Genomic DNA, 144,179 nt, shown 5'->3' with positions numbered 1-144,179 from the left:
GAAAGGCACTTGTCTCTCAAAATAATACATTTATTTATTATGATATTGAATGTGACAGTTTGTGTGGCTTTTACTGAGGTGACAAAGAGATTACCTTGAAAGTTGATACCGCTCGACTGTATCGCGGTAATAAGGATGAATGATTAGGTCACCCTAGTCGAGTTTTTAAATTATGACCTGCACATCGCACACGTTTGTCAGAAGAGAGCGCTTAAAACGTGTTGCTGACTCTCCATTTAATCCCTGCACATTTCTATATGGATCACTGAAAACGGGCATGTAATTGCGAGACTTGATAGACAGTTCGCTAACTTGCTTGCCTAAATGTCTCTAAAGGCTGATTCCAAAAGTACGTCAACAATGGGATCCTACCTCAATAAACACCCGCGGCGTGGCACTGATGCCTTTTTTTCCTGATGGACAGTAAAATACAAATAAAAGTGGGGTGCAGTGGGCCACTCAGACTTCTGGGTATCAGCGCACTAATATAAGTTATATTCGTAATAAAGATCCCTTGCCTCTTGCACAAGTAAGGACACTAGTGACGTGCGTCACAAGATGCTTTGCTGCATATCTCCTGCACCTGCTTTCTCCCTGGGAACAAAGCTATAGTCGTTGCGGCGGGGCTCTGCGCATGCGCATCGACCCAGCTCATACTCCTGTTGGCGCTGCTCTGGTATGAAACTTCAAGGACAAATACCCAGAGGCAAGCTAACAGAGACACGCTGTCTAGACCTTTTAATTAACACGGGAGCCCAGCGTCTTTCTACCTGCACACGCCCGAACCATCGCATGCCAGTGTGGAGACCGGTATCTCCAAACTCGAGGTCGGCTCCAGCCATAATTCTCCCCTTCAGAAGTGTCTGAAGAGTGGCTGTTGCGCAACTCTCCCACAGGTGTAAGTAGTTGCGCTACTTTGACCTGTACTTTGTGTTCAGTCGGGCAACCCATGACCTACAGTAAGGACTTGCATACAACCGAGAACAATAACTCCTCTCTGTTGGTATAAACAGTCGCCGTCGCCCTTTTAGCGGAAGCCAGTGAATAAAAATATAGAAACGTATTTTTAGGAACACATCAACTTCCAGCGAGTTTGAAATGTATATACCTAAGACCCGGTTCACACAGTGCATTTTGTCGTACTTGAAGTTCTGCTACAGTATCACTACTTACTGCAAAATGTAATTAACAAACCTGCAGTTGGACATCCCTGCCTCCATTTCTCTTGTATTTTGTATAGGGAGATCGCCACACATGTAATTTTACTACTTAGGTCCTCATTACAAGTTAGACTGAATAGGTAGGGTATTTACCAAATGTGGCAAGTACCATTTTTGACAAGCTCTTTCATCAACACATCCCTTTGAATTAAAAATAAAATTTAAAAAAAGAATCGCTCTTAAAAATGAAGATTATCAAAATCAATGGGTGGCGTCAACCTCCCAGATTACAGTAGATACCAAGCTCCTTTTTAGCCAAAGAGGGGATATACTGGAAAAACCTTCATCTAATTTCTTATCACCCTTGATACCAATTAAACAAAAACATGTTCTTCATTTTAAGTTTACTTCCATCATCACAACAAAAACTGGGGCAGAGAAAGGGCTTCTTAGTATTCAAAATCTGGGCATACCTTCGAACCGCCTCCCCCTTTTGTTAATCAAAATATATAATCTCAAGAACATAGACGTCTACAAATTCCTGAAAATCACAGACAATCTATCCAAACCCAAACTTCCCAAAAATCCTGACCTTCCCCCTAACTCTCCAGTTTGGCAAGAGGTTGGCATGTGGCATCCAAAATGTACTCCTTACTCTCTCCAAAAATGTCAAACCTGACAAAACCCCTTCAGGAGAAATGGAAGCTAATAATAAGCAATAATACCAACTCCTAACGGGTTACAAAGACTAGATATCTAACTAAATGAAATTAACGAAAAACAAGATTGCACCATCCCTTGCTCAAAGCAGACTGAGCGTACATATAACCCACTTGACCCCTGCTAAAAAAAATGAACTCGGTTTTAAGCATATGCTATCACAGTGTGGGGTCCTAAGAAAATCTGGAAAGACGTCAGTGCAGCCATCTCACAAATCTTAAAAACAAAATGGTCACCTGACCTTCCTTCAATTACCCTAGGGGCTTTCCCGTCTGAAATCCCCCACTGCTGGTAAAGAAGAGTTCCTTCTAGTAACATTTGGTCTTAATCTATACTTTCGGAACGGAAAGAGCTCGTTCACCTATCTGTTCACTCATGGTGGGTTTGACCACAACTTATTGGAAGTGCGAACAACTCCCAAACACCTTCCTGAAAACTGAATCTAGAACAAAAAAAACATAAAATTTGCCAGAGACTCTGGAATTATATATTCACCCTAAATTCAATACAGATCTGAATATTCCTACAGTTTTCTATGTCATACAACATCTTTTCATTCTTTTCCCTCTCTTTTCTACTTCCTCTTAGTACTACTTCGCTCACCTATTCAATAACTACCTTAAATTTAAAAGTCTTCTCTCCTTTCTCCCTTCTCTGCCTTTCCCTATATTCTATTTTCTTATCTCTCCTTTCTCCCCCCTCTCTCTCATAGCATTCCTTGCTCCTCTTCTTCTTTTCTTTTGTTTCTCCTGTACATTTGGCTGAAGGTTTCTTTTAAAGAGTATTATGCAACACACTGTTGTATATTTATGCTCTTATGATTTTTGTTTGTGTGCATGTTACTTTCCTTTTTTTCGACCCCTTGTCATTTTACAAACTTTTTTTTATATATGAAAATCTAATGAACAATGTTTGACATTAAAAAAAAGAAAATTATGGAGGCAGGGTAAAGTGTTTTTTGTTTTGTGAATAACTGGTGCAGTTTGACAAATTTTCACAAAATTTTCAAAACTAGTTTACTAGTCACTTGAGCTGCTGTCTGGAAAGTTTCAGGATGATTCATCGAGCACGGGCCGAGAAAAAGGGGGTTCCATAATGCACTCCCCCTACAATTTCCCATATGAATTTTAGACATGATTACAGCCGAACCACTGGACGGAATTACACCAGATTTAGCAGGAAGGTAGATCCTGGTCTAGAAAGAGACATTTTTGTAATTTGTTGTGAATTTGTTCAGTAGTTTTGGAGTGGTTAAAGTAAAAAGAAATATAGATATCTAGGGGCACAGAGGGTCTGCAGGTCCGTCAGATCTCATGGTGCGATCTGATGTGCTGCCAAACGTCAACCAAGAAGTGTTGGCAGCCATTATGGGATTCAGACTCAGTTGTGACTCAAGAAAAAATAAAAAAAAATATAGAAAGGGGTGGGCTAGGAACCCCTGACCATGTGGGCCTGGAGGGACCCTCCAGGGCCGAAATACATTTTTCATCTTGGCTGGGCCCTAGGGCATGGGGTCCTTGGGGCCAAAATCAACCTCAGGAGCGGGCCCATATGCTCACTTCTCCTAATTATTTTAATTCATACACCCTTCTGACCTGGCCCACCAAGGGGCAGATTAAAAAACAAACTTGGGAAACAACTCTTGGGTTTTTAAATAACATTTTTGCCATGGGTTTGCATCTCCATGCACTGATAATTATCCCACATATTACATCACTGATGAAATCTCCTATAAAATAACTATTTAATATCACCGCAATTTTTGAAGTAAAATTATTGATGAGAAAAAGGTGCCCAATGGGGTGAGAGTTATAGTTATCCTAGGGCACAAGTTATAGTTTCTTGCGATAAGTCTCACTATGATTGGTGAATTTCTGTGGATTTTGTGTGTGCAAAATCTGAACCTAACTATAATGTCCCTGTAACCTTTGTTTTTTTTAGTGAATTTCTAAGGGTTTTTTAATTGTATTTCCTAATGATAACATCCTTGTAACCTTTGTTTGCAATGGACAGATAGAGAGAGAGAGAGAGAGAGAGAGAGATAGATACATAGATAGATATTGTGGGCATCTGTGTGTATGTGCATTTACTGAAAAAACTAAAGTTAAAGAGTTCTTAAACTAGGTGAAAATGTCAGTTAAAAAAAACAACATTTTGAACAAACAAAACCACTGAAGTTCACCATATATGGTTATGTCAACGAACTGTAAGTGATGTCCTAAAGTAGCTATAAGTGGCACTGTCACCATGCACAGTTGTGTCATCAATTACGTCATTTCAGGTGTTGCAATCATGTTATAAATGATGTCATCAAACATGTCATGAGTGATGTAATATGAGAGGTAGTTAGCAGTTCATAGTGAGGACATGAGTCATAGTTACTTCGGCCGTGGTCAGTGGGGAAATGGATGCAGGGCCTTCATACCTACTCTGTGGAAAGTTGGGTGCAGGGAGTGGCCACAGGTTGCTGGCACACACGGCTAACTATCTATAGCAATATAAATGGTGTCATTTTAAGAAAGGCAGACATACTGATTTTGTCAAAATGGCACCAATATCTATAATTAAATGTATAATTCATAAATTCACACAGTGCAATGCTCAATAAAAGTGATTGTCATAAAATATTTTGAATAAAGTCTTTGAGTATGTCTTTTAACATTTTTCAAGGCACAATGTAAAATCATAGATCCAACCTGTAGAGAGCCCTGCACTCCGGCTGAAGAGTATGCAGCCTCAGCTTGGAGTACTTTAAAAAAAATATGGTAAGCTCTCCTTGGGCCATGGTTTTTATGATCCAGGAGACTTATTGCTATTTATTGTTGCTGGGGGCTGCTGCACTTCCTACAGTCCCCAGCAATATTAAAAAAATGTTTGGGGGAGCCCCCGCCTCATCTGGCGGCACCACCAGAAAGAAAATATATTGTTCAAACAATTCCTAGGACATTATGGAGCATTCCATGCTAGGAGCAGTAAATAATAAATGAGCGGCACTGGCTGCTCATTTGTTTTTCACTTTTCTCCTTATTAAACTTTCTGTGGGTGTCCCTGTCCCACCTGGGTCATCCACAGATGCCAGCTCCCATAAATATGCTGCATTCCATGAGACCACTCAGAAGCCAGCATACTATTTACTTCTGTCGTGCCTTGGTGCCCATTCAGGGTATGCCACATCATATTTAAGGTTGGGAGTATAGGGGTCACCCAAGGCCCCACCAGCCAGACCAGCTCCCCTGCTAAAACTCATCTCACATCTGACATTTCTCCCTCCCCGCAGGAGCAGCTTTTCTTTTGCTCACACTGGGCGGGGCAATTCTAAGTTTTGGTTAGGGACAAACTTTTGCGCCCCACCTGGCAAAAGCAGCTTTCTCCTACCCCACTAAGGGAGCACATTAGACTTTCTGGTCCAGGGCAGGGAATCTACTGTGTCTTGGGTGTTGAGGTTACCAAGACATGGCAATGGATCCAGACCCAGGGGATGGGGTATCAGGATCTAAAAAATGGCTCTGTGAGAGGGCTGCATACCCCTTCCCCTTAAGTCAAAACACAGCTTAGGCAACATAGTCCCCAGGGCCTTCCACAGACACAGGGAGGGGTGCTGCATGCAACCATCCATTTAATTGGAAATACGGTTCCAGAGGATAGGGTCCCCAGGGCCTCAAAGAAGCTTTGGGATAGGGGCCTGCATGCCCCCTCTCCTTATGAAATGAATCATCCCCAGGGGATGGGATGCTCTGGGCTTCAAGGAGACACAGGGATGGGGGCACACCTCCTTCCCTACTAAATACAGTTTGTTACCCCCCCCCCCCCAGTTCCTAGCCCACCTGGCATGGAGGCGGGGTTACAACAGCTGTGTCATCGTTTATTTTCCATAGATTCTTTGATAGTGATTGGAAACATTTATTTTAAAAAAACTATGTTTTTGTCTCCATGGGGTCCCTCTAGTCACCCCCTTCATCAGGCATATGGTGCAAAGGTATCCCTATCCTGCCACCATATCTTTGCATTTTCTCAGGACAGAGGACTGAGTCCCAAAGTCCTAAGATGGCTGCCACCTCATCATTTGGGATGTGGTGGAAGCCAATCAGATCTCTTCTCAAGATCTGTCAGCTTCGTGGATCCTCCAGGTTGTGAAATATCTATATTTTTTAACCTTGATTTCTCAAAAGCAATACAAGTGAATTCTACCAAATCACTAAAAGCATGCTTTCTGGGCTAAGATCATACTTTATGCCAAATTAGGTGTAATTCTGTTGAGAAATTTGGGCTGTATCTGTGTCTAACTTTCCTACCAAAAAATAAATGGGCCCTGTACCTGAGTCTAAAAAGGGCTGGTGTACCCCATCCTCCTAGACCAACATGTTTATAAAGGGGAAGGGACACATGCCCTCCCCAAGCCTCTAAGAGGCCTGAGGGACCTATCTCTCTTGGCCAATACTTAAATGAAGAGGAGGGGGCCATGTGGCACCCTCTTTGAGCCTTCAAAGACCCGGGGAGCCAAGCGCCTGGCTTTTGTTAGAAAGGAGAGGTGGCAGCGTGGCCCCACTTCCTGGGCCATTAAGACTCCATCCCAGGGACAGCTCATGGACAGTGCCCTGGTGAGCCCACCTAGTAGTTTCCCTACTTACCCCAGAGCGGGCAGGGAAATATATGTTTGCTCTCCCACCGGGATGGAGCAAAGATGCCTCCCGGTGCTGCAGCAGTGCAAATAAGGATGGTATGTCTACTCTATGCCGGAGGGAGATTTAGATGCTCCCACCAGGTGGGAGCAGTCTTCTGCTTCACTGCCAGCACCACTGCAGGCAGGAAAACAGATATTGCTCCCACCTGGAGGGGGCATGCAAAGAAAGCTAATCCCTCCAGGGCAGGAATGATGTTAGCTCTTGCACTGTGTGGTGAGCTGACTGGGGCCATGGGGGCTCTGGGCCCCCGCGGCTCACAACTAGTGGCTTTTGGTTGCCCCCGGTGGGCACTGGGGCACCCGGCCCTGGCCCTCAAGGATGGGATCCTCCAACCCAAGGAGGCATGGGGAGAGGGGCAGTGCTCCCCCTGCCCTTTATTTATGATAAGCCCAGCCCAACAATTGGAGCACCAGGGCGTAATTGAACCTTGTGTCTCAACAATGAACAATCCGTTGTTCCCTGTCGCTAAGCCCTACCATTCATATAAAATAGTCTTGGACTACAGACATTTAAACAGTCACACACGCACATTTGCTATACAAAACACAGCACAGCACAGCACTTCTGAACAATATAGTGTGCAACAAATACCCTGAATATCTGGATATTTCCAATGGGTACTTCTGCCAAAATATAGCACCTTGAAGTAGGAACTTGTTTCAGCGCTTTAGGCTCTCAGAAAATTCTGCCGACTCCCACAAGGGTACAAGAACAGCTCAGGACTGTTCTCAGGTCATGTTACATCTTTTTCACATGACATTGACCCAGAGGCATTATCATACGTGGATGATATCTACCTTACGGACGACGAGCTCATGCAACATATAAGACGAGTAGCCAGTATTGTTGTAGGATTTGCCAAATTTAGCTACAAATTTAACTAAAAAAAAACCAAAAATAACCTTTGTTAGTGTCCTGTTTTTGGGATACGAATTATCAGATGAAGGCAGGAGCCTTGGGTTCCTTTTTTTGGAAAAATGTACACAATTACAACTACCAAACACCACCAAAAAGCTGCAGTCTTTATTGGTCTTTTTAAGTTTTGGCAGAACATACATTCCAGACTACGCACAGCTCATTAAACCATTATGGCCCTCATTATGACATTGGCGGTAAGTACCGCTTACCGCCATGCTGACTGCCGCCAACATACCGCCGCTGCAGCGTATTACCGCCACCCATATTATGACCCACACATACCAATCTGTCATTATACAGCCACACAGACAAGTCCGCCAGCCCAAAGGTCAGTGATAAACTGGCGGTAGCAAAACCCACACCATTACGCCAACAGAACTACGCCCACAGCATTATGACCCACGAATCACCATGGCGGACATTCAATGGTGCTAAACCATTGGCGGTACATACTGCTGCGCTCAAAATACACACAACCTAACAAAACTACACCACATTGGACAATTCAAACTACACACACCTGACACACATACACACGTCACACCCACACACACACACCACTATAAACACCCACCCACATTACCCACAACCCTTTACCAATACAAACAAGTGCCACAAGAGAGATAAGAAGACCATAGACAAGACCACAGACACACACCACCATCACCTATACACCATCCATGCACCCTACATCACACACCCCAACACAACATCCCACACACCCTCACCCACACCCATGGCCTGCAACAACACCACAGGTTCTCTAAGGAGGAGCTAGGGGTCATGGTGGAGGAAATCTTCTGGGTAGAGCCACAGCTATTCGGATCACAGGTGTAGCAGACGTCCATTGCTAGCAAGATGGAGCTCTAGCAGAGAATCGTGGACAGGGCAAATGCCGTGGGACAGCACCCAAGAACAAGGGATGACATCAGGAAGAGGTGGAACGACCTACGGGGGAAGGAACGTTCCACAGCAGCAAGATACCAAATAGCTGTACAGAGGACTGGCGGTGGACCCCCACCTCCTCCCTCACAACTAACAACATGGGAGGAGCAAGTCTTGGCAATCATGCATCCTGAGGGCCTGGCAGGTGTAGGAGGAATACTGGACTCTGGTAAGTCAAATCTCTATTACTATCACCCCCCTACCTGCATGCCATCACAAACCCCCACACTTACCCTCACTCCCATCACTTCACCACCTCCCACATACCCCACCATCACAACCCACTCATCCCAATAGCAAGCTCTGCATGCAACACCAATGCATGAACACCCCTCACAGACCTTCATGGACACCCATCACTAAAGCATGCACAATAGAGAGAATCACCTAGCCCACAAACTCACTACTCACAGAAGGCAAATCTGCCAGGGCAATAACAACATACAGGGCAACACACCTATGCACAAGATGACACACACAGAAACAATACCACTGCATTTACATCCGCACAGGTCCCCCACCCAACGTCACCGGAGAGGAGATCCCAGCAACTTCCAGTCTACCCCCCAGAAGAGGCCCACAGTGATGACAGCAGCTCTGGACGCCTGGATCTGGATGACCAACGTGGCCCATCAGGGATCTCCGGACAGTCGGTAACCCAGGCACAGTCCCATACCACCACAGAGCCTCTCCCCTCAGGAAACACCAGCACAGTACCCACCCAACAGGCCCGTACCTCTTTCCCCAGGACACGCCAATCAGCAGTGTGTCCACCACTACAGGGACCCCATGCCACCCCACAAACACAGGACGATCAGGGACCTGGGGTCAGTGGCAGTGGGCACACAGTTCAGGGGACAGAGGCACATGACAACAGGGAAGCTGGGAGGACTGCTGTGCGACAGGGGGAGGACAGGCCCAGGGAACCGACTCTCCAGGAGGCACTCACCGTGATCCTGGGAGCATACCAACATTCCCAGGAGACGATGGGTCAGATACTGCACAAGTTGCAGGAGAACATGTGGCTGCTGGAGGGACAGTACCTGGGGATCAGGGAGGACTTGAGGGACATCAACACCACCCTGGTCTCCATTGCAGGGGTGCTGGCAGACATGGCCAACACCATGAGGGAAGCAGTGGCACACCACCGGGCCCCTGACATTAGCCAAACCGATGAACAGCCTTCCACCTCTGCTGCCGCTAGTGGACAGGAGGCCCCGCCACAGGAACCACAGGCCACCAGAACTCCACCCTACCACCCCGCAAACGGTCTCTGCGATCCAGGCAGAAGCCAGAGACTATTGCCAATACCCCGCCAGGAAATAAGACTCTCCTGAATGTCACCCTTGTGTCCCACTCTGTCACCCTGTCCACCTTGAACTGCCATTGCTCCCCTTCCTATGCCCCCTTGGACAATGTTCCTGTGATACAAATAGACTGGACTCTATCCTGGACATTCCTCCATCATCACCCCAACCCACTGCACATCCCCCTCTAATCATTAACACTTAAATAAAGACCATTTGAATAAATATAAGTATTGAGTCTGTCAAATCATTTAACCATGTATACGTGTAACAAGCTTTAAACACTGCAATATAACTGTACAGTAATGTATACATAGGAATGACCTGTAGTTGGCTGCAGTCAAGACACCAGAAGCAATAGTGGTGCACAAATATCTGAAAATAGAGATGCCAAAGGGTACAGTAAGAGGCCATAGACGTAGGAAACTCAGCCTGCCATTGACAATATCAAATACAAAACTGTCAATGTAAAGTGTAATTACAGCAACTTACCCGTGTGTCATTGGAAGTATTGTAGTGTTGTTGCACTCCTGTTGTCCTCATCCTCTGCCTCCTCATCTTCACTGTCAACAGGGTCCACTGCTGCCACACGGCCATCCCCAACCTCATCCTCCTGCAGAAAAGGCACCTGGTGACGTAAGGCAAAGTTGTGCAACATACAGCATGCCACGATAATCTGGCACACCTTCTTGGGTGAGTAGTACAGCGATCCACCTGTTAGATGGAGGCAACTAAACCTGGCCTTCAGGAGGCCGAATGTCCTTTCTATTATACTTCTTGTTCGCCCATGTGCCTCATTGTAACGTTCCTCTGCCCTTGTCCTGGGATTCCTCAGAATGGTCATTAGCCAGGAGTGTTTGGGATAACCAGAGTCAGCTGTAAATATCGAGGGACAACTGTTAGACACACACTAACCCTTAGGGCCCACACCATACCCATACACCAACAACCCCTGTGTGGGAACAAGGGCTCACCTATTAGCCACACCCAGTGCCTCTGGAGTTGAGCCATCACATATGGGATGCTGCTATTCCTCAGGATAAAGGCATCATGCACAGACCCAGGATACTTTGCATTGACATGGGAGATGTACTGGTCCACCAGGCACAATATCTGCACATTCATTGAGTGAAAGCTCTTTCGATTTCGAAACACCTGTTCATTTCTCCGGGGGACACACAAATGCAATATGTGTACCATCAATAGCCCCAATTATGTTGGGGATATATCCCATTGCATAGAAATCAGTTCTCACTGTGGCCAAATCCTCCACGTGGGAGAAAATGATGTATCTGCGCATGTGTTTAATCAGGGCAGACAATACTCTGATCAGCACTATTGAGAACATTGGCTGAGACATTCCTGCTGCCAATCCCACTGTCACTTGGAAGTAGCCACTTGCCAGGAAATGGAGGACAGATAGGACTTGCACAAGAGGGGGGATGCCGGTGGGCTGACGGATAGCAGATATCAGGTCAGGTTCCAATTGGGCACATAACTCTGTGATTGTGGCCCTGTCAAGTCTCTAGGTGAGGATAATGTGACTGTCATCCATTGTTGCCAAGTCCACCATGGGCCTGTAAACGGGGGATGTCTCCATCTCCTATTCATCCGCTGCGGTTGCAATTTAGGGGCAAACGGTGAGTAGCTGGTCAGGATTCCATATTTCCAAACACTACACTGCTTGCATATTGTGACTGTAACACAATATTGTTGTATAGGCATAAATGGTGCCTATGTGTATTGTGACGTAGTTAGGTGCCATGGCCTGCCCCCCCCTGAAATGGCCTCCGCCTGTCCTGTATGGAGGGACAGGTGAAAATGAGGTTATTAAGCTGACATTGTGCGCCGTTGTGGAAGGCGGTCGAAAACCGCTGTGCAAATCCTCATTGGATCCCATTGGGCCCTATTTGTTACAGTGGCCAATGGTGGTGTACGCCGGCAGTGACGGTACGCACCACCGCTGACGTGACTGCCATTTTCTATCTGTTCACCCACGTGCTATCTGACCTTCAACAGGAGAGGACCTACACTGCAAGTGCTGCTGCAACCTGTGTGTGGAACCGACCATGGCTCGTGTCACTGGGGAAAGGGCCCCTGCCTTCACCGCTGCGGAGTTGGAGAGACTGGTGGATGGGGTCCTACCCCAGTACCGAATGCTGTATGGGCCTCCAGACCAAAAGGTGAGTACACTGTGAGCGCGATGAATGGGGCATGAATGCATGGAGTGCTGTGTGTGAGGGCCTTGTGTTGTGGGGTTGGGGTAAGGGCCCTGGGCAGCGTGCTGCATGTATGGTGGGCAATGTCTGTGCGTAAGGGGATGTGAGGGCTATGGTGGCATATGAGTGTAACAGGCAGGACGGTCTGACAGATACCTTTTCCTATGTGTATTTCTCTGCAGGTCAGTGCCCATCAAAAAAAGGATATATGGCATGTCATCACCAAGGACGTGCGGACCCTGGGGGTCTACGGCAGACAGAGCACCCACTGTCACAAATGGTGGGAGGACCTGAGATACTGGGCACTGAAGACAGCAGAGGCCCTGCTGGGGATGGCCTCCTAACGAGGAAGGGGTGACTGTCGAAACCTGACCCCCCCCTGATGGCCTGCATACTGGTGGTGTCCTATCCGGAGCTGGATGGGCGCTTGGGGGCATCAGAGCAGCCACAAGGGGGTGAGTACATTGCCCCCATATACCACTTGCACGTGGTGGGGTGGCATCCTGGTGGGGATGTGGGATTGTGGGTGCCCCTAGGCCAGGCCGGCCAGTGCTGGGCAGGGCCCATGTTGGGCAGGGTCTGATGTCAACTTCCTCCAAACAAGCTAGTAGGCCTCCAATACTGGGCATGGGTCTGTGGGTCTCAGGTATGCTGCAATTAGCGTTAGGTATCCCTGTCCATGGGCAGGTGACTAGCATTGTGACTGGTAGTGCATTGCCTAGTGTGTAGGGCTAATCCCTGTGTGTCAGTGTGTTGTGTACACCAACAGTGGTGTTGTTGCCGCCATTGACCAATGGTATCCTTTGTCTCGTCCCCCCCTTTTTGTTTTGTAACCCTGTCCTTATGTGCATTAGCATCATCTGGCGGAGGAGCAGAGGCACCGGCGATAGGGAGAGCTGCATCCTACAAGGCCCAGGAGGCTGAATCCACCGACGGTGATGGCACCAGTGGGATGGAGGGTGAGGGGAGCACAAAGGCGGAGACTGGAGGGGACAGTTCTGACAGTGATACCTCATCCGATGGAAGCTCCCTGGTGGTGGCGGAAACCTCTGTGCCCACCCCAAGTACAGGTACAGCTGCCATCCTCCATACCAGCACCGCCCTCCCAGCAGCCCCTCAGCGTGTTTCACGTGCCCGCTCACACAGGAGGGTGGGCATCTCCTTCACCCCAGGCACCTCAGACCCTGCCCCCAGTTAGCCCTGCCGCCCTGAGTGAGGAGGCTATTGACCTCCAGCGATCCATCTCTGTTGGGCAGTCAACCATTGTGAATGCCATCCAGGGACTGGCAAACCCATTTGCAACAAACAAATGCATTCCTGGAGGGCATTCACTCTGGCATGGCGGCCCAACAAAGATCAATCCAGGCTCTGGTCTACTCCCTGATGGCAGCCGTTGTCCCTGTTTCTAGCCTCCCCCTTCCAACCTCCTCTGCCCAATCCCATTCCCATCAACCCCAACCTATCCCAAGCACACAGGCAGACCAGCATGCACCCATGACAACACACAGGAGTGGTTCAGGCAAATGCAAGCACCCCACATCATCCCACAGGCACTCACACAAACACTATCCAGATGCAGACATACCAACATCCACTGCCTCCACTGTGTCCCCTCCTCCTCGTCATCTACCTCCCTCCCAGTAGTGCCTACACTCACACCTGCATGCACTGCATCCTCATCCACTACCACCATCATGCCTATCACTACACGCCCCTCACTGGCACTCACCACCCCCACATCCAGGCACACATCCCCTCCTCCCAAGTTACCCAAACGCAAGCACTCAGACACCCACCAGCCATCCACTTCACAACAGCATCCAACCCATGCACCTGCACCCAAACACAGCAGAAAGACACCTCCTACAACCACTTCCTCTTCCTCCACTCACAAATCTTCACCCTCTTCTCACCCCAATGTCCCTAGGAAGCTTTTCCTCTCCACCATTGACCCCTTCCCTCCCCCTCCTCCTCCCGTCCTTCATATCAGGCCAGGGTGAAGAAAACCCAGGCAAGCACCTCAGCCACCGAGTCCAGGGGCACAGTAGTGTTGACAGCTACTGCAGGTGGGAGAGGATCCTGGGCAACAGGCAGCAACACTGACAGGGTGCCTGCACCAGGTGTATCAAAGAAGGGAAAGTAGGCACCACCAGCTGCAACTAGGAAGGGCAAGGAGGCACCACCAGCTGCAGGTGTGAAGGGCAAGAGGCAATCCCTGGCTGCTGACAGGAAGGGCAAGGGGCCTGCACCTGCAGGCAGGAAGGGCAGGAGGCTGCAGGGATGGGCTGAAACCTCCCCCCACTACTGCCAGCACCGCCACCAGCAGCAGCAGCCCCGGTGGGCAGCCTACCGAGGCTGCAGTGGATGGGCTGGAGCCTCCTTCCACCACTGTGAGCGAGCCCCAACACCAGCCCCGCCACTGCCACCACTGAGCAGCCATCCCCGCTGGCAGACAATGTGTAGTACTGCCTCCATGGGCTGCTGTGCATCCTGGCCCATGAAAATCCAGTGGGTCTGACACCCAGGTGAGAGACTGTGACCTTGCACTCCCCAAGATCTGCATCACAGGACACAATGCCCCCTCCAGAACCAGTGGAAGAAGCCATCCACTCACCCCATCCTTCCAAGGATGAAGCACACTGAGCACAATGCCCCCTCCAGAACCAGTGGAGAAGCCATCCACTCACCCCATCCTTCCAGGATGAAGCACACTGGGCACAATGCCCCCTCCAGTACCAGTGGAAGAAGCCATCCACTCACTCCATCCTTCCCAGGATGAAGCACATTGGGCACAATGCCCCCTCCAGAGACAGTGGAGAAGCCACAGTGGAGAAGCCATCCACTCACCCCATCCTTCCCAGGATGAAGCACACTGAGTACAAACCCCCTCCAGAGCCAGTGGAAGAAGCCATCCACTCAGCCCATCCTTCCCAGGATGAAGCACACTGGCCACAATGCCCCCTCCAGAACCAGTGGAGAAGCCATCCACTAGAGAGACAGTGGCCTTGCACTCCCCAGGACCAAACAGTGGTCCTACCACCCACTTGAGGGACGGTGGCTTTGCACTCCCCAGGACCAAGCAGTAGTCACACCACCCACTTGAGAGACGGTGGCTTTGCACTCCCCAGGACAAAGCAGTGGGCAACCCACCCACTTGAGAGACTGTGGCCTTGCACTCCCCAGGACATCGCACAGGGCATGTAGCCCCCCCCCCCCAGGACCAGTGTTGTTGTACCATTTTCTGGCTGAGGTGCCCCCCCATTCCCAGTCCCCCTGAGGTGCCTGTGTAAGGCCCCACCTCACTCTGGCAACAACAAGAAGAGAACACTGTAGGGGCATCAGATCTAAGTGTTGTGGCCCTGTGGCCCACGGACATTGAAGACTGGGCAGTGTCCCTCCATTTGTAAATATGTATATACGTTTGTAATTTAATGCACTTATTCATGTTCTTTAATCGTATTACACTCACTTTCTTCCGATCATTTTGTCCTTGCATTATTCCTGAGGGGTATGTGGTGGATATGTAATGTTACTGCATCTGGTTGTGTGTATGGTGTTGGGGGTGGGGGTGTTGCGTGTTGTGTGTGTCACTCTCTTTTTCATCCCCCCTCCCTTGTGTGCTAGGCGGCAGTACTCACCATGGTCGTCTTCACTGGCGCTGGGGTTCGTAATGCAGGAAAAGGTAGACAAGCATGGGAAATATGTGTAACTCGGGCTCCATGGCGCCATGGTTGTTCCCTGTATCTCCAGAGGTGAGTCCTTTGACTTCTGTGTTCTGTTTCCGCAGTGTTTTTGATGTTGTTGGTACCGCCTCGGAAGAGCTGGCGGATAGGCTGGTCATAATGCAGTGGGCAGCACATTGTCTTCCATCTTGCTGTTTGCAGTTACCGCCGTGGTGCTTGTTGCTACCGCCGTGGCGGTCGGTGTGTTAAAGTTGCTGTCTGTCCGATCGGTTTCAGCCATGGTCATAACTCCATTTTTGTTACCGCTGGCCTGTTGGCGGTATTACCGCTGCTTTATCACAGACCGTCAGGGTTGTAATGAGGGCCTATATGACTTAATACATCCTGACTTTACCAGCAAATCCTGGGCAGACGAACACACACGCATTCTCAGACATTCTTGAAGCAAACATCTACATACATGGGACAACAAAACACCTGGTCATCAGGGTAATTGCTGGTGCCATTGGTTTCACCTATGTAATGTTCAATGAGGGTGAACCCATCCCAATAGCATACAAATCACATTTGTACTCCACAGCTGAACAACGCTTTGCTCCCACTGAGAAAATTCTTACTGCCTTTCAAAAGAGAGACCACCGGCCCATAGAAAACGCATCATTGTCATATCCCCCATTCCAGCCTTTGAGGCTGTTAAGAAAGCTAACATTCCTAATGGTAAAGCATAACATCTACATTTGATCCAATGGGCAACGTCTCTGACGGCCACTGTTGTTGACTATATTCTTGACTCAAAATTACAAACCTAAGAGTTTTTTACGATACAAACTTGAATATCCAGTTCCAGCAAACACATTGCCTATTGAAAAATATCAAACAATTTTGTGCACTGATGGTTCAGTCCTACCAGCTATAGGCACCAAACATCAATATTCCCCTCCTTGTGCAGTCGTGAGTGGATACATGAAAGATGGAAAGTTCTATCCACAACATACTTACACACAGACCCTAGGGACTTCACTGCACAACTTGCAGAGCTCAAGGCTCTTGTGATGGCGCTGGAACATACGGATCCAGAGCAGATAACGCTGATTGTCTCTGATTCTTACTGTTGTGTCCAGTCCTTCAATTATATTACTGGCGCCAGAATGGGTTCAGAGATTCAAAAGGAAACACCATTAAACACAGACCTCTGTGGGGGAAAATAGCAGATATGAAGGAGACGCTACCCAATGTCCATGTAGTACATACACTAGGACATCAGTGTGTTGGAATGCACATTGTAGGCAACACTTTGGCTTTGGCTTTTGTTGCTTCAGTAACTCATTCTAGAACAAAATTGGATACTGAAACACTGGCAGCTGTAAAAGCTTCGGCTGATGGCACGCCTTTATCAAAAGCATATCCTGCTAAATATTCTTAGCAGTTATACGAGGGGTGGGTAATCGTCTGATTCCCAATAAAGACCAAAGACCAGAATTGATCAAAGCAGCGCACAAGGAAGTTGCTTCTGCCCATGCTGGTGTGGTGGCTACAATATCATTATTACACGCACATTACTGGTAGCCAAGTCTTTACAGACAAAGCAGTATGGGGGTCATTCTGACCCTGGCGGTAAATACCGCCAGGGCGGAGGTTGGCGGTAGCACCGCCAACAGGCTGGCGGTGCTCCGCTGGGCATTCTGACCGCGGCGGTACAGCCGCGGCCAGAAGCGGAAAGCCGGCGGTGTACCGCCGACTTTCCGCTGCCCATGGGAATCCGCCATGGCGGCGCAGCTTGCTGCGCCGCCATGGGGATTCTGACACCCCATACCGCCATCCTGTTCCTGGCGGTTCGCCCGCCAGGAACAGGATGGCGGTATGGGGTGTCGTGGGGCCCCCGTAAGAGGGCCCCACAAAGAATTTCAGTGTCTGCTTTGCAGACACTGAAATTCGCGATGGGTGCAACTGCACCCGTCGCACCTTCCCACTCCGCCGGCTCCATTCTGAGCCGGCTTCCTCGTGGGAAGGGTGTTTCCCGCTGGGCTGGCGGGCGGACTTTCGGCGGTCGCCCGCCAGCCCAGTGGGAAACCCAGAATGACCGCCGCGGTCTTTTGACCGCGGTACGGTCTTCTGGCGGTTCCCGCTTGGCGGGCGGCGGTTAGAATCAGGGCCTATGTCTTTTATTGTGACATCTGTCAGCAAATAAAAGGATCCACAGTCAAAGGCCCACCGCAGACACCCCCTAATATCTAACAAAGCATTACAATGTATGTACTTGGACCATTGTGGTCCCCTAACACGTAATAGTGCATACAAATGCGTCTTAGTCGCTGTTGACTCATGCTACAGATTTTTATGGGTTTGGCCACAACGCCCGGCTGGCACTTGAATTGTTATTAAAGATTTTCAAGTCTTTATTGGCACATATGCTGTTGTGACTTTCCACTTGGACCAGGGCCCTGCTTGCCTCAAGAGCTTTCAGGGACACCATGGGTTCATTAGTGGTCCAACTGTATTACTCATCTCAATTTCATCGTGAGGGAAATGGTGTTGTAGAGCGATGAAACCAAGATTTAAAGCAATCCTTAACAGCCAGAGTATTAGGCACGGACCGTAGTTGGCTTACACACCTGTATGGAGTCCAAAAAGCATTTAACAATTTGCCAGGAAGATCCCTGGGGGGGCATACTTCATATGAATGCCTGTTTGGAACACAAATGTATGTTTCAGACCTTGATGGTCCTGATGCGGAGGCGACAGATACAACCTTTGACAGAAATGAACGTGCCACTGTCTTGCAGGACTTACAACAGTTCTGTGATGACTTCCCATCTGCCAGTGTCACCTCCTTGGGAATAAGGGATGTACCAATAATATCTACCGTCTGGTTTCCAAAAGTTGGAGATCTAGTGCATGAAAAGATTGCTGTGAAAAAGGAGTTTGGCCCTTCTTATCGTACACCGGTTCCAGTCCTGGGAATACACAGTACCAGAACTGTAATTTTACCACTGCTGCCTGGTTCTAAAGAAAATTGCTTTGTGTCCATGGACAATGTCAAAGCCACACCATATGGCCGATCCTGCACAGCAGACCTAGGGGACTCTTGGGTAGTACCTGAATCCCTCTCACTACAGACCAGAATATTTTTCTACAGGTTTTAAGGAGCAATGCTGACACTTCTCCAAGTTTGGTGAGGGTGGAAAATGAGGTTTCATTGGTTCAACTAACTTCTACTACTACACATAACACCAATAATATTGATCGATTTTATTCAAACTCTACACAAACGGATGGCATAGTCTACTATAAACCAGCAAGGTGCACTTCAGCTAGTTCTCCTCTTCCAAAACACAGCTCCAGTTTTTGCACAGACTGCTTCTTGATACTTTGCAAACATCAATGACACTTTCACTGACTCATCTGCCTCTAGTTCAACCAAACTGTCAAAAGCAGGTAACCTAATACATTGGCTCAAAATTCATTATTTCATTCTTCCATGGAACTACCTAAGGTTTTTATTACCTGTACTTGCCTTCCTCCTTTGGATTGGGTTTGTCATTGTTTTATTTTTTGTTATTGATACATGGTCGTTACCTTCATGAATGATCTACAGTTGAACTGGGGGATGAGGTCTTAAGACCACATTTTTCTTCACACAAAGTCCGCAAAGATTTGTCCCTAGTGAACATTTCTGCTATACCAATTCCTGATGGGATTGTTTGGGATAAAGTATTATTTGATATATATGGCCAGACGGAGGTCATTGAAATTCAATGTGTATTCAAACTTTCTGAGTGGTTTCTGATGATTGGAATGGGAAAAAAGTTGACTCTATGATGTCTGATTCACAGCATTATACTGTATTTGAAAATGAAGATGTGTATCAATCCAAATAAATTTATGGAGATATGTTCTGTTTTTATTATGGACATCATTTCATTCACAGAGAAAGTACCCCAAAGACTATTTTTAATTACACACAATGGGAACACTGTCTGACTCCACCAGTGGGGAGTTCCAAAACGCATACTGAAAAGTTTGCATATTTCTCTGGGCACAATGTTAAAAATGCTGAGCCATATTATTTTAAATTGCCGGTGATGGAAAGTCAACACGTTTTATTGACTGATACAAACTTAATTTATTCTGACTACTTTGTTTCCCAGTTAGCTAGAGAGGGCTATGATTACTGGTTGAAGTCAATAGACTTGAAAAGTGTGTGGGGAACAAAAAAATGGCATACAAGGGAAAAAGAAGCCTTATTTAGAGCATGCCTGATACCTGTTCAGTTGGCAAAAGTATATAAATGCATCTGAAGATCACCTTGAGGAATGGGTCCAGAATGGAACATTTAACACATCAATGTCACGTCCTGGTGGGTGGTTGTTGTGGCCTATAGACACCAATGGGTACCATACACGTTTTGTAAACTCTACTGGGATTTTAGAACAAATAGCCCAGACCCTTGCTATGTGTCCTTAGAACACTAGGGTATAGTGACAACACATAGTGTAGGTAAATTATGCCAGCAAAGGTTGAAAGGCTCCTCATTAGATGCTGTTAAAGAACACCTCAGTCTCCTGTCTAACAAAACAGATATACAGGATTTCCTGTTAGGCCCCAGAAAATGCAGAAAGCGCTTCTTATGTGCAGTATGCAATGACATTTCAAAACTTTCTCAACAAGAAGGGCTGCCAAGCTAAGGCAAATTGATCAGGACAATTTACAGAAAGCATTAGCTGTTGTGGTAATGGTATTAACACCTTGTCTGACCGGATGTACACTTTAAATAACATTGCATCCTCTGCAATAGACATAGTATGGAGTGACATGTCATCATTACATCATTGACAGAATCAGCTAAGGTTGATTATGCACTTAGGTTGGACACTACAATCACTGAAAGCAGGTCGCATTCCCTGGCAAAATGTTGGCACAAGGGACATATTTACAACATTTAATTTAACTCGACAACAATAAATAATGGGGACATAGTTACATACACGAGGAGTGGGAGCTTTCCTTTTTGTACCAATGTTTCAATGGCATGGAAGAGGTCTTTCTTAGTGGTAGTGAATGCAAGACTTCTGTAAGCCATTCAATGGTTTGTAACCAACTGTCCTTGCATGGAGAATGTAATGCCTTGGCAGTGAACTTGGCTTGTTCTTTGAAGGGAGTTCCAGTCCCCTTGATTAGACCCGCATTCCAGTTGCTCTTAAATGGCAGCTATGTGCTCCCTAACAGTGAGAGCTTTTGTGGAATGTGAGCCAGAATAGATTATGTTGTTTCAGTCTCCCAAATTGTCACATGTTGCGGGAATGTCCTTTTTCTTCCTACACAACACCAAGGAGTATCAGACATTTGGCCTCATTGCTACTTCAAATGTGAATTTTGACAAGTTGAGCAGACTCAAGGCTTTATTGTTTCAAAAACATGTGGCACTTACATCTGCGCAAGAGACCTATGCGCCTCAAGTTGCAAGGTCATCTGCAGAAATTCAGTCCCGTTTAAGCACAAACTTTCCAAGACACTTTGGTGAACTTGTGGGACGAATATTTAATGTGTCCTGTACTTGTGGAATCGCACATTTCTTTAAGGCTGTTCGTTCTGGTTTCTTTCACACCTTCCCCTCTATATTTGGCTTAATACCTTGAGCCATCCACTCAATATTTTCAAGTATTTTCAGGGGATTTCCATTGACTTTGGATGCAGTAGGTGGCATCTTGCTGTTGCTACTTCTTCTGCACAATGGCTTAGCCTTCACAAAAAGGAGGACTGGCTTCCACCAGTGCAACTGTGACATGAACGCATGATGCAGTATTTCGGAGCACCACTCCTGTAACAACTGGAGTGCGACTGGTCTTTGTCATTCAGACTAGTTTTGGATTGTGTGATGCTTTTGGTGCCTTTTTGAATGTGCACTGAAAGTATGTCTTTCTACCCAGCACTTACTTTCATCCGATACTGATCTGTTGATGTTTAAAATGAGGACTCATTACCAGACATGGGCGTTGAGGGTGCGTATGCTACAGGAAGCTGTCTATGAGTTGCCATATGTGGACAATGCGACTCAACTCAACATTGGGCACAACACAGAATGCTGCTGCCTTAGCTGGAGCTCAGGCTTTGGAACACGGTTGCTCTATAGTTTTCCTTGGCAACGATTTGGATTTTTTACCACCTGGGGAATGGTCTTGCTTGGGGCCTATTAAGGCTTACGAATGGAGGATCTGTGGCCCCTCCCCTTTTTATGAAATGCATCCCCAGAGGATGGGGACCCTAGGGTCATTACTGGTTCAGCGAGAGGGACCACACTTTGCAATTCCTTTTTTAACTTTTCCAGTTCTTTCAAAATGTCCTCACATTCTTGCCACGCAATATTCTCATCATCTGGTTAGAACAATGCTCAGTATTAGTGGCTCATTCCTTCAACAGCTCTAGAACGGGCATTCATATGATTGACTAATCAATATTCTTATACCTCTGGAAACGCATCCACATTCCAAATAGTTCGCTAGCATTGTTGCTTCCCACCACTTTGTAACTTCTTGGTACATAAGTTTCTCCAGCTTAAAATACCTGTCACTCAATCAGATTCATGCCAGATCACCAATTTTAGGAGGCCTTCTTAATACATCATAAAAGTGACACTACACTTCTGAGATTCTTTGTCATTGATAGAGTTCCTAAAACCAAGAGAGGGGCAAGAGAACACACGTTCTTAGGCAGTTGGAATCATGATATATATTAGAAAGCAATACTAAAGCCCCAGTGGGACTGAATAGCAATAGGAAGTTACACAAACAAATCTGGGCTAAGAGTATATCCAATTATAATGCAGGTGGGGTACTATGTAACATAAAGATTTTTCTTTCTCAGACTTCGCCTGTTTTTTAAAAGAGATGTGTTTTCCTTTGTTTTTCTTTCCTTTTCATGCAGGGCTTTGCACTGAGTGAATTTTTGACCTTTGGGGCTAGATGAGCTAAGAATACCTTATTTTGGTATTTTGCCCACTTGTTTCATTATGTGCGCGCATGCAGATAATTGTGTGTTTCCTCCATTGTTTTGATAAAGTTAAGATGTAGAAAAAGTTATATCATGAATTATGAGGGAGTCATAACATGCCTTCAGGGTCAGTTGGATTTGTTGATTATATAAATGGCATAACTTTATTTCCATTGGGATTGTTCATTGATCGACAGTGTGCATATGAGTTTGGGCAGAACCACTGGGGTTTAATATATCCTACTTTGCCTATGATTGACCTGTTAATTACATGACATCGCTCATAAATTGTCTATGTACGAATGAACGGATTATACAGTAAAAAGTGGTTTCATATTTTTCAGTTTATAATGCATTTTTGAAATTCATCAAATTAGTGCACTATAACCTTTTGTTCATATTTTAAACACTGGGGGTTCTTCTGTTTTGCTGATGACAGTCACTGGTGTATGCTGAGTCCTTTCACATTAGCCAATATAGAATTTGATACATTCTAAGATGGCTGACGGATTGGGATGTGAATATCAGATCTTTAACTCTTCATCTATGCCAGTTACTCTGAAAGGTTTTATGTAGGTTATGGGGCAGACACTTTTCACCTTTGACTAAGGTTTCATGAAGGCTGAAGCGTGTTGGGTGGTTTTGTTTTTCTGCATGATGCCCTCCCTTGTTTTATAAAATGATGCTGAAAGAAAGACAATTCTTTTTCACTGCAACACTGGAGTACGCATCTATCTCGCGAACTGGTAGAGAGGAGTGGTATGTGAGTTGTGCAGAGTCATCAACGAGACACACGCCACTGCCCTTGGGGTTAGATATATATATATATACACTGAAAAAAACAAAGGTTAAAGTGATGGTGTAGTTAGGTATGCTAATATTGTCTTACTTTGCATTAAAAAAGAAAATCACTGAAGAAACCAAAGGTTAAAGTGACGTTATAGTTAGGTGAAAATGTCAGTATAAACATAGTTTTTTAAACTAAAAGACAACAGACATTCATCTGTAGTTGTTTAGACTAACTATAACACATGCTCCACCATGTACAGTTGTCACCAATGATGTTATTTCAGTTGTCATGTTGATGTTGTCAGTAATATGATGGAATATGCCATGAGTGATGTAAGATGGGAGGTCACAAGAAGTGCATGATGAGGGCACAAGTTATAGTTGTTGGGACTCCTTCCTTTTTGTGAATGACTTACCATCAATTTGGAATTGGTGATAAAAAATGTATACCGGATTTCAGCCAAAAAACATTAATACACACCACAAGGAATTTGTATTTGGAAGGGACGCCCTTAGCACTACCCTTCTTAATTAATTTCTTAATGCTTACATACCCCATGTAGCGATTTGGGAAACCTTTTCCAAATCGTTAGTTGGGCTTAGTAAATGTCAACAACTTAGCATACATCAGGAGAGCGAGATCTCATCTTGCGCACCTCCCACTTTTTCCGTACAGGAAGGGCACAATCTCTTGAAGGGGAGCTTCCCTTTTGGAGAGGAGGAGCGGCCCGAGGATTGGTTGCAGGTGCTGACCTCAGCATGGCAGGGAAAAAAGGAGCTGGCATTGGAGATGGCGTTGTTGTGACAACAGGAGGCAGAACCAAGAGCAAGTTGTGCAGGAGGACCCGATGAGAGAGAAACACTCCGGACACTTCCAGGAACTTCAGAAGGAGAGAAGAAACGTTGGAACTGCCTTCCTCGGTCTGAACCAGGACAGGAGACGGCAGGAGAGAAGTCACTCGATGTAGACCAGGAGAATATTCTGGAGGCCATTCCCCATGCAGACGCATCCTCTGCCGTGCTTTGGGAGGAGCAAGGCTGAGTCAGGTGTTGCTGGGGTTCGGGGGCTGGGTAAAATGCTTGTGGCTATCTGACAGCCCTAATAACAGAATAAAAGAAGGGGACAAAGCCTGAGGGAGGGGAGGTCGTGGGAATCTGACTTGCATGTTGGGAAGGAGCTAAGGATAAGCTTCTCCACACTATTGGGACGCTTAAAAGCACTTTTGTTTTATTTTTGTTTGCTGCCCCTACACTACCAAAGCCTCCCTTTTCCCCATCCACTCTTTAAGCTCCCCTGGTGCACCTTCGGTGATTTATAGTGTGGGCTCCACTTAATAATGAACACCCAGTACTTTCTAGAACTTACTCTGTTCTCTCAAAGGAATGGCTGACGGACCTCCACACTGGAACCTAGAAGAGAGAAGAAAAAACAAACATTGACTTTCATTTTATGTGTCCGTGCTGGAACTACTTAAACTAAATAAACCCAAAGAACCCAACCTTTATCTAACAAATAGAGAGTTCTTGATGAACACTACCATAGATCACATTACATTACAAAAAGTGTTTTAACAACTGCAAACCCTCATATTTACTGAGCATGAGAGTTTGCAACTGTTAATGGACTTCTTCCCTGCTGTGCATTTTCTCCCCTTTGAACAACTATCCAATAAATACACCCTCCTGCCAGTACAATTCCTCTTGCACAGACAACGCAGCCACACCTACCGCTCACATTACAGAAGGAAAACCCCACACTCATCCAGTCTGACAATCTATCCTAACTATGGGCACTGGTCGTCCTCTCATCATATGGCTTTATAAAGCTATTAATGGGTTCACACAAGTCTCGCTAACACCACTACGCCAAAAACGGGAAGACGACTCTGGGAGAGTTCTTCATGACAAGAAATGGGACAGAGCACTTCAATTTCCCAAAACATTATCCAGTAATGCCCTCTTTAAGAAAATACACTTCCATATTCTTTACAGGGCATATTTAACACCAACACAATTGAAATGTCTCTTTCCCAACAGACAATCTAACTCTCCAAACTGTTTTTGCTTATGAACCACTACTGGGGCAGGTCTCATTGCAATATGGCTGCCATTTACAGGACTCTTCAGTCTTCTTTCTAGCCTAATTATCATATCCGGGCCTGATTAGCTTCTGTTTCTCATTGTAAAGTTTCCTGGGCTTTAGTTTTCTGTGTGCACCCGATCAGTTTGATTCTCTCTCGCCCAGCTACCTCACAAGTCTGGGGAATGCAGCGCAGCTCACCCAGCTCCCTGTGACTCCTCCCATCAGGCTACATGTGATTGGGCCGCCTAGGCTCCAAGAAAGAAAAACAAGCTGAGGAGCGGGCATCCAATCAAAATCCACCTTTCCTTCAGTCTTGAATAGTAGCATTCCACTGTGGAGACAATTGGTGACCCTCCATCCTCCTGGTATGCCTGTAAAATGCTGCAGTGAAGGCCGGCTCAGATGGAGCTCTTCAGGGCCACAGCCATTTCCTTCGGCAGTAAATTCTGCCCCTCAACAATTGTTATTTTAACTTACAAGAGTCCTTTTTTAAAAAGCGTCAGTTGGAACATAGTGATAAAATGCACACAATTTAAGACAGTTTATAGGCTTTTTCGCTCTACAATTCTATGGAACATCGGGCCAGATTTAAAAACATTAGGAATACTGATATATTAATTGCAATTCTTTCCGAATTGATATTGGGAAATTGGTATTCCTAATGTATGAAACCTGTTGAGTTTCATTTAGCGATTCCTTGTTGGTCACAAATCAACCTACCTCATAAGTAATGAAGTAGGTTGAAGTTTGTGGCCCGCTAGTAATCACAGCCATCACAGAGATGGTGGTCTGCTGAGACCACCATGACAGTGATTGCTTTTTAAGAAAGTAAGACCACTATTTGCTCTTAAAATTTTTATCTTTCTCAAAGGGCAAAAGACCCTTTACCTTTTACGAATGGGTTGACACCAGTCTTAAACCAGTGGTGAGGTATTATTGTTTTGTGACCAGAATTCGGTCACAAAATAATACATGCATACCATACCGATTTAGTATTTTGAAGGGACACCACAAACATGCCTCTTCCAGATACCAAATTGTAAGTGCAAATTGTAATTTGGGAACAAGTTACCTAATTGCATTTGCTAGCGCAGGTGTTTTAATAAAAATTATTAATGACTGTTTATGTATTTTAAATAATAAGTTCATGTAGAAAATGAAATAACGTGGAAAATAATGCACACATTTGAAAATGTGATCACAAAGCATGGCCACCAATGTTAACGAAATGTACTAATCAATGATTAATACTAATGTAGTAATATGTCATATTGAGGGTTATGAAGTATTCTTTAGGTTTAGGTTTATTAATTGTAGGCCTTAACTTAGCGAGTGTCTTGGCCTATTTTGCCAGGCCTCATGTAAAAGCTGTATTTCTTAGAGTTTAATAAAAATGCTGACCAAGTAAATTAAACTGTGAAATGTCTATTGCATTGTTTAAATGTGCACATAATGGAAGCTTTTCATGAGAACTGACTACTAGGAGATGATGTTCTTTTTAATGCAACATTTTATGCATAATGTATATGAGACTGACTTACCCAGCACAAGAACAATGAAGATACTGACTAGAGGTGAAGCTGCAACAATATTGTTACTTGACAAGCCAACTGATAATGACATCGCAAGACGAACCAATCAACAAAATGAGAAAGGAGAAATATTAGAATTCATAGATTTGGTATAGTATTTTTATTGGACAGAGTGTGATCATATGATTGACTGACCAATAGGGAAATAGGGGATAGTTTAGGTGACTTTGATATAACAACGCTCATTCTGAGAGAAGACAGTCATTCCGACATCCTGAGATATTCTGCTCATTTTCTGACCGAAAGGTTATTACTTTCTTATGCGTCTTTACTAGAGACATGCTTGATTTTAATGCTTAATGACTTGGCCCCTATTTTTCTGACTGAGACCTGATGCCTTGCTGATCGACTGATGTCCTGAGGACAAAGGCTGATTCTGCTTTGCTGACCCATACCGAGGAGAGGTATACAATTGAAATGTGATTATTATGCATATTTGCCTTTTCTTTCTAGGTACCAACTGAGCTTTTTGATAGAGCTAATAGTTAGATGCTTTTCCAAATTTGTGTTACTAAATTATTTTGCATGAAGCCCAAAATGCTGATGCTAATCTGATCTTAGTTGAGGATTCTGACTTATGACAAACGAGACTAATGCTTCATGGATTCCTCTGCTTAACTACAGGTATTACTTCTCGTTGACGCAGCTGACTCTGTTATTGATCTGTACTGTAACTTTAGAATGTGTTGTAGTTCAAGATTTGATTAGATTTAGTTTCTTCCGCCACTTTGGACAACCAGTGTTGTTTCTGTATGTGTTTCATTTGATTTTGAGATTAATCTACATGACTTTAGCATTGTTAATATAGGGAAATAAACATACTCAAATTTGACTAAAGGTGTGGTTATTCATGACTGGAAGGTCATGGTGCGCGACAATTACTGACTTAATTGATTATTGATTTATTGATTACAAATGATTACTGATTATTGTGTATTGATTATTGCTTTATGTACTGGAGCTATGGTAAGAATTTCTTAATTGTCAAAAGTTTCATCGATCTATTCGCATCCCCTTGTAAGTTTACCTATTCAGGTCTGACGTGCCAACACATTTTGCTTGTTGTGCATTTGAAAAACATATTACTCGTTGCAAACAGCTGGATTCTGGTAATTGGATCATTTGCAATCCGAAGAAATGCTTTGTACATCTGGTCCCTAGTCATGTGCCAGAACACTAAATTCAGCAAAAACATATCTAATGAGCTGGTGGGAGGATCTTCTTCCTAAGGATGTGCAAGATTTGCTTAAAGAGGGGATATCATTCACGGATTAAATACTGAGCTCTTTATTCTCTCAAAATCCTGCTTCCATTATTCTCTCAAAATCCTTCTATTTCCAAAGTTAGGTTATAGTTTACAAAATGTGCAAATGAACAACCTTTAATAGCATAGCTTCTAGGCCTACTAGTCATGAAATTTAGTAAGCATATTAGAAGTAAATTCGTACCTGAAATCAACATGAAACACCATTTATATTTGTTTATGAAATATATCACTACACTGATTACAATGTGGGGGGTTGCAATGACTGCTTTCTTTTGTCAAACTATAAACATGTGGGAGTCAAAGAGCTCACAAAGGTTTATCCGATTTTAAAGCATCAACTACTGACTAGACTCTGGGTTTACTTGCAAAAGGAGAATAATTTGTGAATTTTCAGTAAAATTATAAAATGATAAGTCAGTATCAGAGAGAATCATATGGTGGCTAAATAAATACATTACACAGCAAAAGGGAGAGATTGAGTCCTGGAGAAACTAAGGCCCACTCAGCAGATTAACTACTTCTGGTCCATTTCAAGCTGGGCATATTGGTTTAAGATGGACAAACCATTTTCAAGTTGACTCAGATGGCCTTGCCACCTTGAGCATTCAGCAAGCTAGGATTTTGACGCTCAGGGGATTTAAAATTTGAAGATGGATGTAATATCAAAAGCCTTCCCTTGTCGATTTAACTAAAAACTATGTTATGTATGTTCATTTCAGTCTAAATGTTTTCTGTCACTTTCTTAGCCTGTGCTGTTGATCAAGGTAAGGCTGCAATTAGAATGTTGTGGCTTTCTCCAAGACTGTTAATTGAAAAGGGAGACTGGAGAGTGAGTTGTATTGTTTTGTAGTAGCATTACATAGTACCTCATAAACTGATTAGGTACCAAAACACACTAGCTAACAGGCAGCACATTTCACCGTGGGGAGATGCTTAGTAACATGGCAGCAAGACCTAAGTGCAAAGTGATTTAGTGGGGTGCGTGAGTGACCAGCGAGGACTGTTTATCTTGTCTTAGGGCGTTGAACGTAAGTTTTAATGGAAGAAGATGCATGAGCAATGTAACACATGTATAATGCATTAACCTGTTGCTGCCCCTTCCTGATTATGCTTAACTCTGTGGGTCTCTTTGGGTCCACTCAAAAGTGAGCTTCTAATGCTCTTATTCTTCATCCGAATAAATGCAGTCTTAGGTCCATATCAGGTGCTTCAGGGTAGGTACTAAGTCCATTTACCAGTACAACAGTCCCTGACCAACAGTGTGGACTAAGTTACAGGATAAATGACTCCAAAAGCCCTACTGGGAAGCTACCATGTTTGCTGCTTAGCTGTGGCTATTCCAGCTTGTTGCTTATAGGCACCAACAAGGAAGGAGGCCAGCAGTGTATGTTGGGGTTTCCTGAATTGTGCTGCAGCGCCACGGAATCATAGCTATTTTTTAAACTGAATAGTGGATTCTGCGCTTGTGGTCAATGGATCGAAGTGTCATAGGTTTGAGGGGATGTCATCTATGTGAAATGTAATCATCAACAATAATCGGCATAGTCAAAGATATTAAACCTCAAACAATAATGACACCAGTTTATTAAGAAGGATTATATCATTTATTTCCCTAGATTAACAATGCTAACGTCACAAAAATAACTCTCAAACACAAATGGTAAGCATATAGAATCAATAGTGGTTGATTAGAATGTATAATATATCTAAGTCTAATCAAAACCATCAAACAAATAATCTCCAAAAGAATTGCACTTCTGCAGAACTGGTAACAATGGCAAAGTATACATTAGTACAACACTCAAAAGATGTCAATGTAAATCATGAGCATTCTGAGTTAATACCCTCATTAAGCGCAAATTAGCATTAACATGTTGGGCTTCATGGAAAAAACAATTTAGAAACACAAATTTAGGAAAATCTCTTTAACTCGGGTTATTATAAAAAACATATTCTTAATATGCAGCAATCAAATTATACATTGCAGCTGGTACCTGCAAAGCAAAAGAGACACATATAACATTAAAATATCATAAGTTAACCTAATCGATAATAACAAGCAGTCTACTTCAGCAAGGGGACACGATCAGGTATGTCTTCAGAAGAATCGAGCCTAACATCATCTAAACCCACACTGCAAATATGACTCGAACCATCAGCAGGAATTCTGGAATCTAACAACTTCGATCTCTCTGGCTAAAATCTGCAATCTTCCTCAAAGAATCCTACTCAAGTTGTTTTACTAATCTTTAAAAGGCGTATGATTGGTCAGTTCATGGGGTGCTTACATTTCAGCCAATAGAAGTTTTAATTGACAACTTAAAATACGATGGCATCACATTAACTAAAATATTTTCTCAACAGTAACTTTTCCTCTTCCGTCATGTCTGTAGCTCCATTGTTCCATCTCATCTAAACTTCTCTTCTCAGGAAGAAACTTTCTCACTTGTATCTTTTACTTCCATCCTCGAGGAAGAAACCACATATTAGTAACATTCTCAAACCATAGAACACTCAACTCATTCAAGAATTCAGTTAAACGTGACCTTGAAAGACATAATGCAGTAACCCACTAGGGGTAGCTGTGAACACACCTATCAGAGCTCCAAATACACTTTTATGTAAGCATTGAATTAAGGAAAATAACAACCTTCAGTTAGAATATTGCTCAGTTAGGAACAGAAATGAACTGTGGCGACCATTTTCAAAAGTCACCCGTTTTACACGTTAATTCATTATACAATTAGCATACCAAAATCATTAATAAACATGTTAGAAAATTCACACTCACAATTGTACCCCTCTGGTGCAAGTGTGGAAGAGAGTATCAGCTATTGTATGCAGGTAGCCAATGCAGTAATCAAGGGTGGATATAACAACATCTGATTGCAGTCATACAATCACTCTTTTCTGTTTTGATTAATGTTCTGTGATAATACTGTTTAATAAGGATTTGTGTTTTTCTTTTTGAGTAGGCGTGTAAGTATGGGTCAGAATCATTTTTGTGGGTCTAGGGGCATACAGGGACATTTAGGCTTAATGTGATGTGGCCCAGTTCATTTATCACTGATGTCATGGCACCAGTCTACAGAAGAAGCTGATAACTGAATACCAAATGTACCCCTTTCCCATTTGAAACTCTGCACAATGAGGCAATCAGCCAAAGGCCTATTCAGGGAGATGGAGTGGGGTTAGGTACTCAGAACTGAACTAACAATTACTCTTATACCATTCAGTAAAAAAACTTTTCCAGTCAATTCTTTTACTTTAGCAAGACAGAGTACTAGATAATGTGGTAACACACAAATAGATCCCGTGAATTCAAGAGCTTTGGTAGTTCTAATGACAACAGTAATAATATATGAAATATAGAAAATCTAGATGGATGCTGGCTCGCTGAGGCTTAGTGACCAGCTCCCTTTGTAACCATAGACCTGGAGGACAGTGTCTCAATGCTTCTGGGATTGTACTGGCCCCTGAATCATCTGATTCAGGTACACCAGCTTTTCAGTTTGATGATCTTGCTAGTAAGAGCAGGTTTACCTGGGTGAATGCAGCAGTTTCAGTTCTAGAGTCACAGCCATCGAGGGTAGCCATGGCTCTATGTCCCTCAGCCCCACCTTCCACTACTACTTCTGATGGCTGCAGATGTTTTGCAGATAGCCTGGCTAACAATTGCAGTTCTTGAATTCAGTGTCTCAGGCCTAAACTGCCTCCTCCCAAACCCAAAGAACAGCTCAACCACAGATCTTTGGAGAATAGTGAAGAAGGATTTTGTAGGGAACAACAGATGCTCCTAGGGCTTATGCTGTCGGATACCGGGGCACATTGATATGGTTGGAAGATCATGGGGTAACTTGTTAGTGCTGTAGGCACTGTTCAGTTCACAGCTGCAATCAGTGATTTGAAGTTCTTTTGAGAAGTGTATCCTGGGGGCACCCTAGGACCCATGCATATCACAAATGGGTCTGTGCAATCAGAGCTCCCCGCAGTCCACACCCCCGGCCCTGATGAAGTCTTCCAAGTCAGGGAGGAGATCTGAGGAAACTTCAAGATTCAGAGGGGGGTGAACAGAGACACGTGTCAAGCATCAGAGCCACACTGCTTTTTCCATACAGCAAGGGTTTCCCTCTTCACTCACGGTGTATTTTTCACTTCAATTGGTAGGGTCAGTATGTTTCTCTGTGCATCTCTTCCACCTGGCAGCTGTTTGGGCTTCTCCTCTGGGCAGACACCTAATGGAGGAATACCTACAGCAGCTCCTTTTCAACAGGTAAGATAGACTATTTTCCAAGGATGACCCCTGTACTTTCAGCAGTTCTTTAAGTGATGTAACCTCACTTGACTGGCAACCTGGCTATCAAAGGCACCAGTCCTGGAATTCGAAGATTCTCCATCACTCACCAAGGTGTCATGTCAACTACACTGGCTAGTGAACGGTCCTGAAACTCTGATCTGGAGTTTTAGTACTTCTCATATATTAGCCTTGCTGACAGATATTGTGTATTACATGGGTGTAGCATCGGGTTAGTTAGGGGTTAATTATGACCACGCCTAATATATTTTCAAGGACTGTAAGGTAAACCCAAAGGTAGATCTGGTACACCGCTACTATGAATTAAGAGCTGTTAAAACGGAAATGTGATGTCCCATGAATCTTTGCTGAGCCTACTGATAGAAGGCTTGCTTTTGAAATGTAACACGAATACAAATATATTCTCTATCAGAAACAAGGTTTTAGTTGAGTTCTCTTTTCCCATTGCAGCAAGATACTACACCCAGGAAATATGAAGCATGGACCCTATGAAATACATAGCATATATAAAATATGACAGCAGATATTAAAATAAATGAAAAATGAGTAAATATTATGAATACAGACAACATAACACATTAATTGAATCACCTTCTTAGTAAGTCTTGGCTGACTGCGGTTAATACTGAAAGGTTTGTCATTGTGAGAGGACCGCATTAGTCGCATTCTTGTACGCTGTGGGCAAATAGCCCAGAGCTGCAAGGAAGGGAATTTTTTTTATTTGAGAAGTTATGTTTTTATCAATCTGCAGCCTTGATCAAAAGACAATAATTTCCCCTATCGTACAAATGTTGCTCTCTTAATGAAAGGCCTGAAAATGCCTATTTTACATTGTGTCACACCACCATTGTGAAAAAAGTGGTAATTGGTGATGTGACATAGGAGAAAACCCATGAGGATTATTTCCTTGTTTTCCAAATAGAATCTATGCAAATATTAAAACACAATCCAACATACAAACATAAGATGACGACTATAAGCATACTATCAAAGCAAACCTTGACTCCAAAAATATTGCTATACGGTAATGCTCATATGGAAAGAAACAAGCAATAATTATTGATGAGAAACAACTTACAAAGCCCTAAGACCCTAAAAGAATGATGTGTAGGTGCCTGATAAAGTAGGGCTCAAAACAACTAGCACAAACAATATTACACTAATGCTGAATTATGGTGGTTCTGTCACTTTACGTATCTATACACAGACAGATTAGCCATACTCTTTCTCTCCAAGTAATGGAAGTGAAGAGAGGACAATTCTGTTTGTTCCCACCAAGAGAAACTAAAAACAAAGAAACAGTGGGGAAGAAAGCCCTGGCAGCTGAGACCTGCCAATTGTTTGAGCAGCATCTCCAGATGAACAAAAGAGCAGGCCTGTCAAAAGGAGGAGCTTGCACTTCTAAGGAAATTGCTGCCTCCATACTCCGCACCCCCCCCACCAATTACTCCTGAATCAGCCTCCCATGTACACGAGTTCTATATTCATGTGCACTACCCATGCACATGGAATTTAACAAATGACTAAGTTACATAAAACTGACCAGAAATGTTGTTCTGCACTCATCGTTCCAAGTCACAGGTCCCCATTCTGAGACATAAGGTCATAACTAAAACTATTCATAGATATAGCACAAGAAAGGGTATTATTAAACTTTGATGCACTCAGTATAGTTCCCACACAAGATCTCCACTCCCAGTGTCAACCGTCCAGAAAAATGTCCTAACATTAGCATACTTCACAACTTGAGGGACAAGCATTTATTTCTTTTCATAGCACTCGGACTTCTTCAGAGCACAAATGACAGTGGCATGCCTCGAGTAGCCAATGTGATGGTTTACTATGATAATGTCCTCTTCATAATATTGGTATGAATTCCAGAGAGCACATAGTCGGAGCCTGACATTTTAGCTGTGATTTTCAAAGCACAGAAGTGTTATTCTTTTTAAATTGGTTTGGTCTTGAGTTCTGGCATATAGCCTGAGCCAGTATTATGGCATCCTCAGTGTATGCGCAGGATGATGTATTACTGGCTCTGGCTATATGCCATGACTCGAGAAATTTCAGGCCTCGACTACGTGCTCTCATGGAACACCATTGTCAATTGTGTCCTGAAGAAGTCCCAAAGCTTTGGGACAAAACACGTGGGCTGTGTCCTTGTCCTTATTTCAAACTTCAAGCAAGAAATAAAAAATGAACGCCTTTAGTGCATTTGTTCAGTAAAATTTTTACTTACTAATTGTAAATTTATGTAACTTAGGTGGTCATTATAAACATAGCAGTCTGGACCGCCACGCCGGTGGTGGCAGTCATTACCGCCAACAGCATGACGGTCCAGACCGCCACGCCGGCGGTGGCGGTCATTACCGCCAATGGCATGGCAGTCCAGACCGCCATATTCTGAACACAGTAGTGAACTGACTGCAAAGCAACCAGTTCACTACCACCCACCCCCAGGCCAGATTTGACTGCCGGGCCGACTGTGGGCACATTCCACCTGGCGGTGGAGGCTGGACAGGCGGTGGGATCATGATCCCATTTCCACCAGGGATTCCCTGGCAAGTTACCCCGCCAGGTAATCCCTGGCAGAAAGCATACGGGTGACAGGAATAATCATTCCTGTCACCTGTATGTGGCACGTCAGGCCCCTCCCCCCTTTCCACTACACCTATTCACCCCCCCAAGCCCCTAGAACAGCCCCCAACCCCTTAACCCAGAAAACCAACCCTCCACCCCAAAAACCCCATGTAGGTCCCCCTAACCCGACCCTCATCAACCCCCACCCCTACATACAGGTCCCCCCAAACCCAACCCCACCACATCGACATGCACCCATTCACTTACGTGCACACATGCATACATGCACTCAGACATACATCCCCCCACACAAGCACTCATGCACACCCCCATGCACTCACACAATCATACACACACCCCCCCTTCCCTCTCAGAGAGCACTTACCTCTTCCGTCGCATAGCTCCAGGAGGGAACAGGCTCCCTGGATGCTGCTCCGCCGACATTGCCGTCCCTCCATACACCGCCACGCCTATAACTGCTTCATTATAGGCGTGGCAGTATATGGTCTGATGTGGCAGTGAGGGTGGAGCAGCATCCACCCCGCCACTGACCGCCAGCACTGCGCATGGCGGCCCTCACTGTCATCAATGGCGGTGAGGCTTCATCCGTCATTATTTGGCGGGATGCCAGCCGCCAACACTGGTGGTCTTTCAATGACCGCCGGCATGGTTGCCAGCGGGGCATCCTGTGGAGTTCATAATGGGGTCTTTAGTTTCTTAAGTTCTTGTGGGACATTAATCCCCTTTATTCTTATTTTCAATTGACTTAACTACTAATGTATGAGTACTTCTCCCTCCAGTTGTGAGATAACTAAAACTATCCTCAGCACACATGCATGAGTGAAGCGTAGGTGCTCAGAGGCCAGAAACTGTCAAAAACATGCTTTGGGATTTGGGTTAATTAGGGCAGGCGTGCAGGCTCGCAACATCATCCAGGGATTCTGTTGCAACAATATGTAAAACAACAAGCATAAGAAAGGGAAGAAGAGGGAGGCCCTTCCCATCACAAATGTAAATCTTAACGATAGTGAGGACCACTGGAATTTAGCAATTCTGTGGCTTTGGCTTTTTTTGTGTGCATATTTATGGATTTGACGCATTTGCCACAAATTCCATCATTTGCTGCATAGTCTTCAGATTTTAACAAAAAATGGTTTCCAGCTCGAACAGATAAGAAGTTACTTGTTAAACTGATAATAATGAGGTGAAATCTTTGCCAAGACAGTATTATTATGTGTGAAAATGACAATATAATGAAGCAATGCTCTCAAAATATGTGCCACAATATGACGCTCAACTTTCCTTATCTTGTTACATAATTTAGTCAATCCTGCTGCATAATTTGTTGATCTCCTGCTGCATAATTCCAGTGAACCTGGCTGTAGTTGAGAGGAAAATACATTTGATGCCTTAATATTCGATTGTCAGAAATTTCAACATTTGTCAAAGAAGCTCCCTACTGCTCACACAAGCTTTGAGAGCAATTAGGCCAGGGCTTTGGGTTTCAAAATATCAAAATGAAGCAATATCTACAATCCTGTTATGAGGTCTTAAACTGTCCTCCTACCATTTCCTCAGCAAGCTTGTTCCACCATGTGACTGAGATAGGACCGCTAATGAAGTATGATTACAGGTGTGACCGAGAAACTCAAATTCTCACAGCTACTTCCTCATTTACCTTCTGTCTCATCCAGTTCTGAGTCTCATCCACTTCTAAGAAGTTTACACCATGTACAGCACTCAGTAGCGCAGTGCTCACGAAACAGCCATGAGATTTGAATGAAGAGCAAACACGAGTAGGTCTACCTTTCCTCTGTGATGTTGTGAGTTGCTAGAAGATGCTTTTTAATTTCAAGTCGTCACTGTTACCAAGATATCAATCAAGAGCATCAAAAAAGTTATGTGTCATTGTGTTTGAAACATGGTGATCGAGTTTAAGATGGGACAACGCACCACTTTTAAATCGAACAAGAATTTTAGATAAATCAGTCCCTTGAATGAAAAGGGAAAGGCTTCCAAAATAATAACAGTTCACATGCTGTAAGAACCTAAGTTGTTGATAAATATTCCACTGTTTTTGGAAATGGACTTTGGGGTACTTGCAATACAGTTTTACAAAATTACCAGGAACTTTCAGCATTTACACATTTCTTTTGTGTTCACATTTCTCTTTTGAATAGTTATGTTTGGTTTGTTTATAAAGTGCATAATTCACCGGCATGGGCATCCGGGAGGGGGGACAAAGGGGAAGCCCAAGTCCTGAGTCAGTTTAGGCCGTCCGCCGAACTTCCTACACGGAGGTTGCCACCATAGTGACTACCTCCCCGCCAGGCCCATTAAGAGTTTCCCGCTAGGTCAGCTGGCAGAAACCTGAGTTTGGAGTCGGCGGCAATGCTGTAGAATGCAGGGTGCACCAGCGCCCTTGCAATGTTCACTGTCTGCCAAGTGCAAGGGAGGTGCAGAGGTCATAATCCCAGCGCCGGCCTGGTGGATTAGGACCGCTGCAATCGCCAGACCGCTAGGTTCTCTGATCCTGGTGGAGCTGGCGGTCCCTCCACGGCCAGACTGCCATGGTCCTAATATGGCCCTCTGACCACTGCATTGGTGGCATCACCTGTTATGGTCTCAAGGCGCTGAATTGTGGGCACAGGGAGATTAAGTGGTTTTCCCAGAATCAGATGATGTTGAGCCAACGCCAAGATTCAAACCTGGTTCCTCCAGCTCTGAAGGTGACAGCTCTGGCCGTAACACCACACACCCTCTTACTCAAAAAGTTCTGTTAGCAAAGAAGTCCTTAAGCCAGTTGAGATCTAAACCCTCAGATTGCCAATATTTTCAAGTCCGGAAAGGAAAATGGAATGCTCATGATGTCAACTGATGCTGTTAAATCCATCAAAATTAGAGCCATAGGTATATCCAAATCCGCCAATATTCATAGACCACCCAGGCTTTAGAGAGTGGCAAACACATTACTATGACCCGCTTGAAAGCCGATCTGAGTAGCAATGTAAAATATTGTGTGTTGTAACAAACTGAACAGCTTATGAAACACAGCCTTTCCCAGTACTTTATTAAAGAAAGGCAGATGGGAGATTCGTCTGTAATTTAAAAAAAACATTGTGATCCAATCCTGGCTTTTTCAACAGTAGAAAAAACAATGCTGTTTTGAATGTTTTGGTCACACTTACGAAAGCTCTAGCTTGTAGTGAATCCTAGTTTGTTTTAGCGGGATAACAGGAGTTAGCTTAGCCGTAGGCTTGTAAACTCGTGCCCCCGTCACCCAGTGACTTTTAACCTACTTAGCTTGCTCTGTCTTAGTCCATTTAATTATTTATTTCATTTAAAATGGCGGCTTTGTGTAAAGTTAGGCCACTTGTTATGGGTTCTATTATCAGTGTCACTGCGCCAAGGCGTCAAGATCAAGCACGAAAGACAAACCTACAGTAGGCATTTACACTTAGGGGTTTTCCCTCTCTATACTTTCGAGGGATTGTTGATATTAATTGCCGTCCCAAGCATGCCTGTTATCTATTGTTATGAATAACACTTATGTCAGGGGACCTTGTAGATCTGTATAAATACAGCACACTTTTAGACAGATAATCAGAGGGATTCCGACCAGAGGGCATCGCCACCATCGCTGATACCGATGCTGCAGTCATCTTGACGCTGACCCAGTCTTCGTGTCCCTGCGGAGTCTGAGCTAGAGACCTCATTCCAAGGTAACAAGGGTTGGGGGCTCCTCTCATGGACACGGCTTTGGCAGATTAGGTTTAACGAACCCAGCTCTCCGTTTAGGTAGGAGGTTAGACCTATTCTCCTTAGGGTATTAGGGCTTATTCCATTTTATACATATACATACATTTCTTTCATATATTGCACAATGGTGAGGGTCTTTATAACAATGACTCTCTTCTTCACAATACTGTTGCTTGGTATATTCATTATCCTAATCATTGCAGTTCATGCAACTTATCACAAATTGCAGTTATGTGAATAAAAACTATTATAACTTCACTGCATCTGTGTTATTGCCTTTGTTTGTATGAGACATAATAAATCTGTGAGAAAAGGGTAATTTCCGTTTAACCACGACAACCCTGAGAGATCTTATTTTGAGTCCATGCGTAAGCGACTGCTACAAATCACCTTTTACTATTGTGTTTCTGGTGAGGTACTGGTAGTAAGCCAGTAAGGTTTGGACAACAGTTACAACTAGTTGTAGGAAGAAACTTAGTCACCTACAAACGAAAGTACTGTCATCCTGAGACCAGCAGTCTTGCTCAGAGCAAGAGTCCAAACTACGACATGGCGCCACCAACGATGGTGTTTAGGCACTAATTTACGGATACCCTGACTATCACTGTCTCACAGACAACAGGTACCCTCAGTACCATTATACGGAGACGTCCGTCCGTGGTCTTTGGGAGAATCCTCCTCAGCCAAACAGGTAACACCTAATTAGGCTGTAGGTTGTTCGAGCTCGAACTCACAAAAGGAAAAACTTCCCCTATTTTGGTGTTCGATTCTCTAAAACAACTATGGCTCATACCATAGACATTCCTGCAAATGCTAGACATGCACTTACACAACATTTATTAGCGCATGGCCTTACGGAAGAGGGCGGGGATGTTACTCTTATTATAGAAGCGACTGAAGCATACCAAACAGAAACGTTTTACTGTTGGGTTGCCTTTCCTGAGGCTGACCAACGAACGCACACATTTCACACTTATGACATTGCGGACGTACCCGTAAGGTACGAAGCATACCAGTATCATGAAATATCGCTCACATATCAAGAGCATCAAAACTGGTTTGAAGGCGCCCTACCACATGTACTACGACGGGTGAGGCTAGGTCCTTTAAGTAATGAAGGGCCTACATGGCCCATGTTTGCCACATATACACCTCACCCAGGCATACAGACTATGCCGATTGTAGATTTAAGAATATTATATAATGAATTAGTGGCATTATATAGACGATTGGTCCAGTTCATAATGCGAACATTGAACACTACACCAGCGCGTCCAGCACCGCCAGTAGCTGGTGGATATCAATTGGCTACTGGGATTAATCCACAAACGGGGCCACAGGAAAAACATAGATTGCTCACTATGTGCTTGCCATTCGGGATGGTTCCCTCGGTGTATGAATGTGCCACTTGGGGTACAGTCTTCGCTGCCGTTTATACTACCACACATGGTACCCCTACGCTTGCCAATTTACCGGAAGTGTTGAAACAAATACAAAATGAGCATGGGGCTGCACCGGCCCTAGATCTGGGGATGAAATTGATGCGTAACTTTGACGCCGTCTCCTCGATAATATTAAGTAATATTAAAGGGGAAGCAGTGGCACTGGCGATACGCCAGCGTCTCCGGGAAACTCCACATGTGGAACAGGAGAGACAGCTACTGAAAATAATATCTGATACCTATACTAGTATAGGACGGGATGGGCTGGGAGCCAAACCTAAAAAATTGGACATACTGAGTACCACCCATAAGGAAGGTACAAAGCAAGCACAAGAGCGCTCTAAAAAGCGCTGGGACAAACAAAAAGATTTCAAAGATAGGAGAAATAAAAGAGCTGATTCTCCACATCCGGAGTACTCCGAAAGGAGGTATAATTTCAGGAATAGGGATAAAATTAGAACTCCAGACAGATATACTGATTCACGTCCTTCTCGTTCCTTTCAGGACGCACCGGATAAACGTAGCAAGAGAGGGGGCCGTCAAGATCGACGTCCGGAATACGTGAAAGAAAAGAAAGACTCGCCGCAGTCTACAATTAAAAAAGAAGAAAAGACTCCTCAGCAAAAGCCACAATTTAAAAAGAAGAAAGTGGCAGCACTGACCGTTAAAAATGCCAGTAGTATTGAGAACACTGTTGAGGAACAAGAGGTGGGCAGTGACTCTGTTGGACAGCGCGGCAGAGGTCACAATATGTCGCCAGAGTCTGAAAGATCATCTGGTTGCGACAGCAACTAGCGATTACATCGCAGTTGAAACAGCGGATGCCCGCGTTCTCCCACCCGATCGGGTTTATGATTTAACAATTCAGATAGAGGGAGACGTGGAACGCATTATTAGTGTAATATTTTGGGATGAACTTACTAGTGATATCCTGTTGGCCGAGAGAGACTGGCCACCTGAACATGTCCGCAAGCTCCCACATGGGGAAGATGTCATTTTGCCTTCTTTCTCCGATCTTGTTCCGGAGGCAGACAGAATAGCCTATGCTGCTAAATGGGCTTTAGCGCAGGCCCCTGCATTATACCGTAATCATGTAGGTTGGGACAAGGACTCCCCTTGTCATGTTATTCCCGTTCGGTCTACACCACACCCGCAGCCACAATACCCTGTAAACATGAAGCAAAAGCTCCAGTGACGGAGATACTGTCACAACTTGAATACCAGGGAGTAATTGAGCCCTGTACATCGGCAATGAATAATCCGCTGTTTCCCGTTGCGAAACCTGATCATTCATATAGAATAGTGGTTGATTATAGACACTTGAATAGTCATTCACGCACATATGCTATACAAAATTCACACAGCACAGCGCTGATTAATAATATAGTGCGTAAAAAATACAAAACTACATTGGATATATCTAATGGATTTTTCTGCCAGAATTTAGCACATGAAAGTAGAGACCTAAGTGCATTTTCCTTTGGCTCTCAAAAACGCTTTTGTCGTTTACCACAAGGCTATAAAAACAGCCCAATGCTGTTTTCGGCCCATGTAACATCAATCTTGCACGAGCTTGATTCCGAGGCATTATCCTATGTGGATGATATCTATCTCACTGATGACACCCTTGACATTCATCTTGCAAGGGTCGATCGGATAATTTTGGGATTTGCTGCCTTCGGATATAAATTTAATTTTAAGAAAAGCAAGATAGCCTTTCTTAGTGTATTGTTCCTAGGGTATGAGCTATCGAACGAGGGGAAGAGCCTGGCCCCGCACGTCCTAGAAAAGTGTGCTCAGCTACAGCCTCCGAACACGCTTAAGAAATTACAGTCATTACTGGGTTTCTTTAATTTTGGCAGAACATACATTCCAGATTATGCTGAACGCGTCAAGTCACTATATGACTTAATTCAGCCCAATTTTTCTAACAGGCGGTGGACAATTGCACACACACACATACTTAAGGGACATACAACGGGACATGCTGGAGGCTAGTCACTTGTACACATGTGACAATAAAACGAATTTGGTCATCAGAATAATTGCTGGTGCCCTTGGATTTACCTATGTCACCTTTAATGAGGGTGACACGGTGCCGATAGCATACAAATCACATTTGTACTCCAATGCAGAGAAACGTTTTGCTCCTACTGAAAAAATTCTGACAGCAGTTCAGATGGCCGTCATAAAGGAGAGGCCACTTGCCCAGGGGAGGCGCATTATTGTTGTCTACCCGGTACAGGCCTTAGAGGCTGTCACTAAAGTGAGCGTTCCCAACGCTAAGGCATTACATCCACGCTGGATTCAATGGGCAACGTCTCTGACCGCCACTGATGTTGATTATGTGTTTGACCCAAGACTTCAGACACAAGAATTTCTCCAGTATGAACAGGAGTACCCCGCTCCCTTACACATATTGCCAATAGACAGTTATGATACCATCATTTATACTGACGGATCGGCGCAACCGGCTGTGGGTACTAAGCATCAATACTCGGCAGCTTGCGCAGCCGTGTGCGGGGTAATGGAAGACGGAGTTTTCCATCCTCATAATACATACACTCAGACCTTAGGGGACTGCACAGCCCAGTTGGCCGAGCTGAAGGCTCTTCTTCTAGCGCTCGAACATTCAGAGCCAGGAACACAGACTTTGATCGTCTGTGATTTGTATTACTGCGTCCAGTCATACAATGAATACCTCAATCATTGGAAACTGAACGGGTTTAGAGATTCTAAAGGGAACACCATTAAACACAAAATGTTGTGGGGAAGGGTGGCTGATCTTAAGGATAAGCTGCCATGTGTCCATGTAGTTCATACATTAGGGCACCAACGTGTAGGTATACATGTTGCCGGTAATACATTGGCTGACGAAGCAGCCAAAGCATCAGTAGCTACGGCTTCTGTCGCTGCAGTGACTCGTTCTCGGACGAGGTTGGATAATGAAATACTGATTGCCGTTAAAGCCTCGGCTGCCGGCAAGATCCTTCCGAAAGGATACCCTACGAACTATACCTATCATATCAGTGCACAGAATGTTGCTTTTGCAACAATTTCTGATGTTGGTGATCGAGTGATCCCAAATGAAGACCAAAGATTGGGGCTGATTACAGCTGCACATGAGGGTGTCGCTTCTGCACATGCTGGTATACAGGCCAGTATCACCATTCTACAACAACGGTACTGGTGGCCTGGTCTATGCAGACGGACTAAACAGTATGTCCTTTGCTGTGACATTTGTCAGCAGATTAAGGGCTCAAATATCAGACGCCCTCCGCAGACGTCTCTCTTAGTGTCAGACAAGCCACTCCATTGTGTGTACCTGGACCACTGTGGTCCCTTGCAACCTGATGGTGCATACAAATACATTTTGGTGGCTGTAGATTCCTGTTCTAGATTCCTGTGGGTATGGCCACAGAGGTCGGCTGACGCCCAGACTGTTATAAAAGATTTGCTGATCTTTATCGGTACATATGCGGTTGCAGCATTCCATTCGGACCAGGGCCCTGCATTTGCCTCTAAGGCTTTCAGGGACACCATGAGGACGATGGGTGTTGAACTCCATTACTCCTCACCATACCATCCCGAGGGAAATTCAGTCGTGGAGAGGCGGAATCGTGATCTAAAGCAGTCCTTAACAGCTCGAGTATTAGGTTCAGGCCGCAGTTGGTTACATCACCTATATGGGGTCCAGAGAGCACTGAATAATCTGCCAAGACGGTCCTTGGGGAGAAAGTCTCCATATGAGGTTCTCTTTGGGACAACTATGTATGTCCCCAATCTTGATGCCCCTGGTATGGTGGCAGCAGAAACACCATTTGACATAAAAGAACGTCTCGCTGTTTTACAGGAGCTTCAACAATTCTGTGATGATAAATCATCTGCAAGTGCTGCCACCTTGGGAATAAGGGACTTGGCGAAAACTTCGACTGGCTGGATTCCTACCGTTGGGGATCTGGTTCGTGAGAAGATCGCTGTGAAAAAAGAGTTTGGTCCATCATACAGAGCACCTGTACCGGTCTTGGGGATAAAAGGCACCAGGACTGTCATCCTTCCACCGTTGTCTGGTTCCAAATCAAACAGATTCATCTCCATTGATGACATCAAATTACACCATGTGGCCGATTCTTCACAGTAGACCAGGAGGTCCCTTGGGTAGTCCCCGATCCCCTCTCACTACCCAACAGGACATCCCTCTACATAGTAGGATGACCATCGCTACTACTGACTATGCAACTATGTCAGCTGCTGTTCCAGACACTTCCTCGACCATGGGGAGGGCGGAAAATGAACTTTTGTTGGTTCCAGTAACAACTTCGGAGAACACCCCGCTACAGGATTTGGCTGTATTTTACACGAACACTTCCACGACTAATAACGTTGTCTATCAAGAACTTCCACGAGCAGTGGATGAGAATTCGATGGGTCCTGTGTTTGCGGAGACTTCCTCTGGCTATTTTGTAGACATTGATGATTTTTCTTCAGATTCCTCCTCTACTGAGACTGAAAAACTTTTGAGAGGTGGTGAATTCTATTGATGGCTTAAGAAGAACTATTTGATATATCCATGGAACTATCTCTGGTTCTGTTTGACATTTATTACATTATTTTTATGGATTGGGTTTGTGACTGTTTTCTTTTTACTAATTAATGGTCATTATATTGCTGATCGCTCCTCAGTGGAGCCTGTTGATGTAATTTTAACACCACATCATTCATCACATAAGGTCCGACGTGATTTGTCCCCTGTCAATATTACAGCTATTCCAATTCCTGATGGGATTGTTTGGGACAAAGTTCCGTTCGATATATACGGGCCTACAGAGATAATTCAATTACCATACGTGTTCAAAATTTCTATGTCTGATGTTATTACACCTAATGTTGTCTCTGATGATTGGGATGTCCAGACAGTTGATTCCATGCTAACTGAAATGAAGGACTACTCCGCTTTTGGGAGTGATGATGTATATGATTATACAATGAATTATGGGGAAATGTTCTGCTATAACAATTGGGGACATCACTACCTGCACCGTGCAACTAGATATAGGCCTCTCTTTAAATACACGCAATGGGAACACTGTTCAACACCACGGGTGGGGAGTCCAAAGTATTACAGTGACAAATTCACATACTTTTCTGGGCATGATACGAAGAACGCTGAGTCATATTATTTTAAATTACCTGCAACACAATTTAGAAAACTCTTGCTAACAGATACAAAACTGATTTATTCAGATCCCTTTGTTTCCCGACTTTCGATTGAAGGTTATGAATATTGGAAGAACATTATCGATTTGAAGAGTGTATGGGGAACACAAGATTGGCAAATACAGGGTAGGGAGGCTTTGTTTCGAGCTTGCTTAATTCCTGTGCAAATGATTTTTTTGAATGACACTGTTGAGCAGACATCATGTCTGGGGTTAGCAAAAATTAAAGATCTAAACACGCCCAATATTCCTACACCGACAAAATTTAGAGATTGGCAACACTTTCTTAATGTTTCAGAGGACAGGCTAGTTGCATTGGTTAAGGCTGGTGCTTATAATTCTTCACTTTCCCTTCCCGGGGGATGGTTGGTATGGCCCACCGACACTGATGAGTGTCAGAGGCGTTTTTTGAACTCTTCAAGGGGTTTTTCCATTCTTAGGCCAGACCCTTGCTTTCTATCGGGTCAACATACTGGTATAATTACAACATACAGTGTGGGTAAGCTGTGCCAGCAATGGGTGCAGACGAACACTTTAACAGTGGTAAAACAACACCTGAACACTCTTTCTGACAGTATAGAATTACAAGATTTCCTATTAGGTCCTAGGAAACAATGCTCGAAACGGTTTTTATATGCTATGTATAATGAAATTTGGAAACTTTCTCAAATTGAGGCTGCTGCACGTTTACGGCAACTTGATAAGGAGAATTTGGAAAAAACATTGGCTGTTGTCGACAATGGCATGAACACGCTATCCAACAGGATTTATTCACTGTTATTGATATCACTCAGACTGATTTGTCCCGGTTATATCATGGGCAAACACAGCTACGTTCCATCATGCAGCTGGGTTGGGCTTTGCAGATGCTGAGAAGTGGCCACATTCCATGGAAATACATTAATGGGAGTGAACTATTCGTGGCTTTTAATTTTTCCAGGGAACAAGAGACAATGGCTAAAAGGGAGGCTCGTTTCACCTTGCTTCAAGTAGAAAAATTAGATAAGTTGCCCTTCATGGTAGCAGAGAGTCCTTCAACTATCTGGCTCTTACACGGCATTATTAATTTACCGTTTTCGACCTTTCGTTTCTCAAGCTGCCTGAAACATCTTGCAGTGGGACGATATGAACGGCTAGGAGATAGCTTTATTAAGGAAGAGTGGGAGTTGCCCTTTGAGTATCGATGTCTGAACGGCGAACAGGAGGTCTTTCTTAGCGGAAGTGAATGTGAGACTACTGTTCGTCATTCCATGATATGCAAGCAGGTGTCTCTTCACGGTCTTTGCAATGCGGGGGTCGCGAATTTGGCCTGTTTTCTGAAGGGTACTCCTGTCCCTTTGATTCGTTCAGTGTTTCATGTACTTTCTAATGGGAGTTATGTTCTACTGAGCGATGACAGCTGTTGCGGCTTGCGACCTGGAATTGCCTACGCAATCTCAGTCACGAAGGTCGTTACGTGTTGTGGCCATGTTTTGTTTCCCCCCACACGAGAGATACAAGTATCTGAACTGTGGCCCCACATTGATACTATTAATGTGAACTATGACAAGTTGAGTAGACTGAAGGCGCTATTGTTTCAAAAACAGGTCGCCTTGACATCCGCAAAAGAGACGTATGCTCTCCAGATTGCGAGATCATCAGCCGAGATACAATCCCTTTTAAATACCGATTTCCCCAAACACTTTGGAGAGTTGGTATCCAGAATATTCAATGCTTCAAGCACCACTGGGATTGTTCATTTCTTTAAGGCTGTCGGGTCTGGTTTCGTGTCCATCTTCCAGACTGTCTTCGGAGTCATCCCATCAGCCATCCATTCTCTCTTTTCCAGTGTGTTTGGTGGCTTTCCAATTATTTTGGCTTTAATTGGCGGACTACTACTGCTATTTTTTCTGATTCGCGGTGGTTGTTTTTTTCCAGCGACACAGAGCAATGGAGCCGCTCCCGTCAACCCCGCTGTGCCGTGAACGCATGGTTCGGATCTTCGGTACACCTTTGCTGGTGGAACTAGAGTTTGACTGGTCATTGTCATTCCGGCCTCTACTCTGGTGTGTACAACCGGTGTTCCGCTGCATATGGTGTCTCTTTGAACATCTGCCTATGGTCTGTCTTGCTGTTGCACCAACATCTCCTGTGGACCACGAACTGCTGATGTCCCCGATGAGGGTTCATACACAGTCATGCCCCTTGAGACTGAGGTTCCTCCGGGAGGCCACCTATGAGCCTTCTGTTGTACGATCTAACATGGATGAGGACGCTGCAGCGAGTGTCGATACTCCGATGAATATGGCTCACTTCTGCTCTGTGGATCCGTTTGTCCATCCAGCTCTCGATTTCACTTCAGATGATGTTGACTCATTTTTAAGATCCTTGAATGATGACTTCGATTACATTCTTCAAGATCCTGCATATAGCACATAATTTGGTGAATTCGCTTGCCACTTCCCGGTTCTAAAAACTAGCGATTATACTGAAAGTTTGCTATACTTGTCATAGTTGATATTAACATCTCTGAATGTTTTTTAAACAAATTTTAACACACAGCATTTATTTTTGTCATTAAGTACATTTTTTTAGCTTGAGTTTTCGTTTTCGTTTTTTGGGCTTTCAGTTCAGTAGCAGCTTTTTTAGCGATTGGGTTTCTTTACCTTCATCATACCTGTTACGGCAATGGGGAGGGTGTAGTGAATCCTAGTTTGTTTTAGCGGGATAACAGGAGTTAGCTTAGCCGTAGGCTTGTAAACTCGTGCCCCCGTCACCCAGTGACTTTTAACCTACTTAGCTTGCTCTGTCTTAGTCCATTTAATTATTTATTTCCTTTAAAATGGTGGCTTTGTGTATAGTTAGGCCACTTGTTATGGGTTCTATTATCAGTGTCACTGCGCCAAGGCGTCAAGATCAAGCACGAAAGACAAACATACAGTAGGCATTTACACTTAGGGATTTTCCCTCTCTATACTTTCGAGGGATTGTTGATATTAATTGCCGTCCCAAGCATGCCTGTTATCTATTGTTATGAATAACACTTATGTCAGGGGACCTTGTAGATCTGTATAAATACAACACACTTTTAGACAGATAATTAGAGGGATTCCGACCAGAGGGCATCGCCACCATCGCTGATACCGATGCTGCAGTCATCTTGACGCTGACCCAGTCTTCGTGTCCTTGCGGAGTCTGAGCTAGAGACCTCATTCCAAGGTAACAAGGGATGGGGGCTCCTCTCATGGACACGGCTTTGGCAGATTAGGTTTAACGAACCCAGCTCTCCGTTTAGGTAGGAGGTTAGACCTATTCTCCTTAGGGTATTAGGGCTTATTCTATCTTATACATATACATATATTTCTTTCATATATTGCACAATGGTGGGGGTCTTTATAACAATGACTCTCTTCTTCACAATACTGTTGCTTGGTATATTCATTATCCTAATCATTGCAGTTCATGCAACTTATCACAAATTGCAGTTATGTTGAATGAAAACTATTATAACTTCACTGCATCTGTGTTATTGCCTTTGTTTGTATGAGACATAATAAATCTGTGAGAAAAGGGTAATTTCCGTTTAACCACGACAACCCTGGGAGATCTTATTTTGAGTCCATGCGTAAGCGACTGCTACAAATCACCTTTTACTATTGTGTTTCTGGTGGGGTACTGCTAGTAAGCCAGTAAGGTTTGGACAACAGTTACAACTAGTTGTAGGAAGAAACTTAGTCACCTACAAACGAAAGTACTGTCATCCTGAGACCAGCAGTCTTGCTCAGAGCAAGAGTCCAAACTACGACAAGCTCAATTTGGATAAACCAGTAGATTTTTATAGTGGGTGACGGCAGAAAATCTGTCGGAAAAGACATAGTATAGACTCGTCGATCAACTTGCTCTATCTTGAATTATGGTGGTTGAAAATATAGACTCTTCGATCAACTTGCTCTATCTTGAATTATGGTGGTTGAAAAAAGAGGCCTGGATGTCTTCGATCTTTTGGTAAAAAATCTGCTACTAGTTAACTTTTCTCTTTTGAGTAAATGTTTAATTTTTGTGAGGGAGGATTTTGTAGATTCTTAGTCACGAAGAATAGTGCCTGAGAGAGGCTAGGTTGTTCCAAAATTTTAGCCAAATAGAATTTGAATTAAACTGCTTTGATTTTTCGTTTATTTATTTTGCTGGTTCTGGAGAATTCGCTTTTTTTTAAGGGGCATGATCTTGCCCTCATCTGTGTCGTAGGGTTCTCAAAGCTGAATTCCCGACTTTTAATTCTGGTGAGTACCACGAATTAGTGGTTTAATATGTCTTTTAAATATTCTGATGGGGGCCAATTCATGAATAGTGAACGCAACTGACGACATCATACTTACAGTAGAAGTGGTTTAAATAAATCTTAGCTGTGAAATGTATTAATAAATAGTTGCAACTGGATTAAGGACAAGGACATAACTACTTTAGTATACTTCTTTCCATTTATCTTGAAAAAGGTCTGCCCTTTCTTTCTACAATCTGTTGAATTTCAATTTCTGTTAGTACTGTATTTAAATCAATACTTTTGAGGATGGTATAATATACAGTAGTGGATTTTACGACAGTAGACTCCTATGAACGAGTGATAGAAAGATGATGTGTGTTACAAAGAAAGATGTGAGGAACATATTGTTGGATTAGGAATAATATCTGTTCGTCTGTAACAGGAGCAGGTTGGCATTTGTGCACTATTTGGGTGGGTAGGTGTTTCGTTTGTGGTTGTCCACCCAGGAGAGTTACTGGGTTTGTTTTCTTTTTGCACCATGGGATCTGCAGCAGAAGGGGGAACCTATTCTACAATGTGTGGCAACTTGAACACACCAGGAGAGAATCTTTAGTTAGTTCATTAGGGGTACCGGTTGATGGTCTTGCTGTGAGATAGAGAGGCATTTGAAATGCGAACAGATTGATAGAAAGACTCTTAGACCTTATTGGTCGCACCTATACCAAAGCTATTGTATTTGTCAATGTGTTTTAGGTGTGCTGTACACATCGGGGCTGCTGTGCAGCATAGCTGAAAGTAAAGGAAAAGTGTTATGATGTGACCAGTGCAAACCAACTCATCACTTTTTCGTTTACTTTCAGCCATGCTACACAGCAGCGTACATCCATACAAAATGGCTAAATAAAACATTGACAAAGCCAATAGCTCTTGCGTAAACAAGACCAATAGGCTTTGCTAATGCTTGTGTTAAAAAATGGGTTGTTACAGTAACACATGTATGATGAATACAACCAGTGCTGTAACATGCCAAGGATGTTTCTTCCTTCATCTTCAGTTATGGGTCCAGTAGCACTGGGGATGTCTGCTGCAGCAGAAAGACCCTTGGAGCATGCCAATCACCATAGGCCATAGGTCAGACTAGGACAAAAATTATGCATGGACATGAATAAAATCGCCCCTATTAGCGAATCAGATAGCTAAAAATGTGGCCCACATTTGCAAATCAGGCCAATTTTGTACTGGCAAAGACATGCTGCCTAGGTGTCCTGCAAGGTGTGGAAGACTGCATCTATTTTTGCTGCAGGCAATGTTGTGCTTGTATCGAGAAATCTAAAAGAAAGAGTGGCCCATCTGGCAATTAACAGGCCCATAAATGTCTCAAACAATATTTCCACACATGGACCTGTGAGACCGGTCTACTGGACACTGCCTGATTGCCCAACAGGTCAGTCTGACTGTTGTAGGCCCCTAGCCTCTGACACCCTGGGACTAAATTAACTGCCCGTGAATGACACTGACTTTAGTCTGTGATGCCTCTAGAGGCAGTGACACACATAAAATATAGTTGACCTTGCGTGCTGGAAAACACCAAACATTTTACTGACTTCACCATATGTTAAGGCGATGGTTGATCAGATGTTGTCTGTGGGATTACCAGCTATGCCCATACAGTATCTATCTAAAGCTGGTGTATGGGAGGGGTTCAATGGCAGCAGGTTTACTTGTTTGCTGTGTAGTGTGAACCAGCTTGGACTATATCTGCAATTATTGACTCCGATTAATCTTTCCTTTTCTGTTCTGGGGGGAGAAGAGACTCACATCAAATTAATTAAAATCAGTTACAGTGCAACCTAATGGTCACACAATCAATCTGGGAGATCAGCTTAAAGTTTCAAAGGGCTTTATTACAAACTTAAAGTCAAACTTACATAAATGAGTCTCAAAACAATGGTATAGATATACAGAATCACTAAAGGAGAGTTAAAGCATTGCACAATATTGAATCAAATTAGCCCATGGAATACCAATATCTCAATAGCGACAATGCAGAAAACCAAGAAAAGCATTTGATGTTTAAAATCCACAATCAAATTCTCCTGCCTAAACATTGAATCTAGATTCCTAACTATTCTAATTTTTGAAAGGGTTCAAAGAATGGTTGGATAACAGAACATCTGTAGAAGATTATGTCAAGAGATATGTGTGCAGCATAAAGCCACTGACTCTATAAGAATTGAGGTCTATACCCTAAATAAGTCTGCTCTGTTTAAGGGAATAAAGAGGTTTGATCCTTTCGATAACTAAACCACACTCAAATCTCGATCCCTCCAAAGATTATATCACTTTAGAACTCTTCTTCTGAAAAACAAAGTATAAATCAAACAAATAATTGATAACAGTATCTACTTTAAGTTTCTTTTATGTGGCCTTGGTGTATCCTTACGCTCAGGAATTTCAAAACAATAGCTGTCAATTCAGGGCACTCCTTCCATCCTTGTAACCTTTGTCTCAGAATCTTTTGTTGTATAGCTATTTTAGCCATATTTTTAGACACAATATTTGAGCAAACTAGGCCTGCCGTTGTGCACTCTATCCCAGTTACATTTTATTCAGCATTGCATTATTTTCCAAGCAATAGCCACATTTGCAGTGCTGTTTTATTTATTACTATCTAATTGTTCTTTCGCTGAACAAAGCAATACATTCTTAGTAGGACATTCATTTCACTTTGTGCTTTCTTCAAGGCTGCAGTCAGATAGTGTTGCTGGTAAAAGTGGCATGCTGGGTCTCCAACATTCACAGAAACATACACACTCATACGTGGGGACCATTTCTTAGAATGTCAACTGTTTTATTATAAAGAAACTCCTTTGTCCCATACACGTTAGAAGGAGATTCCAGCCGTATGACCACGATTGCATGCTGATTGCCTCACTATAGCTGCTTGCTTAGGCTACCAAACTCCTCATCTACATGAGGATGGTAACTTTCTAGACTAAAGGCTACCTTACTCAGGTTTGAGGGATGATGTTTTCCAAGGGGGAAACCTTAAGGGCAGATTAGGCTTATCATGCTGTGCTCTAACATAACATAGTTAGGGGAACTATATCTTACTCCCAGGGACAATATGGTGGGACTGTTTTTGTTTTTTACTTTCCTCGTCACCTTATTGCTTTTATTGTGTTTTATCATCCTAGTTATTGAAATGCATGCCATTTTATCTAGGATGCAGTTACTTCAATAAACCCTTATTGAACTATATTCTGCCTATGTTGTCTTTGCCTGTGTGAGACTAATATAACTGAGAGAAAGGGATGAGATCTGATCAACCACAATTCCCCTGAGGAGTCTTTCTTGTCATGCGTCCGGTTGCCACAATCATTCTTGCTCTTGGGTGGAGATGAGGCGCTGCTAGTTAGCCAGAAAACCTGGATTAGGCCAACAGGTGTCACATGGTGTAGAATTTTACTTAGTATCCCACAATCTATGTGATTCTGCTGCCCAAATGCAGTAGCCTCTTTAGCATAATGAGAACCTATGCAAAACCTTGTCTCTCATGCACAATAGGCTCCTTATTAGTCTCTGCACCTGGAGCTTCAGAAAAACAAGCAAAATGCAAACTTCACATTGAAATTAAAACACAGGAATGATGTTTGCCTTCACTCTGGCCAAGCTAAATATGCACAAGTACACTTTTGATTTAAGTGTTTTCTGTATGCCTACTTACATTGAATGTATAATAATTATAAAGAATAATAGTATTTAAAACACTATAACATAAACATTTTTCAAACAATGATTAAATGCTGCATACATGAAGCATTATATTAATTTGTGACATTTATGTGTATGAAATCTGGTGCACCACATTTAAACAGGAAAAATTTTCATGGTATGCAGAAAAATAACCACCCCTTCATTTCATATTTGAAGAGTCATAATGGCACAGTGAGATTACACGATCTCAGGTGCATGCGCTTATTTACAATTAGTCTATCATTCGCAGAGGAGGTGAACTTGCTAAAGGCCTCACATCATGACTGACAGTGCAATAAGCAAAGGTTAGTGAATGCTCGCTGTCACACATTACATCCAATAGCTCAAAGTGCTTGACTTTTTTTTTTCACCCTTTCTTTGTGTAGGTTACACAATGTTTCTCTGAATAGCAAAAATGCCATTGGATATAAAACCTAAAGAAAATTTTTTAAAAACACAGCTTCTGGCCTCTTAACCAGCTAGCCTGCTTCACAGCCCCTTAACAATGATTGGAGCACAGTATCGACGTTCGGTAAGTGGGTATCGCAAGAAAGGCACTACTAACCCAATTCACAATATTGTAAGCTGCTGGAGGAAGAACATTGTAGCTGTAGTTAGAATACAGAACGAGGATTTCCTAACAATCGAGATGCTGTTCATCACAAAACTCTTAACATTTGGTTTTCAATTGGATTTAGAGACTGAAGGATCATGTCTGGGGGTTGTGATTCGGGTGAAGATCTGAGCACAGCAGCAGCCACACAGTTGCATTACCTAAGCAGCATTCTGGTCTGTTCACTGCTGGTGCATCTTCACCCCACTGAAGAGGTGAGGGTACGGGGCAAGGAATAACAATTAACAACTAGCAATGAAAACATTGAAAGTAACAATAACAAAGTACACATATCCGAGTGCAAGCAGTGGAAGGGCAACTAGGAAGAAATCAAACAATACTTTGTGCAAGTTCCATCAAAGGAGAATGGCGTGAAGAGGAAGTCAACCCCGGACTCACTGATTCACTAAGAACCAAGAAAATTTAAGTGACTGATATCAACCAATAGAAAGTAATTCGCGGGCTTTTATCCCTCTATAGTTGTTTTTTAAAGAACAGTGGAAATGTATGCAGTGTTTATGCAAGACCTAAAAACCTGGATGTACTTGGGCTTTATGGCACTATCAACTATTCTCCCAGCTGCACTGAAGTGTCCTCTATGCAATGAAACATTTACTTGAAGATAGGGTTACTAAACAGTGAGATGGTTTATTAGTAGTTAAGTCTATACAGGATTTTGTATAACAAGCTGTGAAGAAGTACTTTTCATTAAAACATGTAACTCACATATGAATGATAAGTGAGCTGGGTAATGTTGTTAACCGGAATACTCTACTTAGCTGAGGCCTAGGGAGTTTTGTTTATCTGATGTTGTTTTTTTTGTTTGTTTTTTATCTGGGTAGGAGCTATTTATTAATTTTAGTTATTTATTAAGTATGAGCTTTCACCTGAAGGTATCCTTGAACTAATGGGTTCATGAAAGGCATCCAGCAAGAGGACAAGCTGTGTACATTAGGTGAAAAACTAAGGAATAGGGTGTAGCCGAATCTTCACTTCTCCAAAATTTAGCAGAGATGATTTCTCCTGGAGTATCAAAGGGTGTTCACTTCCATATTCTAGCTGCTGCCACAGAGAAAGCTCCACAGCCTAGATTGACATAAGGGTACTTAGGAACATAAAGAAGAAGGGCCCTTTCAGATCTGATACTGTCTTGGGTTTTTAAAAGGAAACATTTTAGCTAAAAGCTTTTGGAGAAGATCATGAAGCTATTTATGCACCAATCACAAAAGCTTAAACATTACTCCTTGGCTGATAGGAAGCCAGTGCAAATTGGACAGCAAAGGAGATGAGATAATAGCTCACACTTCTTGATGTTTAAGTTGCAGGGAGTAGTCTAGCCAAGCACAAATGAGTGCATTTATGCAGTGCTAAATTTGTAAAAAGATTAATGCTGGGGCCAAGGTTTTGCTCAGAAGCATATGACTGGCACTATTCAGTGTTGATGTGTTGAATGTCAAGGTTGCATCATCTTGATTCCAATTTATGACTCTTTAATCCACCACCTAACACTCCTTGCATCTTTATGCCATTCTTGCTTGTTCCTGCTTTTGCCTGTGGTCATTTTTTTCCATCTTACACTTTTTCTTTCACCCTGGTGTGTTTTTCATTATTTTGGTTAAAATCGGATAAGGGAAAAAATGCCGGCCCCCAAAAATGAGAGCCAGTGGGCCCCACCTGCAACCACTTGCCCAAATTATGAAATTCATGATCTGCATTCTTTTCTTTATAGTAAAAATGTGAACAATGTGTTTCAAAACTCCTAACTGAAGAAAATAGGTCTTTACCACAGACTTGATTTGGCATTCCATCATAAGAGCAGATGACATTAATTACAAATACTTTCACTGATCAGTAGCTCTTGAAGAATACTTTTTAACTTATGTAATACCTTAGTATGTATCTTTAACTCACATAAACGTTTTCACACACTTACACAGCCTGGGTGATATCTTCAGTGATGTCATTTGAGATGTCATCAGTGATGTCACTGACCATGTCTAGAGTGATGTAATATGTGAGTTCAGAAGGAGTGACTTGTGGGGGCATAAGTTAAAGCTAGGACTGGTAACTATAACTGCTGAATTTCTATGGTTATGTGTGAGCATAGTCAGTACCTACTTATAATCTCCCTGTGACCTTTGTTTTTTCTGTGAATTTCTAAGGTATTTTTGTAATTCTGTTTCCTAACTATAATGTCCCTGTAGCCTTTGTTTTTTTCAGTGACTACATATATGTATATATGTAGTCACTGAAAAAAACAAAGGCTACAGGGACGTATAGAAATTCACAGAAAAAACAAAGGTCACAGGGAGATTATAAGTAGGTACTGACTATGCTCACACATAACCATAGAAATTCAGCAGTTATAGTTACCAGTCCTAGCTTTAACTTATGCCCCCACAAGTCACTCCTTCTGAACTCACATATTACATCACTCTAGACATGGTCAGTGATATATATATATATATGTGTGTGTGTGTGTGTGTGTGTGTCTGTAACCTTTGGTTTGTTTTCAGTGAATATATATATATATATATATATATATATATATATATATATATATATATATATATATATATATGTAGGATTGGTGAGAATTAGAAAAATACACACATATCCTTTGTTTTTTTCAGTGAATATATATATATATATATATATATATATATATATAGTGACTCCTGAATTTGAAACGAGAAAACAGATATATTCTCACAATACTATTACACATTAGCAACCCTGGTTTAAGTTCTATTATTCACATGAAATTACCAACTCCTTAGCACATATGAAAAAACCTATGATTTATTAACAAAAAAACACATAACATATAATGCTTATTCATAACCCATAACAAACTAATACATTGAACACACAATAACAATTGACGATTACAAACATAATGAGTTCTCCATATATAAATGCAGACTTGAAGTTAGTGGGCCTAACAGATATGTGTTGAGCCCATATGTAGCATCAGCCGACACGTGTTTCGTCCAAGACTGGACTTCTTCAAGGCTGGTGAATTATAATCCAAGAACATTATGAGAACATTATGTTAATATTTAAAATCGTGTAATACTACAAATACAATAATAACTATATATTAAAAATAAGTAAAAAGACACACAAAGTCTCCCGAGAGTGTGATACTGATAAGAAGTTTGTGAAAAGAGAACCAGCACCAGATGTCAAAACAGTCTAATTGTTAAAAAAGAATGAATTGATAGATTGGACTTTGTCATAAATATGCCAGAGTGATAAAGTAGGTGGAAATATTTAATATATCAAAATTCACAAAGGTCCCAAGATTTCCAAACGTGCAAAAGACCTTATATAGCAAATCCTTCCCACGGTGATTATAATTACTGATCCAAAAAGAAAACTACCTTCTTTTCTCCACAGGTTCCTAAATCCCAAAACGATATCTCAAACTATGAATGAAAAGTAGGAACCATGTTGTAGAAGCGGGGGAGAGATAGGCACCAAGCATGCTGACCATGGGGCTGAGAGGATGGAGAAAGTGATGAGAAGGGGGGACAGGCAGGCAGCAGGTACGCTGATCAGGGATCTAAGAAGGAGTAGAAAGCTGTGAGAGGGAGGGGCAAGCAGGCATGCAGAAAATGGGCCTGAGAGGAAGGAAAAAGTGGTGAGAAGGAGGGACACGCGGGCAGCAAGACAGGCAGGCAGTAGGCACTCAGACCACGGGGCTGAGAGGGAGGACAAACTGGGGAGAAGGAGGGACAGGTAGGCAGCAGGCATGCAGATCATGGGTCTGTGAGGACAGAGAAAGTGTGTGAAGGATAGACAAGGAGCCATGCAGATCAAGGGTCTGAGAACCTGGAGAAAATGATGAGAAGGAGGAGCAGGCAGACAACGGACACACAAGCCATGGGACTGAGAGCCCAAAGAAAAAAAATTTTTTTGCTCTGGCAGGGTCCCAGGGGGACCCCATTAGGGTTAGGTTGATCCTACCGTGTCCCATTTTCGTTTTTGAGGGGGGTTTAGTTTGGGACTCGGCTGAAGAAGTATCCCAGAATGACTGCACACATTTCCTGGTTGAAGTTGGCTGCCAACACTTCCTGGTTGATCTGTGTCCCTAGATATCAATATATCTTAAAAGCTACTGAATGGATTTACACCAAATCACTAAAAGCACGCTTTCTGGACCAACAGCTAGCTTTTTGCCAAATTTGATGCGATTCCCTATAGCGACTCTAGCTGTATTCCTGTTCCAAATCCCTGTGGAAAAAAGACGGGGAAAACGTGTTTTGTCCCCCCCACTTTTTCATTCCCCCCCCACACTTTTTCTCTGCCTCTGCTTGATGGATCATCCGAAACTTTGAGGACAGAAGCTAAACTCACTATTGTATTAATTTGGAAAACTTCATGAAGATAAGTCAAGTTAAGGTAAAGTTATTGGTAAAGCCATAAATGCTCTTCCTACAGAAACTAGATCCCTTCTAGAACTATATATGTATGTATATATATATCACTCAAATCCTTGCTCCAAAACGGGCCCGCTACCCGAGGGTGGTGGAGCGTGAGCCCGCGGAGCGCACCAGTGAATAAATTCCAACTTAATCCAGAAGGAAAACGCTCACTCAGGATGAAAGGTGCTAGAAGTTTACTTCAAACTGAACCATTTCCTCAGACTGAGCAGCCTTGATCACATGATCTGTGCACCATATTCACCATGACATATACTTGTGGTAAACATCAAAATAAGACTGAAAAACACACAGTGTAATCTGTCACCATATTGGATTGGTAGACTCCATATGCAAATAGCAGGTAATATATAGAGTACCAATCTTTGTCCCAATCATTCCTATTATGTAGTTAAGATCCACAGCCATCTATATATTCTTTGGGTACCCCAAGTATATGATGTTTCAAATATAACAACCTATTTTAAATATGCAAGTGGTGCGGCAGTCGGACATCAAAATTATGTCAAATAATGTTTATTAAATCGGAACAGTACTGTACATATAAATCACCTTTCCCCTGAAATTCATCAAGCTCCAACGAGATATTGTACTTCTCGCAGCTGCAATAATCAATCAAGCACAAGTGGGCAAATGTATAAATTGTTACCATAATGGATAGGTCACCTCCATATGTGAAATGTATAGAGTAGCAATTGTTGTCCAATTCATTCCTATTCTGTTGTTCAGAACCCCATAGATAAGATGTATCAAAAATAAAAAAACAAAAGCTGATGCCAAGTCACAGCAAACACTGTGTTCTGATGAAGGGAGAGCTGTAAATCAGATCTCTCTTCATTGGAGGTCAGGTTTCCTCTGTGTGCCTGCCAATGGAGATGGAAGCAGGCAGACAGAGGAAATTGCTCTCACAGAGAGGGAGTTGCTGAAGCAGCTCTCTCTCTGTGACAGCAATGCTGGCTCCCACAGGAGGTGGGGATCCAGCAGGGACCCTGGGTCCTTCTGGCTCCCACAAAGATCCTCAAAGTCATGGCTGGGCCCCAGGGGTTGGGGTCCCCGAGGCCGAGATCGGCCCTGTGGAGGGGGGCCATGTGGCCCTCCTTCCCCCCCCAAAAATAAAAAAATCAGTGAATTTCTATATATATACATAACAGTGGGGTGAGATAGGAATTCCTCAGATTTTAATAACTTTGGTAGCATTTGAAAAAACTTTGCAGGACTATTCTTTTATCTACATTGGCAGACATGCAAGGTTTCGTGGTGATTAGTTACGTGGTGCAGAGAAAAAAGGGTGGTCACAAAATATGTCTTTCCAGCACTGCATTTTGTACAGACATTTTAGCCAGACACAGTGACAAGACAGCTGAGGGGATTTTCATGAAATTTGGCAGGAATATAGATTATATTGTGGAAAAGGTTCTTTTTTGTTAGTTGATGTAAATTGGTTCAATTTTCTTAAAGCAGTAAGGGATAACCACATTGTGATATATTGGGCTGTGGTACATAGTGGCCCTGTAACTGTGTACTGCAGTACATGACGATGAAGAAACACATTATTATGGGTTAATCAAAGCCTGTGCAAGATGAAAAGGCATCCACATTGTTTAAACCACACTTTCTACTTGTTCTGTGTTTTTCCATAAAATATATGTTATTAGTCTTATTGTAATGCATAAGAAGAAAAGTGGAGGTTTAGGACACTCCACTCCACTGTAGTCTATGGCACACCACTCCACTCAACTCCACCCACTTTACTCTACAACACACCACACCACACCACTCTGTAACATGTCACTCCACCTTATGACACTCCACTCCACGACATGCCACATAACTCCACTCAACGACATGCAACTCCACTCCAGAACATACCCTTCTCCTCTACCCCTTTCCTCTATGACACTCTATGACATGCCCCTCTTTGATGCACCACTTCGCTCTAATCTACAACACACCACTCCACACTACACCAGTCCATTCTACAACATTCTACTGTGTGCTATGTCCCACCACTCTATGCCATTCTACTCCACTCTCCAAAACTCTACAAAACTCTATGACACTCTACTCCACTCCACTCTATGACACATCACTCGCATCTATACCACTTTAATCCACTTTACAGTGCACCACTTCACTCTTCTCCACTCTATGATACTATACTCCAGTCTGTGCCACTCTACAACACTCCAATCTATGCCTCTCCACTGAACTTCATGCTACAGTGCTCTTCCCCACTCTATGACACTCTACACCCCTCCAGTCTATGACACTCTACTACACTCTTTGCCACTCCACTCTACAACACTGTACTCCATTCAATGGTACTCAAAGCACACTGCCCCACTCTATGCCGCTCTACCCAACTCTACAACACTATACTCAACTCCCTCTATGCCACTCCATAACTCTTTACTGCACTCTACCACACTACCCCACTCTATTTCGCTTTACTCCACAATATGACACTCTGCGACACACCACCCCTCTCCACACTACAACACTACACTACACTCTATGACACATCACTCCACTGTAAGAACCTTCACTCCACTGTAAGACCCTTCACTTTACTTTACCACACTTTATGCACCTCCATTCTACAACACACCAACTCACTCTATGACTTGCCATTCCACTCATTGACACTTTTTCCACTCTACGCTATCCACTCCACTCTACACTTCACTCCACACCAATACACTCCACTCCGAGACACTCTACTTGACTCTACTCCACTCAGTGATGCTCCACTCTACTTCACTTCACTCTACAGCACTGTACTCTACTCTGTGCCACTCCACTGTGAAACACTCCAGCCCACTCTATGCCACTCAGGACATGGAACAATGCCCCTGTTACTATATTTAGAAGCTAATGAGGTGTATATATTTAATTTCATCAGCACCGGCAAACAAACATTAATAAAACTAAGCATTCATGAATAACAATACATATCATCAAAGTTAATACCTGTGATACAGAAAATAGGTATTGCTCTGTGTTAACAATCATCAATCAATTCAGTTTAGGTGAGTCATAATTTAGCTGGGTACAGGGAAAACCCTACTATTAGCCAAAATAAGGATTAGCATGTGTGGGGTGAAACACATGCAGAGAAAAGACAAAAAGCACGTAAAGGACATATTGAATTTGTAAAAAGGAGCTTTCGGGCATCAAGATATTAACTAAAGTGGGCAAAAGATTGGTAAGAAGGGAAAGCGTAAACATATCAGAAGCTTGAGCAAGAGTGTTCTGAAAGCGTTTAGGATAAAATCTCTAGGTCTCAAAGGACAAAGTAAAAAGGAAGCTGTCGGGCATCAAAGTACTAACTAAAGTGGGAAAAGATAGGTGAGAAGGGAAAGTGTAAACAGATCAAAAGGTTGATCAAGATTGTTCTGAAAGGGGTTAGGATAAAATCTCTAAGCCTCAGAGGACAAAGTAGAAAGGAAGACACTTCTCCAAGGGGCTCAGCATACAGAATCAACGTCTCAGCTTCTCAGGAATCTGGAAGAATCTCCACCAAAGTCCAATTGATCAATGATATATTAAAGGTCATAAATCAATTTGATTCTGGCAGGAAAGCAGTCCATATTACATTGAAGGGGCATCATCCAATAGTAATCAATCACACGACTCCAGGTTGAAACATTTACTTCCATTCCTAGGTCTGGGCATGGGAACCTCAGCCATTCATGTAGTTCCACACAGGATTGAAGCATTTGTATAATTCAACTGTCCATCCACTCAGGATGTTCTAAATCCAAGGACACTAGTACATTTTCTCTCTATGTCTAAACCGTAGGGCCTATTGGCCTAGTCTTCTCATGGGAACAAAGACTGAAAGAAATGTCATGCTATGAAAAAATGGATCATCATTTTCCGCATAGTCATGAATTACAAATCTAACAGGACTCACTTCTACTAACCCACTTTTAATATGCTGATTTATAAATTCAACTTTAATAATGATTCAATACTTAGGGCCTGATTACAACTTTGGAGGAAGGTGTTAATCCGTCCCAAAAGTGACGGATATACCACCAGCCGTATTACGAGTCCATTATATCCTATGGAACTCGTAATACGGCTGGTAGTATATCCATCACATTTGGGACGGATTAACACCTCCTCCAAAGTTGTAATCAGGCCCTTAGTGTGTTATATTCATTTTAAGTGAAAAATAACTCTGTTAATGAAATTCATTAGATATGGTAAGGAAGTACATTGCCTTAATTTTTGCACACATTTTTAATTCATTCATCATTAGAAATGCAATATTGCCTCAAAATATTCTGTTAATCTAAGGGCTGAATTATAACATTATATAATTTAAATCTCGCAAACACTTGATTTAGTCCAAATATCATTTATGTTGCACTCTGCAATGTAAATGAATGCTCATTGATAAACTCGTCAGTGCAATTTCTACATTTAAACCATTAGTGCTTTTAACATAAGGCATATACTGTCAAATACTGATGACTTTTGTGACATGAGGCACAACACTAAAAATGTAGGCTACATCACATCTCAGCAATAGATTGAACAGAAAGTGGTGTAGAGCATAGTAATCACAATCACAGGATTAATGGAATGACCAGCTAGGATTCACATTTTTAAAATTATATATCTCTGTAATAAAACCGTTGAGTTAAATGCACACTAATTGCTTAACCAAATCAAAGGAAATCACAGTTGTTCCACACTTCACAAACACTACTTGAACAAAAAACACAATAACACAAAGAGGACTCATTAACCAGTGAGCACTGTGCTTGATGTTACTAAACGGGCCATCAAGCATCTCCCCTGGGTCTAGCTGTTGAACACCAAAGCTTCCCCCATTCTTACACCAGCGAAAACCCAGGGTGAATGATCAATGGGGGCTACCCCTTCGAAGGATATAGAGTGGGTGATCTATTTTTGTCTCCTCTGCAGTGGAAATCTGGATTTGCAGTCTGGAAAATTCAAACTGAACCAAAAACAAGTATGCAGGGGAAATTAAAAAATAAAGAAAAGTGTCCGGATCGGGCAGCTTGTTCAAATAGCTGTGTGCTTTTCGGCCTTACAAACAGGGGTGGTAATCAGTATCCCTTTCTACTAATTTCTTTCCAAGATTTTTATTCCTATAAATTACTTCTCAAATCTGGCACATTGACTATCCCTTGAGTAATGTGCAGCATTATAGATTTGGATTGGAAATGTTTAAATCCAGCCTACTGTGCAAACATCCTTAGGAACTAGAGAAATTGTGTGCAAAAGTTGGGAATGTAACCATGCTTCACACAGTCTTAATTGGTTGAGACACGCCACAGCCAACCACACTGAAGTGTGTTCTTTCACATCCAAGTTGTGCTCTTTCCGCTGTACGTACTCATTTAAAAACAGATTTAGAAAAGTAGGGCTACCGACCAGTCTTGGCTTAAGATAAGCAATTGTAGTGTCCCTTACTCTTCATAAGGGTCCCTAATTGGCCCTAAACTTTGAGGTCACACATTTTTACAATCCTTCTTAATGTAATAATTTGACCTGCAGACTTATCTTGTCTCTTTGTAGAGACTTTTTCTTAAATCTGTTTTTCTGTGTCTGTTTGTAAATAAATAATTTGCTTGACAATTCTTGCAGACTTCCTTTACTGGTATGCTGTAGGAGTTATTTTCAAGCACCGAGACCCCCTGAATTTTAGTTATTTAAAACTTAGCACTGTGTCATTTGTGCTGCAAGGAGCTGCAAAAAGTTGAAAGATGACTTAAGTTACACCTAAATATAAGTCGCTGCATGTCTTTTCTTCCAATTGTTGTATTTTTCCCACCTGAATGATGGAGCCAGCTTGTCTTGGTGGCCACTACACTGTTTGCTATCAGAAGAAATGGAAGAGGAAGTGGACCAGCAACAGGTGAACTTGGCCAAATGGAGATCAGTTACACACAGGAGCTAGTAGCTCCATCTACAGTAATAATTTAGGCCACGTTTGAAGTTTATATGACTACGGACTTTCCTCTTAGTTCATTAGTGCCAGTGTTGTTGGGAGTCGAACCATGAATGCTTCTGAAAACTGTCACTTTTAAGAAATGTCTTTGTCAGCAGTCTTATAATTTGATGTACTAAGACGAAACAGTGCTGCATGTTAAAGAAATGCACCTATTTGAGTTTTGAAGATATTGTATCAAATATTTTACATTATATTGTTTGCACGATATATGTGCCAAATGTTTTCTTGTCCCGGCTCGTGCACTGACTCTTAGAGCCAAGCCAGACCCATGTCTCTGCTTGCCCTATTAAGTTACCTGCACTCCCTCCTCTATTTGTGACTTGGGCTTAGTACATGGGAGGGTCAGTAACTTGATAAAATGATTTGCAAAAGGCTAGGACTAGAAACAAGGAGCCCTGCCTACATGCACAGACATCTAACATCAAACCTTCTTGTAGCAGAGACAAAGAAAGGTGCATGAAATTAAAGTACTTGTACAATACGTTATCCCAGGGCAGGGACTCCAAGACATTGTGTTGTACATGATTATAGTGAGTTCTCAAGGTGAACTACCAGGCCAAGTGGCCACCCTAGACAGAGGTCCATTTAATACAAATCAGTATTCAATGTGTTCCTCAGATAAAGAGTCCACCTCGAACATTAGTCATCTCACCCGTCCACCCTGCAACCCACTACAGTTTCTATGCTGAAAAATTCTTTTACACCCCAGATGAACTTATCTCTCTGTTATTTGAGTCATTCCATCCGTCCTCAGACAGTATTTTGTTTTAATAAAGTGATCTGTTAACCACTGCTTGTTGCCCTCCTTTGTACACCAAGGAAGAGAGTACCCACTATGTAGTAGGTCTGAGGGGGAAATGTAATATTAATTTGTTTAGTAATTCCAATATTTTATTTGTTTTTTCACCTCTACACATGCTTCTTGGTAAACCGTAAATTGGAAATCTTTCATTTGCTTGACACAGAAAATCATGATATTTAGCTTCTCTCTGAAAACTGTTTAACACAGGAAACCACTCTCGAAATTCTGGTGGCTCTTCCAGACAAGTATTATATTATTCAACCCAATAGGCAACCAGGTAAGAATGGTGAAGGTGTGGCAGCAATTAGTCTTCAAAAATGTAAATCTGCCATACTTCAGTGTCATAGTATTCCTGATATTGACCTTTAGGTTATGCAATTTGAGTTTTGAAATCAGTCTCCTAACTGTGCACTGCCTTTTTAGTTTCTTAACTATATCCCTACATTTGCTCAGCACCTTTCTGAGGCAATTTCACCTTTCTTAATAGATTACTCAAAACCCCTTATTGTGGGAGATTTTAATTATTGATTCAATGATGAAAACATGTGTAGGATGTCCCGAGAATTTAGGGACATTTAAACAGTCTTAATTTAGGGCAACATATACTTGTACAGACTCACATCAACCATCACATGTTGACTATGTTTGGACTGTGAATGTTTTACTGACTGGATGGGAGAAAGGGCCTCTTTTGACACGGTTAGCCCCCACTTTTTTCCTGGTATTTGATGTGGTTTCAAAGTTGTTAATGCCCAGACCCCCTTTTAACAAGATTTCCTGGGCCAGATCTCTTTCCCCAAAACTGTTGTGATGCATTGGCACAATTGGAAACACATTTATGTGCCACTATAAGTCCCTAGTAACTGGTATTAAGGTACCCAGTTCATGAGGTGCTAGGGATAGGCACCTGAGGGCAGCAGCACCGCTGTGCCACCTTCGGGGACCATGCATCCAGGTGAGCCAGTACTGTCATTGCAGGCTGAGTGTCCTGGTGCAATCCTAAATTGCACAACTGATTTGGCTTACAGCCTGTGTGCCCTCTCCACTACACACTGCATGCAATATACGTAAGTCACCCCTCCGGCAGGCCTTCCAGCCCTAAGGCAGGGTGCACTATACTGCATGTGTGGGCATAGATGTATGATCAAGCTGCCCCTTCTGTGTCCCTGTCAAACCCGGGGCATAGTAAGTGAACAGAGCAGACATTTTACATCCATGTGCTGGACACTGATCAGTACAAACTTCACAACTACATGATGGCAACTCTACACCCTGGTGCCAGTATTTGATTTATTGGAAAATGCACCAGGGCCATCTTAGAGGTGCCACTTGAAAAAGCTAACTACCCTGACATGGTTGCTGGACAGTCACAACCAGCCTGCCATCACCAGTCAAGATTCTAGAAAGTAAGAGCACTTGCTCTCTGGGTTCAGAAAACAAAGCCCTTCAAGGGTGTTACACCTCCTCCCTCAGGAATGTGCACTGCCCTGCCAGCAAGCTCTAAAGGGCCTACGGCCTTTGAAACTCGACCACCAGCCCTGCTGCTACCAGAAGATTACTGCCCCATGGCAAACCCCCAATTTTGGTGGGAGCAACGGCAGGAAAATGCACTAAGGACAGGAGAAATGCCTACCCCCAGCTTTCACCACCCCTAAAGTGCTGCATACAAGGTGATCCCTCCATTGAATTTTATTCCATCTTGCATGGTAGGAAAAAAGTCTATCCGGGATAAGAAAGTGACTTCTGTCCACAGGAAGGGGTCACACAGTGGATGTAGCCACCCTAAGGTAGATGACCCATTGGACATTACTAGGTACTCCTTTAGACGTCCACTGAATGCAGTATTTAGTGGGCACCCCTAGGCCTGCAGATCAGATTCCAAGGACACAAAAAGGCCTGTAACAAAGAAGACCCAAGGCTCTAGAAACGCATTCTTGTGCACAAAGAAAGAGGTACTAAACCCTGCCTGCTGCATACAGGATTGGACAATTGCCGCTGAGGGGTTGAATGGAAATCTGACAGACTCTACAAAGACCCAGAGAACCTCCACCCTTCTGAAAATCACCAAAGATCTCTCTCCAGAGTGAAGGCCTCACTCCCTGCAACAAAAGACACAAAGTGTCGCGCCGCGCAGTGCGGCGCGAGCCGAGAGCTCGACTTCTGCCGGGCGTTCGGCTCGGGCCGCGCACCGCGTTATTAAGACACGGCGCGCCCCCAGCCTCTCCTGCGCGTTTCGAGGCCCCAGATTTGCTTGGGGCCTCGTTCTTCCTTCTGCCTTTCACTGTCCCAGGGGTCTCTGAACCCTCTTACCTGTTTTTCTTCGTTTCTTTGTCCTTTCTTCTTTTTTGCAGTCTGTTGTGTGCCTTTCTTTATGTTTTTTTCTCCTTCCCAGATTCCTGTGCTTTCCCAGCATTCCTTGTTCCCTATTCTCTATGGTTCCTCTACTATTCTGTTCTATGTATTGTTTCCCTATCTAAGATGGTGTCCTTTTACTTCCTGTGGGTCACTTCCTGTCTTTTGGTATATAAGGGCTGTGTTTTTCCTCTTTCTTTGCGCTGCAACACTTTCTGCTCAGTTAGTGTCTTCGCTCCTGATTTCCTTGCCTTTTGGTTTTGGATTCAGCATTCTGTGTTTTCTGATTTTTGCTCCTTTTGGATTCCTGTTTGTTTGTTCTTGTTTTTCTCCAGGAGTCTTCCTGTTTGGAGGTTTTTTCCCCTTTTTAAGGGGTTTTTTCCCCTCTGGCGCTACTTTCTGAAGGGCACGGTCTGTTCTTGGTGTCTCCATTGCCTACAGCACCGTGGCTACCAGAAAGAGTCGCCCCTTTTTGGGCCAAAGCCGAACATTGAAGATTCACGCCACCAGATCTGCAAATTCCAGGCGCAAGCAGCACGTGAGTCGTGACAGATTGCAGCGCCCAACCATTCCGACGTCCTCAAACACCATGGATAATACAGTGGCGGCTGCTGCAGATCCGGAGCAATCTCTGTTGACCACGATTCAGCAACAAGCCCAGGAATTGCAACAACTACGTAATGAAAATGCTGCGTTACGACAGGCTTTGGCCCTCCGCACCAGTGATGTTCCGACAATCTCCGCTTCTACCCCTTGTTTCTCTGGTGAACCAACCAAGCTTCGCGAGTTCTTGGATGCTTTAACGGTGTATTTCGCCTTCCGACCTACTCAATTCTCCCACGACAGGACCAAGGTGGGTTATCTTATCAGTGCCTTATCCGGTCCAGCCTTGGCCTGGGCAACCCCGATGGTGTCCTCCAACGACCCTGTATTGTCAGACTATTCCGCCTTTGTGAGTCGCTTCAAACAGATGTTTAGCCGTCCTGGATTGGAAGCCTCCGCTGAAGAAGCCTTGTGCGACATCCAACAAGGCTCCCAAGACGTCCTGCAATATATAACCCGTTTTCGTCAGCTGGCGGCAGAGACCACTTGGGTGGAACGTACTCTGGTAACATTATTTCGTAGAGGACTCAAAGAAGAAATAAAGGATGAACTAGTGCATTCTACCAGAGCGGAAGATCTTCGTGGCCTGATGGATCAAGCACTATCCATCGAATATCGTCTTCAGGAACGGAGATCGGAAAAGAAAAGGAGTAGAGGGTTTGCCCAGCCAAGTAGCTCACGTGCATACCTGCAGCGTTCCGAGGAACCTCGCACTCCTGCTAGAGACATCGAAGGGGAACCCATGCAGGTGGATACTACCCGAGGTCCGCTCTCTGCTAGTGAACGAGAAGACAGACGCAAGAGAGGGTTGTGCCTGTATTGTGGTTCTGCTGGTCACATGCTCCGAACCTGTCCAGTACGTCCGTCCAGGCCTTCGGGAAACGCCACCTCCCGTCCTCTGTAAGAAGGGAGGGGACGGGATCTACAGCTATACCTTCCATCAGCTCCTTTAATGACAATACAACTGCCTTGTTCATCTTTCCTGTCCTGTTACAACTTCCTGACGGTCGTCAAGAAAAGACTATGGCATTACTAGATTGTGGTGCTAGTGGTATATACATGGACAAGACTTGGGCTGCTGCTAACCTAGTTCCTACTCAAGCAAAAGAAGTACCCGAACAGGTACACACTGTGGATGGATCTTTGATATCCTCTGGTCCTGTAGACACCACTACCCTGATGTTAAGTCTACAGGTGGGAAACCATCAAGAACACATCTCCTTCGATCTTATTACGTCCCCTAACCATACCATCATTCTTGGAATTCCGTGGCTCATCAGACATAACCCATATATAAATTGGGTTACCCGGACAGTCTCTTTGTCTTCGCAATTTTGTCATGAGAACTGTTTTACTTCCAACAAGTATTGGTCTCCGAAAAGATCCTTAGCTACTGAAGGTGCCACTGGTATGTCCATTAATACGGTCCAAGGGATCCCAGACCACTATTTGGAGTTTCAGGATGTTTTCCAAAAACCGTCAAAACCTGTGCTACCTCCACATCGAGAATATGATTGTGCAATTCCATTGGAACCCGGCACAATTGTTCCTTTTGGGAGGATGTACTCCCTCACGGAACCCGAAAAGGAAGTTCTAAAGGAGTATCTGGACGAAAATATACAGAGTGGTCTTATTGTTCCATCGTCGTCTCCGGCTGGGGCCCCTCTCTTTTTTGTGCCCAAGAAGACTAAGGATCTTCGTCCGTGCCTGGATTTTCGAGGTCTGAATAAAATTACCATTAAAGATCGTTATCCTTTGCCTCTCATCAGGGACATACTGGAAGCAATCAGAGGGGCCCAACGTTTTACTAAATTGGATTTACGAGGAGCCTACCACCTTTTACGCATAAGAGAAGGCGACGAATGGAAGACAGCATTCAGGACCCCATTTGGCCATTTTGAATATAGGGTTATGCCGTTTGGTCTTACTAACGCCCCCGCCATCTTCCAGAGATTTATGGACTCAGTGTTTTCAGACCTACTGAATCAGACAGTCGTGATCTACCTAGATGACATTCTTATTTATTCTAGAAATCCTGAACTCCATACTTCCCATGTGAAACAAGTTCTTCAAAGACTTCGTGATCATCAACTATTTTGCAAACCAGAGAAATGTGAGTTCGACATGACGGAAGTCAAATATCTGGGCTATCATTTAAGTCCCACCGGCATAGCTATGGATCAAGAAAAGGTACAAGCTATCCTAGAGTGGCCTTCTCCTTCTACCATAAAAGAAACACAATGTTTCCTAGGTTTAGCAAACTTCTATCGACAATTCATTCTAGACTTTGCCAGTCAGACTAGCCACATAACTCACACCTTAAAGAAGGACAATTTAAAGAAGGGGTTTGTCTGGACTGAGGCTGCTGAAGCAGCCTTTCAAAGCTTAAAGAGAGCCTTCACCCAAGCCCCCATCTTAAGACATCCAGATACCACCAAGCAATTTATAGTAGTAACTGATGCTTCTGAGAGAGCCATCGGAGCTGTCTTACTCCAACGACAAGAGGATGATGGCCTTGAACATCCTGTTTTCTATTTGTCTCATATCCTTTCCACAGCTGAACAACATTATTCCGTACTTGAAAGGGAATTATTGGCTCTGAAAACAGCCTGCCTTGAGTGGAGACAGTTTCTGATGGGTTCCAAGGAACCATTTGAGGTGAGGACAGACCACCGTAATTTACAATGTTTAAGAAATTTTGTATGCCAGAATAGTCGTCAGGCCCGCTGGGCCTTTTTCTTCAGTCAGTACGATTTTTATATTACATATATTCCAGGATCTCAAAACATTCTGGCTGATGCTCTGTCTCGCCAATATCCAGAGTGTTCTCCTTCCTCATCCCAGTATCTTCTAGAACCCAGTAAGATCATTGGAGTGGCTCAGTCTTTCCTGGAAGAAGTACAACAAGAATACGCCAACCTATCGGACCATGACATAGAAGAACTAAGACCATTATTGTACAAGAAACAAGGATATTTTTATTACCAAGACCTGATATTCCTCCCTACAAACAAGGTGCAAAAGAAAGCATTACAAATGTGCCATGATTCCCCTGTAGCTGGTCACAGAGGCATCAAAGCCACACAAGAACTACTTTCACGATTTTTCTGGTGGCCTACCTGGAAACTGGATGTGGAAAAATACGTTCAGGCCTGTCCCATATGTGCCCAAGTCAAAATACCTCACACCAGACCGGCAGGATTACTACAGCCTTTGCCTGTTCCATTGGCCCCATGGCATACTATCTCTACTGATTTTATGTGTTCGCTCCCACCATCAGCAGGAAACCGGGTTATCATGGTCACAGTGGATTCTTTCACAAAAATGGCTCATTTCACTGGCCTAAAAAAGCTGCCTACTTCTCAAGAACTAAGTCAAATATTCATAGATCATGTCTTCCGTCTCCATGGACTTCCACATACCATAATATCTGATAGAGGACCTCAGTACATCTCCCGATTTTGGAAGCATTTTTGTAAAACACTGAATATAAATAGAGCCCTGTCTTCAGGGTTCCATCCTCAGACCAACGGACAGACTGAGCGTCTGAACCAAGGACTAGAGCAATATCTTCGATGCTTTTGCAATTCTACCCAAAGTAACTGGAGCACTTACCTCTCTTTAGCTGAATTTTCCTACAATAACTCAGTCCATAGTGCCTCCAAGGTCACTCCCTTTTTCTGTTCCTATGGTTTTCATCCTACCTCTTTCCCTACTTCTCCACAATCCAACTCTCCTCTACCTGCTATTAACTATTTCTCCAAACGCCTTCTCCAACTCCATAAACTAATTCGATCTAATTTGTTACATACCAAGAGGTATATGAAGAAGGCTGCAGACAAGAGACGTACAACCAATCCAAATTATCATCTGCAAGATAAAGTCTGGCTCTCCTCCAAATTCTTGCCCTCACGTCTCTCTCAAAACAAGTTCACACCTCGTTACTATGGGCCTTTCCGTATTCTCCAGTTGGTCAATCCTGTCACTGTCCGTCTTCACTTACCCCATACATGGAAGATCCATCCGGTTTTTCATGTTTCTCAGCTTAAACCTTATGTGCCTGATCCTTACTCACGTCAGTTTCCTTGTCCACCTCCTGTCCTTGTGGATGATGCTCCTGAATATGAAGTGCAGGAAATTTGTGACTCTCGTCTTTTTCATAAACGACTTCAGTATCTGATTCATTGGAAGGGTTATCCTCTCAGTGAATGTTCATGGGAAGATGCCTCTTCCGTTCACGCTCCTCTCCTGATTCAACGCTTTCACTGTTTATTCCCTCTTAAACCTGGGCCTTCGGGAGGGGGACCTACTGTCGCGCCGCGCAGTGCGGCGCGAGCCGAGAGCTCGACTTCTGCCGGGCGTTCGGCTCGGGCCGCGCACCGCGTTATTAAGACACGGCGCGCCCCCAGCCTCTCCTGCGCGTTTCGAGGCCCCAGATTTGCTTGGGGCCTCGTTCTTCCTTCTGCCTTTCACTGTCCCAGGGGTCTCTGAACCCTCTTACCTGTTTTTCTTCGTTTCTTTGTCCTTTCTTCTTTTTTGCAGTCTGTTGTGTGCCTTTCTTTATGTTTTTTTCTCCTTCCCAGATTCCTGTGCTTTCCCAGCATTCCTTGTTCCCTATTCTCTATGGTTCCTCTACTATTCTGTTCTATGTATTGTTTCCCTATCTAAGATGGTGTCCTTTTACTTCCTGTGGGTCACTTCCTGTCTTTTGGTATATAAGGGCTGTGTTTTTCCTCTTTCTTTGCGCTGCAACACTTTCTGCTCAGTTAGTGTCTTCGCTCCTGATTTCCTTGCCTTTTGGTTTTGGATTCAGCATTCTGTGTTTTCTGATTTTTGCTCCTTTTGGATTCCTGTTTGTTTGTTCTTGTTTTTCTCCAGGAGTCTTCCTGTTTGGAGGTTTTTTCCCCTTTTTAAGGGGTTTTTTCCCCTCTGGCGCTACTTTCTGAAGGGCACGGTCTGTTCTTGGTGTCTCCATTGCCTACAGCACCGTGGCTACCAGAAAGAGTCGCCCCTTTTTGGGCCAAAGCCGAACATTGAAGATTCACGCCACCAGATCTGCAAATTCCAGGCGCAAGCAGCACGTGAGTCGTGACACAAAGACCAGTAAAATCCAGTTCACTGACCGGCTGCAGACTAAGGAATCAGACACCACAGCCAGACCAAATTTCACCCCACAGACCAAGAGGACAAATCCTGCAAGTGTACCAAGTTTGATAACAGTGCAATCTCCCGTGGCTGAACCATCCAATAGCCTGTGGTACTAGTCACTCAACATCGGACACTAAGAAGGAAAGTCCACTCTGGACTCCAAAAGTACCAAGAGCAAGCCCCACTCAAGGAACTTCAGGACACATAAGAATCACCCCCAGAGTGGCCCTGATGTCCTGCAATCCACACTCCTGCTTCCAAGGGCAGTTTTAAAGACAGCCCGTGGCTCATTTATCTACTCTGCACCCAAACCCCCGGGCCCTGCACCAGAGAACCAGCTGTGCTCTAAGGGTCCCCCACCCCTTGCAACCTCTACACTCCAAGGGGACCCACTGGACTTACCTTGAAGTCCACCTGTGCATTGTTTTTCCAGGTGGTCCCCCACAGTGGTCCTGACCAGCTCCTAGGACGTTTCAGCAGCTCTTCCAGCCAAAAGCGGAACTGCTTGAACTCCTCCAGCTGGCCCACAGGACCTCTTGACCTTAACCTAAAAGCAAAAGGACACACTGGTATACACATTGCTTGATTTTATATGCATTTTAATGTTATCTCCCATTGATTCTTTAGGTCTGTAATTACATACAAAAAGACTAGTGTTTGCTAATTGTGAAAAACCATAACTTAAAAAGTACTTATCCGATTTTGATCATCTTGGTCTTAAAAATTTGATATAAATCTGAAGTATGTTTGTAAATTGGTCTTGAGTTACTCCCTTGAGTGTGTGTCTTCATTTATTGATACTGTGAGTACAGCAAGTGCTTTGCACTTCTCCAAGAGTGGCATAACTGCTCGACCAAGCTACCATAAAACGTAGAGCATTATGTGGTCTAGTTTTTACCTCTGTAAACCAATGTGTAGTTGACTTAACTCTGCACAGTTTGCCTGCTTTTGCACACTACATAGACAGCCAGCCTCCTAAACTGGATTAGAGTTTTTACTCTGTATTTTGTCTGCCCGTTTTATTATTACATTTAACCTTGATCGCCCACAACAATATAACTCGAAACCAGCAATGCATTAAAACTTACATTAATGGCATTGTTTGGATATAGATAGCTTCTGTTCAACCCTTAGACTCTATGCTTTCTCTTAGTCAGGATCTCCATTTATTGGAAAAAGAGGTTAGTCAAAGGCTGCTTACACACAGAAGTACATACTCTTCTGTGTAAATTTAAAACTACATACATATTGAGTCCTACTAGTGGTTCTCTGAGGAATTAGAAAATGGCTAAATTGAAGCTCCACCAGTTGGAAATGACATAGAGACTATTCTTCGGATAACAGAATTCTCTTTTTAATAGGCTTGAATGACTATAAAGCATTAGTGTTATACAGTAAGACTATTTTTTACTAACATAATACTGCAGTCTGATAATAAATCAGAGGATATTTTTTAAACTGTGATGGAACTTTCGAGGCTGTCTTTGACGATTCCTCCCACTCAAGAATTTTGTAATGTGTTAAGCACATATTTTATAGAAAAAATAAAAATTATCCAAGACAACATCCCGGCTTGTAAGAGGCATCCCAACTTGTTTTCCTCGGACAGGAACCCACTCACTCTTTCTGTCTTTCTGTCTCCCAATGAAGAGCTCCTATCTGTGCTAATGACTAAAGTGAAGTCTGGTTCAACGAACGACCCTTGTCCCACAAGGTGTCCTTCAAGGAGGTAGAAGTGAAGAATCTCTATTTAAAAAAATATATATATCAACCTGTTTCTCTGCTGCCTTTTACTGTTAAACGTTTAGAAGCTCATGTGACACAGGTCCTTTGCTCAAATATTGAAATTTCCCAATCCTTAAATATGTGCCAAGCTGGGTTTCGCCCAGTTCATAGTACTCAATCAGTAATGTTATCGGTATTAGATATGTGCAGGGACTCTGATGAAGGCCTGACCTCTGTTGAATCTCTCAGCAGCCTTTGACACTGCCGGGCTTCAGGGTCCTGTTCTTGAATGCATTAGGTCCTATTTGGAGAATTACAATCAGTCTGTCTATCTGGGTCCCTTTAAAACCATAGTGGCCCAACTGGAGTGTGGGATCACCCAGGGCTCCTCTCTATCACAGCACCTGTTTAGCATTCACATTAGACTCCTCATCCAGGGATTAGGTGACTTGAACTGTGGAATATATAATTATGCCAATGACTCTTCGCTACTTCTTAGAGTCTATGGCTCCTCTGCCTTCAGGGAAACTTTCAAACATCGAAGCATTTTATTTGAGATTGGATGTGCAGAAACTCCTTAAAACTCAATACCAAAAAAAGGAAAATCTTGATGATTCTGAATAATAAAGTTGACATGTGGAATCCTTCCGCTTAGCCTTCGGAGATGGGGGTAGCTCCTGCCCCCCCAAAAACTAGTGAAAAGCCTGGGTGTTACCATAGTTATTGGATCAGTGATCTCAACTTGCTTCCTGATACTCAGGAAATTTCATAAGATATCATGGTTTCTTCCTCAAAACGCCGTAATCATGGTGGTTATGGCATTAATAGCTTCCCTGTTTCACTGTGCCAATTCCTGATATATGTAGATATATATATTGGCCTTCCTAACAGTGAATGGCCTAAACTTTAGGTTGGTCAGAATCAGGCTGGCAGACTGATCTTTCAACAACCCAGGAATTGTCACATTGCTTCCTCATAAAGGGATCTCGAAACGAAGGATTATATTCAAAGTTTGTTACATTACTTTTAAAGCTTACTGGGCGGAGCCCCAATTTTTAAAAGCAAGAATTAAGAAATATATTCCTGGTTGTAAACTTTGTTCCTTCTCTACAGATTTAATGACTATTCCAAAATTTAGCTGGTGGGTGGCACCAGTTTCTCTGTACAAGCCCCAAAAAGATGTAATTCTCTGACACCGTCTGTATGCCTCCAGACTGATTTTTGAGTTTCAGGAAAGAACTTAAGACCTTTCTGTTCAGACAAACCTACCAATTACTATAATATGTGAGCTAAGCTTTTTGCAGGGTCGGCTTCTAATTGTTTCCCTCAGCAGCAAGAAAACCTTTGATGTACATGCACTTAATAAGTTATTTTTAACAAAACATAACATATCATAACACTGCTTTTTAGTTGGGGAATTTGAGAGTCACACTCCCCGAATCTTACTAAGATGGGTAGATCTACAATCATACAACAGATCAGGCAGTACAACGGTGGCCAAAATAAGCATCCGGCAGGGTACCATAAGAAGCATGAGATTTCCCCTAGAGAACATCAACTATGACTCGATCAACATCATATTATCCTTCTATTATGAAAAAAGCCTTGCACCAATGCTTCTAGCTATATGACTCTTGTTCATACCTTCTTTACAATGCATTATTTTTTGGTATTTCCTACATTATTTCACCTAAGCTTCTCCATTAAACTCACTTGCTTTCTCTTTCAGTTTTGTTTTAAATGTAATTATCAGTGCATTGCTTCCAGGAGCCTAAATGCTCTTAAACATAGTGGCAGGTGGTAATCTTAGCAGGTAAAGGTGAAGATGGGGCACACACACACACGCATACAGATTTACTCACACCTATGCATTCACATACATGCATACACACACATCCATTCACAACACTTATTACCAAATATTTATGCATACATGCCTGCATTCACCAAACATTAATAATAATATAATCACACTTACCTGCAGCTCTGCCTCGAAAGTCCCAGGAGGGATGGGACTGCTGCCTTATCTCATTGGCTGGCAGCACTCCCTACTAGTCACAGAGTGGGATGGGGTCAGTGAGAGTTACTAACCCCATCCTACTCTGTGACGAGGTGTCACTGATTGACAGTCATCCCTGGGCACTTCAGTGCTTAAATCTGAAGCTCCCAGGTCCTAGGCAGTCAGTGACATTCCCCCTCATCATGAGGGGGTAGGCATTTAGGACCAACCTTTGCTAAGCACACCCACAGGAGCTGTGACATCCTTATCCCAGCAAAGCTCAGGCAGTTAGTACCCTGTGCATTTAGCGAATATCTAGTGCATGTCTAGCTCCTGGCTGTCTGGCCTTAAAATAACAAGTGTGTGTCACACTGATGTTTGCTAAACCTAACAGCACTGTTCCTGATGGGCAAAAGTTGAAGGGGTGCGGCAACTCAGCTCCTATGGGCCAGCCGTGGCTGCTTAAATGTTTGATTATCATACCCACCCTCTCAAAACCTTCACACACCATGTTTTGTTATTCTATCAACTCCACATCTTCTTTATGCTTAGTCTAGGATTTGGGTGCTGTGCAGGGTTTATATTGGAAGTCATTTATACAAGGATCCATGTTCTTGCATCACAACAGAGAAAAACTGAGCTACAAAACTTGTTCCCTGAATGATGAAGATCTGTCACTTCCTCTCTCTCTCCCGGGACCGAAGGGAGGCGCTGAATGGAAAGCGATGGTACTGTTACTAATTGCTACCCATCTATAATTTTATCTTTTTGCATCCATGGTTCCTAAATGCTGGGGTTGTAATGACCCCCTAAATGCCTAGATAATATCTTCTAATTAGTCATGCAATTTGAAATATTAAATCAATTTGAACAGTTGTGGTGGGCCTTAGTTGGCAGGTAGAATCACCTGCATATGGACTTGCAATGAACGGAACTATGCTGAAACCTCTGTTTCACATAAGACAGGAGGTCTAACCATGGCATGATGGAAACAACTTCCTTATGCTAACAACTCCAATTTGACTAAAGATACTGGGGAGCTCTTGCTTGGTGGTAGGAAGTAGGACCTGGAAAGAGTTTCTTCTCCTGTCAGAAATCAAGATTGGCTGTGCTTGTGAGGACACGGAGAGTCTTCAAGCTGTCTAGCAGTCTGAGCTACATATAACAATTAAATATTTACCTGTCAACTGTCACCTCAGTGTAGCTGTGGAAAAGTCAAGAGCATGCCAGGCACAATTGACATTCCTGCTCCATAGGCTTATAAGAAACAATCGCCTGTTGGGAAATTATCTTGGCTCTTTTGGTTTTACGTATGGCTCAAGGTGTTATAAAGAGTATACAGCTTTTACCACACATGTTCTACCACGCGGGATGTTAGCATACAGGTGAATACTATGCAAGTATTGTAGGTCATAGGTTTTTACCTTTATCACACAGTACGTCAACACACAGGTAAGTATTTTTTGTTAAACATAGTTATATATAGAAAAGGGGGTAAAGGTGAGTGTAGATGTAAAAGAAGATAAGAGTAATTTTAGGGTTTAGGTTTGGGTAGTTATAATGGGAGGTAAGGGTTATTTTAGAGTTTAAGCATGGGGAGGGGTAAGAGGAAGTATAGGTCATTTTAGGGCTTAGTGGTGATTAGAGACAAAAGGAGGTATGAGTAAATGTAGGGTGTATGGTAGGTAATGGTAAAGGGTAGTAGAGGTAATTTTAGGTATGGGTAGAGGCAAAGGGAGGTATGGGTAATTTTAGGGTTTAGGGGTGGGTTGAGGTAAAGGGAGGTAAGGGTAATTTAAGAGTCAAGGGGTGGATAGAGGTAAAGGGAGGTAAATGTGTATTTAGTATATGAGGGTGGGTACAGGTAAAGGGATGTAAGAGTAAATTTAGAGTTCGAAGATTTGGAGAGGTAAATGTTATGTTAGGGTATGTCATGTTAAGGGGCTCTTGATATAGTGCAACATGACCACCCCCCCGGGATCTCAGTTTTGAAGGTAGACAGAGCACATAAATAGTAGCTATTCAGAATAGCCAGGTCTTGAGATGTTTTTTGAAGCTAGAGAAGACAGTGCATGTAAAAATTAACAGAGGGAGCTTGCTCCAGCTGTAGAGGGCAACATAAGAATATGCCTGGCCTCAAAGTTCTGATGTATGGATGAGAAGAGGGCATTGAAGAAGTTGATTTTTGGATCATACGTTTCTATCAGGCTGGTAGAGAGTGAGTCTTTTCTGCAGGTATTTAAGGCTTTTGATTTATATGTCAGGCAGAGAAGTTTAAACAGTGATCTTTTTTCTAATCAGGAGCCAGTGAAGGCCTCTAAGACTAAGGGCTGATGGAGTAAGAGGAGGCAGTTTGTTGATGAGGTGAGCTGCAGTGTTTTGAACCAACTATATTTTTGATAGCAGGGCTTTGCTACAAGCTAAGGTTAGAACATTAGAATAATCAAGACAACTAATTAATAAAGTCTAAGCCTAAGTGTCTTACGAGAATTCAAAGGAAGCCACTGAAAGACTTTCCTGAAACAAATTCCACAAGTAGACCTAATTTTCTCATTAATTGACAACTTGTCTTCCAGAAGTATACCCAAGTTTCTAGCTGTTTTGCTGGGGGATGGAGGAGAGACAAGTTCTGCCGGCCACCAGTCCTCTGTCCAGAGAGGCTCGGCTTTGCCAAAAAGGGGATTCTCTGTTTTTTCTCCATTTAACTGAAGACAATTAAGACACATCCATGTGGCAATTTTCCTTATGGAGGTAAAGGTACATTAAGCATTTAAGAATGGGTAGAAGTAAAGATCGGTCAGGATAAATTTAGGGTTTAGGGATGGGTCGAGGTACAGGGACGTATGGTTAATTTTAAGACTTAGAGAGGGTAGAGCTAATGAGAGGTAAGGCTAAATTTAGAGTTTAGAGAGGGAAGAGGTACATGGAGATAAGAAATAAAAAATAAGATGGTTTTGAGGGTTCCTCCCAAATATGATATATAGTATCTTGACCAAACAAGATGACTTGGCTTTGTCCATTGGCACTGCCATACTTAGGGCCTGATTTAGAGTTTTGCGGATGGGTTACTCCGTCACTCACATGACAGATATCCCGTCCACCATATTATGACTCCCATAGGATATAATGGAATTGTAATACAGAGTACGGGACATCCATCATGTTTGTGTTGTGTTGTACCCCATCCGCCAAACTACAAATCAGGCCCTTAATATTGTAGAATCTCCACACTCTGCTGTACTCTCACAGTATTGGTACAGCATCTACTAACTGGAAACACCATAGTCCGTAGACATCTTATTTTAGCTTTCTCTCTGTATTAGTTACCAGATGGCTGCATGTCACTGAAGAAAAATGCTCCAGCTTTGGGCTTTAATTAGGAAATCAATTGCTTTGAAGGAGTTATGATCTTGAGACACACTATTATAAACAAATGATCCAAATGATAGATAGCATTGTTATAAAACTAAAGTTGAGGACTGTGTGAGTGTTATTGTTACTTGCTTAAGGTACTATTTCTGTCTAAGGGTTTGATGTGCTATATATGGTGATGTGTAGATCTATAGTGTTTATCTGAGTACTATTCTGTCATATCAGAGCCATAATGTGGTATTCGCTGTGGAGTTCTCTCTAAGCATTAAAATCTTGGGTTTGGTTGCTTATGTAACTAATTTGGGACTTATGTTCAGGGTCGGTGCATGGAGGCACTCAGTCTATAGTGCTGTGCAATGCAAATACATCACTCTGGCATTGCTTACCCTGTATAGTGTAGCAGAACATTTCAGTTCCTTTCAGTGTTCCTTTTGAGTCTGAGATGTGCAAAATCCAAAGAAAAATCCACTGTTTTCAGAGGATTAATGTGAGGATTTTGAACATACTATATGATATGGCTCTGGAACTTTATTGTGCAGTACATTCACAAATACCATTGTGGGTCCAGTTATACTTGTTTACTTACCTTCAAGCTCACTTCTGGATAACTGTAGTTGTGAAGGCTTAGCAAAGGAACTATGTGTAAAGCATTTAGGAACACCGAACGATGGAATAAGAAAGTCACAAAACAAGAAAGAAACATGCCACTAATTTATAAAAATAGAGTCTATTTTTATGAATTTTTTGAGTCCTTTATCATTCCATGGAAGGGTTCCAGACATATGAAGTTTCAAACCATTAAATACCTTTTATATCAACCTCAAACATGCATTGGGCAACAAAAAGTTTGCAAACTTTTGAGAAGTTCGGAAACTCCAGCCTGAGTTGGGTGACCAATTCCATCAGGGCAAAGGCCTAGGAGGCCAGTAAGAATATTTTGGAGAGTTACATAGCCACCAGAGTATTTTCCAGTTCAGTTCAAGTCTTTAGAAGATGGCCACCACAGAATGGTCACGATACTGGGGATGCAGGAGAAAAGATGCACAAAGATTCTTATAGGTGCTCCTGATGCTGTGCGGTTGATGAGGGTAAGTTCTGGGTGATCCATGTGTCCACCGTTGGAGTGGGGCAACTTTGGCCACTGTACTTGGGGTTCTCACAAAGCCCTCTTTGCGTGGGCTGAAGGGCAGCGGAGGCAGATTTCGGTACTCGCAGCATAGCTGCCAGGCTGCAAAGTTTATTTAGGAGCTAGTGTCCCTAGTGTGTGATGAATCCTGGAACAGACAACACCCACAGATCCAGCAGACATGGCTGCATGTTTTGTCTTTCTCAAGTACGTTTCTTAAAGTGTTGGTGGCAGGTAGTGGTAAAACTTCTGCGGTGGCTTCCAACTTTGCGATTTGAGCTTTTCTCTATGTGCTATTACAGCTGACCCTTGGAGTCGCTGCTTCAATCTGGGACCGGGAATCAACTTTTTCCTGAACCAGAAACTTCTGACAGGGTCCAAACTCTACAAGCCCTTTTCTACAGCAGGTGCGATCATATTTTGGTATCTAGAAAAAGTATTCAACCATGTAGTTTAAGTATTTCCAATGCTTGTTGATTGAATTGAGATATAGTGCTGATTTATGAAGGGGAGAATGTAGAATGTGGTAAGGTGCCAAAGCAGTGTAATGTTCTGGTTCTCCTATTAGATTGTCTAACGGGCGATGGCCAGGAGGTGTTTGAAAATCTTCCTGATTTGAGTGATGAACGAGCAGAATTAAATTACTTTGAAATATGTTTGAAGAAATTGGATTTTCACTATCTTCCAAAAGTCCGTACCATACTTGAACACTATTATTTTGTCATGAAAGAACAGAGAACCAATGAGAGTGTGGAAGAGTATGTGACATGTTTGAGAAAATGAGTTTCTACCTGTGATTGGGGCTTTATTAGAGGAATGCATCAGGGATTAGTTCATGTTGAGATGTCATAGTGACAAAATCAGTCACAAATTATGGATAAAAGATGACCTTCCCTTATATGAGGTGATTTGTATTGCCCAAAGTGTTGAGCATACGCTAGCATGAGTCAAAGAATTAGAAAAATATAAGAATGTTACTGTTAGCAAATTACATCTGAAAGATGATGACAGTAAGACCAAGGATGATGCTTAGAACAAACTGCATAAGCCCAACCAAATAAATAAAAAAGTGGAGTTTGTGAGAGGTGTGGGAACACTGGACATTTTGCTTCATTCAAGAAAGGTCCTGCGTTGAACATCATCTGTAAGATTTGTAAGAAGAAGGGCCATTTCGCTCAGTGTTGCCACTAGTCCAAAAGTCTAATGCAAGAATCTGTGAAGTTAGGGGATGATGTTATTTCTATAGATGGACCTGAACAAAATCCTAAAGATTAAGTTGTGATAGAAGATTTGAAGATTGTGACTCAATTTGATTTCTAAAGAATTGTTTGAGTAAGAACTTAGGGGCAAATTTTCAAGAAAATGCCACGTAGGTCCAGATGTGCATCACCTTGTGCCCCCAAACAACACCACATTGCAATGTATTTACAATACAGTGCACCATGGCGGTCACTACCGCAACAGTGTCATCATTTTGCAGCTGCTGTGGCGCTTTCTTGCACTAGCACCAAAAATGTTGGTGCTAGTGCAGCAAAACACAGGGATGCCCATCTGCCAATACAGGAGTGTCTTTTTAATGGCTGCCTTAGGTAGGCGTTAAAAATGATGGAAAAAATGGCACAGTGAACTCTTGTAGATTTCACTGCAATAGTTTTTTCAGGCATTTCTGCTGGAGGATGCCTCCTTGCATACATTACGCCAGGCACAGTCATAATGTGGCGCAAGGGGATGCAAAGTGGTGCAATGTATGCATTGCACCACATTGTAAATATGACGCAGAGGAATGGCCTCCTTAACGCCACCTTAACATTAAAAGAATGTCACTAGGGCAGTGTGAGGTGGCAGTAGGGGCTTGTAAATATGCCCCAAAGTGACAAGATTAATCTGAAAGACTCTGATGTTGTGCCTGGGGCCTATGGAGGACAAACTATAAGTCGTAGAGGATACTTTGAATCTGAGATCAAATTCAAAACTAATACTATTCTTGAGAAGGTATATGTTCCAATGAAAGAAGATAGTGTTTTTTGTTGGCCACATCAGAGACACCGAGGAGTCATACCAGACCCTATTTCTTTTATCCCTGTGGTGATCAAAGAACATTTTATAAACTAATTGCCATTGTGTAATGTACAAGAGCTTAAGGTTCAACAAGGAGATGGATCTGCTAGATTTTGTGATGAGTTCCCTGAAGTATTCAGTGAAAAAATGGGTTGCTTCAGAGGCTACGTACACCAAATAATACTGAAACAAGGAGTCTTGCCAGTTGTTGTGAAGGTACTCTCTGTTCCCATATCCAGGAGAAATGCCGTAGAGGCTGAAATTAAAAGGTTATGTAAAGAACGAGTGATTGAACCTGTTGAGAGTTGTGTGTGGATTTAAGAGCTCTCAACGTGTCTAATAAGTGACCATTTTCCTCTTCTCAACATAAAAAAGATGATGTCTTTATTGCATGGAGCTAAATACTTCATCATTTTGGACATGACTGTAGCTTATCATCAAAGTAGATGGCACTCTGACTCCATAAACTACACCACTTTTGTAACTCTATATGAAACTTGTTGATTTGTGCAAATGCCTTTCGGCTTAGTGTCAGTGGCTGATGTGTTTCAGTGCATAATGTACTGGTTATTTGGGAGCATGTTGGGTGTCAAGTGCTTTCAAGACAGTATCCTAATCTATAGTGACACTAAACAGGGACATGATGACAGAGTCAAAGAAGTGTTGAGCATATTGAGAGATAGTGGATTGACTCTCAAGTTGAATAAATGCTGCTTTGGAAAAATTACATTGAGTATCTGGGTCACAGAATTAAGGCTGAGGGTCTTTTTCTAAAAAAGGAGGTGGTGGATAACACATTGAAACTGCACAGTCCAGAGAAGAAAGATGATTTGTTGTTGATCTTAGGAATGGTGGAGTTCCATGCAAAATGTTTACTCAACTTAGCTTCTAAAACACTCAATATGAGAAAACTTCTTAAAAAAGGAATTGACTTTGTGTGGGATGATGAGTGTGAAAGAGAATTTTCAAACATTAACAAGGCTAATGCTGATAATTTGAGTTGTTTTGCTCCCAAGAAAGATTATGGTATAATGACAGTTGCTAGCACGAAGGGACTTTGTGCTGCCTAGATGCCAAGGAAGGAAGAAAAAGCTGAATTTAGACCTATTGCATATATCTCCGGGTCAGTGCATGGGGCAGAAGAGAAATACTCTATGATTGAGAAAGAAGCATTAAGGGGCATATTTATACTCTGTTTGCGCCGGATTTGCGTCGTTTTTTTTTTCACAAATCCGACGCAAAACTAACTCCATATTTATACTTTGGCGTTAGACCCGTCTAGCGCCAAAGATCTTGGAATTTGCGTCATTTTTTAGCGTGGACACCTACCTTGCGTTAATGATATGCAAGGTAGGCGTTCCCTTCTAAAAAATGATTCTGAGGCATGTGCGCCGTATTTACACTCCCGTGCAAAAATGACGCACAGGAGTGGGCGGGTCAAAAAAAATGATGTCCAGCCGTTTTTGCGTCATATTTTAACGCCTGGTCAGGGCAGGCGTTAAGGAACCTGTGGGCTCGGAAGGAGCCCAGAGGTGCCCTTCCATGCCCCCAGGGACACCCCCTGCCACCCTTGCCCACCCCAGGAGGACGCCCAAGGATGGAGGGACCCATCCCAGGGAACATAAGGTAAGTTCAGGTAAGTACTTTTTTTTTTTTTTTGTGGCATAGGGGGCCTGATTTGTGCCCCCCTACATGCCACTATGCCCAATGACCATGCGCAGGGGACATAAGTCCCCTGGGCATGGCCATTGGACAAGGGGGCATGACTCCTGTCTGTGCTAAGACAGGAGTCATTTCAATGGCGGTTGGGAGTAAAAAAAAATGGCGCAAATCAGGTTGAGGCCAAAATTTTGTCTCAGCCTGACTTGCCCCATTTTTTGACGCCCAAGCTACATTTTTCCCCTACGCCGGTGCCTGGTGTAAGTCTTTTTTTTTAACGCACACCAGTCAGCTCCACCGGCTAACGTCATTCCATAAATAAGGCGCCCGTTTGGCGCTTTGGAATGGCGTTACCCAGCGTTAACATTTTTGACGCCAACTGCGTTGGCGCAATTGTGCGTCAAAAAGTATAAATATGGCCCTAAGTGTTGTTTGGTCTGTCAAGAAATGTGGGAATTTTGTGTGGGTAAGGGAATATGGCACATACACAAACCACAAAGCCAGAGTGAAGGTGTTTTCTAAAAAGGGGCTTGACATGATATCCATGCAAATTTGTACATGGATTGTGGGTCTTCAGGATTTTTGTTTTAATGTGAACTATATACCAGGGCCACAAAATAACATTGTGGATTGTCTTTCGAGACTCGGTTCTATAGTTGAAAATGTAGTTCTACATGATGAAGAGGAAGTGAAAGTACATAGTATCATGGAAGGATGTGTGCCACATGAAGATAGATTAGAGCTGTTTTCGGTGGTCCAGTTTTACAACGTGTAAGTGAAGTTATATACAATGGGTGGAAATCGGAGATGAAAAGGGATGAAATATTATGAATTTACTGGAAAGTCATTTGTAGAATTATGCAGCACACATAGAAAGAGCAAAAAACCATGAGTGATTGTTTATGTGCAGTAAGGTGTCCCTTCCTGCACATTAACAATTTTTCAGTAATGACGATTTGCTACTTCTATGTGTGCTGCATTCTGTAGCATACATAGAACTGCCAGATCACCATTATAGATTGTTTATGTGCAGGAAGGGATACCTTCCTGTACAAAAACAACCATTCCCTTCAACACAGACACACTTGCACTTTGGTGCAAGGATGCCTGCATTGGCGCTGGCAGGTAAACTTAGCGCCAGCGCTAGTGGGAACATAGGGGTGCACTGTATTTTTGTAAATACAGCTCATCCCTGCTTTTCAGAACTGACGCAGTGTGGTGCTGCCAATTTTGGCACAGCGTTGCACCAGTTCCTTGTAAATCTGGCCCTATATGCCTTGCTTAATAACAAACAGCTCCTTGCCTTAGGCCTCTATTGGCCTACCTTACAGGAGACTTACACATGTCATTAAGGTACTTGGGGACTTTGAATTGGTAGTGTGACACAGTCTTACCAGTCTGCAAGGTCAGGCTGGAAGCCAAGATCTTCACTTTGTTACACACAAGGTGACACAACCAGTGTTACATCCATGTGTGCACACTCTGCCTTACATGCCCTGGGTACTGGGTACCACATACTAGAGATTTATAAGTAAGTCAGTACTTGCCAATTGGAGACACCCAATTTGACCTAACATTTGTAAAGAAGTGAACACTGTCACGGAGGTTTGGACAGCAGGCCTCAGTGCACTCTCAGAGTGGAAAATCCAGTAGCTAATAGTCCAAATCTGGGCAAAATGTGTGGTGAAGGAACCTCAAAAAGGCCTGTTTCCTTTACAATTAATCACAAGATGATCATTTCAGATTCCATCTTGGGGAAACCAACAAGCAGGTCCATTGTAATACTCTTTGTATTTTTACCACTAAAACAACCCTATAGCCTATGTGAGGCAATAAGGCCCATATTTATACTTTTTTAGCGCCATATTTGCACCGTTTTTGACGTAAAAGCAGTGCACACTTACAAAATACAGCTGTATTTTGTAAGTTTGCGCCACTTTTGCGTCAAGAAATGGCGCAAATGCGGCACTAAAAAAGTATAAATATGGGCCTAAATGTTTTCATCCACCAATATGACACATTTCTTTTGTTTAAAAAGTTCCCCATAGTAAAGTACCTCTCAGAGTGTTCCTGAAACCAAAAACACAACAGAAAGCCATTTTTCCTCGGGGAAACCCCTGCTTTTTGTGCTTTCTTGGCTCCCTGACTGCTCCATTACTTCATTACCTGGTGGCTCCTGGAAAATGTTTTTTTAGTTCACGTGCAAACTATATGTTGTATAACTGTTATTACTGTAGCGTAGCTGTTTATTTTCGCTCCACATCTTAAAAGAACCAGTCATTACAGTGTATCAGACGTTATTTAAAAAAAAAAATGGATAGGTAACCAAAACGTGAAGGCTGGCAAGTCCTTAGAACTGAGAAATATCAAACTGTTTTCCAAGTACAAATTATTTCATGTCACATATTTAGGCATGTTCTGGGCGTGTTCTAGTACGAGCTGCTATGTGTTTATGTTATGCTTCATGGTGCTTTGGCAGCCATGTTTTCATAATGTCTTTGGTATAGTTAAGGTGTACTGGCCTGTTGGGAAGGAGGGAGATTTCCTTAAAGGTGGGTGCCTCTGAAATTTCGATATGTGTAGGAGGAACACAATCACGCCACTCATCTTAACAGGCATGACAACTCGCCTGCTAATATATCATTGCACCAAGGCATGGTGTTGACATGCTTCTTGAAGCTCACATGGAGGGCCCACAGCCTTCAGTTTTCCCCTACAACTAATTGAACTTGTGCATTGTCCTTGGGTGAAATCTAATCATAAATGATAGCAGTGACGATTGTACATACTCTACAGCACAATATATTGGGTGTTCTACACCAGTATTGTCGTCAGTGTATCAGTATAATTGATTTTATTCAACCTCCCTAAAGTTCATTTGTCAAAGTTTATGTGAATATCCCATGACACCGGTGGCGCTAAAATAGGGGGACACACATCTTTGATAATTATGTATTGGCATGTTTATTTACTTTGGTGTTTTTTGCTTGCGTCAAAGTATACACAAAGAAATAAAAAGTAATGGATGAAATTCTTGATTAGTCTCTAATTACTCAGGGACACACCTCAGTTCATCTATTTTTTTGCCCAGCATGCCACCTTCAATTAGAACTAGTCATTTGCAAATCAGATTTGATCCTGATCCAATAGGAACAGTCCTCCCCGAACTACCAAGCCAACATACTTCATCTGTTGTACTTTGTAGCAACATGTATGTAATTGTTTAAGGGGGTCATTACAACATTGGCGGTAAAAGCCGCTTACCGCCGTGCAGAACACCGCCAATACACCGCCGCGGCCGCGGAATTCCGCCACAGTTATTATGACCCACATCTCGGAACCCGCTGAAATTCAGACACACACACACAAGTCCACCACGCCAAAGGTCAGTGTAAAACTGCCGAAAACAAAACCTCCACCGTCACGCCAACAGAAACACGCCCATGCTATTACGACCCACGAATCCACGTGGCGATCTTTTAACAGCGGTATTCCATTGGCGGTACACACCGCCGCGCTCAAAATACACACACATCTCTAAAACACCACCACATTGGACAATTCAAAATACACACACCTGATATACATACAAACAACACTCCCACACACCCAATTCAATATAAAACACACACCCACAACACCCACAAACCCCTACGACCACAAGTCACGACCGAAGGCCAGAGAGACAGGGAGCACAGCAACAGAGAACCCCACCACACAGAGGCACACAACACCATCACCCAGATAACATTACACGCACAATACACCACACACCACTACACATTACCACACACATCAACACTGACACCACCCCACACATCACCCAAACCACCCCATGTCACGCCAAAGACACCCCCGGTTTTCCGTGGAGGAGCTCCGGGTCATGGTGGAGGAAATTCTATGTGTAGAGCCACAGCTATTTGGCTCACAGGTGCAGCACACATCCATAGCCAGGAAGATGGAGCTATGGCGCAGAATATTCAACAGGGTCAACGCTGTGGGACAGCATCCAAGAAATCGGGAGGACATCAGGAAGAGGTGGAACGACCTACGGGTGAAGGTGCGTTCAGTGGTCTCCAGGCACAACATCGCGGTACAGCGGACTGGCGGCGGACCCCCACTTCCTTCCCCATAACTAACAACATGGGAGGAGCAAGTCTTGACCATCATGCATCCAGAGGGCCTCAGAGGAGTCGGTGGAGGAATGGACACTGGTAAGTCAAATCTTAACTATCATATCCCCCACCCTACCTGCATGCTATCACACACCCCCACCCTCACCCCCTCCCCTATCACTCCAACTCCTCACTAATGTACTAATAACACAAACCACACATCCCAACACCAATCCCTGCATGACACAACTAAGCATGGTCACCCCTCACCAAAGCATGCTCACTGCACATACTCCTAACAACCCCCTAACCATCATCACACAAACCCACACACAGGAATGTTTGCACTGGGGTACACAAACACCCACCCATTGCACACCATTACACACACACATACAATAATCATGCTCTTATATCCCTGCAGGACCACTAAGGAACGTCACCACACAGGAGGGTCCAGACATCTCCACTCCACCCACAGAAGAGGCCCACAGTGACGACAGCAGCTCTGCCCTACAGGATCCTGATGACCAGCCCGGACCATCGTGGGCCTTGGGATAGTCGGTTCCCCTTGTACAGGCACAGCCCAACAACGACCTTCCACCCTCTGGTAACACCAGCACAGCACCCACCCAGCGGGCCCATACCTCCGTACCCAGGACACGTCAATCAGCGGTGTGTCCACCACTACAGGGCACCCAGGATAACCCACCACCCCAACAAGAACAGGTACCTGGGGGCAGTGGTAGTGGGCACACAGTCCAGGGGACGGAGGCACAGGAACACAGAGGAACTGGGAGGGCTGCTGTGCAACAGGGGGCGGACAGGCCAAGGGAACCCACTCTCCACGAGGCCCTCTCCTCCATCATGGGAGCATACCACCACTCCCAGGAGACGATGGCGACGGTCCTGGACAAGTTTCAGGAGACCCAGCGCCTGCAGGACGAACTGTATTTGGGGTTCAGGGAGGAGCTCAGGACCATCAGCTCCGCCCTGGGCACCATCGTAGGGGTGCTGAAGGACATACAAAAAACCATGATGGACACCGTGGCACTCCAAGGGGCCCCTGATACTAGCATGGACGATGAACTGCCCACCACCTCCGCCGCGCTAGTGGACAGGACGCCCCGCCACAGGACCACCACACCAGCACCCCACCCCCTGCAGACGGAAAACCACCACGCAAGCGGTCCCTGAGATCCAGGAACAAGACAGAGCAAGATGGCAAGACCCCCGCCAGGAAATGAGACCACCCTGATTGTCCTCCCACTGTCCCACTTTGTTACTCTGTCCATACTTAAACTGCCCCAGCTCCACTTCCTATGCCCATATGGGCAGTGCACCTGTCTGACCAATAGACTGGACTCTGCCATGGACATTTCTCCACCGTCCCCCATCACCATTTTACAACCCCCTCCACTTTTGAGCCCTTAAATAAACACCCTTGAACCACAAAACAATCTTGAGTCACTCTGTGAGTTGGTTAATTTGTATAATCAATGACAGTGTCAAAATGCGTTCCCAATTGTAAAGCCAACATACCTATGTCACAAATCACAAGTCCTTGAAGGATGCAAGCAGATGACACACGTTGGTAACCACACCTGTGAAATCGTAATGGAAAGGTACAACTCAGTGACCAAATACTGCTATTAAGTAACAGACAGGATAGAGGTAGAAGTGTGAAAGTGATTGTAATGTGAAAAAGGTTTTTCTCACCTGTGTGTCACTGGAAATATTGCTGTATGACTGACTACCTGTTGTCTATGTCTTCTTCCTCAGCTTCCTCCTCATCGCTGTCCACAGGCTCCACAGGCTCCACAGCTGCCACAACACCGCCATCTGGACCATCCTCCTGCAGAAAAGGCACCTGGCGTCGCAAAGCAAGATTGTGAAGCATCGAGCAGGCGATGATGATCTGGCACACCTTCTTTGGTGAGTAGAATAGGGAACCACCTGTCAAATGGAGGCACCTGAACCTGGCCTTCAGGAGGCAGAAGGTGCGTTCGATCACCCTCCTAGTCCGCCCATGGGCCTCATTGTACCGTTCCTCTGCCCTGGTCCTGGGATTCCTCACTGGGGTCAATAGCCAGGAAAGGTTGGGGTAACCAGAGTCCCCTAATAGCCACACACGGTGCCTCTGGAGTTGACCCATCATAAAAGGGATGCTGCTATTCCGCAGGATGTAGGCGTCATGCACTGAGCCAGGGAACATAGCATTTACCTGCGAGATGTACTGGTCTACATTCATGGAATGATAACTCTTCCGGTTCCTGTACACCTGTTCACTCCTGTGGTGGGGGGATCAGAGCTACATGGGTCACATCAATAGCACCTATGATGTTGGGGATATGTCCAAGGGCATAGAAGTCACCTTTCACTGCAGCCAAATCCTCCACCTCAGGGAAAACGATGTAGCTCCTTACGTGTTTCAGCAGGGCAGACAACACTCTGGACAACGCGTTGGAAAACATAGGCTGGGACATCCCTGATGCCATGGCCACTTTTGTCTGAAAAGATCCACTTGCAAGGAAATGGAGCACTGACAGCACCTGCACTTGAGGGGGGATTCCTGTGGGATGGCGGATTGGTGACATCAGTTCTGGCTCCAACTGGGTACATAGTTCCTGGATAGTGGCACGATCAAACCTGTAGGTGATGATTAAATATCGCTCCTCCATTGTCAACAGGTCCACCAGCGGTCGGTACACCGGAGGATTCCGCCATCTTCTCAAAAGTCCCAGCTAACGGTGCCTAGGAAGAACAGCAGCGACCACAGAGTCAACAAATTTCCAGCTATGTACCCACAGATACACAGAACACGACACCAAACACAAAACTCTTCCTGTATGTGTGTTGAGTGTAGGCCTAGCTATGTGTGACGCAGTAGTAAAAGAAGCCTTGTGGGCCCCTGAAATGGCAGCTGCCTGACCTCTAAACTGGGACAATGGGAATGTGAGGTAACTGCGCTGGCGTTGTACACCGTCGCGGTAGGCGGTCGTAGACTGCGGCGCAATGCTGCATAAGTTAACATTGGACCCTATGGGTCCCAGGAGCCAATGATGAACTGCGCCGGCGGTGATGATACGCACCGCCGCGGATGTCACCGCCATTTTCTATCTGTTCAATCACTCGATGCCTGATCTTCGACAGGAGAGGACCTACACTGCAGGTGCTGCTGTGACCTCGGTCTGGAAGAGACAATGGCTGCTGCGTCTGGGGAAAGGGCCCCTGCCTTCACTGCTCAGGAGTTGGAGAAGCTAGTAGACGGGGTCCTCTCCCAGTACACCGGGAGCACGTTGTAAGGGCTATGCCTGGGTGGAGAGGGCTGGTTGTAAGCGGGAAGGGGCAGAGTTCATGGAACATGAAGAACTGTGAATGCATGTGCCACATGGCAAGGGTAGGGATGGGGGCCACTCACATCGACGGTGCAGTTCTTCCCCTGTGCATGTCATGTAGGTCAGCGCCCACCAGAAGAAGGACATTTGGCGTGCCATCGCCAAGGAAGTCCAGACCCTGGGGGTCCACCAGAGACGGGGCACCCACTGCCGGAAAAGATGAGAGGACATTCGCCACTGGAGCAAGAAGACGGCAGAGGCTCAGCTGGGGATGGCCTCCCAACGTGGGAGGGGTGCCCGTCGCACCATGACCCCCCTGATGTTCCGGATCCTGGCGGTGGCCTACCCGGAGTTGGATGGGCGCTTGAGGGCATCACAGCAGACACAAGGGAGTGAGTACACTCACATTCTGGGGGCTTGGCGTGCAGTTGATGGGTCTAGGTGGGGGAGGAGGGCTGTGGATGTACCTAGGTCAGGCAGAAATACGTAGGCGAGGCCCCTCCGTAATGCAGGGCATGTGCCACTCCACCCCACCTCAGTAGTGGGCCAAGTACAGGTATAGATGCCCCTGTGGCATCCATGTGTGCAGATGTCCACCATAGCCATGTAGGCCATATCCCAGCAATTGCATCTGTAGAGGCCAAGAGCACGGCGCAGTGCAGGGGGCTGCTGTGTCTGTATTGTCCGCCAACGGTAGCGGTAAGCCATGCACTCAACCTGTCTTTCTTCTGTCGTCCCCTCCCCCTTTTTCTGATCTCCCTGTTCTTTTGTGCATCAGCATCGTCAGGCGGAGGTACAGTGGCACCGGGGCACGAGGGAGCTGCATCCCACATGGCCATGGAGGGCCACACCACGGACTCAGAATACACCAGTGGGACGGAGGGCGAGGGGAGCTACACGTCGGTCACCGGATCACCAACCAGCGACACGGACTCGTCCGCCGCTGGGAGCTCCCTTGTGGTGGCGGCACCATCTGTGCCCCCCACTTCTACAGGTACAGGCGCCACCTCCCCTACCAGCACCGCTCTCCCAGCAGCCCCTCAGCGTTCGCCCCGTGCCCGCTCACCCAGGACGGTGGGCATCACCTTCGCCCCAGGCACCTCAGGCCCTGCCCCTGTCACCCCTGCTGCCCTCAGTGAGGAGGCCATTGACCTCCTCAGGTCACTCACTGTTGGGCAGTCTATCATTGTGAATGCCATCCAGAGTGTAGAAAGGGAGTTGCAATACACTAATGCATTCCTGGAGGGCATTCATTCTGGTCAGGCTGCCCATCATCGAACCCTGCAATCTCTGGCCTCAGCACTGATGGCAGCCATTGTCCCTGTCTCTAGCCTCCCCCTTCCAACTTCCTCCACCCAGACCCAATCCCCTGTACCCCAGCCTGTCCCAAGCACACCATCAGACAAGCATGCATACACCTCAACACCCAAAAGTAGCTCAGGCAAACATAGGCACCACACAACCCACAGGCACTCACACAAGCATCACCCACATGCAGAACATACCAACATCCACTGCATCCACTGTGTCCCCCTCCTCGTCGTCTCCCTCCTCCCTCCCAGTATCGTCTACACTCTCACCTGCATGCACTACATCTACAGGCACTAGGACTCGCACCAGAACACCCAGCACCACACCCCGCTCACCTGCACTCACCACCCCCACTCCCATTTGCACTTCCCCTGTGTCCTCTCCCAGTGTGTCTGTGACGCCCCCTCCCAAAGTACACAAACGTGGGCACCCACACACCCAACATCCATCCTCCTCACGACAGCCTCCAGTACCTGCACCTGCACCCAAAACACCTAAAGTGACACCTCCTACAACCACCTCCTCTTCCTCCACTCCCAGACCCCCTCTAGCTACCCATCCCAGTGTTCGTCAGAAACTCTCCCTCACCAACATTGACCTCTTTGCCCCCACCCTCACCCCTCCAATTCATCAGTCCCGGCCACCAGGGCAGGCAGTGTGACACGGAGCCAAGGCACTGCCAGTCCACCCCCTGTAAAGCATCTCAAGTTGGCAAGTGGCCGACGGGACCCGGTGAAGACTCCTGGAGGCAAAACTACTCACAAGGGTCCCAGGGGGATTGCAGAGTCAGCTGTGACTCCTCCAAAGGTGGTGAAGTGCCAGAAGAAGTCTGCACAGCCTCGTGAGAGCAGCACAGCAGAGAAGGGTGGCATCCTCCCCGGCTGCCGGGACGCCACCAACAGCACCGTCGTCACTGGTCCGGAGACCACCGCCAGAGTCAGTGCCCTGGAGGGCCCAAGTATCGTCACTGGTCAGGAGACCACCGTCGGAGTCAGTGCCCTGGAGGGCCCAAGTATCGTCACTGGTCAGGAGACCACCGCCGGAGTCAGTGCCCTGGAGGGCCCAAGTATTGTCACTGGTCAGGAGACCACCGCCAGAGTCAGTGCCCTGGAAGGCCCAAGTATCGTCACTGGTCAGGAGACCGCTGCTGGAGTCAGTGCCCTGGAGGGACCAAGTATCGTCACTGGTCAGGAGACTACCGCCGGAGTCAGTGCCCAGGAGGGCCCCGGCTGCCACAGCCCCGCTGGGCAATGAGGGACCATCTTGCCACACACCAATGCACAGGTCAGAGACCGCCATGCAAAGACCCGCTGAACAGGGCAAGCACCGCTGAACAGGTCAGAGACTGCCATGGCAAAGCACCGCTGAACAGGGCAAGCACCGCTGAACAGGTCAGAGACCGCCATGGCAAAGCACCGCTGAACAGGTCAGAGACCACCATGGCAAAGCACTGCTGAACAGGGCAAGCACTGCTGAACAGCCCAGAGACCGCCATGGCAAAGCACCGCTGAACAGGGCAAGCACCGCTGAACAGGGCAGAGCACCGCTGAACAGGGCAAGCACCGCTGAACAGGTCAGAGACCGCTATGGCAAAGCACCCACTGTAGAGACTTGAGAGACTGTGGCTTTGCACTCCCCAGGATGTAACAGTGGGCAACCCACCCACTGTAGAGACTTGAGAGACTGTGGCTTTGCACTCCCCAGGATGGTACAGTGGGCAACCCACCCACTGTAGAGACTTGAGAGACTGTGGCTTTGCACTCCCCAGGATATGTCAATGGGCATGGAGCCCCGTCGTGGATCTGGCATGGTGCTGTAATCCGGCTGAGGTGCCTCCCCTACCCTTCCCCCTGAGGTGCCTGTTGTATTTGTCTCTGATGCCCCGGCAGTGTTCTCTCCGTTTGTGGACAGGTATCTTGTGTGGGCCTCGCCCATGCATTTTTGGCCCAGTGGTGCACAGACATTGAGATGTGCATATCTGCACTACTTCTCGTAATGTATATACTTTTGAATGAGTTTATATATATCTGTATTATTTGAAACATGTATTTTGATATATTACAATGTTTGAACTGATTTCGTTTTGTCTTTGCATTCTTCCGGGGGGGTTGTAGGTTGTTACAGTGATGTTTGGAAATGCATTGGTGTGTGTGTTGTAATGTGCGAGGGTGGGGGTGGGGGTGGGGGTGTTGCGTGTGTGTCCCCCTGACTTTTGCCTCCCCCCTCCCCTATGTCGTAGGTGCAGTACTCACCATTGTCTTCGCCCCCGCCGGCCCTGGTGTTCGTAGGTGAGTAGGAAGACAAGGGCAGGTAGGATTTGTAATTCCGGCTCCATGGTGTCCTCCCTCCTCGTGGGATGTTTTAAGGTGAGCGTTTTCCCATTGCAAAAGCTGTTTCCGCCGTGTTTTTATCCATGGTGAATCTGCCCCGGAAAAGGTGGCGGATTGGCGGGTTGTGATACTGTGGGCGGTACATTGTCTTCCGCCTGTCTGTTGGCAGTGACCGCCGCGCTGCTTGTCTGTACCGCCGTGGCGGGCGGAGTGTTGAAGTGGCTGTCTTTGTTGGCGGTTTCCGCCACGGTCATAATTCCCTTTTTTTGTCCGCCGGCCTGTTTGCGGTATTACCGCACCTTTAACACCGTCCGCCAGGGTTGTAATGACCCCCTAAATGTCTAGTGGTCATGATGTACTATAAGGTGGCTAAGGAAAGGGTGCTTGTGATGTGATGTTCAGTCTCGTGGTCATCAGCAGGTTATCTTAAATATAATAGGTACTTCTCATTGGCAATAAAGAATTTGTATCATTTGAACTGTCTTAATACATCGTACTCTGCTTCTAGAACACAGAGTGAATGAAAAAAGGAGATGAGGAGGTAGGAGAACTCTGAGGTCCACGTTTTGATAGAAACAAACATGCAACTGGTAACTGAGAATCTGTCTCCGAATCTGTAGAGAAGGGTTCACAAAGGTTTTCCTCATCAAAGGAAGAGAAGAATCAAAGAAGGAAAAATGTACTATGTCTGTTGGGATAGTCTATGATCAAATACCCGTCCAAGCCTAAATCAAAAGGCTGCTGCATTTCATTCTGGAAAATCAGCTGCCACCCTAACGAATCTCGTAGAAAACTGAGTCGTTCACGTTCAGAAGAGGGGAATATCTTGAACAATTGGGAATGTAATATGGATTTGAAGTAAGCTCCTCCCATCTGACCTTAATATGGGTCTGATTGTTTTGGGCCAAGAGAATCCATATCCGTCATGATAGACTCTGCTGCCACTAGCAATCAATTTTGTATTCACCATTATGGCCAAAGACTGAAAACCCCTTTTGAAAAGAGGGATCACCCAGAAGCCATGCATGTGTTAGATGGACGTTTTCCTTCCTGCCGATCCGGTTTGTTTCATACTGCTAGTTTGAGGTTACAGTTAAACTAGAAATGAGGCACTCATCAGTTCAGTTCAACAGCATAGATGCAACACAGTTTAGTTTTATTGTAGATACGCTGTGGTTAGACAGATATAACCTGACTACTGACTGGAGCGGTAGAAGCACATTATTGATATTACATTGTTTCCTTACAACTCTGCAAATGAAAGCATCAATATTGAGCTCTTATTTATTCGGTAGCACCTGTAGTTAAAAACAAAAAAACATTGTGCACCTCGGTAATATGACAATCTCTAGTTTATTCAGTGAAGAGCAAATTGAGGTTTTACCTCCCCATAGGTCATGACTTTCCAACTGATCTTATTCCAGCAGAAGTAGTGCCCAGTCACAAGATGTAGGCTGTATCTGAATCTGAGAACAAATAACAGACAGAATTCAGAAAAATACTTGGCAAATGGGTTTATTAGAACATCTCACTCTCCTGCTGGTTCTTCGGTGTCTTTTGTGCGAATGCGATTGGTAAATTGTGTGCTTGTATTGATCAGATAGCCTTCAATAAAAGAACTTAAAATAACATTATGAATTGGCACACATCCCTGTCTTGTTCGATCAGGTAAAGGATGTTACTATCTGGATGAAACTAGATCCGAGAGGAAAGTACCATCTGATTGGAAGAATGAGAAGGGGAGATGAGTGAAAACGGCAATGAAGACGTGATATTTTTAAAATGAATATGCAGAGATGCCACTTGGCCTGTGCAAAGCTTCTACAGCATTTCAATATTTTTCTCAATAATGTATTACGTGAATACTTATATCGTTTTGTGATTGTATATATTGATGTTATACTATAATAACCAAATAATGAAGCCAGCCACAACAAACATGGTCACACCATTTTAATGGTACTACATGAGAATCGCTTATTTTTCTAATCGAGCTAATGTACCATTTCATCCCCTATGGAGTGTTGAATGGGTGACAGAAAGGTTCAAGCAGTAGAAAAATAGAAAAAAACATGAATGTTCAGGATTGGGCTTTGCAAACTTCTACCACAGACTCATACATCAGTTTGCTCATTTGGTGACCCCTGAAATTGCTCGACTTTTATGGAAAAATGTTCCTTGTAGATGGTCTTCAAAAGCCAAGGCCACTGAAATGATGTGGTAGGAGAGAGTCAAATTATGCAGCAGAGTTGGAAAAAAATATGCGGTAAAGTATGTGCCATAATGTGCCACACTATATGATAGTATTACTTCATTATTTTATCAGTTTTACACTTGCTAACCTTGTTTGCCATCGATAGTACCTTATTAGTACTAGTTTAATACCCAATATAGAAATAAGCAACAAAAATGTTACCAGTAAACCTTTGTCATGGGCCTTTCACTGCGCAGCAACACGTGTCTCTGAGTTTTTAGTAACTTTTGAAGCGTTTGAGCTAAAAACAACATTTTTATTCTTACACTCAGCAGAATATGTGGCAGGTGATGAATTATGTGGCCAATGTGGCAAATCTATAATTATGAAAAAAATGCCACAGCTGCACAATTGCATAATTACAGTGGCCCTATACAAAGCTAATCAGCGTTTAAACATCTAAAATGGCTTTCACTTCAGCTCCAATGTTAGCTCACCCAAAACTAGAGAAACATTTATGTGGAAGCAGATGCTTCAGAAGAGGCAATTTGGACAATCTTGCCAAAAAACGTGAAAGACGTGAAATTGCACCCAATTTTTTTTGTGAGGCTGAGGTTGTATGAGGCAGAGCAAAATTATATTATTGCAGAAAAAGAGCTCCTGCCAATTTGGGATACATTTGATGAGGCATTATCTACTTTGAGGAGAAATACACAGTTACTCTGTTAGATGTTGTTGCTGTGAATACCACCTACAGTTTATGAGTTCTGCTCGTATACTTTCTTCACGTCCGTTATGTTGGTGATGTTTTAGTTGAATTTGACTTTGTAGTTACTTTTTGACCAAGTACAGAAATTGCGAAACAGGATTTATCTGCAGCTACATTAGCTGCTAACCAAAAAACCATCGAGGATCCAAAGAAAGTGATTTCTATAAGCAAAGCAGGTGACTTTTTGCCATCAAACAAGGTTTTAAGTAATATAGATGGAAGACTTGCATCTCTTAAGACCCGAATCCGAAAACTTTACACAAACTAGCATTACAAGATACAGCTTTATATGTTTCAAATAAGAACTGCAAATGACAATTTTTCAGAGGCGATATAAAAGTGCTGGCCATCCTGGAGTGGAAAAGTATGTGGAAATGATTTTAAAAAAAAGTTCTTGCGGCTTACTGTATGGCAGAACATTAAGAAAACGGTCCATAAATGTGAAGTCTGTGCACAAGACAAATCAAGGGTTCCGGTAGCCCTCAATAGTCTTAGAAACCCGGCCCATCGAGGCAGTTGGCTCATTTACTACTAAAGTTGTTAGAGGGGTCCAGTTCACATCATGATTTTGGCAAATGTGGTTTATTGCTTTTAAAATTAATCTGCCCTACCTAGTAGCTATCATCCACAATCTGTCAGAAAGATGAAGCTGTACCTTCAGTATTATATCACTGAAGCCTCTGAGTCATGGGTTGATCTGTTCTGGTTAGCAAATATTTAACAATGCATGTTACTAATCTACTAAGTAGCACCATTTCATAGCACCTATGAGTTTTTTCCATAGTAGGCATGAGTTTTCTTCTATGCTTTCTCCCAAGTGGAACATATTTATGATGTAATTACACGAGTTGGTTGACATTTGAACAAGTCAAAATAATCTTACAGAAAGGCAGTCGATAAGCATAGAAAGGACAGTCCTCTATACAAACCACTGAAACGGTGTGGTTATCCACCAAAATTCAAGGATAAATAAAGTTTTTTTCTTCAGTGGTTCATTAGCTGTTATGGCGCTTTGCAGAAAGACTATCCTGTAGTGTACAGCTCAGATTTACGAAAGGCTTTGAAAATCCATCCTGCTTTTTAAACTTCACTGTTGAAGCGAGTATTCGTTACTTGGTATAATCCTCCACTATCCTTTTGGCCAATGGAGAATTGGAATTTAAGGCCTGTAAACTGCTAGATTCTAAAAGGTGTGCTTCCTATCTGTAGTATTTAGGGCCTCATTTACAAGCCCTTTGCACCACCGCTGCATCATTATTTTTTTTGACGCAGCAGTGACGCTGGCAGTGCACTACACTGCTCTGTATTTACAAACTGATGCATTGGGCCCAATGCGTCAGTTTGTAAATCCCTGCATCACATTTTACCTGCGCCAGGTATAATGTATGCAGGGTAGGTGTTACCTCAGAAAAAGCCAATTAGAACTGACGCTATGAAATGCACAACCTTTCACTGCATCATTCTACGACTTCAGTACATCAAAATTTTCCAGCCTGCTCACAGCAGCCGTAAAATTGAGGCAGGGCTTTTTCTTATGGGAATCTCCTCGCATTGCTGGAGTTGCATTAGTTAGATGATGCAACTCCAGCAATCAGTTTAGCGCCAACAGATGCATCATAATTTCGGACATGTCTGTGAAAACATGCGCCATGGAGCTCTTTATTGTAAATATAGCACATCCATGGCATTGTTAGGCGTTGTGCGACAGAAGCAAGAAACCTAATGCATCGATGACGATGCGTCAGATTCTGGTAAATGAGGCCCTTAGTATCTTGGGAAGGAAATAGTCCCAAGGAATAATCTTAGAAACCACATCCATTATCTATGCTCCACACTGAGTATTTTATTCCATTCTCAAAATCCTCGAGGAAAGAGTACTGTCATAATGCCAAGGAGTCATGTACCTAGGGTCATTTCTGTAGTTCCAAAGCAAGAGGCTGTCAGGCCCAAATGGAAAGAATAGACCCTATGGGTTAGAGCATTTATGATAAGCTTGGGGTCACTGGTGGTTATATTGCCAACTTGTTCCTTGAAGACACTATCATGGTAGGATAGATCAAAAGATATTCTAATGCTGCATATGGTTTGGCATACGCAGTATAACATAGCTTACGATAAAAAATATTGTTGGGCATAGCTGCACAGGAACATTGTAGTCCAAAGCAGGTGTAGTATCTACATGTCCCTGAAAACCATATACCATGGACGACTTGGGCAGGTTTCCACTGTAAAAGCAGCCCCACAAAAGTCATGGTGCTCACTATTCAGGAGAATCCAGCGAGAGTGGGGAGAGAGGTAGGGTTTCCAGAGTCCAAAGGAAACATAAAGTAAGACTGTTTGGATCTCTGGTTAAGGGTGCTGATGGGCCTCACTCTTTATTTTATAGAGTCTTGTTGGCTATTTGATAGTCTCTATTTTGGTCACTCATGGATGATGTTTTGATTTGGAATACCATGAAAAACTGTAAAGACATTGAATGATTTTCTAATAAAGCATGCTCATATACTTGGGAGTGTTGACGTCTCGAGCACAAAAGACTGTCTAATTTGGAAAGGCTTTATTTTTTACTGAAAGAAGTGGAAACAATATGTTAGAAGACATAACAATTTCTTGTTTACAGAAAACACAAGAAAAAGAACAATTATGAAGAACAAAAGAACACGAGTTGCTGTGACTTTATTGCTAAAATAGAGAAACGTTATTATCTTGTTAATGTTATTGAATGCTGAAGCCTCTGTAGCTTGAGAACTTCCTTGCAAGCCCTCAGTGCTGTGACCTCAGTCATTTACTACGTCTAGAGTTCTAACATGATTTACAAAACAGTCTGAAATTGGTTTGATGAGACCTTAACCAATGACTTACATGCAAAGTTATCTGCTGATTGTTTGAGGCAGTGGCGGCTGCTGACCTTTAAATGTTGTGGGGAATAATCCTTAGCTCCAATTCCAAAGAGCTTTTTTTGAAGGGTTCTCTCACACTTTCTTGCACTAAATTTAGGCCCGTATTTATACTTTTTTTTGCGCTGCATTTGCGCCGCTTTTTGGCGCAAAACGGCGCAAACCTACAAAATACAATGGTATTTTGCAAGTTTGCGCCGTTTTTGTGTCAAAAAACGACACAAATGCGGCGCTAAAAAAGTATAAATACGGGCCTTAGTGTCTCACTCTGACTCACTCAATCTCACTTTGTCTCATTAATTCATGTAGTCTCATTCATTCGACTCGACTCTGGCCCACTCCGTCTCACTCGGTACCACTTATTCTCACTCATTCTGAAAATCTTATTGTGACTCAGTCTCACACACAGTAACACTCAGTTACACATTCATTGTCACACATACTAGTTATTAGTCTCACTAATTCTCACTCACTCACTCATTACTTAATAACTCTTTTGGACTTTAACTCACACACATAGTCACACAGACATGCTCACAGTGCTGGGATTCCACCTGCTCTGAACAGTATGTCTGATGGCTGCCGCAGACACCTTTATGCACCTATGTCAGCAATCAAATTATGTCACCCGCTGCCTCAGTTTGTTGCCGAACCTGAAGTGGGCCTGCATTATATTTTTATGGTATCAAGAGTGAATAGTTATTCACTCTTGATACCATAAAAATGGACCACAAAACAAGGAGTGTGTAGTGTAGCTTTGGAGCCCATAAAAGATAGAAGCCACTGATCCAGGGACATCTATCCGTCAAACTAATCCATCCACTCAATCATCCATCCTCGCACTTATCCACCCCCTTTTTATCCATCCATTCAGTCATCCATCCATCCTTTTGCTCATCTATCCACCTTTTCGCTCAATCTATCCATCCTTTCACACCATCCATCCATCATCCTCCCTTTGGCTCATCCATCTCTCCACCCTTTCACTCAGCCATCCAAAATGAAACTCATCCATTCACCCATCCATCCATCCATCCACCCATCCTTCCTTTCACTCACTCACTCACTCACTCACTCACTCACTCACCCTCTCAAGTTAATTATGAGCCTTTTTCTGCTGAGCTGCAGACAAAAGCAGTCCATCAAGAACCCCACACCACTGTAACTGCTAAAGCAGGGGTATTTGAGGAGGGTTGACAATGTCCCTGATGCAGGTAGAAGCTTAACAGCACACTTACTTCTTAGTCCACTAATGTAGTTGCTGACTGCAGCTGGTTACTTCCCTCTTATTGGGCTCTACGGCCGAGGTAAGGAACACTCTGTTGGGCTCAGCTCCATAATGTTTTTTTTCAAAGTGAAACAAACTGCAGTACTACACATGTTTTACTGCCAGAGGGCAGCTCCCTGCAGCCCTCCTACAGCCTGCCCCTCTATGATGACCAAAACATTGTTGCTACCCACTCCCTCCTTGTCACATTGGCCTGCCCCAACCCCAGCCATTGAAGTGGGCGGAGTTTTGCAACTCACCCCAGGGCCACTGTTTAAACATCCCAAAAGCATCCGGTTCACTTGCTTTATAATTCAGCACTTCCTATCCAACAATGTTACTGTTGTAGCTTGTGCCTGCAGGACAAAGAAAATCTCACCCCGCTGGCAGTTGCACAATAGGACATCTGCAAAGTTCACTAGAGTTCACCCAAGAGATTCAGCCCACAGTCTCAGAGCAGTGATTTGTTTTCATCTGCTCTGTGTTTATTTTCCTGTTCTTGACTCTCCCCTGAGGGTGGCAGGGTAATGCCTATTTAGCCCATGAACACCAGTTGCCCCTGGTTTTAGTTAAAAACAGAGCAGATGACATGAAAGATTGAAAGGGCCAGCACAAGGTACATATAAGAGAACTTTCACAAAGGAAAAATTTAGGAAAGATTGCACAGACCATGGCTAATTTCTATTAATCTCTTTATAGGTCTTCCTCCCTTCAGTTCCCTGTCCCAAAGCCTTTCTCACATCTAGTCACACTACATTTCTCAGCTGATATGGCAGTTAGAATAAGTGGTGCCTGTAGGTGGACCATAAAGAGCATTATACTGACTGTAAGGGTTTCTGGCACTGACAATAGAAATAATTTGTTTTTCTTTTATTTGTGCAAATATTGTTGGTAGTTGTAGGAAAATGGGTCATTAGTTGTAAAGGTTGTCATTCCTTCCAATGAATAATTCTTCAACCTTCCCTTTATTGGGAACCATATTACAGCACTTGGCTCTCTCAAGGTAGAGAAGCAGGGCAGTCGTAGGCCGACTCAGGGGAGGTGGTGTAGGCTGGTAGCCTCATCACGTTGGTACTCTACAACAACTTCCAATAAATTATTGTCCAGTCACTGATTTTTCTTATAAAAAGCAAAAGTACTTTATAATGTGCACACTACAAAATGCTACACGGTAATTACAAATCTATACAATCAGGTGGGGCAATATCACAGGATAAGAGGGTACCATTGTTAATAGGACAGGATCATTGACTTTGTCAGTGTGTTACCATATCAGTAAAAGCAGAAAATATGTTGTAATTTTCCAATGTACGGTATTGAAATCAATGGGAATAGTAACAACATTCATTATGATGTCAAACCTTGCATTATTAACCACCAACATTGTAAGTAAATCACTCTGTTGAATAACATGTACTCATACTCTTATTTCTAATTTTGCACTGCTGCCACTGCAACTTAAGGGCCACCCAATAGGGGCTCCCTGCACTCCAGAACTGATGAGCAAAAGCTTTGAGTCCATATGTGCTTAAAACAACATAGAGTTCCTCTCCCAGGGTTAGGGATTCAATCCCATGTGAGACTTAGGTAGCCTTTTATTAAAGTTTCAGATGCTGGGGGTGGCTGTTGTATCTCTGGCAGCCCCAAGCAAAGCTTAAATATTGTAGTGCCGCTGCCAACTCTTGAGGCAACACAAAGAACAATATGCAAATTTGTAAGTCTTATCTGGCGCTCCATTGCCCTGGGTTAGTATAATTTCTGAGAGGCTTTCCGTTGCAAAACTTATTAATTTGTATCCATGTGGCCCTGTGCCATGAGTTTCTTTTTGTTATAGGTTTGCCCATCTCAACTGGGACCCACATGCCTCTTTCTTTGTTGTGAGTCAGGGTGGAGCCTCACTGCTCCTGTGGCCCTTGCCAGCTCCCATCCACTCTGCACTCCTGCTGTACCACACAGAAAACAATTTGCTGTCTCCAGCTTCCCCAAGACAAGGGCTTGTGGAGTGGTGTGGCACACCACCATCCACAAGTGTGTCAGCAATCATATATTGTCCTTGCTGTTCTGGCGAGATGGGGTCAACTGGGGCAGCTGTTCTTTGCATCCTGCTGTGGGAGGTGGTGTCCCCAGAGTGACAAGTGGCTCAGGGAAGGAGACCCAAGCACAATCCCTCCAAATAAAAATGTTCATGAAGGCTGAGTTGATCTCCGAGGGCTTGACCCTCAGGGGGAATTGTAGACTTTCTACTGGAGCACTACTCACTTCTTTTCTCGCTTGGTCCCAGGCCTGCTTCTACATTCTCATAGGGTCAGTTTCTTTCTTTTTTGTGGTGTTGTGTTTCTGGTGGTGAGCTGTAGCCACCAGGAGCATTTTCTTCAGGCTTCCTGACTTCTAAATGGTATGGTAATTCTTCTAGGAAACTTGTTTTTTGTTGCTCTTTTGTAGACCTGTCCTCTGCTCTTGATTCTCTCTTTTGCTCTGGATGAATCTTTCACAGGCCTTCGACAGCCTGCAATTCAAACACCTTTTTTTCTGCATTTCCCAGAGCCCACAGCCTCCTTGCTACTTGATGGGCACCTGCGTGTTAGCAGACTCAAGGGCCAGTCCACAGAAGCCCCAAATTATTTTTTATGGTCCCCAAGCAGGTTCATTCCCCAACTGTTCCTCAGGGAGGACATGGGGGCCTACACCACTGGCCACAGAGAAACCTATCCTACTCCTGGGTGCTAGAAGGAGTCAATGTCCTTCTGTCCATCTTCTCATTTGAGTCAGGTGGCTTCTCTTTCCAGTTGGGCATTCTTCTACCATTGTCGCTCCCAGGCCCAGTAGCTTCTCAAGAGATTCTCTTCTGTAAGGGTTTTTAAGTTGGGTTAAATGTTCTGGAAGCCAATCATACTTAGCCAGTCCTAGGGTGCCACATCATCACTCCACCCATGTCAAAATCCCCTGCACAGAATTCTTAGACATTTAAAGAAGGAAACTTCAAATGGTCTATGAAAAGACCTTCCATGGGAGCTTCAACTCTTCCCACAATTGATATAGCTGCAGGATCCCTTTTCACCAAAACTTCAAAACAAAACCCCTTCTGCAAATGGCTCCAGAGGTTTGGCCTTTTTCTCTTGTGTCTGTGCTGTTGGGCTTGCACAGGTGAGGTGCAACATGAAGAGCTAATTAGCATATGCAGATTTCCTCCAAACCCTTTACTTTCCCAGAAACTCTGAAATTAGCATACAAGCAATGTTAATGGATCTTGTGTGGCGGCCTTTATCCTCCCGCTGACCAGCTTAGCAATTAACTTGGCTCAGTAAGATGAGAAAGTCCTGGAATCTGTTTATGGATGAGCCAGATAAGTATTTCAATTTCTAAAAAGCCCTAAGGAATACAGTTATCACAAAAGTGACAGTGGATCTGCACTGAAGGTTAATGCTTATCTTATAATTGATACCTGAACAGTATTGTTCAGAGCTGACAGAGCTGAATGCGTATCGGTCTCAGAGCTCTGTAAACACTTAAATACCTTCTTATATATCATTCAATTGAACAGTTTGAATTAAACAATGATGCTGGATTTATCCGTTAGTTGAAAGGTGTTTGTATTAATTTCAATTTGCACAAACTCATATAACGTAGCATGAGAATGTGAATCATTAGTGCAGACAGTGCAGTGCTCATGTATAACTACATGAAAATACAACCAAACTTATCAAATACACTGTACTCTTCCCAACAGTTTTGATAAGATAGTAGCAATGAGGGATGGCCTGTGGCTCAAGGCTTCTCCTATATGTCAAATAACGTTCTTAAACCATCTGGGAAAGCTATGTCGACGTTTCAACCTCCTAAGATTTATGCGATCTCTTCAGGACATCGTTGTCTACCACTCAAACCTAAAAAAGGTTCAAATAAACCATAATTAAATTATGATCCAGCACTAGTCTATTCAGATAATCACTCTCTAAGTTGGTGAAAAAAGATTGAGGGTTCAATGCCTGTTATAGCCCTGACTTTATCTCCAAACTGGACACTTTCTCTACAGGAGCTTCTTTCCTGTAGCTATCTTCTTCACTTTTTGTCGGTCAGGAACATGAACAGCAGCACTTAGATGAGTGGTCTCTGTACTCCTGTGTCAGCTAATTCACAGATTTCTCAGTATCTCATTATCAGTGTAATCCATTGGTAAGGAAAAAAAATTAGAAGGAAGACAGTTCTAGTCAATGCAATCATCATCATAACAATAATATGGTCACTTATTGTATTTATTTTTTTATAAAGTTTTGTAAAGTGCAAACATGACCTATGGACATCAGATCGCTGTATTTAAACATCAGATCTTTTTCATGATATTTAATATCTGGTTTTGCAGTTAAATCTGTACCAGTACGTTCAAAGTGCTCTACATAGGAAATCAGCATCTAAATTAAATGTTTTTGCCGGCTTGTTGAAGCATGTCTGCTGGTGTAGCATAGTTTCCTTGGGGTGGGGTCCAGTGGGTGGGAAAGCCTTAGGACCAGTAACTTATGTTAGAAATCTGTTGAGTAGAATTATTTTTGCTTCTTACTTGAATGTGTGGGTTGAGGGATTAGACCTAATTTCAGATGCAAGTGGAATATATATTCTCATTACAGATCTGGAAAAAGTGTGTGTGTAGGACTTCTTTTTGATGAATCTTGGGTGGGGGGGTTCTAGCAGGAGGGAGTTAGCACTCTCTAAAGACCAAATTCCTGTTGACAACATGGGCTTATCTGTTTGACACCTAGGTGTCGTAAAGTGCAGTGCTTTATGCGTCATTCATGCTTTATTCAATTGTATCCAGGCATCTAGAAGGAGCCGCTGGAGGGACTTCAGAAAAAGTGTAATATGATCGAAAGGCATTGCTCCTGTTATGAATCTCACTGAGGCATTTCCAAATGTCCCTAGCGGTGTCGTCTGTGCTGGTCACTTGTAAACTCTTTTGTTAAACAGGGCACTACTTTAGACCAAATTAAGCAAAATGCTACATAGTAGATGCTTAGTGTTCCTCCAGTGTCAATGGGGCCCCCATAGCATCTAGGGAAAGGCAGACTAAAATCAATTAAGGTAATTCAAGATAATAATGACCATGGCCCAGAAGGCCCAATCCACACAGCAGAACATATAGATTGTGAAGGAAGTAAATTCCTGGAAAAAGTTATAACCATGGCACACAGATTACAATCAGATGACAAGTACAATGTTTAACAGGAAATATGTATGATAAAAAGATAAATTAGCAAAAATATACGTGAGCTCTTGTAAAAGTGGCAGTTAAATGAGTGGTGTAAAAATGGATCAGACTCGTACATTTTGGCTTAACCAATGGTAGACAAGCATGCAGCAAGGAAGGAGGAAACACAAAGAACAAAGACAAGAGGGCTGCCTGTGTGGCACACACTTATTAATCAAATCGGAGGAGGAGTACATGACAAGGAAAGAGGTTTAAAGAGACAAAATGTCCACCTGTGAGATACACCTGTTTAACAAAATGGAGGACAAACACATAGCAAGGAAGGAAAAGATGTGGAAGACATAGCAAGAATAGACTTGTAAGATACATACTGGTTTTACTAACATGAATCCTACCCTGTACTAGACCCCTTCATTCCCCTGCCTGCAATCAAACATATGCAGCAATGTGGGGGAAAGATTGCAGAAACATACACCCACTCTGTGATTGGGCACAGCGATGGATCTCTGCACCAACAGTAAAACATCGATGAAAATGTAAAAAACAACCTTGAAAAAAATAACAGCACAGCAACATGGGAAGTGCCAAAATATATATTTTTTTAAATGTTTAAAAAGCCCCAAACACCGACAGCACTAGGCATCAATTACCTCAGCTGAACACTTTTCAGAGTTGCAGAAATGCACATTAATCAACTATCTCTCTCTCACTCACAAACAATTACACACACTTTGGGGAGAAAGGAGAAAGTCGGGAAAGATCTGGAACAACACGTCCGGAGCCACACCTGCTTTGTTCATGCAAGTGGAACAATGCTTGCCTGAACAACGCCGGCCTTTTTCTGTGCCTTAACCACACATCTGCTGAACAATGCACATGCATGGTTAAGGCAGAGAAAAAGGAAGATCCATTGGGTGAGGATGTGGTCAGGTAAGTGGGGCTGGGGCAGGGTTGGGGGTAGTTTTTAGGGGTGGGGCGGGGAATGAAGGGGTTGGGATGGTTGTTATTTTTTTTTTAAGGGGTAGGGGTCGGTACTTTGGTTTTTAGGGTGGGGGTCGGGGTTATTATGTTTTTAGGAGCAGGGTGGGGGTCAGGGTAATTCTGTATTTAGGGTGCAGGGGTCAGGTTGTTAGGGGTAGGGTTAGGGGTCAGAGTAATTTTGTATTTAGGGCCGGTGGGGGGTCAGGTTTTTAGGGGTGGGGGTTGGGGTTGTTATGTTTTTAGGGTGGGGTTTTAGTGGTGGGTGTCACAGTAATTTTGTATTTAGGGTGGGTGGGAAGCAGTTTATTAGGAGTGGGGGGTTGGGGTAATTTTGTATTTACGGTGGGCGGGTTTTTAGGGGTGATGGGTCGGGCCATTTTGTATTTAGGGAGGGTGGGGGGTCGGGATTTTAGGGGCGGGTGAAGGGTTGGGGTAATTTAGTGTTCAGGGAAGATGGGGGTCAGATGTTTAGAGGCAGGGTGGGGGCTAGGGCTGGTGGGGGTCAAGTTTTTTTAGGGGCAGGGTGGGAGGTCAGGGTAATTTTGTATTTAGGGAGAGTGGGGGCAGGTTATTAGGAGTGGGGGGTCAGGGTAATTTAGTATTTTGGGCTGGGGCGGGTTTTTAGGGGTTGGGTAGTTTTATTTTTGGGGGTGGGGGTCGGGTTTAGGGCTCAGTGTGGGTGGGGGGTATCGGGGTAGTTTTTAAAGGTGGAGGGTGGGGGTACTTCTGTTTTTAGGGGCAGGGGTGGGGGGGTCGTGTTAATTTGGTATTTAGGGTTTGAGTTGTTTTATTTTTGGGGTGGGGTCGGTTTTAGTGCTCAGGGTGGGTGGAGGGTAGATTTTAATGGTGGGGGTCAGGGTACTTCTGTTGTTATGGTGGGGGGTGACATGCAACAACCATGCATGCTGTTTCCTCAAATGCCTTTACTAGGCATGCCTTTACAACGAAAAATCATTGTAAAGGCAGACGTGGTAAAGGCATGCGTGGAAACAACGCAATCGTTGTTCCAACTGCGTTGTTCAGGCATGCATGGTTGCCGTATGCGTGGTTCCATCATACAACCGAGAAAGTCGGGCACCATCAGCCTGGATTCCTAGAGGCATCTCCTCCACAGGCAGCGACAGGCTTATACAGAAAAGCTAACCTAAATTGTGCATGTATTCAAATCCATTAATAAGTCCCCAAAACAATAAAAATATATTTCTCAAAGCAGTGGTAAGAATGTTTAAACTACATTCAAAAAACATAATTCGTCTGTTGCGGACGTAACCCAGGCAGTTAACACCACAGCATAATTATAAACCTGAGCAGAAACAAAAGGAAGACGTGGAAATATATATAACCCTAGGCCTCGACCATCTCAAAATGTCCATTGCTCCCACATTCTTATCCCATAATCCCACAATGGCCTGTCCTACCCGCCCCAAATCCTAATTCTAAATCAACATGCAAAAAAAGAAACACAAAATAAATAAATAAATGAAAATAAAAAAATATAGTTCTGCGACTACCTTGCTTGATTTGCTCTCAAAAATACAAACATTCCAAAGGTGGGTAGCAGCTTTCCCTCCCAAATCCATATAAAAAATAACCAGAGTTCAACAAAGAATAAAAATAAATCTTTATCACAGGTAGAGGAATTTGTAATTTTATTCACAGGCATTTCTCCCTCTATTGCACTTCAGCTATAAAATAACTACAATAATAATAATAAAAATAATAATAGTAATAGTAATAATAGTAATAACAATACTAATACTGCAATTCATGCTAAAAAAGTTACCCAAATTGTACTCTCAGATAAAATGTCAGCTCACAACAAATGTTAAAGTCGATTGACTGCGCCCATAGTTGAATAACAGTCACTCACATTTGATTTATATTCATCTGACATGACATAATGGTTTTATCACATCCATAACATGAAATGCTGGCACCTATGCAACATTCTAGCTGTATAAAGGAAATTTCACCCTGGCTTACCTGTAATTTACTGAGATCATCATGAACAGTTTTTAACAGAATGCAATGGGGAACTTTCGCTGAGATGCTAGCAGTGTGTTTACTCCTCCCTTCAACTGTTAAAGCTACTAAATAACTGATTAGGCTGAAAGTCATTGGGATGCACCTGCACACTTTGGATGTGTACTGACCCGATGAAATGCAAGCAAATTTCAGGCACCCATGAATTCTGCTACTTCCTGCTGAAGAAGGGGAGTCACCAAGAGGCATGCCCAAAAATACCAGCACTGGCTGCAGCAACTGATGGTGAACACTTCCTTACTTGCGAGCTACTAAAAGTATCATGAATTGCATGTAGCAGAATGTAATGGTGAACTTGCACTGAGACACCAGGAGTGTCCCTCGTTCTTCCAGCAGTGTTGAAGCTATCCCCAGGAGGAATTATGATTGTGAGACTTTTCTTTTTTTAAATATAATTATATTTATGAACAACACAAGGAACAGATGGTGGGCGGAGCCAAGGCAGTGGTATTACTATTGAAGTCAATGTTGCACTATGGCTCCTGAATGTAATCGACTTCTAATGTAATCAACACATTCATACAACATTTTGTGATGACAATTCTAAACTCTCTTTATGTGAGAAGTGGATGTGCTGAGAACAGCAAATCTCTAATCAATCCTTTTCATTGATTAATTTCTTCCTTGGGTTTATTAATAATCCAGCGTTTAAGCATGTGCAATTCCTCTGGGACAGTGTGTTTCATTACACCAGCTTTCCACATCACCAAAAAAGGACTTATCAGATAGATATAGCCAGTTGATGGCAATCCTCCTTTACATTAGTAACTTATGTAGGGCTGAAAATATTGCTTTTCATAGTGTTTAATGAAGGAAAGTCTGAACTGTATTAAAGCCATGGAGGTGAATATCATGTTTACTCTTGTCTTGCTTTATTTTAACAGCAGCAGTCAAGAAAACAGAGAAACCTACAATTCCCATGTGGCTTTGCAAGAAACTGTCAACGGGAAGATTTGAGTATCAAGAACCGTATTCAGCAATACTTATAATATCTAGTTTGAATGAGAATACTCCTCTTCTCTTGTGTGAGAAGTCGAAGCACTTTGAAATAATGGCAGGATGACAAAGGCAATTAACTATCCAATAATAAAGCAAAAAGGTCTTCAGAAAAGTCCATAAACATATTTGTAGACTTTTGACTTTTACAAAAAGCAACAGCACTATGACGTGGTGCAGAAAAGGCACTCTATGATGACTGTATCTGAAAGACTTCCTTTATGCAGCTTTGTTTGGTTTATTGGATGGAACTAGAGGAAAAAGGTAGGTACAGAATTAAAACATACAATAAAGTGGTGGGGTAGTATTTACCTCCGTGGCTTTAGTAAAATTTACACTTTCCTTCATTAAACACTGGGAAAATCTATATTTTATGTGAAGACAGGAGGCTTCATATTATACTAGCTTAAAGCATGGTTATAACCAAAGAAGAAGGTATAGACACAGGTTTATTTTAGAAAGTAAGAAACCTGTTATCATTAGACCAATCTGCCGATCTGAGAATGTCCCCCAAATGTGAATTGGCCCAAAAAGTCTTGTAAGCCATAGCTCCTCTAGATAAATGGGTTTAAAAAATGGAAGTGTCAATTCCACCAAGGATATTATCCAATTAACTCATTTGGCCAGAGCGGGGGAAGGATTTGGTTTGTGTAATTTTCTGAAAGAAATGAGGAGATGGGTATCAGGGCATATTCGGAGATGAGCAGCTTTTTGCTAATAAAAATTTAAACATTAACCTCTACATAACTTAGGTTAAGTTGGGAAATGAGGATAGAAACAGAATCCAAATTTATTTTACTTTGTCTTCTGACATTAAAATAAACTCCTAACGGAGTAAAGTAGCAGAAATATCCTGAGCTCATACATCAGAAAGATGTTTCAATGAAACAAAGCACAATAACATTGTTAGCTTAGTCAAAATAATTTTGAGTGACACATTGTTATTCTCTGACCAACTAACAAACATGTAAAGTAGTAAATTAACATCCAACAATTGACTATAATTTGGAAGAGGAGGGTTACAAAATCCTACTCCCTTCAACAGATGACACAGTAGAGAGTGTTCTCCAACTGATTTTCCATTGACTTTAGAATGATTTGCTGAAATTGCAGAACAATAGGTATTGAGTGTTCAATCGGTTTTCCCTTTATACATTGTGATGCTAGGAAATATTCTAATAAGGTGACATCTGCTGAAAAAGCATTGAAAGACCTTACCACACACCAGTTTGACCATACAGCCCAAGCTGATCTGTATGCCTTGGTGGCACCAAGAGCTCATGATTATTGGATGCATTTTGCAGCTTCTAATGAAATGCCTGAAGTTGTCAAGGTTGCCCTGAATCCTTCCAAGCAGTTGGGGTTAATGTTTTGTCCAGAATTAGATTGTGCATTGGACTTTAGAAATGGAGTAGCAGGTACGGATAAGTCAGTGTTCATTGTAGAAAATCTACCTTGAGTTCCAATATAGATGGGAACCTAACTTGAGATTGCCAAAAGGAAGTTATCAGAATTAGGTATGCTTTTTAACATCTGATTTGAGCTAGAATTCTGTCGGTCATTCTGAATGATGGAAAAGCACAATTAATGTTCTGAGACCATCTTGAAGAAAGGCAACTGTTGCTGAGGCTAATGGATCTGGTCTTCAACTCAGAAAGGACTGACAATGAGTGTTGAGCCGGAAGACAACTAGATGTACAGAAAAAAGACTCAATTTGCAAACTACGGTTTGAAAGAAGGTTGGATGAATTCTCACATCACTTAAATCCTGAAGGCATCTGGAGTTTCAGTGATCCATGGAGTTCCAGGAACATATTCTGCTTTGACTGAGAGATTGTGATGGAGACAAAAGACCCCAAACTGTTTTGCTAATACTACTAAAGGTTTGGATTTTGTACCTCCAAGATGATTTATATATCTGACTGCTGTCAGATTGTACATATGAAGAAGTATAAAACAACGTACATTGCATTTAAGCAAACATGTACCACTCACCCACCACAACCTGTCAGACTTGCATTTGATTCTAAGAGAAGATCTGGGGCAGAAGAAAAAAAAAATCTGCCATTCCATGCATTTACATTGTCCAGCCACCATTGAAGTTCTAACTGGGAGTCTTGGTCTAAACTTATCATGTCTGGATAGTCTGAGCCTTTGTGAAGATGATGAATCTTTATCCTTTTGAAAAATTCTATAGTGAAGGGGTCCTGGAAAAATAGCTTAGAATGAAGATGAAAGGAGACCCACATTTTTTCACTAAGGTTCTCCGGGAAATTTGAGACGGATGAAGAATGTGAATAATTAATTTTTTTATGGAACTGACTTTGGTTTAGGGAAGATGAAGAGTGGTGGTTTGGGAATTTATTTCAAAGTCCCAAATCTTCACTAGTCTGGTGGAAACTTAAATGTATTTCTATTGATTCAGTATCAAGTCTAAGGGGGTCATTCTGACCCGCGCCGGCGGCGGATGCCGCCGGCCTGGCGGGAACCGCCAGAAGACCGTACCGCGGTCAAAAGACCGCAGCGGTCATTCTGAGTTTCCCGCTGGGCTGGCGGGCGACCGCCAGAAGGCCGCCCGCCCAGCGGGAAACCCCCTTCCACGAGGATGCCGGCTCCGAATGGAGCCGGCGGAGTGGAAGGGGTGCGACGGGTGCAGTTGCACCCGTCGCGATTTTCAGTGTCTTCCACTCAGACACTGAAAATCTATGTGGGGCCCTGTTAGGGGGCCCATGCCAGTGGCATGGGCACTGCAGGGGCCCCCAGGGGCCCCACGACACCCGTTCCTGCCAGCCAGGTTCTGGCGGTGAAAACCACCAGAACCAGGCTGGCGGGAAGGGGGTCGGAATCCCCATGGTTTGTTGAGGTAACTCTGAGGGTGAATTTCTGGTTTTGTATGTTAAAAATGTGAGCCTAACTATAACGTCCCTCTAACCTTTGTTTGTTATATATGTGTATATATATATATATATATACATATATATATATATATATATATTACCTTGTGGCAGTCACCAGTAGGTAGTTATAGTTAGGACTTAGTTTATAAAAAGCGTTTATTTACTTGTCCATATCTTTCCAAAGAAGTTTGCCAGTCATGTCAGCTGCTGTCTGGAAAGTTTTCACCGTGATCAAGACCCTGGAGGGTTGAAACACGTTGGTGTGGGTTGTATTTTAATCAATAAGCAATAAATAGGGACTTCTGAAAATCCCACGTGTGCCCGTATGACTAAGAGTCAATTGTTGGAGTGTTTATCACAGGGAAACGGCCTTTCCCTGACGCGAGCACCGGCTACAGAGCGCACCTGGAGGGGGCCATTTGCGGTGGAATATATATATATATATATATATATATATATATATATATATATATATATATATATATATATATATATATATATATATATATATACACATGTTAGGCCTGACAGCCTTAGGGTGGTCACCCCTAACTTTTTGCCTCCCTCCCTCCACTTTTGAGGTACTGTTGTTGCTGTTTTTTAGAGTCTGCACACTTTACCACTGCTAACCAGTGCTAAAGTACATATGCTCTCTCCCTTTAAACATGGTAACATTGGATCACACCCAATTGGGCTATTTAATTTACTTATAAGTCCCTAGTAGAGTGGACTATATGTGCCCAGGGCCTGTAGATTAAAAGCTACCAGTGGGCCTGCAGCACTGATTGTGCCACCCATTTCAGCAGCCCCTTCACCTTGTCTCAGGCCTGCTATTGCAAGGCCTGTGTGTACAGTTCACTGCCAATTCGAGTTGGCATTTAAAATTACTTGCCAAGCCTAAAATTCCCCTTTTTCTGAATGTAAGTCACCCCTAAGGTGTGCCCTAGGTAACCCCTGGAGCAGGGTGCCATGTAGGTATAAGGCAGGACATGTACCTGTGTAGTTTACATGTCCTGGTAGTGTAAAACTCCTAAATTCATTGTGACACTACTGTGAGGCATGCTCCCTTCATAGGGTAACTTTGGGGCTGCCCTCATACATTGTTTGAGTGGTAGCTGCTGATCTGAAAGGAGTAGGAAGGTCATATTTAGTATGGCGGGAATGGTAATACAAAATGCTGCTGACTGGTGAAGTTGGATTTAATATATGCTATTTTCGAAATGCCACTTTTAGAAAGTGAGCATTTCTCTGCACTTAAATCTTTCTGTGCCTTACAATCCATGTCTGGCTAGGTTTAGTTGGCAGCTCCTTGTGCATTCACTCACACACACCCCAAACACAGGATTCTCAGCCTCACTTGCATACATCTGCATTTTGAATGGGTCTTCCTGGGCTGGGAGGGTGGAGGGCCTGCCCTCACACAAAGGACTGCCACCCCCCCTACTGGGACCCTGGCAGACAGGATTGAACTGAAAGGGGACCTGGTGCACTTCTAAGCCACTTTTTGAAGTCTCCCCCACTTCAAAGGCACACTTGGGTATAAAAACAGGACCTCTTGCCTACCACCTCAGACACTTCCTGAAGAAGATACCTGAACCAGAACCTGCATTGTGACAAGAAGAACTGCCTGGCTGCCTGAAGGACTCACCTGACAGCTTTCTGAAGAGGACAGCTGCCTGCTGTTGCCCTGCTGTCTTGCTGCTCTCTTGCTCTGCTGCAGAAGTGCTCTGCAAGGGCTTGGATAGAGCTTGCCCCCTGTTCCCTGAAGTCTCAGGACCATAAAGACTTCTCTCTCTCTGGCAGCTGAAATCCCCGTACGGCGAAAATTTGACGCACCGCCTGCCAAGAACGCGCACAGCCTGCTCGCAGTGAAAATGTCACTTCACGCCGAGTCCGGAATGACGCAGCCTGACTTCGCAACAGAAGATCGACGCAGCGCCAGCAATTCAACCGGAACTTCAACGCACAGCCCTACTGGATTGATGCAAGCCGACTCAGAACGACGCCACCCGACTTCCTGAGAGGAATCGATGCAGCACCTGCCGTGCGGAAGAAAATTCCATGCATCGCCTACCGGAATTGACGCAGCTGCTGTGACTTTGCTCTGCAAGCCCAGGATTCCCCGCATCATCCATCGGCGTCTGAAAACCCCGCAACCCGAAGAGGATCCAAGTCCGCGTGCCAGAATTCGAAGTCTTCCCTGCGTGGAAAATAACGACGCAAGTCCGTGTGCGAAGGGGCAAAACCGACGCACACTCACCGTTTTCCACACATCTCCTCCTCTGCAGTCCCTTGCGAGGATTTTTCAACGCACACCAGGTACATTGCCCTGCAAGAGACACTTGTTGTTTCTAGGAGAACTTAAGACACTTTTTATTGCTTTTACAGTAATCTTTTAACTTTAAAGACACTTGATACCACTTTCAGTGATATCCCTACATTTGCTTATTTCATCTTCAATCGTTTTGACCTGCATTTATTCAGATAAATATTATGGGGGTCATTACAACATTGGCGGTAAAAGGCGCTTACTGCCGTGCAGAAGAACGCCAATACACCGCGGCGGCGGCGGAATTCCGCCACAGCTATTATGACACACATCTCAGAAACCGCCGAAATTCAGACACCCACACAAGTCCGCCACACCAAAGGTTAGTGATAAACTGGCGAAAACAAAACCTCCACGGCAACAGAAACACGCCCATGCTATTACGACCCACGAATCCACGCGGCGGTCTTTCAACCGTGGTATTCAATTGGCGGTACACACCGCCGCGCTCAAAATACACACACATCTCCAAAACACCGCCACATTGGACAATTCCAAATAGACACACCTGATACACATACAAACACCACTCCCACACACCCAACACAATATAAAACACACACCCACATCACCCACAAACCCCTATGACCACAATTCACGGACGAAGGCCAGAGAGACAGCACAGCCAAGACAACCCCACCATACAGAGGCACACAACACCATCACCCACACAACATCCACGCACAAAACACCACACACCACTACACATCACCACACACATCAACACTCACACCGCCCCACACATCACACACACCACCTCATGGCACGCCAAAGACACCCCCACTTTTCCGAGGAGGAGCTCAGGGTCATGGTGGAGGAAATTGTCCGGGTAGAGCCACAACTATTTGGCTCACAGGTACAGCACACATCCATAGCCAGGAAGGTGGAGCTATGGCGAAGAATAGTGGACAGGGTCAACGCTGTGGGACAGCACCCAAGAAATAGGGAGGACATCAGGAAGAGGTGGAACGACCTACGGGGGAAGGTGCGTTCAACGGTCTCCAGGCACAACATCGCGGTTCAGCGGACTGGCGGCGGACCCCCCCTTCCTCCCCCACAACTAACAACATGGGAGGAGCAAGTCTTGACCGTCATGCATTCAGAGGGCCTCGGAGGAGTCGGTGGAGGATGGGACACTGGTAAGTCAAATCTTAACTAACATATCCCCCACCCTACCTGCATGCTATCACACACCCCCACCCTCACCCCCTCCCCTATCACCCCAAATCCTCACTAATGTATTCATAACACAAACTACACATCCCAACACCAAGCCCTGCATTACACAACTAAGCATGGTCACCCCTCACCAAAGCATGCTCACTGCACATACCCAGAACAACCCCTTAACCATCATCACACAAGCCCCCACGCAGGAATGCTTGCACTGGGGTACACAGACACCCACCCATTGCACACCATCACACACACAAATGCAATAATCATGCTCTTATGCCCCTGCAGGAACACGAAGGACCATCACCACACCAGAGGGTCCAGACAACACCACTCCACCCCCAGAAGAGGCCCACAGTGACGATAGCAGCTCTGCCCTACTGGAGCCTAATGACCAGCCCGGACCATCGTGGGTCTCAGGACAGTCGGTTCCCCTCGCACAGGCACAGCCCAACACTGACCTTCCACCCTCTAGTAACACCAGCACAGCACCCACCCAGCGGGCCCATACCTCCGTACCCAGGACAGGTCAATCAGCGGTGTGTCCACCACTACAGGGAACCCAGGGTAACCCACCACCCCAACAACAACAGGGACCTGGGGGTAGTGGTAGTGGGCACACGGTCCAGGGGACAGAGGCACAGGAGCACAGGGGAACTGGGAGGGCTGCTGTGCGACAGGGGGCGGACAGGCCAAGGGAACCCACTCTCCACGAGGCCCTCACCTCCATCATGGGAACATACCACCACTCCCAGGAGACGATGGCGACGGTCCTGGTAAAGTTTCAGGAGACCCAGCGACTGCAGGAGGACCAGTATTTGGGGTTCAGGGAGGAGCTCAGGACCATCAGCTCCACCCTGGGCACCATCGTAGGGTTGCTGAAGGACATACAGCAGACCCTGAGGGACACCGTGGCACTCCAAGGGGACCCTGACACTAGCCAGGACGATGAACTGCCCACCACCTCCGCGAGCGCTAGTGGACAGGACGCCCCGCCACAGGACCACCACACCAGCAACCCACCCCCTGCAGACGGACAACCACCACACAAGCGGTCCCTGAGAGCCAGGAACAGGACAGAGCAAGATGGCAAGACCCCCGCCAGGAAATGAGACCACCCTGATTGTCCCCCCACTGTCCCACTTTGTTACCCTGTCCATACTTGAACTGCCTCAGCTCCACTTCCTATGCCCATATGGGCAGTGCACCTGTGAGACTAATAGACTGGACTCGGCCATGGACATTCCTCCGCCATCACCCATCCTCATTTTACAACCCCCTCCCATTTCTGAGCACTTCAATAAACACCCTTGAAACACAAAACAATCTGGAGTCAGTCTATGATTTGTTAAAATGTAATATCTATGACGGTGTCAAAATGCATTGTGAGATGTAAAGGCAACATACCAATGTCACACATCAAAAGTCCTTGAAGGATGCAAGTAGATGACACACGTTGGTAACCACACCTGTGAAACCGTAATAGAAAGAAACAACTCAATTACCAAATAATCCCAATAAATTACACACAGTATTGAGGAAGATGTGTGACAGTGAATGTAATGTTAAAACTGAAAATGTTCTCACCTGTGTGTGACTGTAAATATTGCTGTATGACTGACTCCCTGTTGTCGTTGTCTTCTTCCTCAGCTTCCTCCTCATCACTGTCCACAGGCTCCACAAGCTCCACAGCTGCCACAACACCGTCATCTGGACCATCCTCCTGCTGAAAAGGCACCTGGCGTCGCAAAGCCAAATTATGAAGCATCGAGCAGGCGATGATGATCTGGCACACCTTCTTCGGTGAGTAGAATAGGGAACCACCTGTCATATGGAGGCACCTGAACCTGGCCTTAAGGAGGCCGAAGGTGCGTTCGATCACCCTCCTAGTCCGCCCATGGGCCTCATTCCTCTGCCCTGGTCCTGGGATTCCTCACTGGGGTCAATAGCCTGGAAAGGTTGGGGTAACCAGAGTCCCCTAATAGCCATACACGGTCCCTCTGGAGTTGACCCATCATATCACGGATGCTGCTATTCCGCAGGATGTAGGCATCATGCACTGAGCCAAGGAACATAGCATTAACCTGGGAGATGTACTGGTCTGCCAAACAACCATCTGTACATTCATGGAATGATAACTCTTCCTGTTTCTGTACACCTGTTCACTCCTGTGGGGGGGGACCAGCGCTACATGGGTCCCATCAATGGCACCTGTGATGTTGGGGATATGCCCAAGGGCATAGAAGTCACCTTTAACTGTAGGCAAATCTTCCACTCAGGGAAAATGATGTATCTCCTTACGTGTTTCAGCAGGGCAGACAACACTCTGGACAAGACGTTGGAAAACATAGGCTGGGACATCCCTGATGCCATGGCCACTGTTGTCTGAAAAGAGCCACTTGCAAGGAAATGGAGCACTGACAGCACCTGCACGTCAGGGGGGATTCCAGTGGGATGGCGGATTGGTGACATCAGGTCTGGCTCCAACTGGGTACATAGTTCCTGGATTGTGGCACGGTCAAACCTGTAGGTGACGATTACATGTCGCTCTTCCATTGTCAACAGGTCCACCAGCGGTCGGTACACCGGAGGATTCTGCCATCTTCTCACATGTCCCAGCTGACGGCGCCTACGAAGGACAACAGCGAAGATAAAGTCAATTTTCCTCCAGATATGTACCCACAGTTACACAGAAGACTACACCAAACACAAAACCCTTCCTGTATGTGTGTTGAGTGTAGGCCTAGCTATGTGTGACGCAGAAGTAAATGAAGCCATGTGGGCCCCTGAAATGGCGGCTGCCTGACCTCTAAACTGGGACAATGGGATTGTGGGGTAACTGCGCTGTCGTTGCACACCGTCACGGTAGGCGGTCGTAGACCGCGGCGAAATGTTGCATTGGTTAACATAGGACCATATGGGTCCCAGGAGCCAATGAACAGGTGCGCTGGCGGTGATGATATGCACCGCCGCGGACGTCACCGCCACGGACGTCACCGCCATTTTCTATCTGTTCAATCACTAGATACCTGACCTTCGACAGGAGAGGACCTACAGTGCAAGTGCTGCTGTGACCTCGGTCTGGAAGCGACGATGGCTGCTGCGTCTGGGGAAAGGGCCCCTGCCTTCACTGCTCAGGAGTTGGAGAAACTGGTAGACGGGGTCCTCCCCCAGTACACGCTACTCTACGGTCCTCCAGACCAACAGGTTAGTACACAGGGAGCACGTTGTATGGGCTAGGCCTGGGAGGAGAGGGCTGGTTGGAAGAGGGAAGGGTGCAGAGTTCAGGGAACATTAATGCATGTGAATGAATGGGCCACATGGCTAGAGTAGTGAGGGGGCCACTCACATCGACGGTGCAGTTGGTAATGACTTTTCGTCTTCCCTTGTGCATGTCATGTAGGTCAGTGCCCACCAGAAGAGGGACATTTGGCGTGCCATCGCCAAGGACGTCTGGACCCTGGGGGCCCACCAGAGACGGGGCACCCACTGCCGGAAAAGATGGGAGGACATTCGCCGCTGCAGCAAGAAGACGGAGGAGGCTCAGCTGGGGATGGCCTCCCAACGTGGGATGGGTGCCCGTCGCTCCATGACCCCCCTGATGTTCCGGATCCTGGCGGAAGCCTACCCTGAGTTGGATGGGCGCTTGAGGGCATCACAGCAGACACAAGGGGGTGAGTACAACCTCATTCTGCGGACTTTGCGCGCAGTAGAGGGGTCTGGGTGGGGGAGGAGGCCTGTGGGTGTACCTAGGCCAGCCAGAAATACGTAGACTAGGCCCCTCTGTAATGCAGCCCATGTGGCACTCTACCCCACCTCAGTAGAGTGCCAAGTAGAGGTATAGTTGGCCCTGTGGCATCCATGTGTGCAGATGTCCACCATAGCCATGTAGGCTATATCCCAGGAATTGCATATGCAGAGGCCAGGAGCACGGGGTAATGCAGGGGGCTGCTGTGTCTGTCTTGTCCGCCAACGGTAGCGGTATGCCATGCACTCAACCTGTTCTTCTTCTGTCTTCCACCCCCCTTTTTTGTGCTCTCCCTGTTCTTTTGTGCATCAGCATCATCAGGCGGAGGTACAGTGGCACCGGAGCACGAGGGAGCTGCATCCCACATGGCCATGGAGGGCCACACCACGGACTATGAATGCACCAGTGGGACGGAGGGCGAGGGGAGCTTCACGTCGGCCACCGGATCACCAACCAGCGACACGGACTCGTCCGCCGATGGTGGCTCCCTTGTGGTGGCGGCACCATCTGTGCGCCCCACTTCAACAGGTACAGCCGCCACTTCCCCTACCAGCACCGCCCTCCCAGCAGTCCCTCAGCGTTTGCCCCGTGCCCGCTCACCCAGGAGGGTGGGCATCACCTTCGCCCCAGGCACCTCAGGCCCTGCCCCAGTCACCCCTGCTGCCCTCAGTGAGGAGGCCATTGACCTCCTCAGGTCACTCACTGTTGGGCAGCCTACCATTGTGAATGCCATCCAGGGTGTAGAACGAGAGTTGCAACACAGTAATGCGTTCCTGGAGGGCATTCATTCTGGTCAGGCTGTCCTTCAGCGAACCCTGCAATCTCTGGCCTCAGCACTGATGGCAGCCATTGTCCCTGTGTCTAGCCTGCCCCCTCCAACTTCCTCCACCCAGACCAAATCCCCTGTACCCGAGCCCATCCCAAGCGCACCTACAGACCAGCATGCACACAAGTCAGCACACACAAGTAGCTCAAGCAAACGTAGGCACCACGCAACCCACAGGCACTCACGCAAGCCTCACCCACATACAGACACAGCAACATCCACTGCCTCCACTGTGTCCCCCTCCTCCTCTTCTCCCTCCTCCCTCCCAGTCTCATCTACACTCTCACCTGCATGCACCAGGAATCGCACCAGGACACCCATCACCACAAGCCGCTCACCTGCACTCACCACCTCCACTCACATTTACACGTCCCCTGTGTCCTCTCCCAGTGTGTCTGTGACGCCCCCTCCCAAAGTACACAAACGCCGGCAACCACACACCCAACATCCATCCACCTCACGACAGCCTCCAGTACCTGCACCTGCACCCAAAACACCTAAAGTGACACCTCCTACAACCACCTCCTCTTCCTCCACTCCCAGACCCCCTCCGACTACCCATCCCAGTGTTCGTCAGAAACTGTCCCTCTGTAAAGTTGAGCTTTTTGCCCCCACCCCCCCTCCAATTCATCAGTCCAGTCGTAGCGCCTCAGCCAAAAAGGCTCCAATACCAATGGTGCCTGTTCAAGGTATGTGGAGTACACCGGCCACCAGGGCAGGCAGTATGACCCGGAGCCAAGGCACTGGCAGCCCACCCCCTGTAAAGGCTCTGAAATTGGAAAGTGGACGACGGGACCGTGTGAAGACTCCTGGTGGGAAAACAACTCACAGGGGTCCCAAGGGGATTGGAGAGTCAGCTGTGACTCCACCAAAGGTGGGGAAGGGCCAGAGGAAGTCTGACCAGCCTGTTGTGAGTATCACGGCGGAGAGGGGCGGCAGCATTCCCAGCGGTCGAGATGCCACCGGCAGCACCGTCGTCACTGGTTAGGAGACCACCGCCACCGCCGGAGTCAGTGCCCAGGAGGGCCCAAGTATCGTCACTGGTCAGGAGACCACCACCACCGCCGGAGTCAGTGCCCAGGAGGGCCTAAGTATCGTCACTGGTCAGGAGACCACCGCCACTGCCGGAGTCAGTGCCCAGGAGGGCCAAAGTATCGTCACTGGTCAGGAGACCACCGCCGGAGTCATAGCCCAGGAGGGCCCAAGTATCGTCACTGGTCAGGAGACCACCGCCACCACCGGAGTCAGTGCCCAGGAGGGCCCCGGCTGCCACAGCCCTGGTGGGCTATGAGGGAACGTCATGCCACACACCAATGCCCAGTCTAGGGATCGTCATGCCACACACCAATGCCCATTCCAGAACCGCCATTGCAAAGCACCACTGAACAGGGCAAGCACCGCCATGGCAAAGCACCGCTGAACAGTCCAGAGACCGCCATGGCAAAGCACCGCTGAAAAGTCCAGAACCGCCATGGCAAAGCACCGCTGAACAGTCCAGAACCGCCATGGCAAAGCACCGCTGAACAGGGCAAGCACCGCCATGGCAAAGCACCGCTGAACAGTCCAGAGACCGCCATGGCAAAGCACCGCTGAACAGTCCAGAACCGCCATGGCAAAGCACCGCTGAACAGTCCAGAACCGCCATGGCAAAGCACCGCTGAACAGGGCAAGCACCGCCATGGCAAAGCACCGCTGAACAGTCCAGAGACCGCCATGGCAAAGCACCGCTGAACAGGGCAAGCACCGCCAAGGCAAAGCACCGCTGAACAGTCCAGAGACCGCCATGGCAAAGCACCGCTGAACAGTCCAGAACCGCCATGGCAAAGCACTGCTGAACAGTCCAGAACCGCCATGGCAAAGCACCGCTGAACAGGGCAAGCACCGCCATGGCAAAGCACCGCTGAACAGTCCAGAGACCGCCATGGCAAAGCACCGCTGAACAGGGCAAGCACCGCCATGGCAAAGCACTGCTGAACAGTCCAGAGACCGCCATGGCAAAGCACCGCTGAACAGGGCATGCACCGGGTAAGAATGAAAAGGCCGCCACATCAAGCATCCTTATCCCATGTGCAGCTGGGACAGTGACGGGACAGAAACTTTCACGGGGAGACTAATCCAGCTCCCCTCCAGAACCAGTGGAACATGTCACCCGCTTGAGAGACTGTGGCTTTGCCCTCTCCAGGATGGTCCAGTGGGCAAGCCACCCACTGTAGAGACTTGAGAGACTGTGGCTTTGCACTCCCCAGGATGGCACAGTGGGCAAGCCACCCACTGTAGAGACTTGAGAGACTGCGGCTTTGCACTCCCCAGGATGGCACAGTGGGCAAACCACCCACTGTAGAGACTTGAGAGACTGTGGCTTTGCACTCCCCAGGATGGAAAAGTGGGCAACCCACCCACTGTAGAGAATTGAGAGGCTGTGGCTTTGCACTCCCCAGGATTGAACAGTGGGCAAACCACCCACTGTAGAGACTTGAGAGACTGTGGCTTTGCACTCCCCAAGATGGAACATTGGGCAAGCCACCCACTGTAGAGACTTGAGAGACTGTGGCTTTGCACTCCCCAGGATTGAACAGTGGGCAAACCACCCACTGTAGAGACTAGAGAGACTGTGGCTTTGCACTCCCCAGGATGGAACAGTGGGCAAGCCACCCACTGTAGAGACTTGAGAGACTGTGGCTTTGCACTCCCCAGGATACATCAATGGGCATGGAGCCCCGTCGTGGATCTGGCTTTGCAGTCATCCGGCTGAGGTGCCCCCCCTTCCCTTCCCCCTGAGGTGCCTGTAGTATTTCTATCTGATGCCCCCACTGTGTTCTCTCCGATTGTGGACAGGTATCTTTTGTGGGCCTCGCCCATGCATTTTTTGACTAGTGGTGCATGGACATTGATATGTGCATATCTGCACTACTTCTCGTAATGTATATATTTCTGCCTGATTTTATTATATATCTGTATATTTTTGACAGACATGTATATTGATACATTGCAATGTTTGAACTGATTTCGCTTTGTCTTTGCATTCTTCCGGGGGGATAGTGGGTTGTTACTGTGATTTTTATGGATGCATTGGTGTGTATGTTGTAATATGCGAGGGTGGGGGTGTTTCGTGGGTGTCCCCCTAACTTTTGCCTCCCCCCTCCCCCATGTTGTAGGTGCAGTACTCACCGTTGTCTTCGGCCGCGCCGGTGTTGGTCTCCGTAGATGAGTAGGAAGACAAGGGCCGGTAGAATGTGTAATTCGGGCTCCATGGAGTCCTCGTTCCTCGTGGGATGTGTTCAGGTGAGCGTTTTCCCATTGCAGTAACTGTTTCCGCTGTGTTTTTATCCACGGTGAATCCGCCCCGGAAAAGGTGGCGGATTGGCCTGTTGTAATACTGTGGGCGGTACATTGTCTTCCGCCTGCCTGTTGGCGGTGACCGCCGCGCTGCTTGTCTGTACCGCCGTGGCGGGCTGTGTGTTAAAGTGGCTGTCTTTGTTGGCGGTTTCCACCAGGGTCATAATTCCCTTTTTTTGTCCGCCGGCCTGTTTGCGGTATTGCCGCACCTTTAACACCGTCCGCCAGGGTTGTAATGACCCCCTATATATTTTTCTAAACACTGTGTGGTGTATTTTTGTGGTGTTATATTGTGGTATTGTATGATTTATTTCACAAATACTTTACACATTGCCTTCTAAGTTAAGCCTGACTACTCAGTGCCAAGCAACCAGAGGATGGGCACAGGATTGTGTGTGACTTTTCCTGACTAGAGTGAGGGTCCTTGCTTGGACAGTGGGTGACCTGACTGCCAACCAAAGACCCCATTTCTAACAATACATATATATACATATCTTCAATGTATAGCAATAGTTTGGACTGAGTTTTCATAAGAAGATACTTTTTTTATTTTACTAATAGCCTGTGCCTAACTTGTATAAATGAATAAGTGGCAAGGTACTAGTCAGTAAACGACCGCAGCTTGCACCACATACTGCCCCTGCCAGCGCTGCCAATGACAGTACTGACACAAATACTTTACATCATGCTACTACAAGTGTAACAATTCAGTCTATTCGAGGCCTCTTCTGCTGTAAGTATGGGTTGGGTAGGAGATGCTAGTCATTTTCATATATATTGAAATAATAAACAACTGTTGCTTTGTTCATCTCTAAATTAGACAAACACCAACACCATGCGGCAGACTGCCATAAATGGTGGTGTTGACAAGTACCTATGCAGAGCACCAGAAACCACATGCTCAAATTAATCACTTCTAAAAGTTAACCAACCTTAGCTCCTTTCTGGAAAGTTTCCTGGTGATCTTTCAAGTGGCAGCCGAAAAAAAGGAGGGGTCTCAAAACATTGTTTTCCCATGCTAATTCCCTTAGTAAATTTTGCAAAGCAATGCAGAAAGAAACGGCTGAATAAAATGACATCAAGTTTGGCAGAAAGAGACCCTCAAGAGTCCTGGGTACTATAAGTTCAAAAAACAAGGGTTTCTGATTGGTTGAGAGACCTTTTTCGCCTGTTAGCCTTTTTGGTCCCATGCAACTGGCCACGTACACTAGGGCAAAGATCTGATTGTCTAGCCCAGTGGTTCCCAACCGGTAGTCTGCAGTCTCGAGGGATCCGTGACACATTCCTAGGGGGTCCACAGTCCCGGGCTATCAGGAAGGCACTTTTCCAGCTGGGGCCTCTCAACAGAAACAAGTGCATGTTTATTAGTATTTATTTTTTTCCTTGTGCAGCAGTTCCTTGTATATCCAGCAGTTTTCGGCCAAAAATAAAAGAGTCAAGATAACTCTGGTGAATAATGCACCTGCTAGAGAGAGATGGGAGTTTTGTCTAGTGGCAGTTTTGACTCATTTAAGGTACCACAAATGGTTAATATGCCTGCTACAAAGAATATTTATGATACAAAGAACAGTATTTTATGTGGATGGCACAGTGGATTACTGTTTTTGTCACAAAGATTATTCTGTTACTGTGCAGTTCATATGTTACAATCGTAATCTAACAGAGTGCGCTTTGCCATCAAAGAACTGCATGCAAACTGCATGGCACGAATTAGAAAGTTATTTTTTTCCCAGTCTTTCATTTAACTTATGCAGCTAAAAAAGGTTTGTTTCCATTAGAAATGCATTCTTCTTATTAAAGACAACGCTAACCACGGTGTTATGTTCCGAATCCCGAGTTTGTGCTTCTCTAGACCAAGCACTGTTAGAGAATGCCCACCATTGTGGATGACATGTGATTACTACACCACGTAATCCCCTTTTAAGGTGTTTACATTACATAAATAAGTCTTAACAACTCCTTACATCGGAGCCCACACTGTACGGTTGCATCACACAGGATCATGCTTCCACAGCTTATTTTGTAGACCAGAATCATAGTTTCAAACTTTCTGTAAGTATTCTGGTCCTCTCATAATATACTTTATGTATTTTATAAATCTTAATGAGATTAATGAACTCACAGGCCACAATTAATATATAGAATTATAGAGGGGTAACAGTAAACAATGGGAATGTTTTTCACTGAGGGGTTCTGAGTGATGTCAATTCGACAATGAGAGAGAAGCTCCAGTTATCTATGATCTCATTCAGAACCCAGAGGTTAAAAACATTCCTGTAATTTACATTTTACCCATCTACTTATGTATTTTTATTCATTTATAGTGGTTTATAAAGCATGAATATGACCACCATAGTATCAGAGTGCTGTACAAAGAGAGACATGAAAAGGGTTCCAGTACAGTAAAACATCTATTTGTTATGATACGCTGTACATAGAAGTTGAAGAGAAAGGTACAACACAATAGGATACAATATTAAATAAGGTTAATGACAAATTCAAAAGAGTTCTCTTATGGCACCTGTTTTTTAGTAGGAAGGCTTTAACTTCTCTCTTAAAAAGCCTGAATGAGGTAATTGCTGTCCTTCAGAGTGGTGGGGATTTTCATATTTTTGGGGCAGATCTAGAGAAAGTGTGGCCGTGTTTTTCCCTTTTTTTAAATCTAATTGGTTCTACCATGAGGGTTTTAGCACTTCTAGAACCACTTCCACCTCCTTGATCCTATTCATCTTGTATTTAGGACCAGAGTTTTGGAACGCTTTTTCTGTTATACATGCAACTTTCAGTTGGATCCCAGCTTCCACTGGGAGCCAGTTAAAGTCTCTGAGTGATGAGGAAATGCAACCGTAACTATATGTGCCTGTTAATAGTCTTGCCACTGCATCCCCATCTGTCTTCAACTACTGCACAGGGGCAAAGGATGATGAAAGAGCTATACATAACATGCCCTCTCCTCCCCAATGCTAATGTAAAAAATAAATATCTTAACTGCTACCCTTAACTAAAACCCACTACCTTCCCTGCCTTCCTTCCCTCCCCTGCAGCTTTCTGTTTTCAGTCAAAGCAGACAAGCAGAGCTGTGCTGACAGGCTCTCAGAAAGCCTAGACAATCTGACCTGGAAGGCCTGCATGACATCATAGCAGCTGATAGCCATTTTTTTTAATCAACTGTTGTGATGTCATAGCAAGGAGTTATGACTTCTGGAAACTTAAATAAACAATTGATGCTCTCTATGAGAGCCATACATAACAAATATACTATCAACTAATTTTTACTGTCCCAAGAACCATCTCTGTTTGTCTGATAAGGGACCTCTTTTCCAAGCTGCTGATTTATAGGAGAGTGCACACATGCATAGAACTGTTTCTGGCTTCAAGTACATATTGTCTCTCAGACCATCTTCTGTGCCAACCACAGCACAGAGACAGCCTTGATCTCTGTCACCAATTACATCAGAACCCTCCTCAGCCGGGGAGACACAGCAGCCCAGATTCCCCTTGACCTCTCAGCAGGGTTCAACACCGGATCCCACCACACCCTTATTAAGAGACTCCACAACATCGGGGTCCAAAGAGATGCTCGCAAATGGATCCCATCCTTCCTCACAGGATTAACCCAAAGAATCGGCTGACCACCCTTCACTTCGGAACCCAAGAGCATCATCTGCGGTGCCTCACAATGTTCATCCCTCAGCCCCACCCTACATGACACCCCTGACCACCATCATCAGAACACATGGCCTCAACATAATGTTTTACGCAGATGATACCCATCGCATCCTCTAGTTCTCAGAAGACCCGCCACCATTGGGTCAAATTTCCACAACTGCATGACGAGTGTTGCAGAATTGATGACAACCAACTGCCTAAAGCTCAAGGCAAACAAGACGGAAGTGCTGATCTATGGAAACACCACCTCTCTGTGGAATGACACCTGGTGGCTTTCAGAGCTCAGATGCATACCCATACCCATACTGACAGATCACGCCTGCAACCTTGGCATCATCCTGGACAAAAAACTCACCATGACGCTCCCAGATCAACGCAGTTGCCTCTGCCTGCTTCCACATCCTTTGCATGCTCCAAAGACCTTAAGATGGCACCCGGTTGACACCAGGAAAGCTGTCTCTCAAGCTCTAGTCTCCAATGACCTCGACTACTGCAACACTATCTATGAAGGAATCACCACCGACCACCTGGAAACACTCCAGACAATACAGAACTTGGCTGCCAGACTCACCCTCAACCTCCCCAAATGGCCTGACATCACCCTCCACCTCAGGAACCTCCACATGCTCCCTGTCCACAAAAGATGCCAATTTAAGATTCTGATACATGTCTACAAGGCCCTCCGTGACCAAGGACCAGCATGCATCAATCACCCTCTTAACTACCACCAACCATCCAGACACCTGTGCTCTGTCTCCCTCAGCCTTGCACAGATTCTCTGCATCTGCCAAAGCTAGAACGGAGGACGCTCCTTCTCCTAACTCGCTGCCAAATCCTGGAACAACCTTCCACTCCACATCCATACAGCACTCTCTCTCACGGAATTCAGAAAGGGACAAAAGACATGACTTTTCAATGGATCGCAACAGGACCTTAGCACCTAGATACCTCAATGGTGATTAGCCTCGATATACAAATCCGGACTGATTACGTGTTTCTGGCTTCAAGTGCACAGTCATGCTGACAATATTTTTTAAATTATTCCTGCAAATCTTCAAAGAAAGAGCTGCCATCGACCCTACAAAGCACCATACCTAGTACCACAATATAATGACTGAGAGATTGCTAAGGATTTGGTGAAGGGGCGGCTCTGCAAAATTCTGACCCTCAGCAAAAACTGTTATTATTAGAGCTGTGTTCGGGGTGATTAGGAAACCCACAATTATAAGAAAAGAATCCGTTCTACTCTTCTATCAACAAGTTCTGGCAAGGTTTCATTAAGTTTCTATTTTACTGCCCCATGGATTAGCTACTGATAACTGTTCTGATTCCAGCCTATTTTTGGAACAGTTATTTTCATAGACCCTCATCTTTTCCTTGTACGAGTAGCATAACTAGTGATAATGGTTTTCCTGGGCAGTGCATTATTCACCCAACCTGGGTGGTATTCCACACCTGCGTCTCATGAAGCTCTGCCACCCTGGAGAAAGAACACAATGGACACCAGCTCCTACGCCTGGCCTATACCCGGATCGGCGGACACCCCTCTCTCTTCATGCCTCCTTGTTTATTGTGCTTTTCCCTGCCCACCTGATGATTAGCCTTGGCAGCCTCATATTGGCCCTTTTGTTTTGATAATTCGTTTTGCGGTGGTGATATAACGAGCATGGTATTGAGCTAATCCCGCTGTGCCCTGGCCCGGAGCCCACAACAACTCATAAAAGCAGGCACTAATTGCACAAACGAGGAGCCAAGGGCTGTGGGAAGATATGTGATCCTGCATGTAAGGTTTCCGAAAAAAAGACATTTACTTTTTTAACAGGTACACAGAAAAAGCAAGAACAAAATATGTTTTCTGGGGAAAGACACAGGAAAGGTGTTCTCCAACTGTGCTCTGGTATGGTGGTACTCGGTCTAAGTTTGTACTGCTTTCAAATGTAGAGCTGTTAAGTGAGACTTTAGTAATGGTGGGTTTGTCTGAAGGCTTTTATGCCAGAATAATGACCACAAAATATTGTTCTGGGGAATTAATTTAGCTAGAATATCGACAATAAAATATCCTGAAGGTAGGTATATGTAGGAAACCATAGGTTTACTATTCTTAACTCCACATCTACACTAGATAGATAGATAGATAGATAGATAGATAGATAGATAGATAGATAGATAGATAGATAGATAGATAGATAGATAGATAGATAGATAGATTGATTGATTTTCAAGGTACTTATATGTAGAATTCTGGTACTACACAATGTGAATACGTTTTTATAACTGTGCATTATCGACTGAACCACCTCTTTGAGCTTCTTGGTAGATTCATCTACTTTGGCACAGTGGGTTGACAGGATTTGAAACGTTAAGTAGTGGGCATTGGAGGATGCAAGAGCTTTGTGTGGTCTCAGAATACTCTGGTACTATACCATGAAAGTTGTGGCCATAATTCTTTCTGATACGTCCCAAGCCTGCCTTCTCCCACGGGCAATTATAATAAAATAGGCTTTTTTTGCGTTCAAACAACAAAAAGTACCCACCCCATTAATTCTAAGTTCTTGTTACTGACTGCAAGCACCCTACTGGCCGGTGAGAGGATTTAATTAGCCCGTAGGACATCTCATTCTCTGTAAGACATGCCACTACCACGTGGCATCTGCTTTTAACATATAACTAAATAGGACCATTTTTTGAGCCTTTTAATACCGTTTATTTGCATCAAATATTACAGTAATATTTTTTTGCTAAAAAAAATGCATCACTTCTTCAGTCTAACCACACATCTCGTCTGCAAATCAACACTTGCCAAGACACAATAGGATCTTACAAAAGAATAGAAATCTTGCTCATCTAAAAGATTGCAGTAATCTTTACATGACGCACATTAAGCTCAAGCAAAGGTAAGATCTGCAGACTCCATCTTTAATAGATGAAAAAGTGCATTGAGGGAGCATATTGTCACTCTGTTATCATGGACAGTAATATTTGTTTCTGAATGATCGCTACTATGACATCTCATTGACCAGTGAGGAGAAGCAGTGGAATGAAGGGAGATCATTCCTCTCCTCTTCCTCTCCCTTTCTCCACCACTTTCACGTCTCCATACACCTGAGTGAAGTGAAGTAAGGCATGTGCTGACACCTGCTGTCTTTATCCAATGTTCCAGGTCTCCTTGGACCCAGCTTGAGAAGTGGATTTGCTGGGTCTATTCAGTTTCCGCCTACAGCGCCTCTTCATCTGGATGAAAAGAGCTGTGATAACCGGAGGGACTATGCTGTTCTCTGCAGCAGGAGCTCTGAAGCTCAGCAGCAGCCCCTGATCTGGAATAAAGAAATAGAGAGAAAAAGTACACAAGAAGCCAGTGGCTTAGCCACTGCTCGATGGACCTTAATGTAAGCAAAGAAATTAAGCCACCTACACAAGTGAGGTATCATTTTTCCTGGGACACTGAGGGGAACGTTGGGTGGTAGAAAATCTGTGCCGGTGCAGTGATCCCACACAGAAATGTGGGAAAAATGTCCCACATCAACTGGTTTAATAGAAACAGCCACAAACTGGGTATAAGTGGGCCCCATATACCAGTGGACCCAGGTCCACACCACTTAAAAGCAGTGTAAATTAGGCGGGATCTGGGAAGGAAGGCATGTGGTAGATTGTAGTGGGTGGTAGGACTTGAGTAAAAATTTAAATTAGGGGTGGGTGGAACTCACAGATTTTAACTCTGCCAAATTCCATGGAGTTACAGAAAAACTCTGCAAGATTCCACGGAGTTCCACCAGCGAACTGAAAATGTGCTTCTCATGCTGTAATTTAGCTTCGGTAATGCGAGAATCGCTGAAAATCAGAGGAAACACCACCATGCGTGCACAAGCATGTGTAGCCATTCAGGTTAATTTTGCTTCACCTCGAATAGAAACTCTACATTATCGGTAACAAATCACATGCCAGCATTATAAAATACAGTTGAAATCCACTAGAGGCTGAGAAATCTCACTCGTGGTCACAAGCGCACATTGTGAAGCCTCGCATTGTTTCTGTGAGGTGTGAAAGGCAGAATAATTTTGGCAATTTCGATTTGCGGACTTTGCCAGGAACTCAGTGTTACAAGCATAACACAAAGTTATCAAAATTCTACCAATTCCGTGAGCAGAATTAAAGTCTACCTGGGCCTAATTTAAATACATGTGAAGGAGGAAGGGGAAGATACCACCTTTGCAAACACACAACTAGTCTGGTGGACATACACTTGGGAGACATATCAAGTACCCATTCCTGTTCCGTTTCAGTTAATGCTGATTTGTGATACACGTTACAACGTGGCATACCCATAGATTTTTACTACTTTCAAATTCTCAATCTTTTTCTCTTACTGTTGTCTTCTTCATTTCTGGGTAATGTTCTATTTTGATCTCTACTTTATCGCTCAAAGCTTTTTTTTAAATGTGGCTTGAATGACTTGCTTGTAAAAATCATGTGTTGTAGCCAAGTCCAATTAGACACAGGCAATTATTTTCTCCAATGCTGAACTCCACAATTATTTTTTGCAGAACTGTGATCCATACTAGTTGTACTTCAGGTACATAGAAATAAATTACCTTTGTAGTGCGTCGGCAAAGCCTCCCAGATGAAAGGATGCTGTCTGGTTACCTAAGAACTTTTGGCTGCTTGCCAGTGACTAAACGGTCACACCCGCCTTTACCACTAATCCATCTAAATCTTCACATTACCATGCATCTCTGTGAATAATGCACTAGAATTGAGTTCATTGTGAGACTGTCATTATCTACTTGCTGTCACATCCAAAAATAAATGGGCTTGTCACTCTTTGTGGGCGCCTTTGCATGTGTCTTCTTAGCTGTTGGTCATTTTAGTGGTATATTTGGAGATGAGGTGAATATTAGAATATTTTGAAGGTAACTGAACGGGTTTGTCTTTGCCACCCATGTCCCCGAAAGCAATTTCTCATCCATGCTTGTCAACGTTCAATAAATTATTATATGTATAAACTGTTTAGTATTCGGTTATGTAACCGAACCTAAAGTATTACCTGGACCTCTGTCTCAGTATGAAATGATAATGTTAGCCTACAACACAAAGATTACTAGTCTGGCCAAAAGCACACACCAATAAAGACACTAAGGGGGTCATTATGACACCGGTGGTGAGTGGTAATGTGGCAGTAATACTGCCAACAGGCTGGCAGTACATACTGCCACATTATGAGAATGGTGGGTTGGCTGCAGCCAACCCGCCACTTCTCCACTCATACTGCCATGGTGGTCTACCTCCAGCCCGGCAGCCCGGATAGTACCTCCGGCGGCATTATGAGCCTGCCTACCACCATGGTTTTCGTGGCATTTGCAACACCACGAAAACCATGGTGGTAGGCCCTACCGGTGACAGGGAATTTCTTCCCTGTCACCGGTAGGCGGCTCCCCCACCCCCCAACACACACCTGACACCTCCAACCCCCCTCTATCCAAACTCTCCCCACTCCTTCCGATCCTCACACTCACCGGCCACCCTCCATACATGCACACACCAGCAGACACACACCACACATGCACCCAATCACTCACACTGGCATACACGCATACTTCTAGACATGCTTGCACACATTCCAGCAACTATCACACTGACATGCAGACATGCCCTCACTTCACCATTCTTACACGCATTCACTCACCCACATACAACCACGCAAACAACACAACACAAACAGATGCATTCACACACACACACTCACACATTCAGGCACACACTCAGACACACACACACACATCCCACCCCCCTACTCTATTGGAAGGCCAACTTACCTTGGTCGAGGAGGTCTTCCAGCAGGGAACGGGAAGGGGTACTGCTACCGCCAGCAGCACCCCGCCAGCAGAACACCGCTAGGCTGTACTACTGGTGTGCCGGTGCTGGTGGTAGCAGCGCCAGCTTACCACCGTCCGCCAGTATGATCACTGCTGGATTTCTGCCCTTCTTGTGGCGGAAGTCCGGCAGTGATCATAATTTGGTGGACGGATGGTAGCTGCGGAGACGGTATGTTGGTGGCCGCCACCGTGATGGTAGGGCGATTTTTACCACCATTGTTATAATGACGGCCTAAGTAAAGACTGCAAATGAAGGATCAGCATTAAGGGCAGCAATATGAAATATCAGGTAAGATGATCGCCTTGCCTGTACAAAAGGGATGTTGGTCCAGTCAATACCTGATCATGAGTTACAAGTATCTTTTAATCAAAGTCGACCTTTGCTAAGATAGTGCCCTGGTCGTGGGCAGAGAGAAATTTGGCACCCTTGCTGATCATGGTAAATTCAATGAAGCAGCAGGGGGGTATCTTTTGTGTTCAGTGGTCAGAACCTGCATGAGAAGTGACTGGCCCCTGAACACATACATCCCAGGACCACCCCCAGCTCACCTAAATCACTGCAAGCTTAGCTGCCTCAAGCAGATTATGCTTTTGTTGATGTATGTCAGCAGGGGTCAGAGGGTAAAGAGAGGGCAAGGAAGGGGACTAAAGGAGTGTTAAAAACATTGCCTGCCGTATGATGATGATGTACGAAAACCACTAGAAACTGGTAAATTAGGCATCAATATACGCTTAGGGACAACGACAAGGCTGGAGTAGGATTAAAAGGGCGCTGCTGTTGGCATAACCTTAATGCACACAGCTCCATGTGCCCTTGTCGGATGGCATGTTGCTTGCCTTTGTGATAGAGTGACCACCTGGCATTGAGGCAAATTCTGGACAGGACTGGCAAACATTCAGGACAACAGGTCAAATTCAGGATGAAAATTCAGGACGAAGGGTCAAAATTCAGGACAAACGTCAGTTTGGCAGACACATACAAGAGGCCATACCCCATTTTATTATCAGTGCATTTATTTACTCTTTGTTTACATAGCACTATTTCTTCACTGTGGTCTTATTGTGATTGCCTCTTGCTAAGTCACATTCAGGTGTCAGATTACATCCTTGTCCAGTAGTAAATGAAAGCCCTTCAGGACTGTGTCAAGGCCATCACCCCAACCCTAATTTATCAAATCTTCTTTGGAGAGAAAGCAACAGCAAATTTTGATTAAGTTTCTAAACATTTTAAAACCCAAAGCAAACAATTTGGGAAATGTTAAGGTAAGTAACCTTATGCTAGTTTAAAAAAGTTAAATAAAAACATCTGGCTCACCTCAACCTCCAATGGACTTTCAACCTAAAAAACATTAATGAGGCAGAGCAGATGGTGTGTACGACAGTCTCACACCGAATATCAGGAAGTAAAGTACCCACAACTTGTCTGTAGTCTCACAGCACTATTGTGTACATTTGGGACTCTACTTGTATCTCAGAGCTGTGAGCCCGAACTACCAATCAAAGACAATAAATGAGGAGGATGAAATAGAGATCATATGGGAGATCAACAGGAACTGATTCAAAGGGTTGTTGCTAAGAACTTGATAAATAAGGAAGAGAAGAACATTGTGGGACAATTCCTAAAATCTGTCAAAATGGGTCCATCAAGAGTATCAGAAGATATTGCATACCTGAGGAGTTGTCTCTGCAGGAGATAAACAGAAGAGGCACTGTCAAGTAGTTGAACAAGGAGCACCAACCCACCCTGGCAAACTCTTCTGGTGCAATAGCCCACTGTTTGTGCTTCTGAAGGGGTGGGCAGGGGCTGGAACCCTTGCAAGTCTGTGCAAGGCATTTGCCCACTTTGTTCATGTGTTAAAATGGTTTTGCAATTGAGCAAAAGTCAAACCAGTGATGTGGCTTATCCCTAATTTTCAAAGTACACATAGAGTCTTCAAAATATTTGGGATGTAAATTGCACAAATAAAATGTAAGAACATGAGAAAGATTTTAAAATGTAATTAGTGTTTCTTTAGCATATGGTACTGTTTCCCTCTTCATACACAATTAGACCTCGGTTTGAATTAGGAACTAGTTACCTTTCAATACCTAGGGATTAAAATCTACTATTACCCCACTGAGTTGCAGCATGGGAATCTCAGTAGAGCAACACAGCCCTTCTGAGCCCAGTTTGCTTTTTGGTCTTCTCTTCTGCTTTCTGCAGTGGGCCGATGTAGCACTAGTGAAAATGGTATTCTACCCCAATTATTGTATTATTTAGCAAATCTTCCCCTGCTCATCCCTCATTCCTTCTTCAGACACTCCACATATCATATTTGGTCACTGGGGTGCTGTCGGATAACTCTTTCCACCCTAAGGCTACCCATGACTGCGGGTAGATTAGGCCTTCCACACTCAGAACACTATTATTTAGCTGCCCTGTCCACTGGGTGGTTCACTAAATTTCTGCCAGCTCCCTGCATGCGATGGGGTTTATCTGTAAAGACTTTAAGGAGGGCTTACAGCAGTACTCATTGTTTCCTACTGACCATTCTATAGAACACCATCAGGGGTTACCCTGCACAGTTTTCTCTTGCCTTGCTAGAACCTGTAAACTCACTGACATGAAGAAACACTATGGTCCTGCACTACCTTTGCTAGGCCTTCCTACACACAAAGGATGGTTGCGCTCAGAGCAACTCTGTCAGTTGCATGCTTCAGGATTCTTAAATTTGGGGATTTGTATCTGGACGGCGAGCTACTAGATTTCCAAACCCTTGTGGAAGACCACCATCTTCTCCCGGGTCAAGTTCTTGCTTACAAATACCATAAACAATCATTAAAAGCCCTATTTCATATCTGCCACCTAGCATAACCCTACAAGAGATGTGCCAGAAGCTCTATACAATGGAGACTGGTGGCAAACTGACAAGATGGGTGTACAGACCTTTTCTGAAACATGGAGACCACTCTAGGGATTCACTTCATACTACCTGGGAGATAGATATTGCCAAACCTCTGCAAGATACGGACTGGGCTAAAATACTGGACTTTCCCCACAAAGTATCACATGGCTGCAACTTTAAGTACCTTTCATAGAGCTTCCCCGAGAATGCATTCCACCCTTTGTTTGTCATTAACTTTGCTTGTAACTCACATTTTGTGGCTTTCAATTTGCTGGCTCTATCTGTTTTAGGCTGGCCAGCTTGAGTTTGTCCTTTCCCTTGCCCAAACCATATTTACAGTATCCACTGAGTACTCCCTTTATGTAAACAGGCCTGTAAATCTTGTTCTAATCTCATCATGTGCTTTTAAGGAACAAGGGAAAATATCAGGCTCGGTCTTCAGTTGGAGCTTGGTGTTTACTTTTCTTTCTCTGACTTCAAAGTGAGAAGACTTATGTGACAATCTTGCTGGATATTTGGGGGTAGGAAAGAGGTTTTTTTTTAGCAAACAACAGCACTTAAATGAATTGTAGAAGTATTTCAGAATATATCAGAATAAGGAACACAAATGAAGCACATTTTTGTTAATTATGAACTGTGCTAGAAACAAATACCTTAATATGATTAAAACAAATAATTACAGTAGGTGATGCAATTTCCACACATTGTCTGTGAACTGTATACTTTTATGTGAAAAACTGTATGCTTTTGCAAATGTAATGTTCATTTTAATCAAAAACATGTTGTCTGTAATGGCAGTGTCCCCGCCACTCCACACCACTGCTCCTACTCTGTACCACTCCACATTACACTACTCCATGTCACTGCACTCTGAGACACTTCACTCTATGCCTTTCTACACCACTGCACTCAGAGCTTCTGCACGCTACACCAGTCCAGTCTAGACCACACCAATCTACTCAGCATAACTCTACTCCATGCTACTTTGCGACACTGCAGTGTACGCCACTGCACTCTATGCCTATACACTCTATGTTAATGCACTTTGATCTGTAACACTCAACTCTATTCTCCTGCACTCCACACCAGTACTCTGTACGTCACTCTAATATACTCTGCATCACTGCACTCTATGCCACGGCACTCTACACCACTTTACTCCATGCCATTACACTCTATGCCACTCTGCGTAAGTGCACTCTATCTTGCATCTCTCCACTTCACTTTACTGTGAAACAATCTATTTTACACCACTGCACTCTACACCACTGCCCTCTACCCTGCACCTCTCCACTCTATGCCACTGCACTCTACTCTGAAACTATCTTCTCTATGCCACTGCACTCTACACCACTTTGCCTCACTGCACTCTAAACCACTGCACTCTACTTCAATGCCCTCTATGCCAGTGCACTCTAAGCAACTGTACTCTACGCCACTGCTCTCTATGCCACTCTACTCCACTACACACCACTGCACTCTGACACTCTACTCTGCAACACTGCACTCTCCACCACTGTACTCTACACCACTCTACTCTGTACTACTGCATTCTGCACCAATATACTCTACACCACTGCACTCTATGCCACTGTACTCTAGATTACTCTTCTTTACACCACTACACTCTATAAAACAATACTCTACCATGCACTGCACCACTCTACACTACTGTACACTGCACCACTCTACGCCACTGCACTCTATGCCACTCGAGTCTACTCTGAACTTTATGCCACTGCGCTACACACCACTCTACTCCACTGTACTCTATGCCATTCTGCTCTGCCCCCACGCCACTCTATGCTACTGTACTCTAAACCACTGCACTCTATGCCAATGCACTCTAAACAGCTGCACTGTATGCCACTGCATTATATCCTGCACCACTGTACTCTGCGCCAGTGCTCTCTGTGCTCGCTATGCCACTCTACTCCACTCTACACCACTGCACTGACACTCTACTCTGCAACACTGCACTCTCTGCCACTGTACCCTACCCTACTCAACTTTGTATTACTGTATTCTATGCCAAATACACTCTATGCCACTGCATTGTATGCCACTCTACTCTGCATCATTCCATTCAACGCCACTGCACTTTACAGCACTATACCCTACTCTGAACTTCACCACTCTATTGGTACTCTGTACCACTGTACACCAATGCACTCTTTTCCCCTCAAATGTACTCGGCACTCTAGGGCACTACACCATACACCACTCTACACTACTGCACACTCTGCCACTCTATTGTATGCCACTCTATGACACTGCACTCTGTGCCACTCTACTCTGCGCCACCCCACTCTGCAGCCCTGCACTACACTATGCACCACTCAAATCTATGCCTCTGCATTCTGTGACACTGCATTGTATGCCTCTGAGTTCTATGCTTCTACATTCAATACCACTTCACTCTATACCACTATATTCTACAACATTCTATGCCAATGCACTCTACACCAGCCAACTCTACTACATACCACCCATCATATGCCACTCTATGCAACGCCACACTATGCCACTCCTAAACACCTCTGTCACTCCTCTCTGCAATGCTCTTCTTCACTCTTCGCCATTACACTCTGCTACACTCTGTACCACTCTCCTCCATGCCACTAATGTTTAGCCATGCTGAACAGCAGTCACTCTGGTGTATAACATTGCTAAAACACATTGGCAAAACCAATAACTTTCGTAAATGAGACCTATTGGTATTACCAATGTTTATTAGTACTATGAGGCGCCTAGGTCACTGAAAGCACTGTGAATGTGTAAGTCCTTGTTTTAAACATGCATTATACACAGCATAATATAGGCTGTCACAAAATGTGCAAATACATTTAGGTTACATTAGAAAGAGCCCTTCTAAATACATATTTCAATAATGTACAGATTATACCTAGTGCAAATATTTTTTATAACTTTCAATTAAAACCACACACTCCACAGCTCAGCTTGGAACACCATTACAGTACCTCTGTAAAAGTAAACATCTTTACCATCAGAAAGCTTCAGGTGACTCCTTCGATTAAAGCCAATACAGGTTTCCAAGCCACTTTACTTTTGTAGATTTACCAGTTACGCACATTTGCATTTTTTGTGGGAGGAGACACCCTGGCAAGAAGGCTTGTTCCTTATCTGCCTGCCCCTCCCTCAGGATGAGAGCACAGGAGACTCCCTGATTTTCAATCCAGCTGTGGAAACTGACTTGTCCTAATAACATTTGTCCTTTAGCTGAAAGGTTAAAATCACTCATTAAGCCTTTCATCACGTACAATAGTACTAAATTACTGGCAGTCTGTGAAATTACAGACTGGTGGTCACCCTACTTTGTGATCCAAGATCTGGACGACAATATAGCTCAGGTGGAGGGAGATCAAGCTCAGTTTAATCAGGACTGAGCTGCTGCCTCCGGGAAGGATTTTTTAAAGTGTGACATCTCAACCACTGTGGCACGCTCTTCAAAGGGCAGAAGTCCTTCTACCTTTGTCACAGATGAGAACCAGTGAGCCAGGAAGTCTAATAGTGCCAAGGTGTCTGCATCCATCCTCATAGTAAAAGGCACTACATGAGAGGAAGACTGATTACAGAACCCTAGAAATCTGCTAGACTTTCACAGAATACCACTGAAAGAAGAGTTTCCCTTAGTTGGCAGACCCTCGGGCAGCTGAGACCGTGGCAGTGCATAGAAACCATGACAGTTAAATGTGAATCCAGTGAGCGGGAGAGAGTTCCCTTGACAATTCAAAATTAATAAAGAATCCATAAACAGTCAGTGATGTCCCCTCTGCAAGTGGTAGGTCTAACACTTTTTAGAATGCAACTGTGGTGCATAATGTTGTCATGTAAAGGATGATATGAATTCCCAGGGGCTATTTCCCTGTATTCAATCAATTTTTACCACCATAATAATAATCTTTATTGTTTAGTTAATAAAAACCATAACAATCATCTCATAATACAACATGTTTAAAGATAAAACATCTCTAAAATTCTATAAAATTCCGTAAATTCCTTGGCCATGAAACCATGCGAGAATCTAAAATCAGTTTCTTAATTCTAAGATGCAAAAAAGTGTGTGATTAAGTATGCATCCCGGATGGCAGGTTTACGTCTTTGGTGTGTGCAGTCAAGAATTTGATAAATTTGCATATTGATTGTGCATCATTAGGATCAAACATTGACATCACCGCTGACCGACAGGAACGAGTCCCATTTCTCATAAAAAGCGGTTTTAATAGTTGTCTGCAGGCTTCTTTTAAGGCTGGACAAATACAAATCAGGTGAACCATATCTTCTTTCGGGCCTTTGCATAGCCTGCAGGAAGTCTCTCCTCTATTCTTCCACGATGGTTGATCCGCTCTAGCAGGAGATGCTCCCAAACGCAGAGTCAAGAAGCGATGCTTGATGTGAAGTGCAAAGGTTTCGGGCAGGTGTTGTGA

Source organism: Pleurodeles waltl, chromosome 7 (genome assembly GCF_031143425.1).
Source record: "Pleurodeles waltl isolate 20211129_DDA chromosome 7, aPleWal1.hap1.20221129, whole genome shotgun sequence".
NCBI classification, from domain to species: domain Eukaryota; kingdom Metazoa; phylum Chordata; class Amphibia; order Caudata; family Salamandridae; genus Pleurodeles; species Pleurodeles waltl.
This window is presented reverse-complemented; position numbering follows the sequence as displayed.